At 46.0% G+C, this 144,179-nt stretch overlaps 1 protein-coding gene across 1 annotated transcript; it reads right to left on the bottom strand.

Moving 5' to 3' along the window:
- Positions 1-38,435: 38,435 nt before the first annotated feature.
- On the bottom strand, positions 38,436-138,209 carry LOC147660966 (uncharacterized; the record flags this gene model as incomplete). The annotated part of the gene is made up of 4 exons (XM_086951407.1): positions 38,436-38,979; positions 44,640-44,672; positions 129,166-129,486; positions 138,087-138,209. Coding segments are annotated over 4 exons (971 nt in total), but the record flags the coding sequence as incomplete, so codon positions are not given.
- Between the last annotated feature and the right edge of the window lie 5,970 nt (positions 138,210-144,179).

The raw sequence follows: 144,179 nt of genomic DNA, 5'->3' as shown, positions 1-144,179 counted from the left end.
ATCACCGGTTCCATCCCAGTGCCATTGCTAATACCCACATTATTGATCATCGGTTCCATCCCAGTGCCATTGCTAATACCCTCATTATTGATCACCGGTTACATCACAGTGCCATTGCTAATGCCTCTTTATCAATCACCTATGACATCCCAGTGTCATTTCTAATGCCACTTTATTGATCACCAGTTACATCCCAGTGCCTTTGCTAATGCCACTTTATTGATCACCAGTTACATCCCAGTGCCATTGCTAATGCAACTTTATTGATCACTGGTTACATGCAAGTGCCATTGCTAATGCCACTTTATTGATCACTGGTTACATCCCAGTGCCATTTCTAATGCCACTTTATTGATCACTGGTTACATGCCAGTGCCATTGCTAATGCCAGTTTATTGATCACTGGTTACATCCCAGTGCCATTGCTAATGCCACTTTATTGATCATCGGTTACATCCCAGTGCCATTGATAATGCCACTTTATTGATCACCAGTTACATCCCAGTGCCATTGCTAATACCCACTTTATCGATCACCGGTTACATTCCAGTGCCATTGCTAATACCCACTTTATCGATCACCGGTTACATCCCAGTGCAATTGCTAATGCCCACTTTATTGACCACCTATTACATCCCAGTGCTATTGCTAATGCCACTGTATTGATCACCTATTACATCCCAATGCCATTGCTAATGCCCACTTTAATGATCACCGCTTACATCCAAGTGCCTTTGCTAATAACCCCTTTATTGATTACCGGTTACAGACCAGTCCCATTGCTAATACCCACTTTATTAATCAATGGTTACATCCCAGTGCCATTGCTAATGCCCATTTATTGATCACCGGTTACATCCCAGTGCCATTGCAAATTCCCACTTTATCGATCACCGGTTACATCCCAGTGCCATTGCTAATGCCACTTTATTGATCACCAGTTACATTCCAGTGCCATTGCTAATACCCACTTTATCGATCACCGGTTACAACCCAGTGCTATTGCTAATACCCACTTTATCGATCACCGGTTACATCCCAGTGCAATTGCTAATGCCCACTTTATTGACCACCTATTACATCCCAGTGCCATTGGTAATGCCACTTTATTGATCACCTATTACATCCCAGTGCCATTGCTAATGCCCACTTTAATGATCACTGCTTACATCCAAGTGCCTTTGCTAATAACCCCTTTATTGATTACCTGTTACAGCCCAGTGCCATTGCTAATGCCACTTTATTGATCAATGGTTCCATCCGAGTGCCGTTGCTAATGCAACTTTATTGATCACTGGTTACATGCCAGTGCCATTGCTAATGCCACTTTATTGATCACTGGTTACATCCCAGTGCCATTTCTAATGCCACTTTATTGATCACTGGTTACATCCCAGTGCCATTGCTAATGCCACTTTATTGATTACCGGTTACATCCCAATGCCATTGCTAATGCCACTTTATTGATCACCGGTTACATCCCAGTGCCATTGCTAATACCTGCTTTATTAATCTCCGAATACATCCCAGTGCCATTGCTAATACCCACTTTATTAATCACCGGTTACACCCCAGTGCCATTGCTAATGCCACTTTATTGATCACCTATGACATCCCAGTGTCATTGCTAATGCCCACTTTATTGATCACTGGTTACATCCCTGTGATATGCCCAGTTTATTGATCATCAGTTTCATCCCAGTGTCATTGCTAATACCCACTTTACTGATCACCGGTTACATTCCAGTGCCATTGCTAATGTCATTTTATTGAACACGGTTACACTCCAGTGCCATTACTAATGTCAGTTTATTGATCACCAGTTACATTCCAGTAACATTGCTAATGCCCACTTTATTGATCACCGGTTACATCCCAGTGCCATTGATAATAACCACTTTATTGATCACAAGTTTCATCTCAGTGCCATTGCTATTGCCACTTTATTGATCACCAGTTACATCCCAGTGCCATTGCTGAGCCCCAATTTATTGATCACGGGTTACATCCCAGTGCCATTGCTATTGCCCACTTTATTGATCACCGGTTACATCCCAGTACCATTGCTCATACCCACTTTATTGATCAACACCAATGCCATTGCTAATGCCTCTTTATTGATCACTGGTTACATCCCTGTGACATGCCCACTTTATTGATAATCGGTTACATCCCAGTGCCATTGCTAATTACACTTTATTGACTACCAGTTACATCCCAGTGCCATTGCTAATGCCACTTTATTGATCACTGGTTACAACCCTGTGACATGCCCACTTTATTGATAATCGATTACATTCCAGTGCCATTGCTAATGCCACTTTATTGATCACAGGTTACATCCCAGTGCCATTGAAATACCGAGTTTATTGTTCACTGGGTATATCACAGTGCCATTGCTAATGCCACTTTATTGATCACCAGTTACATCCCAGTGCCATTGCTAAAAACCACTTTATTGATCACTGGTTACATCCCAGTGCCATTGCTAATGCCACTTTATTGATCACCAGTTACATCCCAATACCATTGCTAATGCCACTTTATTGATCACCAGTTACCTCCCAGTGCCGTTGCTAATGCCACTTTATCGATCACCTATCACATCCCAGTGTCATTGCTAATCCCCACTTTATTGATCATCGGTTACATCCCTGTGACATGCCCAATTTATTGATCATAGGTTACATCACATTGCCATTGCTAATGCCACTTTATTGATCACCAGTTACATCCCAGTGCCATTGCTAATACCCACTTTATCGATCACGGGTTACATCCCAGTGCCATTGCTAATACCCACTTTATCGATCACCGGTTACATCCCAGTGCCATTGCTAATGCTACTCAATTGACCACGTATTACATCCCAGTGCCATTGCTAATGCCACTTTATTGATCACTTATTACATCCCAGTGCCATTGCTAATACCCACTTTGATGATCACCGCTTACATCCAAGTGCCTTTGCTAATAACCACTTTATTGATTACCGGTTACAGCCCAGTGCCATTGCTATTGCCACTTTATTGATCAATGGTTACATCCCAGTGCTGTTGCTACTGCAACTTTATCGAACACTGGTTACATCCCAGTGCCATTGCTAATGCCACTTTATTGATCACCGGTTACATCCCAGTGCCATTGCTAATGCCACTTTATTGATCATCGGTTATATCCCAGTGCCATTGCTAACGCCACTTTATTGATCACCAGTTACATCCCAGTGCCATTGCTAATACCCACTTTATCGATCACCGGTTTCATCCCAGTGCCATTGCTAATGCCCACTTTATTGACCACCTATTACATCCCAGTGCCATTGCTAATGCCACTTTATTGATCACCTATTACATCCCAGTGCCATTGCTAATGCCACTTTATTGATCATCGGTTACATCCCAGTGACATTGTTGATGCCACTTTATTGATCACCGGTTACATCCCAGTGCAATTGCTAATGCCCCAATATTGATCACCGGTTACATCCCAGTGCCATTGCTAATACCCACTTTATTGATCACCGGTTACATCCCAGTGCCATTGCTAATACCCACTTTATTGATCACAGGTTGTATCCCAATGCCATTGCTGATGCCACTTTTTTTGATCACCTGTTACATTCCAGTTCCATTGCTAATACCCACTTTATTATTCACCGGTTACATCCCAGTGCCATTGCTAATAACCACTTTATTGATCACATGTTTCATCTCAGTGCCATTGCTATTGCCACTTTATTGATCACCGGTTACATCCCAGTGCCATTGCTGTGCCCCAATTTATTCATCACAGGTTACTTCCCATTGCCATTGCTGAGACCCACTTTATTGATCACCGGTTACATCTCAGTTAACTGCTAAAACTCACTTTATTGATCACCGGTTACATCCCAGTGCCATTGCTAGCGCCACTTTATTGATCACCGGTTACATCCCAGTGCCATTGCTAATACCCACTTTATTGATTACCGGTTACAGACCAGTCCCATTGCTAATACCCACTTTATTAATCAATGGTTACATCCCAGTGCCATTGCTAATGCCCATTTATTGATCACGGGTTTCATCCCAGTGCCATTGTTGATGCCAGTTTATTGATCACCGGTTACATCCCAGTGCCATTGCAAATTCCCACTTTATCGATCACCGGTTACATCCCAGTGCTATTGCTAGCGCAACTTTATTGATCACCGGTTACATCCCAGTGCCATTGCTAATACCCACTTTATTGATCACCGGTTACATCCCAGTGCCATTGCGTGGCTCAATGATTAGAGCGGCAGACCCTGAAGCAGAAGTCTAGCCCGGGACCAGGGTTTAATTCCTGCCTCGGCGGCTCTTGGGCTCAAAACTTCCACGGACCTGATAATTCTCGCCTCTGTGCCTATTCCAATCATGGAGTCCCACTCTGCAACTCTGGGCAATAGCTTGCTTAATCTCCACAACGCTAAGGATGCCTGGCCTCCACCTTGGGGGTGACCAGGAGTGGACGCCTCACAGGGAAAGCTAGGATGGGTTCCACAGCGGTATTCGTACAAGCGCCTTGAGACCCTTGCGGGTGAGTAGTGCGCTATAAAAGTATCAATTTACATTTACATTGCTAGCGCCACTTTATTGATCACCGGTTACATCTCAATGCCATTGCTATTGCCACTTTATTGATCACCGGTTACATCACAGTGCCATTGCTGAGCCCCAATTTATTGATCACGGGTTACATCCCAGTGCCATTGCTGATACCACTTTATTGATCACCGGGTACATCCCAGTTCATTGCTAAAACCCACTTTATTGATCACCAGTTACATCCCAGTGCCATTGCTAGCGCCACTTTATTGATCACCGGTTACATCTCAGTGCCATTGCTAATGCCATTTTATTGATCACCGGTTACATCCCAGTGCCATTGCTAATGCCACTTTATTGATCACCAGTTATATCCCAGTGCCATTGCTAATACCCACTTTATTGATCACCGGTCCCATCCCAGTGCCATTGCTAATGCCCACTTTAATGATCACCGGTTACATCCCAGTGCCATTGCTAACAACCGCTTCATTGATCACCGGGTACATCTCAGTGCCATTGCTATTGCCACTTTATTGATCACCGGTTACATCCCAGTGCCATTGTTGAGTCCCAATTTATTGATCAACGGTTACATCCCAGTGCCTTTGCTAATACCCCCTTTATTGATCATCAGTTTCATCCCAGTGCCAATGCTAATACCCACTGTATTGATCACAGCTTACATCCCAGTGCCATTGGTAATACCCACTTTATTGATCACCAGTTACATCTCAGTGCTATTGCTAATGCCATTTTATTGATCACCGGTTAATTCCCAGTGCCACTGCTAATGCCACTTTATTGATCACCGGTTATATCCCAGTGCCATTGCTAATAACCACTTTATTGATCACCGGTTCCATCCCAGTGTCATTGCTAATGCCCACTTTATTGATCACCAGTTACATTCCAGTGCCATTGCTATTGCCACTTTATTGATCACCGTTTACATCCTACTTCCATTGCTGATGCCCACTTTATTGATCACCACTTACATCCAAGTGCCATTGCTAATACCGACTTTATTGATCACCGGTTACATCCCAGTTTTATTGCTAATACCCACTTTATTGATTACTGCTTCCATTCAAACACCATTGCTAATACCAGTTTAGTGGTCACCGGTGACATCTCAGTGCCATTGATAATGGCAGTTTATTGATCATCGTTACATTTCAGTGCCATTTCTAATGTTAGTTTATTGATCACCGGGTACATCCCAGTACCATTGCTAATGCCCACTTTATTGATCACTGATCACATCCCAGTGCAATTGCTAATACCCACATTATTGATCACCGATTACATCCCAGTGCCATTGCTAATACCCACTTTATTGATCACAGGTTATATCCCAATGCCATTGCTGATGCCACTTTATTGATCACCTGTTACATTCCAGTTCCATTGCTAATACCCACTTTATCGATCACGGGTTACATCCCAGTGCCATTGCTAATACCCACTTTATCGATCACCGGTTACATCCCAGTGCCATTGCTAATGCTACTTAATTGACCACGTATTACATCCCAGTGCCATTGCTAATGCCACTTTATTGATCACTTATTACATCCCAGTGCCATTGCTAATACCCACTTTGATGATCACCGCTTACATCCAAGTGCCTTTGCTAATACCCACTTTATTGATTACCGGTTACAGCCCAGTGCCATTGCTATTGCCACTTTATTGATCAATGGTTACATCCCAGTGCTGTTGCTACTGCAACTTTATCGATCACTGGTTACATCCCAGTGCCATTGCTAATGCCACTTTATTGATCACCGGTTACATCCCAGTGCCATTGCTAATGCCACTTTATTGATCATCGGTTATATCCCAGTGCCATTGCTAACGCCACTTTATTGATCACCAGTTACATCCCAGTGCCATTGCTAATACCAACTTTATCGATCACCGGTTTCATCCCAGTGCCATTGCTAATGCCCACTTTATTGACCACCTATTACATCCCAGTGCCATTGCTAATGCCACTTTATTGATCACCTATTACATCCCAGTGCCATTGCTAATGCCACTTTATTGATCATCGGTTACATCCCAGTGACATTGTTGATGCCACTTTATTGATCACCGGTTACATCCCAGTGCAATTGCTAATGCCCCAATATTGATCACCGGTTACATCCCAGTGCCATTGCTAATACCCACTTTATTGATCACCGGTTACATCCCAGTGCCATTGCTAATACCCACTTTATTGATCACAGGTTATATCCCAATGCCATTGCTGATGCCACTTTATTGATCACCTGTTACATTCCAGTTCCATTGCTAATACCCACTTTATTATTCACCGGTTACATCCCAGTGCCATTGCTAATAACCACTTTATTGATCACATGTTTCATCTCAGTGCCATTGCTATTGCCACTTTATTGATTACCGGTTACATCCCAGTGCCATTGCTGTGCCCCAATTTATTCATCACAGGTTACTTCCCATTGCCATTGCTGAGACCCACTTTATTGATCACCGGTTACATCTCAGTTCACTGCTAAAACTCACTTTATTGATCACCGGTTACATCCCAGTGCCATTGCTAGCGCCACTTTATTGATCACCGGTTACATCCCAGTGCCATTGCTAATACCCACTTTATTGATTACCGGTTACAGACCAGTCCCATTGCTAATACCCACTTTATTAATCAATGGTTACATCCCAGTGCCATTGCTAATGCCCATTTATTGATCACGGGTTTCATCCCAGTGCCATTGTTGATGCCAGTTTATTGATCACCGGTTACATCCCAGTGCCATTGCAAATTCCCACTTTATCGATCACCGGTTACATCCCAGTGCCATTGCTAGCGCAACTTTATTGATCACCGGTTACATCCCAGTGCCATTGTTAATACCCACTTTATTGATCACCGGTTACATCCCAGTGCCATTGCGTGGCTCAATGATTAGAGCGGCAGACCCTGAAGCAGAAGTCTAGGCCGGGACCAGGGTTTAATTCCCGCCTCGGCGGCTCTTGGGCTCAAAACTTCCACGGACCTGATAATTCTCGCCTCTGTGCCTATTCCAATCATGGAGTCCCACTCTGCAACTCTGGGCAATAGCTTGCTTAATCTCCACAACGCTAAGGATGCCTGGCCTCCACCTTGGGGGTGACCAGGAGTGGACGCCTCACAGGGAAAGCTAGGATGGGTTCCACAGCGGTATTCGTACAAGCGCCTTGAGACCCTTGCGGGTGAGTAGTGCGCTATAAAAGTATCAATTTACATTTACATTGCTAGCGCCACTTTATTGATCACCGGTTACATCTCAATGCCATTGCTATTGCCACTTTATTGATCACCGGTTACATCCCAGTGCCATTGCTGAGCCCCAATTTATTGATCACGGGTTACATCCAAGTGCCATTGCTGATACCACTTTATTGATCACCGGGTACATCCCAGTTCATTGCTAAAACCCACTTTATTGATCACCAGTTACATCCCAGTGCCATTGCTAGCGCCACTTTATTGATCACCGGTTACATCCCAGTGCCATTGCTAATACCCACTTTATTGATCACCAGTTACATCTCAGTGCCATTGCTAATGCCATTTTATTGATCACCGGTTACATCCCAGTGCCATTGCTAATGCCACTTTATTGATCACCAGTTATATCCCAGTGCCATTGCTAATACCCACTTTATTGATCACCGGTCCCATCAAAGTGCCATTGCTAATGCCCACTTTAATGATCACCGGTTACATCCCAGTGCCATTGCTAACAACCGCTTCATTGATCACCGGGTACATCTCAGTGCCATTGCTATTGCCACTTTATTGATCACCGGTTACATCCCAGTGCCATTGTTGAGTCCCAATTTATTGATCAACGGTTACATCCCAGTGCCTTTGCTAATACCCCCTTTATTGATCATCAGTTTCATCCCAGTGCCAATGCTAATACCCACTGTATTGATCACAGCTTACATCCCAGTGCCATTGGTAATACCGACTTTATTGATCACCAGTTACATCTCAGTGCCATTGCTAATGCCATTTTATTGATCACCGGTTACATCCCAGTGCCACTGCTAATGCCACTTTATTGATCACCGGTTATATCCCAGTGCCATTGCTAATAACCACTTTATTGATCACCGGTTCCATCCCAGTGTCATTGCTAATGCCCACTTTATTGATCACCAGTTACATTCCAGTGCCATTGCTATTGCCACTTTATTGATCACCGTTTACATCCTACTTCCATTGCTGATGCCCACTTTATTGATCACCACTTACATCCAAGTGCCATTGCTAATACCGACTTTATTGATCACCGGTTACATCCCAGTTTTATTGCTAATACCCACTTTATTGATTACTGCTTCCATTCAAACACCATTGCTAATACCAGTTTAGTGGTCACCGGTGACATCTCAGTGCAATTGATAATGGCAGTTTATTGATCATCGTTACATTTCAGTGCCATTTCTAATGTTAGTTTATTGATCACCGGGTACATCCCAGTACCATTGCTAATGCCCACTTTATTGATCACTGATCACATCCCAGTGCAATTGCTAATACCCACATTATTGATCACCGATTACATCCCAGTGCCATTGCTAATACCCACTTTATTGATCACCGGTTACATCCCAGTGCCATTGCTAATGCCAGTTTATTGATCACTGGTTACATTCCAGTACCATTGATAATACCCACATTATTGATCACTGATCACATCCCAGTGCAATATCTAATACCCACATTATTGATCACCAATTACATCCCAGTGCCATTGCTAATGCCACATTACTGATCACTGATTACATCCCAAGTACCATTGCTAATGCCACTTTATTGATCACTGGTTACATCCCAGTGCCATTGCTAATGCCACTTTACTGATCACAGATTACATCCCAAGTGCCATTTCTAATGCCACTTTATTGATCGCCAGTTACATCCCAGTGCCATTGTTAAATCCAAATTATTGATCACCGGTTACATCCCAGTGGCATTACTAATCCCCACCTTATTGCTCACCGGTTACATCCCGGTACCATTGCTAATGCCACTTTATTGATCATTTGTTAGATCCCAGTGCCATTGCTAATGCCACTTTACTGATCACAGATTACATCCCAAGTGCCATTGCTAATGCCACTTTATTGATCGCCAGTTACATCCCAGTGCCATTGTTAAATCCACTTTATTGATCACTGGTTACATCCCAGTGCCATTGCTAATGCCACTTTACTGATCACAGATTACATCCCAAGTGCCATTGCTAATGCCACTTTGTTGATCGCCAGTTACATCCCAGTGCAATTGTTAAATCCAAATTATTGATCACCGGTTACATCCCAGTGCCATTACTAATGCCCACTTTATTGCTCACTGGTTACATCCAGGTACCATTGCTAATATACACTATATCGATCACCTTGATGAGTACAGGCCTCGGCAAGGCCTGCGAGTGCGAACAGGGTTCGCTCTTCTGTACGCAAAGTCCTCAGACTACATAAGAAATTGGCACGGAAACTGGAAATACAAAAACATAGTTTAATAAACCTTTAAAGGTGGTACTACCTCCCACACAACACTCTACAGTATTATACAAGGTAGCACAAAGTACTCGGACACGCGGTCCCCTTTTATACACAAAGAAGGGGCTCATAAGTGGGTGATTGCAATTCAAAGAGCATGATTTACTTCCATATATAGGTATTTCTCGAACATGATCGATACATGGGCGGAGTTAATTGTTCATGGGACCCCTCGAATGCACATTCCAATCCTCTCTAAACAAGAACAGATGTTACACATACTGGGCATGCGCTAAACAGGCTGGAACTATTTATAGCCTGTTGCCGGGCAAATTTCAGAGGTGACAGTCAGCGAGGTAGGACTTGCCTCGTGGCGAGCACATGGCGGAGTGTAACTTTTAAGATGGACGCCAGAAAACAAGATGGAGTCTGGCCACGCTTTAAAGTATGAGCGGGAAAACTACACTGAAGACACATTAACATGTCTTCAGCGAATGCTTAACATTATCGCTGTTTTATTTACAACAATCGGTTACATCCCAGTGCCATTGCTAATTCCCACTTTATTGATCACCACCAGTGCCATTGCTCATGCCACTTTATTGACCACCAGTTAATTCCCAGTGCCATTGCTAATACTCCCTTTATCAATCACTGGTCACATCCCAGTGCCATTGCTAATGCCATTTGATTAATCACCGGTCACATCCCAGTGCCATTGCTAATACCCACTTTATTGATCACCAGATACATCCCAATGCCATTGCTAATACCCACTTTATTAATCCCAGGTTACATCCATGTACCATTGCTAAAGCCCACTTTATTGAACACCGGTTACATCCAAGTGCCATTGCTAATACCCACTTTATTGATCACCAGATACATCCTAATGCCATTGCAAATACCCACTTTATTGATCCCAGGTTATATCCATGTACCATTGCTAATAACCACTTTATTGATCACTGGTTACATCCCCGTGCCATTGCTAATACCCACTTTATTGATCACCAGATACATCCCAATGCCATTGCTAATACTCACTTTATTGATCCCAGCTTACATCCAATGCCACTTTATTGATCACCGGTTACATCCAAGTGCCATTTCTAATACCCACTTTATTAATCACCAGTTACATCCCAGTGCCATTGCTAATGCCACTGTATTGATCACCGGTTACATCCCAGTGCCGTTGCCAATACCCACTTTATTGGTCACCAGTTACATCCCAGTGCCATTGCTAATGCCACTTTATTGATCACCGGTTACATCCCAGTGCCATTGCTAATACCCACTTTAGTGATCACAGGATACATTCCAGTGCAATTGCAAATACCCACTTTATTGATCACTGGTTACATCCCAGTGACATTGCTAACACCCACTTCATTGATCACCGGTTACATTCCAGTTTCATTGCAAACGGAAGTTTATTGATCATCGGTTACATCCCAGTGCCATAGCTAATTCCCAGTTTATTGATCACCGGTTATATCCCAGGCCCAGTGCTAATACCAAAGTATTGATCACCAGTTAAATCCCAGTGCCATTTCTAATACCCACTTTATGGATCACCGGTTCCATCCCAGTGTCATTGCTAATGCCCACTTTATTGATCACCAGTTACATTCCAGTGCCATTGCTATTGCCACTTTATTGATCACCGTTTACATCCTACTTCCATTGCTGATGCCCACTTTATTGATCACCACTTACATCCAAGTGCCATTGCTAATACCGACTTTATTGATCACCGGTTACATCCCAGTTTTATTGCTAATACCCACTTTATTGATTACTGCTTCCATTCAAACACCATTGCTAATACCAGTTTAGTGGTCACCGGTGACATCTCAGTGCAATTGATAATGGCAGTTTATTGATCATCGTTACATTTCAGTGCCATTTCTAATGTTAGTTTATTGATCACCGGGTACATCCCAGTACCATTGCTAATGCCCACTTTATTGATCACTGATCACATCCCAGTGCAATTGCTAATACCCACATTATTGATCACCGATTACATCCCAGTGCCATTGCTAATACCCACTTTATTGATCACCGGTTACATCCCAGTGCCATTGCTAATGCCAGTTTATTGATCACTGGTTACATTCCAGTACCATTGATAATACCCACATTATTGATCACTGATCACATCCCAGTGCAATATCTAATACCCACATTATTGATCACCAATTACATCCCAGTGCCATTGCTAATGCCACATTACTGATCACTGATTACATCCCAAGTACCATTGCTAATGCCACTTTATTGATCACTGGTTACATCCCAGTGCCATTGCTAATGCCACTTTACTGATCACAGATTACATCCCAAGTGCCATTTCTAATGCCACTTTATTGATCGCCAGTTACATCCCAGTGCCATTGTTAAATCCAAATTATTGATCACCGGTTACATCCCAGTGGCATTACTAATCCCCACCTTATTGCTCACCGGTTACATCCCGGTACCATTGCTAATGCCACTTTATTGATCATTTGTTAGATCCCAGTGCCATTGCTAATGCCACTTTACTGATCACAGATTACATCCCAAGTGCCATTGCTAATGCCACTTTATTGATCGCCAGTTACATCCCAGTGCCATTGTTAAATCCACTTTATTGATCACTGGTTACATCCCAGTGCCATTGCTAATGCCACTTTACTGATCACAGATTACATCCCAAGTGCCATTGCTAATGCCACTTTGTTGATCGCCAGTTACATCCCAGTGCAATTGTTAAATCCAAATTATTGATCACCGGTTACATCCCAGTGCCATTACTAATGCCCACTTTATTGCTCACTGGTTACATCCAGGTACCATTGCTAATATACACTATATCGATCACCTTGATGAGTACAGGCCTCGGCAAGGCCTGCGAGTGCGAACAGGGTTCGCTCTTCTGTACGCAAAGTCCTCAGACTACATAAGAAATTGGCACGGAAACTGGAAATACAAAAACATAGTTTAATAAACCTTTAAAGGTGGTACTACCTCCCACACAACACTCTACAGTATTATACAAGGTAGCACAAAGTACTCGGACACGCGGTCCCCTTTTATACACAAAGAAGGGGCTCATAAGTGGGTGATTACAATTCAAAGAGCATGATTTACTTCCATATATAGGTATTTCTCGAACATGATCGATACATGGGCGGAGTTAATTGTTCATGGGACCCCTCGAATGCACATTCCAATCCTCTCTAAACAAGAACAGATGTTACACATACTGGGCATGCGCTAAACAGGCTGGAACTATTTATAGCCTGTTGCCGGGCAAATTTCAGAGGTGACAGTCAGCGAGGTAGGACTTGCCTCGTGGCGAGCACATGGCGGAGTGTAACTTTTAAGATGGACGCCAGAAAACAAGATGGAGTCTGGCCACGCTTTAAAGTATGAGCGGGAAAACTACACTGAAGACACATTAACATGTCTTCAGCGAATGCTTAACATTATCGCTGTTTTATTTACAACAATCGGTTACATCCCAGTGCCATTGCTAATTCCCACTTTATTGATCACCACCAGTGCCATTGCTCATGCCACTTTATTGACCACCAGTTAATTCCCAGTGCCATTGCTAATACTCCCTTTATCAATCACTGGTCACATCCCAGTGCCATTGCTAATGCCATTTGATTAATCACCGGTCACATCCCAGTGCCATTGCTAATACCCACTTTATTGATCACCAGATACATCCCAATGCCATTGCTAATACCCACTTTATTAATCCCAGGTTACATCCATGTACCATTGCTAAAGCCCACTTTATTGAACACCGGTTACATCCAAGTGCCATTGCTAATACCCACTTTATTGATCACCAGATACATCCTAATGCCATTGCAAATACCCACTTTATTGATCCCAGGTTATATCCATGTACCATTGCTAATAACCACTTTATTGATCACTGGTTACATCCCCGTGCCATTGCTAATACCCACTTTATTCATCACCAGATACATCCCAATGCCATTGCTAATACTCACTTTATTGATCCCAGCTTACATCCAATGCCACTTTATTGATCACCGGTTACATCCAAGTGCCATTTCTAATACCCACTTTATTAATCACCAGTTACATCCCAGTGCCATTGCTAATGCCACTGTATTGATCACCGGTTACATCCCAGTGCCGTTGCCAATACCCACTTTATTGGTCACCAGTTACATCCCAGTGCCATTGCTAATGCCACTTTATTGATCACCGGTTACATCCCAGTGCCATTGCTAATACCCACTTTAGTGATCACAGGATACATTCCAGTGCAATTGCAAATACCCACTTTATTGATCACTGGTTACATCCCAGTGACATTGCTAACACCCACTTCATTGATCACCGGTTACATTCCAGTTTCATTGCAAACGGAAGTTTATTGATCATCGGTTACATCCCAGTGCCATAGCTAATTCCCAGTTTATTGATCACCGGTTATATCCCAGGGCCAGTGCTAATACCAAAGTATTGATCACCAGTTAAATCCCAGTGCCATTTCTAATACCCACTTTATGGATCACCGGTTACATCCCGTGCCATTGCTAATACCACTTTATTGATCACTAATTACATCCCAGTGCCATTGCTAATACCCACTTTGTTGATCCCCTGTTGCATCCTAGTGTCCTTGATAACGCAGGTTTATTGATCACCGTTTACATCCCAGTGCCATAGCTAATACCCAGTTTATTGATCACTGGTTATATCCCAGTGCCATTGGTAATATCAACTTCATGGATCAGCGGTATCATCCCAGTGCCATTGCTAATACCCACTTTATTGATCCCCTGTTGCATCCTAGTGTCATTGATAACGCAAGTTTATTGATCACCGGTTACATCCCAGTGCCATAGCTAACACCCAGTTTATTGATCACCAATTTATCGATTACCGGTTACATCTTAGTGCCATTGCTGATAACCACTTTATCAATCACCGGTTACATCCCAGTGCCATTGCTAATATCCACTTTATGGATCACAGGTTACATCCCAGTGCCATTGTTAATACCCACTTCATTGATCCCCTGTTGCATCCTAGTGTCATTGATAATGCAAGTTTATTGATCACCGGTTACATCCCAGTGCCATAGCTAATACCCAGTTTATTGATCACCGGTTATATCCAGTGCCATTGCTAATACCAAATATTGATCACCTGTTACATCCCAGTGCCATTGCTAATGCCACTTTATTGGTCACATATTACATCCCAGTGCCATTGCTAGTACCCACTTTATGGATCACTTGTTACATCCCAGTGCCATTGCTAATACCCATTTCATCGATAACTGGTAACATCACAGTGCCATTGCTAATACCCACTTTATAGATAACCGGTTACATCCCAGGGCCATTGCTAATGCCCACTTTATTGATCACCAGTTACATCCCAGTGCCATTGCTAATACCAACTTTATCGATCACCGGTTTCATCCCAGTGCCATTGCTAATGCCCACTTTATTGACCACCTATTACATCCCAGTGCCATTGCTAATGCCACTTTATTGATCACCTATTACATCCCAGTGCCATTGCTAATGCCACTTTATTGATCATCGGTTACATCCCAGTGACATTGTTGATGCCACTTTATTGATCACCGGTTACATCCCAGTGCAATTGCTAATGCCCCAATATTGATCACCGGTTACATCCCAGTGCCATTGCTAATACCCACTTTATTGATCACCGGTTACATCCCAGTGCCATTGCTAATACCCACTTTATTGATCACAGGTTATATCCCAATGCCATTGCTGATGCCACTTTATTGATCACCTGTTACATTCCAGTTCCATTGCTAATACCCACTTTATTATTCACCGGTTACATCCCAGTGCCATTGCTAATAACCACTTTATTGATCACATGTTTCATCTCAGTGCCATTGCTATTGCCACTTTATTGATCACCGGTTACATCCCAGTGCCATTGCTGTGCCCCAATTTATTCATCACAGGTTACTTCCCATTGCCATTGCTGAGACCCACTTTATTGATCACCGGTTACATCTCAGTTCACTGCTAAAACTCACTTTATTGATCACCGGTTACATCCCAGTGCCATTGCTAGCGCCACTTTATTGATCACCGGTTACATCCCAGTGCCATTGCTAATACCCACTTTATTGATTACCGGTTACAGACCAGTCCCATTGCTAATACCCACTTTATTAATCAATGGTTACATCCCAGTGCCATTGCTAATGCCCATTTATTGATCACGGGTTTCATCCCAGTGCCATTGTTGATGCCAGTTTATTGATCACCGGTTACATCCCAGTGCCATTGCAAATTCCCACTTTATCGATCACCGGTTACATCCCAGTGCCATTGCTAGCGCAACTTTATTGATCACCGGTTACATCCCAGTGCCATTGTTAATACCCACTTTATTGATCACCGGTTACATCCCAGTGCCATTGCGTGGCTCAATGATTAGAGCGGCAGACCCTGAAGCAGAAGTCTAGGCCGGGACCAGGGTTTAATTCCCGCCTCGGCGGCTCTTGGGCTCAAAACTTCCACGGACCTGATAATTCTCGCCTCTGTGCCTATTCCAATCATGGAGTCCCACTCTGCAACTCTGGGCAATAGCTTGCTTAATCTCCACAACGCTAAGGATGCCTGGCCTCCACCTTGGGGGTGACCAGGAGTGGACGCCTCACAGGGAAAGCTAGGATGGGTTCCACAGCGGTATTCGTACAAGCGCCTTGAGACCCTTGCGGGTGAGTAGTGCGCTATAAAAGTATCAATTTACATTTACATTGCTAGCGCCACTTTATTGATCACCGGTTACATCTCAATGCCATTGCTATTGCCACTTTATTGATCACCGGTTACATCCCAGTGCCATTGCTGAGCCCCAATTTATTGATCACGGGTTACATCCAAGTGCCATTGCTGATACCACTTTATTGATCACCGGGTACATCCCAGTTCATTGCTAAAACCCACTTTATTGATCACCAGTTACATCCCAGTGCCATTGCTAGCGCCACTTTATTGATCACCGGTTACATCCCAGTGCCATTGCTAATACCCACTTTATTGATCACCAGTTACATCTCAGTGCCATTGCTAATGCCATTTTATTGATCACCGGTTACATCCCAGTGCCATTGCTAATGCCACTTTATTGATCACCAGTTATATCCCAGTGCCATTGCTAATACCCACTTTATTGATCACCGGTCCCATCAAAGTGCCATTGCTAATGCCCACTTTAATGATCACCGGTTACATCCCAGTGCCATTGCTAACAACCGCTTCATTGATCACCGGGTACATCTCAGTGCCATTGCTATTGCCACTTTATTGATCACCGGTTACATCCCAGTGCCATTGTTGAGTCCCAATTTATTGATCAACGGTTACATCCCAGTGCCTTTGCTAATACCCCCTTTATTGATCATCAGTTTCATCCCAGTGCCAATGCTAATACCCACTGTATTGATCACAGCTTACATCCCAGTGCCATTGGTAATACCGACTTTATTGATCACCAGTTACATCTCAGTGCCATTGCTAATGCCATTTTATTGATCACCGGTTACATCCCAGTGCCACTGCTAATGCCACTTTATTGATCACCGGTTATATCCCAGTGCCATTGCTAATAACCACTTTATTGATCACCAGTTCCATCCCAGTGTCATTGCTAATGCCCACTTTATTGATCACCAGTTACATTCCAGTGCCATTGCTATTGCCACTTTATTGATCACCGTTTACATCCTACTTCCATTGCTGATGCCCACTTTATTGATCACCACTTACATCCAAGTGCCATTGCTAATACCGACTTTATTGATCACCGGTTACATCCCAGTTTTATTGCTAATACCCACTTTATTGATTACTGCTTCCATTCAAACACCATTGCTAATACCAGTTTAGTGGTCACCGGTGACATCTCAGTGCAATTGATAATGGCAGTTTATTGATCATCGTTACATTTCAGTGCCATTTCTAATGTTAGTTTATTGATCACCGGGTACATCCCAGTACCATTGCTAATGCCCACTTTATTGATCACTGATCACATCCCAGTGCAATTGCTAATACCCACATTATTGATCACCGATTACATCCCAGTGCCATTGCTAATACCCACTTTATTGATCACCGGTTACATCCCAGTGCCATTGCTAATGCCAGTTTATTGATCACTGGTTACATTCCAGTACCATTGATAATACCCACATTATTGATCACTGATCACATCCCAGTGCAATATCTAATACCCACATTATTGATCACCAATTACATCCCAGTGCCATTGCTAATGCCACATTACTGATCACTGATTACATCCCAAGTACCATTGCTAATGCCACTTTATTGATCACTGGTTACATCCCAGTGCCATTGCTAATGCCACTTTACTGATCACAGATTACATCCCAAGTGCCATTTCTAATGCCACTTTATTGATCGCCAGTTACATCCCAGTGCCATTGTTAAATCCAAATTATTGATCACCGGTTACATCCCAGTGGCATTACTAATCCCCACCTTATTGCTCACCGGTTACATCCCGGTACCATTGCTAATGCCACTTTATTGATCATTTGTTAGATCCCAGTGCCATTGCTAATGCCACTTTACTGATCACAGATTACATCCCAAGTGCCATTGCTAATGCCACTTTATTGATCGCCAGTTACATCCCAGTGCCATTGTTAAATCCACTTTATTGATCACTGGTTACATCCCAGTGCCATTGCTAATGCCACTTTACTGATCACAGATTACATCCCAAGTGCCATTGCTAATGCCACTTTGTTGATCGCCAGTTACATCCCAGTGCAATTGTTAAATCCAAATTATTGATCACCGGTTACATCCCAGTGCCATTACTAATGCCCACTTTATTGCTCACTGGTTACATCCAGGTACCATTGCTAATATACACTATATCGATCACCTTGATGAGTACAGGCCTCGGCAAGGCCTGCGAGTGCGAACAGGGTTCGCTCTTCTGTACGCAAAGTCCTCAGACTACATAAGAAATTGGCACGGAAACTGGAAATACAAAAACATAGTTTAATAAACCTTTAAAGGTGGTACTACCTCCCACACAACACTCTACAGTATTATACAAGGTAGCACAAAGTACTCGGACACGCGGTCCCCTTTTATACACAAAGAAGGGGCTCATAAGTGGGTGATTACAATTCAAAGAGCATGATTTACTTCCATATATAGGTATTTCTCGAACATGATCGATACATGGGCGGAGTTAATTGTTCATGGGACCCCTCGAATGCACATTCCAATCCTCTCTAAACAAGAACAGATGTTACACATACTGGGCATGCGCTAAACAGGCTGGAACTATTTATAGCCTGTTGCCGGGCAAATTTCAGAGGTGACAGTCAGCGAGGTAGGACTTGCCTCGTGGCGAGCACATGGCGGAGTGTAACTTTTAAGATGGACGCCAGAAAACAAGATGGAGTCTGGCCACGCTTTAAAGTATGAGCGGGAAAACTACACTGAAGACACATTAACATGTCTTCAGCGAATGCTTAACATTATCGCTGTTTTATTTACAACAATCGGTTACATCCCAGTGCCATTGCTAATTCCCACTTTATTGATCACCACCAGTGCCATTGCTCATGCCACTTTATTGACCACCAGTTAATTCCCAGTGCCATTGCTAATACTCCCTTTATCAATCACTGGTCACATCCCAGTGCCATTGCTAATGCCATTTGATTAATCACCGGTCACATCCCAGTGCCATTGCTAATACCCACTTTATTGATCACCAGATACATCCCAATGCCATTGCTAATACCCACTTTATTAATCCCAGGTTACATCCATGTACCATTGCTAAAGCCCACTTTATTGAACACCGGTTACATCCAAGTGCCATTGCTAATACCCACTTTATTGATCACCAGATACATCCTAATGCCATTGCAAATACCCACTTTATTGATCCCAGGTTATATCCATGTACCATTGCTAATAACCACTTTATTGATCACTGGTTACATCCCCGTGCCATTGCTAATACCCACTTTATTGATCACCAGATACATCCCAATGCCATTGCTAATACTCACTTTATTGATCCCAGCTTACATCCAATGCCACTTTATTGATCACCGGTTACATCCAAGTGCCATTTCTAATACCCACTTTATTAATCACCAGTTACATCCCAGTGCCATTGCTAATGCCACTGTATTGATCACCGGTTACATCCCAGTGCCGTTGCCAATACCCACTTTATTGGTCACCAGTTACATCCCAGTGCCATTGCTAATGCCACTTTATTGATCACCGGTTACATCCCAGTGCCATTGCTAATACCCACTTTAGTGATCACAGGATACATTCCAGTGCAATTGCAAATACCCACTTTATTGATCACTGGTTACATCCCAGTGACATTGCTAACACCCACTTCATTGATCACCGGTTACATTCCAGTTTCATTGCAAACGGAAGTTTATTGATCATCGGTTACATCCCAGTGCCATAGCTAATTCCCAGTTTATTGATCACCGGTTATATCCCAGGCCCAGTGCTAATACCAAAGTATTGATCACCAGTTAAATCCCAGTGCCATTTCTAATACCCACTTTATGGATCACCGGTTCCATCCCAGTGTCATTGCTAATGCCCACTTTATTGATCACCAGTTACATTCCAGTGCCATTGCTATTGCCACTTTATTGATCACCGTTTACATCCTACTTCCATTGCTGATGCCCACTTTATTGATCACCACTTACATCCAAGTGCCATTGCTAATACCGACTTTATTGATCACCGGTTACATCCCAGTTTTATTGCTAATACCCACTTTATTGATTACTGCTTCCATTCAAACACCATTGCTAATACCAGTTTAGTGGTCACCGGTGACATCTCAGTGCAATTGATAATGGCAGTTTATTGATCATCGTTACATTTCAGTGCCATTTCTAATGTTAGTTTATTGATCACCGGGTACATCCCAGTACCATTGCTAATGCCCACTTTATTGATCACTGATCACATCCCAGTGCAATTGCTAATACCCACATTATTGATCACCGATTACATCCCAGTGCCATTGCTAATACCCACTTTATTGATCACCGGTTACATCCCAGTGCCATTGCTAATGCCAGTTTATTGATCACTGGTTACATTCCAGTACCATTGATAATACCCACATTATTGATCACTGATCACATCCCAGTGCAATATCTAATACCCACATTATTGATCACCAATTACATCCCAGTGCCATTGCTAATGCCACATTACTGATCACTGATTACATCCCAAGTACCATTGCTAATGCCACTTTATTGATCACTGGTTACATCCCAGTGCCATTGCTAATGCCACTTTACTGATCACAGATTACATCCCAAGTGCCATTTCTAATGCCACTTTATTGATCGCCAGTTACATCCCAGTGCCATTGTTAAATCCAAATTATTGATCACCGGTTACATCCCAGTGGCATTACTAATCCCCACCTTATTGCTCACCGGTTACATCCCGGTACCATTGCTAATGCCACTTTATTGATCATTTGTTAGATCCCAGTGCCATTGCTAATGCCACTTTACTGATCACAGATTACATCCCAAGTGCCATTGCTAATGCCACTTTATTGATCGCCAGTTACATCCCAGTGCCATTGTTAAATCCACTTTATTGATCACTGGTTACATCCCAGTGCCATTGCTAATGCCACTTTACTGATCACAGATTACATCCCAAGTGCCATTGCTAATGCCACTTTGTTGATCGCCAGTTACATCCCAGTGCAATTGTTAAATCCAAATTATTGATCACCGGTTACATCCCAGTGCCATTACTAATGCCCACTTTATTGCTCACTGGTTACATCCAGGTATCATTGCTAATATACACTATATCGATCACCTTGATGAGTACAGGCCTCGGCAAGGCCTGCGAGTGCGAACAGGGTTCGCTCTTCTGTACGCAAAGTCCTCAGACTACATAAGAAATTGGCACGGAAACTGGAAATACAAAAACATAGTTTAATAAACCTTTAAAGGTGGTACTACCTCCCACACAACACTCTACAGTATTATACAAGGTAGCACAAAGTACTCGGACACGCGGTCCCCTTTTATACACAAAGAAGGGGCTCATAAGTGGGTGATTACAATTCAAAGAGCATGATTTACTTCCATATATAGGTATTTCTCGAACATGATCGATACATGGGCGGAGTTAATTGTTCATGGGACCCCTCGAATGCACATTCCAATCCTCTCTAAACAAGAACAGATGTTACACATACTGGGCATGCGCTAAACAGGCTGGAACTATTTATAGCCTGTTGCCGGGCAAATTTCAGAGGTGACAGTCAGCGAGGTAGGACTTGCCTCGTGGCGAGCACATGGCGGAGTGTAACTTTTAAGATGGACGCCAGAAAACAAGATGGAGTCTGGCCACGCTTTAAAGTATGAGCGGGAAAACTACACTGAAGACACATTAACATGTCTTCAGCGAATGCTTAACATTATCGCTGTTTTATTTACAACAATCGGTTACATCCCAGTGCCATTGCTAATTCCCACTTTATTGATCACCACCAGTGCCATTGCTCATGCCACTTTATTGACCACCAGTTAATTCCCAGTGCCATTGCTAATACTCCCTTTATCAATCACTGGTCACATCCCAGTGCCATTGCTAATGCCATTTGATTAATCACCGGTCACATCCCAGTGCCATTGCTAATACCCACTTTATTGATCACCAGATACATCCCAATGCCATTGCTAATACCCACTTTATTAATCCCAGGTTACATCCATGTACCATTGCTAAAGCCCACTTTATTGAACACCGGTTACATCCAAGTGCCATTGCTAATACCCACTTTATTGATCACCAGATACATCCTAATGCCATTGCAAATACCCACTTTATTGATCCCAGGTTATATCCATGTACCATTGCTAATAACCACTTTATTGATCACTGGTTACATCCCCGTGCCATTGCTAATACCCACTTTATTCATCACCAGATACATCCCAATGCCATTGCTAATACTCACTTTATTGATCCCAGCTTACATCCAATGCCACTTTATTGATCACCGGTTACATCCAAGTGCCATTTCTAATACCCACTTTATTAATCACCAGTTACATCCCAGTGCCATTGCTAATGCCACTGTATTGATCACCGGTTACATCCCAGTGCCGTTGCCAATACCCACTTTATTGGTCACCAGTTACATCCCAGTGCCATTGCTAATGCCACTTTATTGATCACCGGTTACATCCCAGTGCCATTGCTAATACCCACTTTAGTGATCACAGGATACATTCCAGTGCAATTGCAAATACCCACTTTATTGATCACTGGTTACATCCCAGTGACATTGCTAACACCCACTTCATTGATCACCGGTTACATTCCAGTTTCATTGCAAACGGAAGTTTATTGATCATCGGTTACATCCCAGTGCCATAGCTAATTCCCAGTTTATTGATCACCGGTTATATCCCAGGGCCAGTGCTAATACCAAAGTATTGATCACCAGTTAAATCCCAGTGCCATTTCTAATACCCACTTTATGGATCACCGGTTACATCCCGTGCCATTGCTAATACCACTTTATTGATCACTAATTACATCCCAGTGCCATTGCTAATACCCACTTTGTTGATCCCCTGTTGCATCCTAGTGTCCTTGATAACGCAGGTTTATTGATCACCGTTTACATCCCAGTGCCATAGCTAATACCCAGTTTATTGATCACTGGTTATATCCCAGTGCCATTGGTAATATCAACTTCATGGATCAGCGGTATCATCCCAGTGCCATTGCTAATACCCACTTTATTGATCCCCTGTTGCATCCTAGTGTCATTGATAACGCAAGTTTATTGATCACCGGTTACATCCCAGTGCCATAGCTAACACCCAGTTTATTGATCACCAATTTATCGATTACCGGTTACATCTTAGTGCCATTGCTGATAACCACTTTATCAATCACCGGTTACATCCCAGTGCCATTGCTAATATCCACTTTATGGATCACAGGTTACATCCCAGTGCCATTGTTAATACCCACTTCATTGATCCCCTGTTGCATCCTAGTGTCATTGATAATGCAAGTTTATTGATCACCGGTTACATCCCAGTGCCATAGCTAATACCCAGTTTATTGATCACCGGTTATATCCAGTGCCATTGCTAATACCAAATATTGATCACCTGTTACATCCCAGTGCCATTGCTAATGCCACTTTATTGGTCACATATTACATCCCAGTGCCATTGCTAGTACCCACTTTATGGATCACTTGTTACATCCCAGTGCCATTGCTAATACCCATTTCATCGATAACTGGTAACATCACAGTGCCATTGCTAATACCCACTTTATAGATAACCGGTTACATCCCAGGGCCATTGCTAATGCCCACTTTATTGATCACTGGTTACATCCCAGTGCCATGGCTAATACCCAGTTTATTGATCACCAGTTATATTCCAGTGCCAGTGCTAATACAAAAGTATTGATCACCAGTTAAATCCCAGTGCCATTTCTAATACCAACTTTATTGATCACCGGTTACATTCCATTGCCATTGCTAATGCCACTTTATTGGTCACATATTACATCCCAGTGCCATTGCTAGTACCCACTTTATGGATCACTTGTTAAATCCCAGTGCCATTGCTAATACCCATTTCATCGATCACTGGTAACATCACAGTGCCATTGCTAATACCCACTTTATAGATAACCGGTTACATCCCAGGGCCATTGCTAATGCCCACTTTATTGATCACTGGTTACATCCCAGTGCCATGGCTAATACCCAGTTTATTGATCACCAGTTATATTCCAGTGCCAGTGCTAATACAAAAGTATTGATCACCAGTTAAATCCCAGTGCCATTTCTAATACCAACTTTATTGATCACCGGTTACATTCCATTGCCATTGCTAATGCCACTTTATTGGTCACATATTACATCCCAGTGCCATTGCTAGTACCCACTTTATGGATCACTTGTTAAATCCCAGTGACATTGCTAATACCCATTTCATCGATCACTGGTAACATCACAGTGCCATTGCTAATACCCACTTTATAGATCACCGGTTACATCCCAGGGCCATTGCTAATGCCATTTGATTAATCACCGGTCATATCCCAGTGCCATTGCAAAAGCCCACTTTATTGAACCCGGTTACATCCCAGGGCCATTGCTAATACCCACTTTATTGATCACCAGATACATCCCAGTGCTATTGCTAATGCCACTGTATTGATCACCGGTTACATCCCAGTGTCATTGCCAATACCCACTTTATTGGTCAATGGTCATATCCCAGTGCCATTTCTAATGCCACTTTATTGATCACCGGTTACATCCCAGTGCCATTGCTAATACCCACTTTAGTGATCACAGGATACATTCCAGTGCAATTGCAAATACCCACTTTATTGATCACCGGTTACATCCCAGTGCCATTGCTAACACCCACTTCATTGATCACCGGTTACATTCCAGTTTCATTGCTAATACCAGCTTTATTGATCTCCAAATACATCAAAGTGCCATTGCTAATACCCACTTTATTAATCACCGGTTACATCCCAGTGCCATTGCTAATACCCACATTATTGATCATCGGTTCCATCCCAGTGCCATTGCTAATACCCTCATTATTGATCACCGGTTACATCACAGTGCCATTGCTAATGCCTCTTTATCAATCACTTATGACATCCCAGTGTCATTTCTAATGCCACTTTATTGATCACCAGTTACATCCCAGTGCCATTGCTACTGCCCACTTTATTAATCACCAGTTACATACCAGTGCTATTGCTAATGCCCACTTTATTGATCACTGATTACATCCCAGTACCATTGCTCATACCCACTTTATTGATCACCACCAGTGCCATTGCTAATGCCACTTTATTGATCACTAGCTACATCCCTGTGACATGCCCACTTTATTGATCATCGGTTACATCCCAGTGCCATTGCCAATGACACTTTATTGACCACCAGTTATATCCCAGTGCCATTGCTAATGCCACTTTATTGATCATCAGTTTCATCCCAGTGCCAATGCTAATACCCACTGTATTGATCACAGCTTACATCCCAGTGCCATTGGTAATACCCACTTTATTGATCACCAGTTACATCTCAGTGCCATTGCTAATGCCATTTTATTGATCACCGGTTACATCCCAGTGCCACTGCTAATGCCACTTTATTGATCACCGGTTATATCCCAGTGCCATTGCTAATAACCACTTTATTGATCACCGGTTCCATCCCAGTGTCATTGCTAATGCCCACTTTATTGATCACCAGTTACATTCCAGTGCCATTGCTATTGCCACTTTATTGATCACCGTTTACATCCTACTTCCATTGCTGATGCCCACTTTATTGATCACCACTTACATCCAAGTGCCATTGCTAATACCCACTTTATTGATCACCGGTTACATCCCAGTTTTATTGCTAATACCCACTTTATTGATTACTGCTTCCATTCAAACACCATTGCTAATACCAGTTTAGTGGTCACCGGTGACATCTCAGTGCCATTGATAATGGCAGTTTATTGATCATCGTTACATTTCAGTGCCATTTCTAATGTTAGTTTATTGATCACCGGGTACATCCCAGTACCATTGCTAAGGCCCACTTTATTGATCACTGATCACATCCCAGTGCAATTGCTAATACCCACATTATTGATCACCGATTACATCCCAGTGCCATTGCTAATACCCACTTTATTGATCACTGGTTACATCCCAGTGCCATTGCTAATGCCAGTTTATTGATCACTGGTTACATTCCAGTACCATTGATAATACCCACATTATTGATCACTGATCACATCCCAGTGCAATTGCTAATACCCACATTATTGATCACCAATTACATCCCAGTGCCATTGCTAATGTCACATTACTGATCACTGATTACATCCCAAGTGCCATTGCTAATGCCACTTTATTGATCACTGGTTACATCCCAGTGCCATTGCTAATGCCACTTTACTGATCACAGATTACATCCCAAGTGCCATTTCTAATGCCACTTTATTGATCGCCAGTTACATCCCAGTGCCATTGTTAAATCCAAATTATTGATCACCGGTTACATCCCAGTGGCATTACTAATCCCCACCTTATTGCTCACCGGTTACATCCTGGTACCATTGCTAATGCCACTTTATTGATCATTTGTTAGATCCCAGTGCCATTGCTAATGCCACTTTACTGATCACAGATTACATCCCAAGTGCCATTGCTAATGCCACTTTATTGATCGCCAGTTACATCCCAGTGCCATTGTTAAATCCACTTTATTGATCACTGGTTACATCCCAGTGCCATTGCTAATGCCACTTTACTGATCACAGATTACATCCCAAGTGCCATTGCTAATGCCACTTTGTTGATCGCCAGTTACATCCCAGTGCAATTGTTAAATCCAAATTATTGATCACCGGTTACATCCCAGTGCCATTACTAATGCCCACTTTATTGCTCACTGGTTACATCCAGGTACCATTGCTAATATACACTATATCGATCACCTTGATGAGTACAGGCCTCGGCAAGGCCTGCGAGTGCGAACAGGGTTCGCTCTTCTGTACGCAAAGTCCTCAGACTACATAAGAAATTGGCACGGAAACTGGAAATACAAAAACATAGTTTAATAAACCTTTAAAGGTGGTACTACCTCCCACACAACACTCTACAGTATTGTACAAGGTAGCACAAAGAACTCGGACACGCGGTCCCCTTTTATACACAAAGAAGGGGCTCATAAGTGGGTGATTACAATTCAAAGAGCATGATTTACTTCCATATATAGGTATTTCTCGAACATGATCGATACATGGGCGGAGTTAATTGTTCATGGGACCCCTCGAATGCACATTCCAATCCTCTCTAAACAAGAACAGATGTTACACATACTGGGCATGCGCTAAACAGGCTGGAACTATTTATAGCCTGTTGCCGGGCAAATTTCAGAGGTGACAGTCAGCGAGGTAGGACTTGCCTCGTGGCGAGCACATGGCGGAGTGTAACTTTTAAGATGGACGCCAGAAAACAAGATGGAGTCTGGCCACGCTTTAAAGTATGAGCGGGAAAACTACACTGAAGACACAATAACATGTCTTCACCGAATGCTTAACATTATCGCTGTTTTATTTACAACAATCGGTTACATCCCAGTGCCATTGCTAATTCCCACTTTATTGATCACCACCAGTGCCATTGCTCATGCCACTTTATTGACCACCAGTTAATTCCCAGTGCCATTGCTAATACTCCCTTTATCAATCACTGGTCACATCCCAGTGCCATTGCTAATGCCATTTGATTAATCACCGGTCACATCCCAGTGCCATTGCTAATACCCACTTTATTGATCACCAGATACATCCCAATGCCATTGCTAATACCCACTTTATTAATCCCAGGTTACATCCATGTACCATTGCTAAAGCCCACTTTATTGAACACCGGTTACATCCAAGTGCCATTGCTAATACCCACTTTATTGATCACCAGATACATCCTAATGCCATTGCAAATACCCACTTTATTGATCCCAGGTTATATCCATGTACCATTGCTAATAACCACTTTATTGATCACTGGTTACATCCCCGTGCCATTGCTAATACCCACTTTATTGATCACCAGATACATCCCAATGCCATTGCTAATACCCACTTTATTGATCCTAGCTTACATCCAATGCAACTTTATTGATCACCGGTTACATCCAAGTGCCATTTCTAATACCCACTTTATTAATCACCAGTTACATCCCAGTGCCATTGCTAATGCCACTGTATTGATCACCGGTTACATCCCAGTGCCGTTGCCAATACCCACTTTATTGGTCACCAGTTACATCCCAGTGCCATTGCTAATGCCACTTTATTGATCACCGGTTACATCCCAGTGCCATTGCTAATACCCACTTTAGTGATCACAGGATACATTCCAGTGCCATTGCAAATACCCACTTTATTGATCACTGGTTACATCCCAGTGCCATTGCTAACACCCACTTCATTGATCACCGGTTACATTCCAGTTTCATTGCAAACGGAAGTTTATTGATCATCGGTTACATCCCAGTGCCATAGCTAATTCCCAGTTTATTGATCACCGGTTATATCCCAGGGCCAGTGCTAATACCAAAGTATTGATCACCGGTTAAATCCCAGTGCCATTTCTAATACCCACTTTATGGATCACCGGTTACATCCCGTGCCATTGCTAATACCACTTTATTGATCACTAATTACATCCCAGTGCCATTGCTAATACCCACTTTGTTGATCCCCTGTTGCATCCTAGTGTCCTTGATAACGCAGGTTTATTGATCACCGTTTACATCCCAGTGCCATAGCTAATACCCAGTTTATTGATCACTGGTTATATCCCAGTGCCATTGGTAATATCCACTTCATGGATCAGCGGTATCATCCCAGTGCCATTGCTAATACCCACTTTATTGATCCCCTGTTGCATCCTAGTGTCATTGATAACGCAAGTTTATTGATCACCGGTTACATCCCAGTGCCATAGCTAACACCCAGTTTATTGATCACCACTTTATCGATTACCGGTTACATCTTAGTGCCATTGCTGATAACCACTTTATCGATCACCGGTTACATCCCAGTGCCATTGCTAATATCCACTTTATGGATCACAGGTTACATCCCAGTGCCATTGTTAATACCCACTTCATTGATCCCCTGTTGCAGCCTAGTGTCATTGATAATGCAAGTTTATTGATCACCGGTTACATCCCAGTGCCATAGCTAATACCCAGTTTATTGATCACCGGTTATATCCAGTGCCATTGCTAATACCAAATATTGATCACCTGTTACATCCCAGTGCCATTGCTAATGCCACTTTATTGGTCACATATTACATCCCAGTGCCATTGCTAGTACCCACTTTATGGATCACTTGTTACATCCCAGTGCCATTGCTAATACCCATTTCATCGATCACTGGTAACATCACAGTGCCATTGCTAATACCCACTTTATAGATCACCGGTTACATCCCAGGGCCATTGCTAATGCCATTTGATTCATCACCGGTCATATCCCAGTGCCATTGCTAATACCCACTTTATTGATCACCAGATACATCCCAGTGCTATTGCTAATGCCACTGTATTGATCACCGGTTACATCCCAGTGCCATTGCCAATACCCACTTTATTGATCACCGGTTACATCCCAGTGCCATTGCTAATACCCACTTTAGTGATCACAGGATACATTCCAGTGCAATTGCAAATACCCACTTTATTGATCACCGGTTACATCCCAGTGCCATTGCTAACACCCACTTCATTGATCACCGGTTACATTCCAGTTTCATTGCTAACAGAAGTTTATTGATCACCGTTACATCCCAGTGCCATTGCTAATACCAGCTTTATTGATCTCCAAATACATCAAAGTGCCATTGCTAATACCCACTTTATTAATCACCGGTTACATCCCAGTGCCATTGCTAATACCCACATTATTGATCATCGGTTCCATCCCAGTGCCATTGCAAATACCCTCATTATTGATCACCGGTTACATCACAGTGCCATTGCTAATGCCTCTTTATCAATCACTTATGACATCCCAGTGTCATTTCTAATGCCACTTTATTGATCACCAGTTACATCCCAGTGACATTGCTAATGCCACTTTATTGATCACCAGTTACATCCCAGTGCCATTGCTACTGCCCACTTTATTAATCACCAGTTACATACCAGTGCTATTGCTAATGCCCACTTTATTGATCACTGATTACATCCCAGTACCATTGCTCATACCCACTTTATTGATCACCACCAGTGCCATTGCTAATGCCACTTTATTGATCACTAGCTACATCCCTGTGACATGCCCACTTTATTGATCATCGGTTACATCCCAGTGCCATTGCTAATGACACTTTATTGACCACCAGTTATATCCCAGTGCCATTGCTAATGCCACTTTATTGATCACCAGTTACATCCCAGTGCCATTGCTAATGCCAACTTTATTGATCACCGGTTACATCCCAGTACCACTGCTCATACCCACTTTATTTATCACCACCAGTACCATTGCTAGTGCCAGTTTATTGATCACCGGTTTCTTTCCAGTGCCATTGCTAATGTCAGTTTATTGATCAATGGTTACATCCCATTTGTCATTGCTAATGCCACTTTATTGATCACCGGTTACATCCCAGTGCCATTGCTAACACCCACTATATTGATCACTGGTTACATCCCAGTACCATTGCTAATGCCACTTTATTGATCACCGGTTACATCCCAATGCCATTGCTAATGCCCATTTTAGTGATTACCGGTTACATCCCAGTGCCATTCCTAATGCCAGTTTATTGATCACCGGTTACATCCCAGTGTCATTGCTAATGCCACTTTATTGATCACCAGTTACATCCCAGTGCCATTGCTAATGCCACTTTATTGATCACCAGTTACATCCCAGTGCCATTGTAATTGCCCACTTTATTGATCACCTATGACATCCCAGTGTCATTGCTCATGCCCACTTTATTAATCACTGGTTACATCCCTGTGACATGCCCACTTTTTTGATCATTGGTTACATCCCAGTTCCCTTGCTAATACCCACTTTATTATTCACCGGTTACATCCCAGTGCAATTGCTAATACCCACTTTATTGATCACCGGTTCCATCCCAATGCCATTGCTAATGCCCACTTTCTTGATCACCGGTTCCATCCCAGTGCCATTGATAATTCATTGATCACAAGTTTCATCTCAGTGCCATTGCTAGTGCCAGTTTATTGATCACCGGTTACATCCCAGTGTCATTGCTAATGCCACTTTATTGATCACCAGTTACATCCCAGTGCCATTGCTGATGCCACATTATTGATCACCAGTTACATCCCAGGGCCATTGTAATTGCCCACTTTATTGATCACCTATGACATCCCAGTGTCATTGCTCAAGCCCACTTTATTGATCACTGGTTACATCCCTGTGACATGCCCACTGTTTTGATCATCGGTTACATCCCAGTGTCATTGCTAATACCCACTTTACTGATCACCTGCTACATCCCAGTTCCATTGCTAATGCCCACTTTATTAATCACCAGTTACATACCAGTGCTATTGCTAATGTCCACTTTATTGATCACTGGTTACATCCCAGTACCATTGCTCATACCCACTTTATTGATCACTGGTTACATCCCAGTTGACATTGCTAATGCCACTTTATTGATAACTGGTTACATCCCAGTTGACATTGCTAATGCCACTTTATTGATCACCGGTTACATCCCAGTGCCACTGCTAACACCCACTATATTGATCAGTGGTTACATCCCAGTACCATTGCTAATGCCACTTTATTGATCACCAGTTACATCCCAATGCCATCGCTAATGCCACTTTATTGATCACCCGTTACATTCCAGTGCCATTGCTAATGTCACTTTATTGATCACCAGTTACAACCCAGTGCCATTGCTAATGCCCACTTTATTGATCACCGGTTACATCCCAGTACCATTGCTCATACCCACTTTATTGATCACCACCAGTGCCATTGCTAATGCCACTTTATTGATTACTGGTTACATCCCTGTGACATACCCACTTTATTGATCATCGGTTACATCTCAGTGCCATAGCTAATGCCTTTTTATTCATCACCAGTTACATCCCAGTGCCATTGCTAATACCCACTTTATCAATCACCGGTTGCATCTCAGTGCCATTGCTAATGCAACTTTATCGATCATTGGTTACATCCCAGTGCCATTGCTAATGCCACTTTATTGATCACTGGTTACATCCCAGTGCCATTGCTAATGCCACTTTATTGATCATCGGTTACATCCCAGTGCCATTGATAATGCCACTTTATTGATCACCAGTTACATCCCAGTGCCATTGCTAATACCCACTTTATCGATCACCGGTTACATCCCAGTGCCATTGCTAATACCCACTTCATCGATCACCGGTTACATCCCAGTGCAATTGCTAATGCCCACTTTATTGACCACCTATTACAAACCAGTGCTATTGCTAATGCCACTTTATTGATCACCTATTACATCCCAGTGCCATTGCTAACGCCAACTTTAATGATCACCGCTTACATCCAAGTGCCTTTGCTAATAACCCCTTTATTGATTACCAGTTACAGACCAGTCCCATTGCTAATACCCACTTTATTAATCACTGGTTACATCCCAGTGCCATTGCTAATGCCCATTTATTGATCACCGGTTTCATCCCAGTGCCATTGTTGATGCCAGTTTATTGATCACCAGTTACATCTCAGTGCCATTGCTAATTCCCACTTTATCGATCACCGGTTACATCCCAGTGCCATTGCTAATGCCACTTTATTGATCACCAGTTACATCACAGTGCCATTGCTAATACCCACTTTATCGATCACCGGTTACATCCCAGTGCCATTGCTAATACCCACTTTATCGATCACCGGTTACATCCCAGTGCAATTGCTAATGCACACTTTATTGACCACCTATTACATCCCAGTGCCATTGGTATGCCACATTTTTGATCACCTATTACATCCCAGTGCCATTGCTAATGCCCACTTTAATGATCACCGCTTACATCCAAGTGCCTTTGCTAATAACCCCTTTATTGATTACCTGTTACAGCCCAGTGCCATTGCTAATGCCACTTTATTGATCAATGGTTACATCCGAGTGCCGTTGCTAATGCAACTTTATTGATCACTGGTTACATGCCAGTGCCATTGCTAATGCCACTTTATTGATCACTGGTTACATCCCAGTGCCATTTCTAATGCCACTTTATTGATCACTTGTCACATGCCAGTGCCATTGCTAATGCCACTTTATTGATTACCGGTTACATCCCAATGCCATTGCTAATGCCACTTTATTGATCACCGGTTACATCCCAGTGCCATTGCTAATACCCGCTTTATTAATCTCCGAATACATCCCAGTGCCATTGCTAATACCCACTTTATTAATCATCGGTTACACCCCAGTGCCATTGCTAATGCCACTTTATCGATCACCTATGACATCCCAGTGTCATTGCTAAGGCCCACTTTATTGATCACTGGTTACATCCCTGTGATATGCCCAATTTATTGATCATCGGTTTCATCCCAGTGTCATTGCTAATACCCACTTTACTGATCACCGGTTACATTCCAGTGCCATTGCTAATGCCATTTTATTGAACACAGTTACATTCCAGTGCCATTACTAATGTCAGTTTATTGATCACCAGTTACATTCCAGTACCATTGCTAATGCCCACTTTATTGATCACCGGTTACATCCTAGTGCCATTGATAATAACCACTTTATTGATCATAAGTTTCATCTCAGTGCCATTGCTATTGCCACTTTATTGATCACCGGTTACATCCCAGTGCCATTGCTGAGCCCCAATTTATTGATCACGGATTACATCCCAGTGCCATTGCTATTGTCCACTTTATTCATCACCGGTTACATCCCAGTACCATTGCTCATACCCACTTTATTGATCAACACCAGTGCCATTGCTAATGCCTCTTTATTGATCACTGGTTACATCCCTGTGGCATGCCCACTTTATTGATAATCGGTTACATCCCAGTGCCATTGCTAATGACACTTTATTGACTACCAGTTACATCCCAGTGCCATTGCTAATGCCACTTTATTGATCACTGGTTACAACCCTGTGTTATGCCCACTTTATTGATAATCGGTTACATTCCAGTGCCATTGCGAATGCCACTTTATTGATCACCAGTTACATCCCAGTGCCATTGCTAATACCCACTTTATTGATCACAGGTTACATCCCGGTGCCATTGAAATACCGAGTTTATTGTTCACTGGGTATATCCCAGTGCCATTGCTAATGCCACTTTATCGATCAACTATTACATACCAGTGCCATTGCTAACACCCACTTTATTGATCACTGGTTACATCTCAGTGCCATTGCTAATGCCACTTTATTGATCACCGGTTACATCCCAATGCCATTGCTAATGCCACTTTATTGATCACCAGTTACATCCCAGTGCCATTGCTAAGACCACTTTATCGATCACCTATGACATCCCAGTGTCATTGCTAATCCCCACTTTATTGATCACCGGTTACATCCCTGTGACATGCCCACTTTATTGATCATCGGTTACATCTCAGTGCCATTGCTAATACCCACTTTATCAATCACCGGTTACATCTCAGTGCCATTGCTAATGCAACTTTATCGATCATTGGTTACATCCCAGTGCCATTGCTAATGCCACTTTATTGATCACTGGTTACATCCCAGTGCCATTGCTAATGCCACTTTATTGATCACCATTTACATCCCAGTGCCATTGCTAATACCCACTTTATCGATCACCGGTTACATCCCAGTGCAATTGCTAATGCCCACTTTATTGACCACCTATTACATCCCAGTGCTATTGCTAATGCCACTTTATTGATCACCTACTACATCCCAGTGCCATTGCTAACGCCCACTTTAATGATCACCGCTTACATCCAAGTGCCTTTGCTAATAACCCCTTTATTGATTACCGGTTACAGACCAGTTCCATTGCTAATACCCACTTTATTAATCACTGGTTACATCCCAGTGCCATTGCTAATGCCCATTTACTGATCACCGGTTTCATCCCAGTGCCATTGTTGATGCCAGTTTATTGATCACCGGTTACATCTCAGTGCCATTGCTAATTCCCACTTTATCGATCACCGGTTACATCCCAGTGCCATTGCTAATGCCACTTTATTGATCACCAGTTACATCACAGTGCCATTGCTAATACCCACTTTATCGATCACCGGTTACATCCCAGTGCCATTGCTAATACCCACTTTATCGATCACCGGTTACATCCCAGTGCAATTGCTAATGCCCACTTTATTGACCACCTATTACATCCCAGTGCCATTGCTAATGCCACTTTATTGATCACTGGTTACAACCCTGTGACATACCCACTTTATTGATAATCGGTTACATTCCAGTGCCATTGCTAATGCCACTTTATTGATCACCAGTTACATCCCAGTGCCATTTCTAATACCCACTTTATTGATCACAGGTTACATCCCAGTGCCATTGAAATACCGAGTTTATTGCTCACTGGGTATATCACAGTTCCATTGCTAATGCCACTTTATTGATCACCAGTTACATCCCAGTGTCATTGCTAACACCCACTTTATTGATCACTGGTTACATCCCAGTGCCATTGCTAATGCCACTTTATTGATCACCGGTTACATCCCAATGCCATTGCTAATGCCACTTTATTAATCACCAGTTACCTCCCAGTGCCGTTGCTAATGCCACTTTATCGATCACCTATTACATGCCAGTGTCATTGCTAATCCCCACTTTATTGATCACCGGTTACATCCCTGTGACATGCCCAATTTATTGATCCTATTTTACATCCCAGTGCCATTGCTAATGCCACTTTATTGATCACCAGTTACATCCCAGTGCCATTGTTAATACCCACTTTATTGATCACCGGTTACATCCCAGTGCCATTGCTAAGAACCACTTTATTGATCACCGGGTACATCTCAGTGCCATTGCTATTGCCACTTTATTGATCACCGGGTACATCCCAGTGCCTTTGCTAATACCCCCTTTATTGATCATCAGTTTCATCCCAGTTGCAATGCTAATACCCACTGTATTGATCACCGCTTACATCCCAGTGCCATTGCTAATACCCACTTTATTGATCACCAGTTACATCTCAGTGCCATTGCTAATGCCATTTTATTGATCACCGGTTACATCCCAGTGCCACTGCTAATGCCACTTTATTGATCACCGGTTATATCCCAGTGCCATTGCTAATGCCACTTTATTGATCACCGGTTACATCCCAGTGCCGATACTAATTCCCACTTTATTGATCACCGGTTACATCCCAGTGCCATTGCTAATACCCCCTGTATTGATCATCAGTTACATCCCAGTGCCAATACTAATACCCACTGTATTGATCACCGCTTACATCCCAGTGCCATTGCTAATACCCCTTTATTGATCACCGGTTACATTCCAGTGCAGTTGCTAATACCCACTTTATTGATCACTGATTCTATCCCAGTGCCATTGCTAATACCCACTTTATTGATCACCGGTTACATCCCAGTGCCATTGGTAATGCTACCTTATTGATTGTGTTGCATTATTATTAATGTATTAATAAATGTGTACTGTATATGTAGGTATTTTTATGAATTTGCCTAAAAATATTAATATTGTTCTATGATGAGATATGGCATTGAGTTTGCAATGAATGTTATTTAATATTCAAGGAAGTGGGAGGTGACTGCGTGAAGAAAATTGCTGGAACTGTATTCTAAAGCAATATATTTAAAAAATAAAAAAATAAAAAACGGATGGGTACCGAAGGAGTTTCCCTGTGAGTTCTGTTTACTTCAGAATAAAGTGGCCTATTTTACATGTTGAAGTTTGTCTGGAGTCTTTGTCTCACCCCTGGCATTCCATTGATGCAGCGGGTGCAGTGGCCCCGGCAACAGAGGCCCAGATTGCTGTTGCATTTCACAGTTCAAGCAATGTTCAGGGGCCCCATATCCTTCCTTTCTCCTGGGCCCAGGACACACGGGCTTGGGGGGGTCTAGCTTTCATTGGTGCAGCAGGTGCAGTGGCATTGGGGCCCAGAAGCTTTGGTTACTGCTCTATTTCTCAGTTCAAGCAGTGTTCAGGGGCCCCATTTCCTTCCTTTCTCGTGGGCCCAGGACACACAGGCTTGGGGGGGTCTAGCTTTCATTGGTGCAGCGGGTGCAGTGGCACCGGGGCCCAGAAGCTTTGGTTACTGCTCTATTTCGCAGTTCAAGCAGTGTTCAGGGGCCCCATTTCCTTCCTTTCTCCTGGGCCCAGGACACACTCTCTACGTCACTGCTGCTGGCACGAGGCTCTGATGGTGAATATTCCAGAGGAGCCCTCGAGTTTACTCGGGTTGGGACAACCTCTGACCTCTGCTCCCACTTTCAACATTTAATCTCAGTGAGATGTTCGTGTTGAAATCAGGTCACTCCCGTTTTCAGAAAGATTGAAAGACACATTTGTTTAGCTTGCTTTTAGATAAAGCTGTTTGTTTTTATTGGATAGAATTGCCCCTTTCAGCAAATTCAAGTATTTTGACTATATCGTGATTTGAAAATATCATGAAAAAGAAACAATTTATCAGAAACACGTTTTTAATCTGTGTGCGATTACTGCAGAGTAGCGCGTCTTCCATAGTCAAGGCAGATGTAAGGATATATTTTCTCTTGAAAGGTGGCGGTGTAGGTGTAGAGGTGCCTGTTTGCTTCAGCGTCGTAGAAAGACACCAGCTCCTCCTCGTAGTCCACGAAGATGCCCATATTGTAAAGCACGCCAGGAAAACGGTACTCTATGTTAGTTTCATCGATAATATAATTAACTGCCAACCCCTTGTTGAAGGTCCAAAAGCCGTCGAAGGGGGCATAACCGGTATGAAGCTTTGTGGTCACCGATGCGGTGGCGACCCCCACCTTCCAGTTGACAGTCTGATACACAAGCGGGACGCTCCCTGTTGGGTCTAAGTTCACCACCCAGTACCACCTCCCAGATCTGACCCCCATGCCCCCCCGGATACAGCGCTCCGTGCTGAGGTTGTGGAGTTCCTTCCCGTTACTGCTGATGAGGAAGGTCCCGGTTGCAGCATTCGGATCCACCGACCAGGGCGCTGCAGAGACAGAGAACATCATCAGGGCACTCACAAAACTTGTCAACACTTCCGAGTTTGCAGGCAGAGAAAAATATATTAAAAACTAAGGGGCTGAGTTTCAAGCCTCTTGTACCAGCGATGCATCACTTTTAATATGGGAAAAAGTAACACCAGTGGAGCAGGAGGCTTGTAAATAACGCTCTAAAAGCACCTGACAATGACTGGTCCCTCACATTAACTGATGTCTTTAACATTTGAAGTGTGAGAGAGGGACAAACCTCTTCAGATGAGCACAGAGACTGGTGTAGCAGGTGCAGTGGCACCAGGCCTGACCAACGATACTGAACCTGCACCAGTGCAGTTTGACCAGCAGTGCACCTATCAATGATTCAACAGGTGCAGTGGCACCGGGCCTGACCAGCGATACCGCACCTGAACCAGTGCAGTTTGACCAGCAGTGTACCTATCAATGATTCAGCGGGTGCAGTGGCACTGGGCCTGACCAGCGATACTGCACCTGAACCAGTGCAGTTTGACCAGCAGTGTACCTATCAATGATTCAACAGGTGCAGTGGCACCGGGCCTGACCAGCGATACCGCACCTGAACCAGTGCAGTTTGACCAGCAGTGTACCTATCAATGATTCAGCGGGTGCAGTGGCACCAGGCCTGACCAGCGATACTGCACCTGAACCAGTGCAGTTTGACCAGCAGTGTACCTATCAATGATTCAACAGGTGCAGTGGCACCGGGCCTGACCTGCGAAACCGAACCTGCACCAGTGCAGTTTGACCAGCAGTGCACCTATCAATGATTCAACAGGTGCAGTGGCACCGGGCCTGACCAGCGATACCGCACCTGAACCAGTGCAGTTTGACCAGCAGTGTACCTATCAATGATTCAGCGGGTGCAGTGGCACCGGGCCTGACCAGCGATACTGCACCTGAACCAGTGCAGTTTGACCAGCAGTGTACCTATCAATGATTCAACAGGTGCAGTGGCACCGGGCCTGACCTGCGAAACCGAACCTGCACCAGTGCAGTTTGACCAGCAGTGCACCTATCAATGATTCAACAGGTGCAGTGGCACCGGGCCTGACCAGCGAAACCGAACCTGCACCAGTGCAGTTTGACCAGCAGTGTACCTTTCAATTTATTTATTTATTTATTTTAGCGATTTGTAAAGCACCTGGTGACCCGAGGGCATCCCCGCACTTTAATAATTATGAAGATCTGAGGACAGAAAAGGAGGGACTCTATTTAGGGAACAACAGCGTTTTCAGTTTTTTCCTAAAAATCAGATGATTAGGTTCAAGCCGGAGGGAGCGGGGAAGTGCGTTCCATCTGGTGGATGCTTTAACCGAGAAGCGACGGCCGCCAGTACGTGTCTTCCGGTGTCTGGGGATATTGGCCAGGTTCTCATTCTCCGAGCGAAGGGACCTGTGCGCTTTGTAGGGAGTGACCAGGTCTCTCAGAATGGCAGGGCAAGACCCATTAAGCAGTTTATGTGCAGTGCACAGGGCCTTAAATTCGACCCTTTGGCGTATTGGAAGCCAGTGGAGAGCTTGGATTGCTGGTTTGGCTGATACTCTGGAAGGGAGATTCCAGAGTAACCGGGCGGCTGCGTTTTGCGTACTCTGGAGTTTAGCCATGGTAGCTTCTGGGGCTCCGAGGTATACCATGTTGCTGTAGTCCAGCCGCGCAAGCACTAGTCCCTGGACCAGGAGTTTCCTGGATAGGGGAGGAAGTAATGGAAGGATTTTCCGAATGGAGCGCATTAGGCCAAAGCAGGTCCCTGCTGTCTTGGTAGCTTGAGTTTTCATCGACAGCTCAGGTTCTAGCCATACTCCTAAAGTTTTAATTTCTGGTTTCGGGGCGGGGATTTCCCCGAATTCGTCTGGCCAGACGGATGGAGGGATGGTGGTCCATTGCTTACCCAGAAGCATAACTTCAGTCTTTGAGCCATTTAATTTGAGCGATGACTCACACATCCAGTTGTGGATATTTTTAAGGCAGTTTTGCAGATTGTCTGGGTATTTGTCCAGTTGGGAAAGTGAGACGACTAATTGGGTGTCGTCTGCATAGCTTAATATTTTAATCCCGAAGGGGGTAACCACATCTTCGAGAGGGGCCATGTAAGCATTAAATAGGGTTGGGCTTAATGATGACCCCTGAGGGACCCCACTCATGAGGGGGAGGGTGGCAGAATGACAATTGCCATCCCACACCTGGAACGAGCGCCCTGAGAGGAAAGACTCTATCCATCTGAGCGCTGAACCTGCAATCCCTGCCGCAGCCAGCCGATGAAGTAGGACACGATGGTTAACTGTGTCAAAGGCTGCGCTTAAATCCAGGAGGATCACTTCCACTGATCCTCCTGAATCCAGGATGCACCTCGCCTCCTCGATAACAGCGAGAAGGGCAGAGTCCGTGCCATGGCCCGGGCGAAACCCAGTCTGGGACTGTCGTAAGATATTGTTGGCTTCTAGGTATTGTGACAGTTGGCCATTGACCAATTTCTCGGCCATTTTACTGATACAAGGGAGGAGTGAAATTGGCCGGTAGTTCGCCATGTCGGCTGCATCCAGCTGTGGTTTCTTTAGGAGTGCTTTAACGACTGCACTTTTCCAGCTGGGGTGGACCGAGCCTTGAGAGAGCGAAATGTTTATGAGCTCCGTGATTGTGGGCACGATGACCGGGGCTACAGTTTTAAGGAATCTGATAGGGGCGGGATCTAAAGGGGAGCCGCTTTTCATTTTGGCCATAGTGGTGTCTACCTCGTTCCTTGTTACTGCCCTAAAAGAAGTGAGCTGAGGAAGCAAACTGCTTATTGTTTGATTAGTGGATGCCTCATTGTCCATATGGTTCGACAGGCCGAGAGGGGGCAGAGAAGTTAAGATGCGGTCGATTTTAACATTAAAATAGTTGGCCAACTCATCACTTCTGTCTGCCGTGGGTGTGTTGGATAAGGGTGGAGCAGGTGTTTTCAATAACTCTTTTAAAATGAGATAAGATTCCCTTGCCAAGTTATTGTCAATGATTCAACAGGTGCAGTGGCACCGGGCCTGACCAGCGAAACCGAACCTGCACCAGTGCAGTTTGACCAGCAGTGTACCTTTCAATGATTCAACAGGTGCAGTGGCACCGGGCCTGACCAGCGAAACCGAACCTGCACCAGTGCAGTTTGACCAGCAGTGTACCTATCAATGATTCAGCGGGTGCAGTGGCACCGGGCCTGACCAGCGACACTGCACCTGCACCAATGCAGTTTGACCAGCAGTGTACCTATCAATGATTCAACAGGTGCAGTGGCACCGGGCCTGACCAGCAAAACCGAACCTGCACCAGTGCAGTTTGACCAGCAGTGTACCTTTCAATGATTCAACAGGTGCAGTGGCACCGGGCCTGACCAGCTAAACCGAACCTGCACCAGTGCAGTTTGACCAGCAGTGTACCTATCAATGATTCAGCGGGTGCAGTGGCACCGGGCCTGACCAGCGACACTGCACCTGCACCAGTGCAGTTTGACCAGCAGTGTACCTTTCAATGATTCAGCGGGTGCAGTGGCACCAGGCCGGACTGGTGATGCCGCCCCTGTACTAGTGCAGTTTGACCAGCAGTGCACCTATCAATGAAGGCTTCCCTTTTCTTGGTTGTAGATGATAGGTCAGACTACAATTAAGCCGTCCTACTATCCAAGCGTAAAGATAAGCTCCAGCTGGGAGTATGATCAAGTATAGGGGACACCACACAGTAACAAATTTACACTTAGGCTCTATCAGTCTGAGTAAGATTCTTATCTCCCGCCCAATTTTAGACACAATATTTAGATCCATAGGTAGTCAAGCAAGAAGTAATGATCAGATAATAGAGGTTCTGTTACTTAAAATTGAGAAATGTATTGTCACAAGAGTTAATATTTGACATTCATTAACATTTTATAAAAACAAATTATCACATATATTTTATTAAAAAAACATCATGAAAGAAATTATTTAAAAGAAAAAAGCACAATAACTGTCGATGTTGCGTTTCGGTGAACAAGTTGAACACCTTCTTCAGGACAATGCTTCCTATGGTTAAAAACAATTTTTATCTCAATATACTCTGCGTTGTTAGATTTTTGCAGACTTCGTGCCCAAAGGTTGCTTTTGTTTAGGACGCTTCTTATGTGATTTGTAGTAATGTTATATTCAGCAGGATTTTTACATCTTCTTTGTTACTGTATGTTCTAAAATCCTTTGTCATTTTGCCATTTTATAAACAGGCTAGGTGTGGTTTGATCTCCTGGTAGCTTTAAATTGTATATAGCCGTGGGTGTCTTCTATGTGAGATTGGTCTACCTCTTCTCCTGGTTTGATAATTTCAGGGGAGTCTGTATTTGTAAAGTTTCTAAGCCTGCTTCCACACCGTCCTGTGTCCGGGCTGCAACTTTACCTAGCCTGTTTATAAGATTCTTAATAACTAGCTAGAGTCAGAATAGCTAGATCTGTGAAGAAATTGAAAATCAACACAGTATGCGCAGGCTGTCCAACAATTAAATATCAGTTAATCCTACTGAAGACTTAGGTCAATGGCCAAATGGCAAAATGACAAAGGATTTTATTGCCATTTTAGTTTTGATACTTTTTGCCATCAAACTGAGTACGATGGCAGGGCGGGGCCAGTGTGCCACTGCTGCCAATGATTGACAGCAGTGAGGAGTGGCCACGTAAGTTTGAACTGAGCGTGTTGGTTCGGTTGGCAACCTTGCTACGGCCAAACTGACATGTGCGATTCAAACATCTCCAACCCGGCTGTCTTGGATAGTTGGGTTGGGGAGCAGACACAGGCCGACCGTGCCTTTTGGAGCATGGAGCCAGCCTGCGCCAGCCAATCAAGACGCCTTACTCATGCTGCTTAACAGCATGAGAACAGTGTCTTGATTGGATGAGAGAGTTGCCCGTGGGCTTCGCGCTCTGAGGACATGCTACAGAACACAAGGACGTGCTTCAGAACATCAAGTGGCAGTGTCGGGTAAGTGATTTTTGTAATGTTTATATTTATAATAATATGCATATTATTGTGTATATTAATATGCATATATGTTATGTTTATATTTTTTTGCACCCCTCCAATGTGATTTGCCACCAACTGCCCACGAGTGCCCCCCGTCCAGCCGGTAGCTCTCCTATCCAAACGCCAGTACCGCATGAGTTCGACGCATGTTAAGCCTCAGGACAAACCTACAAACAGGTCTGTGCTAACATCGGAGACAAGTTGTACTAAGGTGTATGTGCAGCAGATTAGCGTGGTAATGTGCGGGCAGATGTACCTCAAGTCTCATGTTACTGTCATGCGAGGGATCGTTTGTTTAGTGGCTAGGAACCCGCCTCGAGCCGCTGCACATACAGTCTCACCTGATGTCATATTCTGAGATGGTGCCCATCCGCCGTTCTTTTTTCACAGTAAGGCCAAAATAACTATTTATGAGGTAAGAAGCACTTTTTAAAGTTGCCATGGATAAAAAGATGCCCCCCCCCCCTTCTGGCCTTTAGAGTGGTCTCTCTAGACATGGAGTTTATAATATAGCTCTTTCGTGTAACAAGTCTCACTTGTTACCTATGTTTGTGCAAACTGTACCTGGTAGAGAGGGGATAAATATTTATATTCAAGGATGTGAAAAAACTTATAGACGTACCTCTGAAGACTGTTGGGTCAAAAACACGACTCTCTGCAAAGATAAAAGAGAAACATAACAAGATATTATTTTTTACATTGTTCCTTGGTTACATGCTGGTAATATAAACATTAACAGGCTGTATCCTTATGGTCACCTGCACCACCAACCTTCCAGGGAGGCATTACCGTATTTACCACCCTGCCCACCTGAGATCGAAAGGGAAAAATACGCGTCCAGTGGTGTAATGAAACCATAGGGCCCCCCTGCAAGGTTCTGTGAGGGGCCACACATACAAAAACTCGGTCACCTGTCTGTGCTTCACCGATCTAAGGAAGCATTACTATAGTTAACATGTCTACCTCCCACGTCTACCTCTCATAACTTCAACTATGAAAAGCGAGCACGATAGCAAGTTATTTATTAATTCCTTAGCGATGTCCTTCAGACTAAGGGGCTTATTTATGACAGGCTAGCGCCACCTTTTTCTTGCGCTCCTGTGACGCCGGCCTCTCAATCATATCTATGAGGCGATGCAAAGATTCTGCAGGGTTTACGAGGCCTCATAGATATGGAGTAAGACGAAGCAGAGCCGGCCGCTCAATCATATCTATGAGGCGATGCAAAGATTCTGCATGGTTTACGAGGCCTCATAAATATGGAGTAAGACGATGCAGAGCCGGCCTCTCAATCATATCTATGAGGCGATGCAAAGATTCTGCAGGGTTTACGTGGCCTCATAGATATGGAGTAAGACAAAGCAGAGCCGGCCTCTCAATCATATCTATGCGTCGATGCAAAGATTCTGCATGGTTTACGTGGCCTCATAGATATGGAGTAAGACGAAGCAGAGCCGGCCTCTCAATCATATCTATGAGGCGATGCAAAGATTCTGCATGGTTTACGTGGCCTCATAGATATGGAGTAAGACGAAGCAGAGCCGGCCTCTCAATCATATCTATGAGGCGATGCAAAGATTCTGCATGGTTTACGTGGCCTCATAGATATGGAGTAAGACAAAGCAGAGCCGGCCTCTCAATCATATCTATGCGTCGATGCAAAGATTCTGCATGGTTTACGTGGCCTCATAGATATGGAGTAAGACGAAGCAGAGCCGGCCTCTCAATCATATCTATGAGGCGATGCAAAGATTCAGCAGGGTTTACGTGGCCTCATGGATATGGAGTAAGACGAAGCAGAGCCGGCCTCTCAATCATATCTATGAGTCGATGCAAAGATTCTGCAGGGTTTACGTGGCCTCATAGATATGGAGTAAGACGAAGCAGAGCCGGCCGCTCAATCATATCTATGAGGCGATGCAAAGATTCAGCAGGGTTTACGTGGCCTCATGGATATGGAGTAAGACGAAGCAGAGCCGGCCTCTCAATCATATCTATGCGTCGATGCAAAGATTCTGCAGGGTTTACGTGGCCTCATGGATATGGAGTAAGACGAAGCAGAGCCGGCCTCTCAATCATATCTATGAGTCGATGCAAAGATTCTGCATGGTTTACGTGGCCTCATAGATATGGAGTAAGACGAAGCAGAGCCGCCCTCTCAATCATATCTATGAGGCGATGCAAAGATTCTTCATGGTTTACGTGGCCTCATAGATATGGAGTAAGACGAAGCAGAGCCGGCCTCTCAATCATATCTATGAGGCGATGCAGGGATTCTGCAGGGTTTACGTGGCCTCATAGATATGGAGTAAGACGAAGCAGAGCAGGCCTCTCAATCATATCTATGAGGCGATGCAAGGATTCTGCATGGTTTACGTGGCCTCATAGATATGGAGTAAGACGAAGCAGTGCCGGCCGCTCCCTTGCCTTACTCTGAACCAAGGAGGCCTTCCATGGCCGTTACAGTGGGTCTCCCCATGCAGCACCCATGGACTTTGACGCTGCTCCAGATTTACTTAATCACGTAACCCTGGGGCAGCACCAGAATCGTACTCCTCCCCAGAGCAGGCGTAACCAGGAGAAATATGTTCATTTCTTATTGTTGTTTCCTTTTTTCCATGTGAAAGAGATGAACACCTCTTCGGATTCTTTCTTGTGCAGGGAGTTGCTCCTTGCTACACCAAAACAATCCTGCCTGCAGCAGAGGCACCCGTTGCACCACAGTGCAAGCCCGTCTACTTTGGCCCTGTGGAGAAAATTGTGCAGCAGCACAGGGGGAAAGGCCACAAATTTACAGTATTTCATAAATACGGTGCATCCCTACCCTTTCACATTGGTGTAGGGCAGTGCAGCAAGCAGATGTGCAGCACTGCCCTGCGCCAATTCCTCATAAATGAGGCCCTCAGTGGGGAAAAAATCCTTTAGGTTTTATTCAAAGTCCCCTCGCCCACCAACCGAGTTGTTTGCATGCTTCGTTATTAGAATCCCACCGAGGCACCCAGCGTATCGAGGGTGCTTCAACGCCTGATCACAGTGGAGCATTTTTCTTTTGTCTGGGGAAGTTGGTTATCTCACAAAAGGAAAGGAGGAATTTAAATTTTCTTTGGGTTATCCAAAGATGTGATATATTTTTTATAGCGGAAACCTTTGAAAAGTGTTGAAAGCAGTGGTGGATGTGTTCCGAGAAACTCTCACTCCTCAATAAGTATCTACATGTTTTAGCAATGATGTCTTCCAACACGCTTTGGGGATTATTTGCAAGCACAGTGCACCACCAGAAAATCACTTTAATGACATTCCAGTGGCAAATGACCCTGTAGATATGGTGTGAGGCAATGCAGCACAAGTCACTGCATTGCCTTACACTGTGAGTGGGAGGCGTGCCATGGGCATTACGGTGAGTGCTCCCATGTAACACCCGTGGCATTTGACACATTCCCAGATTTTTTTTGTGGTCTTTTTACTAAACATAAACAGGCTTCAGTTCAATACCCATATACAAGTGGCATTTAAGGAGAGATAGCCGAGACAAGTTCACAGTTCTTAAAATGTATCCGGTGGGCGATCCCACCATGATAAACCCACACTCGCCCACCACAAACCCTAGCATCCTGTCTCCCACATCAACACATATCCGTTCACAGGGCTCGCATCAAAGTTCTCTATATTCGGCCCATGCACTCCAGATCTTTTTCTCTTTACGAGGCCAACTCCAGCTCTGGTAGATAACCCGTTCTGCCGCACAACACTAGTCCAGGTCTCTTTTCCAGGCTGTAAGAGTAGGGGCTGTCTCTGCTCCCCATGCTTTGGCAATGTTTCTCTTGGCTACCCCACCCACAAGGGCCAGCCAGGTCTTGGCCCACTGTGGCCACGTCGTTTCTCCAGTCAACCCCAGGATGAGCCACCTTGGGGCAAGCGGGACACTCTCGCCCACCACAATTCCCAGATTTACAACATGCTTTAGACTAAGGTGTGTGTCAAAAGCCTGCACCGCACCAAGGGTGGTGTAAGGGTGTTTGTGAAGGAAGGTGTCTCTTCCTCTACAAAAACAACTTGATTTCAACACAGACATCCTTGCACCATGGCAGTCATTGTGCACCAGCACTGCAAAAGAGGACAGGAATGTGTTGTATCTCAAAACTCTGAGCAGCTTCTGCAAGCTTTTCTCACACCGAACATTGACACTATTGTTGTAATTTAGCAGCGATTAGCAGAAGACATCTTGTATTTAGAGACTATCTTGTCCATTTTGCGGAATCCATTTTGTATTTCTGGCAGCCATTTTGTTTGCCATGTGCTCGCCATGTGTTCTGTCCTACCTCCCTGTTAACTGCTCTTGAAATCTGCCTAGAGACGATATATATTTAACCTCTTCTGCTTCGCACATGCTCAGTTGAGCTTACAGCTGTCCTCAACTTGTAACTGTCAGGATGTGTCCAACAGAATTAGCTAACTGTTAGCTCCTCCCACTTGTTGCTTGTACAGTTTCTGTATGACCTTATTTGTACTTACAACGAGCATTCTGTACTTGTACCGCCTTCATTTGAGCCCCTGTGTGGGTATAAAAGGACCAAGCTTCTTCCATTTAGGGTGCTACTTCATGCATTACCGAAGGGTGATGTGTGAATGTAGATCCACCTCATGAGGTTTAATAAACTCTGTCTTTTCTATTCCAGTTTCTGTGCCAACTTCTTACTATTGGTCTGAGGACTCTGTGCAGAGAAGGCCGAATCCCTTGCACTGATGGGCCTTGCTGAGGCTCACCACCACAAATTGGCGCTTCCAATGCGGGGCTCATCGGCGACTCGGATGCCCGAAGGACTGGTCGAGACAAAGGATTGGAATCTCGCTTTGGACGTGATCGCTGCCTGAGGAGACCCGAGTCTTGGCACCCACGGCGTCTTTCCTTTCTTTCTGATCTGAATATCCAGGTGGCGCCGTTCCTCGACTGAGATCTCCTCTGTTGATTCGCCATGCAGTGACCATTTGGTCGATTTGATAACTTGGCAGTCGGAACCTGGACACCATTTGATTGGTAAGAGCCATTCTGCGGCACTTGCTGTTGGTTTTTGATGCCTTGGACTGGTAAGGTAGTTTAGTAACACTCACTGCGGCTTTTGTTCGTAAGATTGGCCAATATTAGTATTTGTTTGAATTATATATGCATTGCAATTCATATAGACAGGTAATGAGAAGATTTTTCTCTATTTGACTTTGTTTGAATGGCGCAACGTACAAAGAGTACCTTAAGCGCTGCTTTGATTATAATACTGCATATTCTGCACTATTTGTGGCATGCCTGTTTCCACACTGAGTAATAATTGAATGAAAGATTAAAGGAGTGCAAGGAAGGAGTGGTCCCTGTGTCACAGGAAACACATGTCACAGTATCTTATAAATCTACCCTGACAGCTCAGCAGGATACCTACCTATGCACCAACGACATTTGTGACAAAAAAACAAATTCAAAACAACAAACAAAACTAAGAGTGCGTTACCACCACAAACATGTTTGATGCCTGTTTCCAGCACACTTCGTAGGATGTGTTGCTTTTGTAGTGGTACCAGTTTGAAACTTGACGAAGCACAACCGGACCCCCCGGAGGGGACGCCTAATAGGGACATGTATATTAAGTATGGTATTTCTTCCATAATGTATAGCACGTTATGGAATAAATACACTTCTAAAGATCCTGAGTTGCGTTGGCCTATGCATGGGTCATTTGATTTGCGAAAGATTCAGTATGTGGAGCAACAAATGTTTAAGCGAAAGGCTAGGCAAGATATGTTTGACTGTGTGCGAATGTGGGAGAAAGAAGTGCGTGAGCGAATGAAGCGTGAGCAAGCCTTGATTGAAAAAGAACAGCAAAAGAGCATTCATGCGAAAGCATTGGAAATGAAAAATAGAGAAATTAAAGAAATTAAAGAAAGGGAAGATAGGGAGCGTCATTTACAGGTAAATGGCCAATACGCTGTTCGGTGACCTCTTTATCCTATTCTTAATAAACCCCAAGATGATTCTCTCTTATTAGATCACTGTCCACCTCCCTATACTCTTCCTTCTGCTCCTTATGAGTCAGATGAGGACTCTCCTACAGACCAGGACAAAGCTAGAGAAACTCGCTCAATGTTATCTGCTGAACGTACACCTCAGATTAGATCTGCTGCATTTAAAGCCGTTCGTAGTACTGTCACTGCTTCTGAACTTTTATATAGTATAAAAGATTGGCAGGAAAGGGAGCAAATATATTTTACCAATACATTTGCCGCAGAGGATATCGAACGCTTTAGAAAATATTCGGTAGAAATAGAGCCCGATGATGTAGCAGCTGATTGTAAAAAACTACATGAAGGTCTTTTGTAAACATGGGCGAAATTTGCAAATTCGGGATCCGCGAATTGGTGCGAAAGCGAACTCGCAATTCGCAAATTCGTGCGAATTTGCGAATTTGCTGTTTTTGCCAGTTCACGAGGGTTTTGTACAAGTTTTGGAACGCAAACTTACTTGTGTGGTCGCAACGGTCGCGACCATGTTGTTTCTACGTGTCCAGCCTGTTTGCGACCCTGTGGTTCATCGCGGCCACCCTCCGGTTCATCACTGCCACCCTCTGGTTCACCAATGCCACCCTCTGGATCAGCACTGTCTGCCCCTGGTTTATCACAGCACCCTCTGGTTCATCACTGCCACCCTCTGGTTGATCACTGCCATCCTCTGGTTCATCCCTGCCACCCTCTGGTTCATCACTGCCACCCTCTGGTTTGCCACTGCCACCCTCTGGATCATCACTGTCCCCTCTGGTTTATCACAGCACCCTATGGTTCATCACTGCCACCCTCTGGTTGATCACTGCCATCCTCTGGTTCATCCCTGCCACCCTCTGGTTCATCACTGCCACCCTCTCGTTTGCCACTGCCACCCTCTGGATCATCACTGTCCCCCTCTGGTTTATCACAGCACCCTCTGGTTCATCACTGCCACCCTCTGGTTGATCGCTGCCATCCTCTGATTCATCCCTGCCACCCTCTGGATCATCACTGCCACCCTCTGCTTCACCAGTGCCACCCTCTGGTTCATCACTGCCACCCTCTGGTTCAAGGATGTGGATTGGGGCAGGGAGGGCTGAATGAAACTAGACACTGCCTGGGGAACACAAGGTGTCCCATGCAAAGTCCAGTTAAAACCGGTGCTGGGGCTCTCCAGCCCCAGCTCTGGCGCGAAACTGGACAAAGGGAACTACCCCCTTCCTGGGTCCCACCCATAGGAGGGACCTAGCAGGAGATCCAGCCCCTAGATTTGGAATAATGGTAGGAGCTGTGTCAATGCAAACCAGATCATCCTGACTGAAACTTTGAAATGAAACTCTGGACTCTTCGACATCCCACTCAACGTGGAAGACTGAAGAATCTCCTTTGTGGTCAAGGAGTGGCTACCCTGTGCAAGCAGGCACCATCAGCGCATCAAGACTTTCTTTGCCGTTGCTCCCGCCGGAGCTCGAACGACAGAGATCAACAAGACCCAGACTCCCAGACATCCACAGTCCTGGCAAAGCTGAGACCCGTGGAGGTGACGAGAGACGTGGGACCGGCCAACTTGAAGAGTCGACAAAGTGCTTCCTGTGCAGCTCCTAAGGCACCCTCGACGCTGTGCTTTGGGGTTTGAGAAGCCCCGGCCCCAAACAGCCTGTGCTCCAAAGATCACCCCTCCACACTCACCGAGTGCTGCGTGGGGCCCTTTTGCACTTTTCCTGCTTGCTGCGTTGTCCGGTCGCTTGCCCGTTGGCTAGTGGCCTCTGTGACAACGATCCATCAAAACTACACTGCTGGTCTGGTTGCTCCAGACTGGCCCTAGCTTCCCTGAAAAGGAGCCATCGATCTGACCTTCCCGGTCCGATCCAGAAGACATCTTTGAGTCCTGCTTGGGTTGCATTTGCCAAGGTTTGGTGACTCCAATTTTAGAACCGACACCGCCGACAGCAAGAGCCTTTGTGGGAAGCTTGTGTCCTCCAGCTGGTCATCTTCGATCCTTCCTGGTCCACGTGGCAGCGGAGACAAACTACTCGACAGCACCTGATCGCAACCCGACACTGCCTGGTTCTGTCCTGGTTCCATCCTGGTCACTGGCTAGTGACCTAGACTCTGTCCCTTCTGCTTGCAGGTACTCTACATCTTTGATTAACCCTTGGATACAAACGGACTCTTCTCTCCTGGCCGCCTGCAGCATCTTTACCTCCAGGCTCCATAGAACTCCACGAAGAAACCCGACGCACTTTGGCACCTATGTACCCGCTTCCTGTGGGTGAGGTAACGAGATTACACCGGTGCTCCTAAAGTGCTATACACCTCTAGTGTCCGTTTTTAGTGGCTAAGTTCTAGTCCAGTTGGAAGACTCCTAAACCTATAACTTTCTAATTTTTACGCACCATTGACTTGTATGGTAAGCGCGGTTGCCTATAGACACTGCACCCGCATCCTGTGGGCCTCCTATGTCCTAACCTTCGTTAGTCCAGTGTAGGCCCAGTGATTCCCTAGGCCCTAGGCCTGTTCATTGTTTGTGACGTGGTACTTATACCACTTTCTTAATATATGGTTTGAGTGGCCACCCTGCCTATCCATAATTGTGCATCTTATTGTATGTTATACTGTGTTCTTTGTTTAACGCTTGTGCTCCTGTGCTCATAAAGAGTCAAGGGGTTTATTCTAGAAATAAATACATATATTTTATAATATATAATTTGTGTGGTGTCCTTTCATTTGGTATTTAAAGGATTGCATATGGTAAAACAGCTGGCTTCACATGCCCTCTTGAGTTTAGCCTAAGACTGCTTTTGGCCATGCTACCACTAGGATAGCTGGTCTATAAAGTTGACTTACAACCAATCACCATAAGGGTCGTTTGGACTGGTGCAAGGTGCTCACTAGAATAGTGATCATCATATACCAGGCCAACTTCTCACACACAGCACCCTCTGGTTTGCCACTGCCACCCTCTGGATCATCGCTGACACCCTCTGGTTCATCACTGCCACCCTCAGGTTTGCCACTGCCACCCTTGGGTTTGCCACTGCCACCCACTGCATCATTACTGTCCCCCTCTGGTTTATCACAGCACCCTATGGTTCATCACTGCCACCCTCTGGTTCGTTACTGCCACCCTCTGGTTCGCCACTGCCACCCTCTCGATCATCACTGCTACCCTCTGGTTGATCACTGCCATCCTCTGGTTCATCCCTGCCACCCTCTGGTTCATCACTGCCACCCTCTTGTTTGCCACTACCACCCTCTGGATCATCACTGTCCCACTCTGGTTTATCACAGCACCCTCTGGTTAATCACTGCCACCCTCTGGTTGATCACTGCCATCCTCTGGTTCATCCCTGCCACCCTCTGGTTCATCACTGCCACCCTCTGGTTGATCACTGCCATCCTCTGGTTCATCCCTGCCACCCTCTGGTTCATCACTGCCACCCTCTGGTGTGCCACTGCCACCCTCTGGATCATCACTGTCCCACTCTGGTTTATCACAGCATCCTCTGGTTCATCACTGCCACCCTCTGGTTGATCACTGCCACCCTCTGGTTCATCCCTGCCACCCTCTGGTTCATCACTGCCACCCTCTGGTTTGCCACTGCCACCCTCTGGATCATCGCTGTCCCCCTCTGGTTTATCACAGCACCCTCTGGTTCATCACTGCCACCCTCTGGTTGATCACTGCCACCCTCTGGTTCAAGGCTGCCAAACTCTGGTTCATCACTGCCATCCTCTGGTTCATCCCTGCCAACCTCTGGTTCATCACTGCTACCCTCTGGTTGATCACTGCCATCCATTGGTTCATCCATGCCACCCTCTGGTTCATCACTGCCACCCTCTGGTTTGCCACTGCCACCCTCTGGATCCTCACTGTCCCCCTCTGGTTTATCACAGCACCCTCTGGTCCACCACTACCACCCTCTTGTTCACCACTGTACATTATGTGGGGGAAAGCAAAGCTCACCTTCCCAGCCTCAACTGAGATGAATTAATTTGGGGCTGGTTAATGATTCACTGAATTTGTGCTTCAAGTCTGGCACCTGCTTCCTTAGCTGTAAGACCTTCCTGTTGCAGTTATTTTTTTACAGGAGCATTGTGCCATACTTGTAACTATTCTCTGACCCTGCTTTGAGGGTCAGAGCAGGGTCAGAGAATAGTTGAAAGTAGGCAACTGAACTCTGGAGGGGCCCCTCAGGAAGCACTATAGGGAATGGTTACAAATAAGCTTGAACTTTTGCACCTGCTAAGTGCTTTCAGTTTTCCAAAATTTGTTTTTCTGCCATTTCGCGAGATTCGCAGGACGCGAAATTGTGCAAAATCGATCTTGCAATCCGCAAATTCGTTCGAATTTGCTGATTTCTTTTTTTTGCGTGTTCGGGCGTTTTTTTGCTTATTTGCGGACTGCTTGCAGCGCACCGACCCCGAGGTTGCCCATGCGGTCGTGTACGGGCGGTGCCATCTTGTTTGCGTGACGTGTTTCAGTTTCTGGGCGCTCGTAGAATGCTCGCGTCGTATGCGGCGAGCGATTATGTATTCGTGGGCGTTTTTGCGTGCTCGCGGGGGAAATATCGCTCAAACTTACCCACGCGGTCCTCTATGGGCGCGGCCATCTTGTTTTTCATTCACTGTTATGGTTTTGGGCATGCTACCTTTCTATCCACCTTACATCTTTGTAATCCTATGTTTTTCTGAACTTTTTTTGTTTTTTTTTGCTTATTATCTCTCTCTTCAATTTTCTACATCTTTTTTGTGTTTTTTTTACTTTTTGTTACTTTATTACCTACTTTATTTCTTTCGCTCTCTCTCTTATTTTTTTCACACCTATTCTTCTTTCCTTCTTCTTGTGCCCAGGACCATGGCAAAGGGAGGCGACAAGGGCAAGGGGAAGGGCCCAGCACCACGTACCCGGCTCCCTTGCGGGCGTTGGAGGGGGGAGGAAGTGCAGCCCAGATAGATCTTCTCTGAGGTGGAGGTGGCCGCCTTGATAGTTTTTGTGCAAGTCCACCTCCTTAAAACCGTGGCAGCAGGTGGGCGGATTGCTTCCGGTTACATCCTCTGGGAGCATCGCCAGCTGTGGGAGAAGGTGTGCCGGCACATGTATAAGGAGTCTGGGGTCCGGCGCACCTACCACCAAGGGACGCACCGGTGGAGTGACATCTTGGACCGGGAGCATGACATGATCGACCTGCTCGGTGTGGAGATCCCTGGCCTTGGTAAGTAGCTATTTAATAACTACTTTTTTCCTTGTGCTCTGTTATATTGCTAATTTTTTTTTCCTGAAGAGTACGAATGCTTCTGATTAGATTACATTGCAGGAAATTAATGTTTAAATAGCTTCTGTCATTGCAGGTGCTCGCCTGGTTATTGGCATTGCTACTATGCTTACTTGTTTGCAACTTTTTAGTCATTTGAGAGCATTACTGCGTAATGCTAGAGACAGTAGACTCAAGTCTAGTCCTTTGTACTCCTGCTGCTGCCACTTTGAAGAGATAGTGGTGGATTGATACGTTGAGTATATTATTTATTACTTGTTATAGGACATTTGTTAGTGGTCTGCAATCATGATGACGGACTGTGTCTGTCACGCGACGTCTCGTGCTGCTGAGTGATGGTAGTCGTAGTAGAACCTTTTTGTTGTTGATGTAGTTAGTGAATTACATAACTTTCCTAATAGACGGTCTGCGAATCCTGCAATACTGTACTACTATCCTCCTAGTTGACCAGATCAGATGCAATTGATGTTAATTTGTTTCCCAGACATAATTTTAGATTGAGTACAAAGAAATCAAATATTTCCCAAAAAATAATCATCCATGTTGTGTTTCTTTATTTCATGATCACCAGCAACACCCAGGGGCAAGGCGCCGGCGGCGACAGAGACTCCGGTGGCAGAAGTTGGACAGGAGCAGTCCCTTGCAGGCTCTTCTGCTGGCCCCAGTAAGTTGTTTTATTGTTATATTAATACTACCTAACTTTTACAGCTACTATTCATTATAAACTGGTTCCTAATAATTCTATGTTTTACAAAATAGTCTTTGATCTTCTTCTAATATAGACTACTTTCTACATTCTTATCCTGGCTCTACCATCACTCTCTGTGCTACTACTATTTATAATTATGAGTCGGTCTGTGTAGGTAGCTAAGCTTGCCCATTCAGCAAACGGTGTGCAACAAAACTCTGATACAGCAATAGCTCTAGGCACTGAGTGCAGTCCTCTGGGTTGCCCTTGCTGTCTATTCCAGTCTTCTTAATGTAAGTGCTTTGACAATTTCCAACAACAAAATGTCATTGTTTACACCAAGTAAAAGGTAGGAGTTGTCTTTTTGATTTGAGAGGAGCACATCCCATACCGCTAGTGTTTCAGGGACTATTCTGCACACAAAGAAGTATGGACAAGATAAATAGGACATTGTTGATGATAGGTACAGTTCGATTTTCGACATACATTAGTCCTAACAGAAGTTGAACCCCCAATCCCCTGACCGACTATCTAGAATGTCTGACCAATGATTTTACGACCCAGAAAAACAGAAGAAGACAACCTCCGAGTCCCGGCCTATCTGAGTCACTGAAACATGACTGCCAAGTTCAGTAGTTCAAACCTTTCCGCTCACTCACTCACTAGTAAACAAAAACCACACCGTGTTTGTTAGTTTTAAAGTTTTTTTTTCAATTAAGAAATGAAAACATTATTTCTTAATTTTTAATAGCGTAGTATTCTGATGGATGAAGATGACGTTAAAGTTTAAACAACATTCCCATGAATGAAATTAGTATGACTCAAACTTAATAATAGATAACAGACACATGAAATTATTAGAATAACTGTGCGGGAGCCCCCACCTTCTTTAAAGTACTTAAAGTACTGCTGGTGATGACTTAGTAGTAGTTGGTGAATTGTCTGGCAGAAGGGCAATGGAATCTTCTTTCTGTAATGAGAAAAATGGTGCACGTTAAGCAAGCATTCATCAGTTGTCATAAGAAGTGTAGCATTTAATGGAATAAGCATATAAAAGGTTAACACCCTCCCCAAAACCGTTACTTTTTTTCAATCCCAGTAATAAAAAGTGTGTTATGTAACATTTTCTTCCATTACGAGACAAAATAGGGGGTTGTGTATGGCATCTGAAAATATGACATGTTTTTCCTAGACGTCACAACATCTGATGTGGCACAGATGACCACCAGTGCTGGGGCCAGCAGTGCGGAGGGGTCCACTCTGGATGCGGCAGCGCCAACAGGAGGAGCTGGGGGGAAGACTCAGCGGCGGCGGACGGTGGTAAGTTATTATACTCCTTACTTATTGAAATTTTTTTGAGTAGGCTCGCAAAGGAGTGTATGATGTACTGTAGGGTAGTACACAGTACACTAGTATAAGTACACTGTACTGTCAAGAACATTTACTAATTTAGAACTACTTTTTGGGCTATCACGGAGAAGACAGTCAACCTTGACTTTTAATAGCATTAGCGGCGGTACTTCTCTGGTAACCAATGGCCCCCTCTATTTCACTTCAACTCAGCTGGCAAATTTTTATTGTGAAGCCAAGTCATATCAGATGTAGTTTAGGGATGTGAAGAACGAAAAGTTAAAGAAGGGTGAAACGAAGGAAGAGGGAGTCTTAATATTTATGACTGTAAAGAATGGTTTTGTTGAATGCAATTCAACATAAGAAAGAAGACGGCGGTTTCAAAAATATTATGAAAAGGGTGTTAGTTGGTTGTTGACAAAAATACATTTTGGTATATTTGAGACATTAAAAAGAATCATAGACATACTTTGGAAGCCTGAATGTTATCTTCTTATCCTCCTCGTTGATAGCAGAGGTGTATGATCTAGTAGAGCAGACGCTGAGTGGATGAAGTATGGCCAGTGGCAGTGCCAACCCTATAGAAAAGTAAGACATTCCTATCCCCACCTGCATGTACTGCTTAAAGTACTGCGAGTCTGCATCATCTTGGCCTGTGTCTGTATTTCTTGGGTGAAAGCTAAGTGAGCTGCCATTATGGCAGCTACCACAAGTTCACATACCAGTAATTTATTTTGCAAAACAAGAGAAAAAAATTTAAAAAGGCCTTTTTTTAGTACTCTCTGACTATGTATGTGGTAGTGAGTCCACCTATAGTGCTGCTAGTGGAATTTCTGAAACTCACAGTGTCACATGCGTACAAAGACGGCGGAAAGATACATGCCAAAATGTTATACTGTGTTTGCTACTTGCTGGTGTTACTGAGTGTCAACCTTCCGTTGAATCATTTTGACTTTATGTTAAAGACTATTGGCTACAGTATTTTTCTTTCTTTATTCATAGATGCTTCTCCCAAAAAGCTCACCCGTAAGGATATGGCTGTCCGGGCCAGGGCCCGTAAGCTGGAGGCTATTTGTGCCGAGTATCAGCGGTTGTGGGCTCGGGAGCATCAGGAGACATCAACATCTACATCCTCCTCCACTGCCCCCAGGTCGACCAGCCAGAAGCGTCCAGCGAAACGGAGCCGCGGCCCGAGAGCCTCCCGCCGCTGCCGCACAGCAGCAACAACATCAGCGGCCTCCCCCAGATCCTGGATGGTTTGTGTGCGCCGGCTACGCAGAAGAGTGGACTACCTGGAGCGGTTAGCCCAAAAACATCAGCGCCAGCTCCAGGACCTCTGTAAAGAGCAGCGGGACATGCAGGAACAGCTTGCCAAACTACGCCACCAGAGGAAGTGACTGTCCCTTGCCCCTTTTTTAATGACTGTGGGGGGGTGGGTATTGGGTGTTTGGAAAAGGGGACTTTTGGACTTTTTGACATTGGTTGGGTTCGGGAGGGGGGTGAGTTCGGGTAATTAATTTTATTATTGTTGTGCTGAAAACAATGCGAATATATATTTTCTAATAATTACTTTTCCTTCAAAAACACAGTGTACCTGTTCATATATTATTTTGTGTGGGGGTTGGCGGTGGTTACTGGACGTTTGTTTTCTTCAAACTTACCAGCATGAATGAAACATATAGTCCTGAAATCTACCAAAATGCAAGTAGCCGAGTTAGTAAATTTAGTAGCCCTACTACTGTACTTTATGTACTTTACTGGTAGGACTGTCAGTCTCTGCTCTCCTAGTCTTCTCCCAACTTAGTCCTCCTCGCCCATTATTCTACTACCTCTCCAATATGCTTATCTTACCTGTGATTTGTGTTTGACAATTGGGGTAGCCCCAGGGCTGGCTGCATTGCAAATGGTGATTAAGGTTGGTTGTTGACTTAAATCCTCGACGGATGCAATATCATTGTTGTGCTGGTAGCAGTAGTGGTACACACTGGCAGTATCACCATATGAAAAGAAGAGGAAATTAAACCTTGAGTGGCCTGAGCGTAGCATTAGAAACAGTACAATAGATAGTACGGTACAGAACAGTGCCCTAAATTGTAGCCTAAGCAGTGCCAACGTAAGGTAAGCATTAAGCATTTGATTGTTCACGTCGTGTAGGAGGAGGATGTTCTTATCAATCCACGATGGCGCACATGAACTTCTGGTTGCTTTGACCTTATCCTCCCCAGCAAGTGTGTGGAATTTATTGTTGTTGTCAGTCACACCTCAATGAAATACCACACAGCCCGGGGGAAGAGGGTTAGGGTTTGAAAATTGGATGGGAATGGGGGGTTTTGGGAAAGTTTGGTAGAGAGGAAAAAACACAGCATGGACACTCAAACAACAAATGAAGAGAAACAAATATTTGGATTAGAAGATATTGATAAATCTTTAAAGGGACATAAAGGAAGTGCACTACTGCATGCCAGAAGTACTAAATGGATGGCTAGGTTACTGAAAAGTAGTACTACTACTTACTGCAACTTACTAGTAAGTACGAAGAAACAAGTTGACAGTACAGGCCTGCAGTCATTACTCAATTTCACTTGCCTCTCTGCCCTCAGAGAGAATAAACACTTAAAACATTAAATTAGTGTTAAACATAGCAAAGACATATCAAATAGCTGGAGGGATGAATTTGAAGCAGAGATCAAACAAACGCACAGAGTCACACTCATAGAAGTAAGTTCAAGTTCACAAGAACATAATTTAAAAGATAAGAAGAATTTTGGATACTGTTACTGTTTTTTGTAGTTGTCCCGTTGAATTTGTGAAGTTGATGCATCCAGCCATTCCTCTTATTCGCGGTACTCCTTCATTCCAATGGATGCTCTGTCGATCAATCTTGGTGACCAGACACTCTGTCCACTGCCTGCCTGATGCGGATTTGCGGATCGCTAATTGTAAGCCTGAGTAGTACATCGATGGCACAGGGTAAAAGCCTGCCTGTAATTGATGATGGAAAAACACAACAATAAGTGTTAAAGACACCTCGGAGAAAAAAAGTATATAAGGCACGCTGTGTAGTGAAAAAATTATACTGTCACTTTCAGAGATGACAATCCCCAAAATCTAGAACACCCCACATTACCCTCCCAAAAACGTGCAGAATACTGCTGCTACCTCGCAGAGGCCGAATTTCAAATCGGGCCAAAATGCACTCAGAAAGTATGCCTAAAAACCCCCTTTCCCACCATGGATTATCTTCAAACCACTTGCAATAAAAATTACACATTCCAACAAGTGTTCCAAGACACCACCCAGTCGTAAAAATCTAGAACCCCCGCCCAAACACATGCAATACAATACTGCTAACCCTAACGAGCCCTAAGTTAAGAATAGTGGCAAACGCTTTCTTTAACTAGGCCAAATCCCCCCTTTCCCACCATGGATTTTCTTCAAACCACTTGCTACCAAAATTACACATTCCCACGAGGGATTGGTGTCAGTACAACGCAGATTTTTACATTGCATTCCGTTACAACGGAATTTTTACAACGCAGGATCCATTACATCGGATGCCATTACAACGCATGGCATTACATAGCAGATGGTATTACAACGCATGGCATTACATCGTAAGTATAGGTAAGTATACCTTTTTTTTTAAATGTTATTAAGTTAATTTAATTAATTTAATTTAATTAATTTAATTAAAATACATTTTAAAATAGCCATTAATTTAATTTAATAAAAAAAAATCTATTTATTAAATGTAATTTTAAAAAAAATGGGAATAATTTAATTTAATTAAAATAATACAATTAACTTAATGTACATATTTTAATAATTGATATTAAATTAAATTAATTGAAATAAATAATTTAATTTAATTAATTTAATTTAAAAATGTAATTAATGAAATAAAATTAATTTAATTTATTAAATATATTTTAATTAATTTAAAAATGGTAAATATAATTTAATTAACCCAAAACACAAACCCCTGTACCCCAAAACCCAAACCCTGCCCTAAAACCTAAAAACACCCCTGTACCCCAAAACCCAAACCCTGCCCTAAAACCTAAAAACACCCCTGTACCCCAAAACCCAAACCCTGCCCTAAAACCTAAAAACACCCCTGTACCCCAAAACCCAAACCTTGCCCTAAAACCTAAAAATACCCCTGTACCCCAAAACACAAACCTTGCCCTAAAACCTAAAAACACCCCTGTACCCCAAACCCCAAACCCTGCCCTAAAACCTAAAAAAAACCCTGTACCCCAAAACCCAAACCCTGCCCTAAAACCTAAAAACACCCCTGTACCCCAAAACCCAAACCCTGCCCTAAAACCTAAAAACACCCCTGTACCCCAAAACCCAAACCCTGCCCTAAAACCTAAAAACACCCCTGTACCCCAAAACACAAACCCTGCCCTAAAACCTAAAACCACCCCTGTACCCCAAAACCCAAACCCTGCCCTAAAACCTAAAAACACCCCTGTACCCCAAAACCCAAACCCTGCCCTAAAACCTAAAAACACCCCAGTACCCCAAAACCCAAACCCTGCCCTAAAACCTAAATACACCCCTGTACCCCAAAACCCAAACCCTGCCCTAAAACCAAAAAATACCCAAACACCCCAAAACATATACCTCAGTACCCCAAAACATATACTCCTATACTCATACTTATTTAAAAAATTACTTAAATTAATACATTTAATTTATAATATTTAAAAACATAAATAAATATTTTTATTTATTTTTATTTATAATTAATAATAATTAAATCAATTATATAATATTAAATAAAATAAATAAAAAATTATATACTTACCAATACTTACGATGTAATGGTATGCGTTGTAATACCATCTGCTATGTAATGCCATGCGTTGTAATGGCATCCGATGTAATGGATCCTGCGTTGTAATAGCTGCGTTGTAACAGCATTACGACGTAAAAGTTGCGGTGTAAGTGATACACACCTCCCACGAGTGCTCTAAGGCCCCAGAACTCAGTTGCAAAAATCTAGAACACCCCGAAACACATGCAATCCTGCTGCTAGTGCTAGCCCTAACGAGCCCTAAGTTAAAAAAGGCCTTCCCAGCAATGCCCCAAGACCTGCCAACCCACCCACAAAAAAGAAGAACACCCCCAAACAGGCAAAAAGCAAAAATGGAAAATCTCATACTAAGAATATTTTCGGCCTTCTTTCAATTCTGTCCAAACGCGCTGTGCAGCTAGGCCCTAACTTCCCTTTGCCTCCATGGATTTGCTTCAAACCTCTTGCAATCAAAAGTATCCATACCCAGCAGTGCTCCCAGCCCCCAAAACCCACCCACAAACACCCGGAACCCCCACAAACAGCACCTCAAAGACAAGCAAGTCAGCAAAAAACGCAAAAAAATGTTCACCTCCGATTTTGTCCAAACCACATTTATCCGGTATTAGACATTCCCAGCAATGGCCCCAGACCCGTCAACCCAGGCGGAAAGAAGTAGAAGACCCCCAAACATCCAAAAAGCAAAACTACAAAAATGGGGACTTAGACATTTTCAGGCAAATTTCGAAAATCACTCAACACGCTCTCTGAAGCTAGGCCTAACTCCCCTTTGCCACCATGGATTTCCTTCAAACCTCTTGCCATCAAAAGTATCCATACCCAGTAGTGCTCCCAGACCCCAAAACCCACCCACAAACAGCCGGAACCCCCCCAAACAGCACCTCAAAGACAAGCAAGTCAGCAAAAACACAAAACAATTTTCTTCTCTGATTTTGTCCAAACCACTTTTATCCGGTATTAGACATTCCCAGCAATGGCCCCAGACCCCTGCAGCCACCCGTAAAAAAGCAGAACACCCCCAAACAGTCAAAAAGCAAAAATGGGCCTACTACCTTCAATTCAGTCCAAATACGCTGTGCAGCTAGGCCCTAACTCCCCTTTTCCACCATGGATTTCCTGAAAAACAAATGCAATCAACATTAGACTGTGCCAGCAGTGCTCCCAGAACCCAAAACCCACCCACAAACACCCGGAACCCCCCAAACAGCACCTCAAAGACAAGCAAGTCAACAAAAACGCAAAAAAAATTCACCTCCGATTTTGTCCAAACCACTTTTATCCGGTATTAGACATTCCCAGCAATGACCCCAGACCCCTGCAGCCACCCACAAAAAAGCAGAACACCCCCCAAACAGGCAAAAAGCAAAAATAGGCCTACTACCTTCAATTCAGTCCAAATACGCTGTGCAGCTAGGCCCTAACTCCCCTTTTCCACCATGGATTTCCTGAAAAACAAATGCAATCAACATTAGACTGTGCCAGCAGTGCTCCCAGACCCCAAAACCCACCCACAAACACCCGGAACCCCCCAAAACAGCACCTCAAAGACAAGCAAGTCAGCAAAAACGCAAAAAAAATTCACCTCTGATTTTGTCCAAACCACTTTTATCTGGTATTAGACATTCCCAGCAATGGCCCCAGATCCCTGCAGCCACCCACAAAAAAGCTGAACACCCCCAAACAGTCAAAAAGCAAAAATGGGCCTACTACCTTCAATGCAGTCCAAATACGCTGTGCAGCTAGGCCCTACCTCCCCTTTTCCCCCGTGGATTTCCTGAAAAACAAATGCACTCAACATTAGACTGTGCCAGCAGTGCTCCCAGACCCCAAAACCCAGCCACAAACACCCAGAACCCCCCAAACAGCACCTTAAAGACAAGCAAGTCAGCAAAAACGCAAAAAAATTCACCTCCGATTTTGTCCAAACCACTTTTATCCGGTATTAGACATTCCCAGCAATGGCCCCAGACCCCTGCAGCCACCCGCAAAAAAGCAGAACACCCCCAAACAGTCAAAAAGCAAAAATGGGCCTACTACCTTAAATTCAGTCCAAATACGCTGTGCAGCTAGGCCCTAACTCCCCTTTTCCACCATGGATTTCCTGGAAAAACAAATGTAATCAACATTAGACTGTGCCAGCAGTGCTCCCAGACCCCAAAACCCACCCACAAACACCCAGAACACCCCCAAACAGCACCTTAAAAACAAGCAAGTCAGCAAAAACGCAAAAAAAATTTCACCTCCGATTTTGTCCAAACCACTTTTATCCGGTATTAGACATTCCCAGCAATGGCCCCCTGCAGCCACCCGCAAAAAAGCAGAACACCCCCAAACAGTCAAAAAGCAAAAATGGGCCTACTACCTTCAATTCAGTCCAAATACGCTGTGCAGCTAGGCCCTAACTCCCCTTTTCCACCATGGATTTCCTGAAAAACAAATGCAATCAACATTAGACTGTGCCAGAAGTGCTCCCAGACCCCAAAACCCACCCACAAACACCCGGAACCCCCCAAACAGCACCTCAAAGACAAGCAAGTCAGCAAAAACGCAAAAAAATGTTCACCTCCGAATTTGTCCAAACCACTTTTATCCGGTATTAGACATTCCCAGCAATGGCCCCAGATCCGGCAACCCAGGCGGAAAGAAGTAGAAGACCCCCAAACAGCCAAAAAGCAAAACTACAAAAATGGGGACTAGAAATTTTCAGGCAAATTTCCAAAATCAGTACACGCGCGCTCTGCAGCTAGGCCCTAACTCCCCTTTGCCACCATGGATTTGCTTCAAACCTCTTGCAATCAAAAGTATCCATACCCAGCAGTGCTCCCAGACCACAAAACCCACCCACAAACACCCCGAACCCCCCCAAACAGCACCTCAAAGACAAGCAAGTCAGCAAAAACGAAGAAAAAAAATCACCTCCGATTTTGTCCAAACCACATTTATCCGGTATTAGAAATTCCCAGCAATGGCCCCAGACCCCTGCAGCCACCAGCAAAAAAGCAGAACACCCCCAAACAGGCAAAAAGCAAAAAGGGGCCTACTACCTTCAATTCAGTCCAAATTCTCTGTGCAGCTAGGCCCTAACTCCCCTTTTCCACCATGGATTTCATGAAAAACAAATGCAATCAACATTAGTCTGTGCCAGCAGTGCTCCCAGACCCCCAAACCCACCCCCGACAACCTAAAAAGCCTGCCAAACAGCACCCCAAAGACAGGCAAGTGATCAAAAGCGCAAAATATTTTTCTGCTCCGATTTTCTCCAAACCACTTTTATCCGGTATTGACCTTCACAGCAATGCCTCAGACCCGTCAACTCACCCACAAAGAAGTAGAACACCCCCACAAGTGCAGAGTCTTTCTTCATTGGGCGTAATCCAGCCATCTGCTTTGAGGGAAATATGAGTCTGAAAGAGGAGGATAGAGGAGCATGTTCTTGTGATCCTGAGGAATGCAGACTGCGGCACCTTCAAATCAATAAGCAAATAAAAGAAGACAGTTCTGCTGATGGGCTTGTTTTTGTGATTAGGTGATTAAAGTTTTTTATATAGATTTTGCAAAACAAAGAAAGACAGACACACAGGAATAAAAGTTAATAAGGACGGAAAAGAAAGTTAGTGATTCATTGACTCATTTTCAGGGCTCGGTGTCAGGGAAGAAGAGCTCGTCCTCAAACTCTGCGAATTCAGACGGGAGTAGGTCAGTTAAAAGAGAAGAACTTCCCTCGTCTAAGTTGGTGTCCTCCTCGTCTTCTTCCTGCGTGCATTCTCGTATTTTGTAATCTGGTGGTATGAGGTGCTGATTCATCTTGATCATTGTTAACCTCTCCACATTTTTGGGAGAGAGGCGGGTCCTTTTGGAAGTTACAATGCCACCAGCAGCACTGAAAACACGTTCAGAAGACACGCTTGTGAGTGGGCAAGACTTGTAATTTATAGCCAGGTTGGTGATCTCTGGCCACACAACTCTTTTCCCATGCCAATACGCCAATGGGTCATCATGAACATAGACCTCTGTTGAGTCATTCAGATAGTCCTGCACCATCGACTCAAGGTTCTTCAGGGTTCCTCCACTTTGCTTACTTTTTTCTGGGACCTTTTGAGAAGCAAACCCAAGCTGAGTTAGCCAATCCTCTTCTTCACACAATGTTACTGTTGTGTCTGGTGCAGATGATACGGTTGCTGGTGTCTTTAACGGCTGAGAGGGAAAATCACTCAATTCTGCCACAGATGCAGAAGTGGATTTTTTTGACTCCGGATGGCCTGCTGATGCTGATGTACTGCCTTTTCCTTCAATTTCCTGCCGTTCTCTTTCAAACCGACTGGCTGACACAGCTAGCCAATGTTTGTACTTTGTAACATCTGCGTCATCAAAAGGAAAGAATTCTCTGCCTGCCACTGCCTTTTTGTACCGTGGACCCAGAATAGTAGCACAAATGTAATGCTGTTCTGTGTGGATCTTTTGAAGACGTTCATCGCAAAGTAGGCGCTGTAATAACTTCTCCACCAACTCAAATGCTTCTTGCTTTCCATCTTTTTGAAACGTAGAAGACACCGCCTTCAGTTGGTGCTCTAGCATGCGCAACAATGGGATAGCTTTTCCCAAATTACAGTCCTCCCTGCTGACTGCACGCGTAAAGACCTCAAAAGGACAAAGCATGTCTGTCAGGCTTTTAACTAGCTTCCATTGCTCCACCTGTATCCTCAGGTCCATCATAGGTGTACTCAGTGTAAAGAAATACTGATCGACTAAAGCATACTGCTCATACAGACGCTCAAGCATGTAGAAGGTTGAGTTCCAACGTGTTACCACCTCCTGAATGAGTGCTTTCACTGGCAGCTTACATTCATGTTGCAGGCACCTCAGCTGCTTCCGGGCCTTAAAAGAATGGTTGAAATGTGTGCACATTCTTTGGCAGGTGGTCAGTAACTCGCACACTGGACTTTCTTCACTCAAGAATTTTTTAACAACCAGGTTTATACAGTGCGCCAAACACAGCACTCTGAAATAGTTACCCTTATCCATGGCCTTAACTACATTGGCACCATTATCCGTGGAAACATAACCAATCATGCGTTTTCTTGGGGACAGCCGTTGAAAGACCTTTGTGTTAAACTCATGCAAAATGTTTTCTCCTGTATGATTTTTCTCCATGGCAAACATGGCTAGTGTTGCATGTTTCCGAGCAGCTTTAAAAACTTGGTCCGGGTCAACACCTGCGTTTAGCTTTGCTTTAACCCCTGAAAAAGAGACCCAATGTGCACTGATGCACATGTAATCAACGGCTTGGCAACTGGTCCACATGTTTGTTATCAGATGTATAGTGTGAACAGCACTCTTCTGCAAAGCTGCCCCAATCACCTCCAGCACATCTTCATGTAGTGCTGGAACCGCAACTCTGGCAAAATAGAACCGGCTAGGAACCTTCCATTTAGGGCAGAGGTTTGCCACTAATTCAAGAAAACCCACCCCTTCCACAAAAGTAAAAGGGAGAAGGTCCAGCGCCAGCATTTTAGCCAGCTTAGTGTTATACAGACGCGCCGTTGGGTGGTTGTGTTCAAATGGTGCATCTGAAAACAACATGCTTCTAATGGTGGGCTGGACCATTTTACGGGATGATGATGACTTCTTCGACCCAGTTACGCTCGGTGATGATGAACTTTTTCGCATTGGTGTCTCACTCTCTCCCACACTCTTAGTGTGGCTCATATATCTTGCAGGGGGTGTACTGCTGACAGGGGTACTGGGTGTAAGTGAAGAAATGTTTGACGCTTCTTCCTCCTCATCATCATCAGATGAAACATCAACGGATACAATTTGTTGACTTACAATTCGGGCTGCCTTGGTCTCCTTTAGGTGCGCATGCCATTTGACAGTGTGCTGTCTATCAAGATGACCTCTCTGGCCTCCGGTACCATAGTTGGTACCAAGCTTACCACGACTAACTCGAAGCTTACAAATGGTACAAATGGCTATGTTTTCCCTTGTTGGGCTAACACTAAAGAAGTCCCAAACTGCGGACTTCAAATGTCTGTGGGGGGCGGAGGAGGCGATACTGGGAATGGTAATGCCAGATGAAGTGGAGGATGTGTGTTGCTGAAATTTACTACGTTGCGCACTTACAGCACCACTAATTGAGGAAATGGAAGTCGAGGTGGATTGAGGTCCCTTCTGGCGAGAAAATATGGAAGCGGTAGGTGCTGGTGTACTAGTTAACTGCATTGGTGGTGGTTCCATTGCCACGTCGCCAACATCACGCTCAGCAGCATTTCGGGCTAGGGTCAAAATGTCTGTTTGCTGCATGCCCGCTGAGGCTGCAGTGATGTCTATGATGACTGTGTCATCGTCGTTAGAGTCTTCATCAGCAGGAGTATACGCCACTTCTTGTTCAGCGTCCTCATCACACTCCATAACTATGAGACTTTCGGGGACCTTCCTTTTACGCTTAGCTACCTTTGTCAGATCATGGTGTGCCTCACTCTCAGACTGCAGTGGTGGTTCCCAATTTTCATCCATATCATCAGACGGAAGTGGGCTTGAAGAAGATGTAGACACTATCCTTGATTTTTTCCTTGCTAGGGATCTTGAAGACAATGAATGATTAGGAGGAGTGGCATCCTCAAATGATACCTCGGCTTGAATGTCGATTTCCTGATGTGCCCCTACTTCGGGAGGAACAACTATTGTGGGCACTTGTGCCTCTCCATGCACCTCTGCTTGCGCATCTCCTTGCGCCGCCTCTCCTTCCACATGTACTTGGGCTTGTACTTGCACATGTGGTTGTTGTTGCGGCTGTGGTTGTTGAACACTCGTCAGATGAGTTACAACAACCTGTGTTGATTGAGGGATGCTGCTACTTTCTTGCGATGAGCCAACATCACTGGTCGATGGTGATTGAACAACTATACTGGCTGCCTCTGCAGCACTCAAGGGCTTGGACTTAAGTTGGCGTGGTGGTGGTGGCACTGAGCCCAATGGAGCGGAGGTGCTGCTCCCAGCTTGGTCTCCAGCAGACCCTGCTGCTGCGGCAGGCGTACTTTTTTTCCCCAAAAAACGCGACGGTTGGCACACTAGTCTCCTTGGTAAGTGGCGCCACTTGCTTCTTCTGCTCCTTACTGGCAACTTTCTTGCTAGAGGAGCTATGGGCAACTTTTTTTGGGGCCATCTTGAGACGTTGTGCTGCACACTCCGCAGCAGGACTTGTTCCTGGCACTGATGAGGAACGATGAGGCTGATGATTCGTCTTTCTGCACCTAAAAGCAAACAAAGCCAGAGGAACATCAGTTAAATAAATGTTGCATATGTAGCGCTTCAATTAAGAGTTTGCAAGTAAGCATTTTTATTATATCCACCACCGAAAATGGAAAGACCAATAAAATGCACCACTGACAGAGTACCCCTGGGCATAATGGATGAAAGCATGGCAGACTGGGTGCAGGCCTATAGCACAACAAAGCACACTGCCTGGCTTCAAAATGGCCATGCCCCATCAACACCTCAAAAAACCGAAAAACACACAAAAATCACCACAATCCAATGACATCCATGCCCACAATCAGGTTCAAATTCGAGACACCCCACAAAAAGACTAGCCCCCTGCACCACTGAGTAACCCTGTGCATAATGGATAAAAGCAAGGCACATTGGATGCAGGCCTATGGCACAAAGCACACTGCCTGGCTTCAAAATGGCCCCTAGACCCCCACCACATGGCCTGGCCCTGCCTGGACCAGGCCTCAAAATGGCCCCACCCACATGGACACGCCCCAACACCACCCCCAAAAATCAAAAAACACACAAAAATCACCACAATCCAATGCCATCCATGCCCTCAATCATGTTCAAATTCAAGACACCCCACAGAAAGACTAGGCCCATGCACCACTGAGTACCCCAAGGCATAATGGATGAAAGCATGGCAGACTGGGTGTTGGCCTATGGCACAACAACAGGAACAGGATGTTGGAGACTGTGGGCCACTTCCTTCCGCCCACCCCGCCCCCCCCCCCCCAAAATGGACTCCTTGCAAAAAAAAGTGCAGGCAAATGTCAACCTGAGGAGTTATTCTGATAAAAATCATCATTTTCAGAAGGTTTATGCTGCCTGCTGGTGGATTTCTTGTGCAGAATTGCAAATTTAGCAATTTCGCGAGTGCGAGATTGTTGAGGCTCGCCGCATCTACATGTTCGCAATTGTTTACTTCCGCGATGCGTGATCACGAGCCTTTATGACGTACTCGCGTTGACAAACTCTCGCTGTGTAAGGTGGCGGGCGCGATGACGTAATCGCGGTGGACAAACTCCCGCTGGATCACGCAGCAAGATCCAAAATGGCACAGCACACGCAAACATGGAGAAAAACAACTCTTCAAGCGCTGAATGACGGTAAGTGAACGCCGCGCACCGCAATATTGTATTTGTCAAGCGCGGCCAAGCAAAAAAATCCGCTGCGTGTGAAGTTGTGAATTTTTGTCAAATTCGCGAGACTTCGCGGATTGCGAATTTGCCGAAAATCCGCAAATTCCGCGAGCGAAACGGATTTTACGTGTTGAAGCAGCCCGTTTGCGAGAGGAGAAAAAGGCAACAGACGCAGTTGCACAAACATCCCGAATCAGCATGGCACGAACTTCTACTCCTGAAACAGATAAGAATGTTGTAATTAATGTGAAACCCATGCGGGAAGCCGCACCTTTATATGTTCCTCCTAAAGGAATGGGTACAAATGATGATAAGACTTTTTTGTAGATGCTAAAGGATATTTTATTTATAATTGGGTTTACACTCCTTGGAATAGAGCAGATGTTATGGCCCTTAAAAATGCATTGCCTGATCCGCGAAAGAATCCAGAAGCCTTTTATAAGGAAGTTGAGGGTGCCATTAGCTTTTGTACTATGACTTTGCCTGATATTGATTTGTTTTTTGGACTAATATTACCACCTTATATGTGGAGAACGGTGCGTAAAGTAGATGATCGTGCGACATTTGGAGCATTGTGGTAAGATTTAGAGCCGTTAGATGAAGATAGAGAACCTGCACAGAAACTGTGTGAGTTAATTTTAAATCTTCCGTCAGCTATATTAGTTAAGTTAAAAACGATTATACCCCCTAAAAAGATAGATTGGACAGTGTTAGAGTCTTGCAAGCAAAAGGTAGATAAATTCGTTTCTGACTTCTTAACACGCTTTGAAAAAGCATTCCACGATTTTAGTGGCCAGTCATTGACAGATGACACAGGTAGACATCTGTTTGTCGTTAAATATGTTGCAAACCTTTTCCCAGGAATAGCTAGTCGCCTGAAGGCCAGTGAGAGTTTATGGACTACCTCTTCTCCGTTTTCTCTCTTAACCATGGCTCAGTTTTATGAGGAAAAACCACAGTTGATGGACAGAATGCAGAACAATGTCATACATTCACCCCAGTACAGAGATCTGGGCCTAAATCCATTGTTTTTTTCCACTCCACACCACCACAGTTCAGACATGGCCATATGCAAATCAGTCTGACCCTGTGCCTCATGGGAACAGTCCAGCCCGAACTGCCAAGCCACGCCTTCCCTGGACTGGAAACAAGCTTCCAAGGACCGGTTTCTGGCATTCCAGCCATCTTCAGCCCGGCTTGCTTGAATCCAGTGGTGTGGAGTGCATGGGACTCACGTCTGAGCATACCCATCCCACTCGGAGTGACAAATGCAAAAACCATAGTTGATGGACAGAATGCAGAACAATGTCATACATTCAACCCAGCCAGAAACCGGTCCTCGGAAGATTGTTTCCGGTCCAGGGAAGGCATGGCTTGGCAGTTCGGGCTGGACAGTTCCCATGAGACACAGGGTCAGACTGATTTGCATATGGCCATGTCTGAACTGGGGTGGCAGAGTGGGCTAAAGAACGGTGATGGATTAAACCCAGATCTGTTGACTGGGTGTGAATGTTTGATTGCTTCAGATGCTCCGTCCATCACCACCTCTTTTTGTACAGCTTTGTTTGCCCTAAGTTGGCAGGGTATGCTCAGACGTGAGTCCCTTGCTCACTTTGCCACTGGATTCAAGCAAGTCGGGATGAAGACGGCTGAAATGCCAGAAACCGGTCCTTGGAAGCTTGTTTCCGGTCCACGGAAGTCATGGCTTGGCAGTTCGAGCTGGACAGTTCCCATGAGGCACAGGGTCAGACTGATTTGCATATGGCCATGTCTGAACTGGGGTGGCAGAGTGGGCTAAAGAACGGTGTTGGATTAAACCCAGATCTGTTGACTGGGTGTGAATGTTTGATTGGTTCAGATGCTCCGTCCATCACCACCTCCTTTTGTACCGCTTTGTTTGCCCTAAGTTGACAGGGTATGCTCAGACGTGAGTCCCTTGCTCACTTTGCCACTGGATTCAAGCAAGCCGGGCTGAAGACAGCTAAAATGCCAGAAACGGGTCCTTGGAAGCTTGTTTCCGGTCCAGGGAAGGCATAGCTTGGCAGTTTGGGCTGGACAGTTCCCATGAGGCACATGGTCAGACTGATTTGCATATGGCCATGTCTGATCTGGGGTGGCAGATTGGGCTAAAGAACGGTGATGGATTAAACCCAGATCTGTTGACTGGGTGTAAATGTTTGATTGGTTCAGATGGTCCGTCCATCACCAACTCCTTTTGTACCGCTTTATTTGCCATAAGTTGGCAGGGTATGCTCAGACGTGAGTCCCTTGCTCACTTTGCCACTGGATTCAAGCAAGCCGGGCTGAAGACGGCTGAAATGCCAGAAACCGGTCCTCGGAAGCTTGTTTGTGGTCCATGGAAGGCATGGCTTGGCAGTTTGGGCTAGACAGTTCCCATGAGGCACAGGGTCAGACTGATTTGCATATGGCCATTGTTAGACCTGGCACCTTGGCGTGAGTTTCCCTTCCACTTTTTGCTGTTGTGCCTCAGATGTTTTGCTGTTTTTGCTGGTGTCCGCCGCTCAGGGCACTGCGCCACGGGCAATCCGTGCCGCAGTGCAAGTGCTCCCTATGAAAAGTATAACTGTGTTTGGTATCCCTGATTGGTTCATTGGATTTACTGTCAGTCCCCAGTAAAGTGCACCAGGAGTGCCAGGGCTTGTAAATGCCAATACTGCTAGTGGGCCTGCAGCGCTGGTTGCGCCACCCACAGAAGCAGCCTTAAAATGTGTCTAGGGTCTGCCATTGCAGAACCTGCGTGCAGTCTGGTACTGTCATGCTGGCTGGGCAAGTGCACACACTTGCCAGCCCCTAAACCTTCCCTTAACTTCATATTAGTCACCCCTATGGTAGGCGCTAGGGCAGGGTGCATTGTAAGTGTAAGGTAGGACAAGCCCTGATGTGTGTGGCATGTCCTAATAGTGAATTACAGCCAAATTCGTTTTTCACTGTGTAAGGCTACCAGCTCCCTTTAGGCCAAGATGGGCTGCTGGAATTATTACACCCTATAATCCCAGCAGGCTCAGGGAACATGTTAGAAATTAATGTTTAGTATGCCTGAACTCAGAATAATAAAATACTTCTTTTAGTAAAGTTTATTTTAATATCCTGTGTTTGCAAATGCTACTTTTAGAAAGTTAGCATTTGCTTGCCTAACCATTTCAGCCCGCCTCTGCAGTATGTGTATCTGACTGTCTGGGTTGTGTGAGTGACAGGGCTGGGGGATGACAGGTGGTGAATGGAAGGATTACACCTTAGTGGGAGGTGGGAGTTTCCCTGGACTATGCATCAGGCTGTGCTCTGCCACCACAATGCTGGCTCCGCCCCCCTGGGGAGCGACTGATGACTCAGCCTGCACCTGGCCCAGGAAGGGCGAAGCCCCATCAGCAAGGTACTCCTGGCAGCCCCTGTCCACACAATGCTGGCTCCGCTCCCCTGGGGAGCGGCTGATGTGCCTGCCCTCACACTGAAAGCAGAAGCCAGAAGTACCCCCAACAAGTGCTCAGAGGCTGAGAGCAGTTATGCAAAGGCCCCCCTGGCCTGTGAGAACAAAAGAAACTGTGTATAAAAGTAGGAGCCCTGCTCCTTGTAAATCAGAATCCTGTTTTACCACGAAGGACCTCTGCCCGCCTAGAAGGAGAAGAGACGCTAGGAGAACTGGCCTGCTGCTTGCCTTGCTGAGAAAAGAGAGGAAAAGACTTGATAAGAAAAGACTTTGCTGCTTTGTGCCTAAACATTCTCCAAGGGCTTGACTGAGCTTGCCCCCTGACCTGAGCCACAGGACCATCTGGCTCAACCTGCCCTCTGCTCGTCTGCCGGTAATTAACCGGGATATCTACTACTGCCGGAGCGCTGTGACCTTGGTGCCCCCCAGCCCCTCCCTGAGGCCGTGACCGACTGTGTCTCCTCGTCCCCGCCGAGGAAGAGCTCCGCTCCGTTGAGCCGCTCTCCCCCCGCTGAGGAGATCGCTGTGTTGACCGCCTGGGAAGGCTCGCTGCTGTGGTGCCCCCCAGCCCCTCCCTCAGGCCGTGACCGACTGTGTCCTCTCGTCCCCGCCGAGGAAGAGCTCCGCTCCATTGAGCCACTCTTCCCCCGCTGAGGCGATCGCTGTGTCGACCGCCTGGGAAGGCTCGCTGCGGTGCCTCACCCTCCTGCCAGAAATCCCCACCGGACTCCCACAGACCCAGGGGACAGACCTCCGCTGTCCGGACCCCTCGGGTGCCAGCCTCGCTCTGCCTGAGCCGCTGGGCACCTCGCATCTGTCACCGGAGAAAAGCCGCCACTGAGACTGCCATCGGGCTCGTGGCCCGCAACGTTACTTGAACCCCTTTGTTTTCTGCCCACTGCCCTGTTCACAAGTGCCCCCTGGCCTAAAGATCCGCTGTGGTGCGAGCCGCCCTTTCCAGCTGACTCGCACCGCTCTCTGTGCCTGCCTGCAGCTCCGCGCTGCTAGAGCGCTCCAGCCCCTCCCGCTGGAATCCTTTAGCTGTCGGGAAGCCGAGGCTGCAATCTAAGCCCCTGCCCGAGTGACTGGGGCTGCGCTGGGTTCTTGGGCCTTCCCTCCTCCTGGACAGCCCTGAGGTCGGTGTTTCCCCCCCGTGTGGGTCCCGTAGACCAGGGGGGCCATCCGCTCCACGAGACCTGGCCGGGCCGATCGCGCCTCACGCGGGAAGCATGAGACTTGGCAGGGGGTCGGGATTTCACCCATCTGAGGCGCCGCGGAGTGCGGCAGAGTGCATAGCAGGACCCCATAGGTCCTAGAGGGGTGGAAAAGTGCACAATCTGGTCAGAAACGACCAAGGAATTAAAAGAACACTGTGGAATACAACTTGAAGTAAGCACAGAACATTTGAACTACAACTAAAAGAGAGCTTGCCTATTTACAACCTGTGGGCATACAGAAACGTTATTTGATCTTGTGATAAGTCTGTTCTAAAGAGTATATATAATTTTTACATAAAGAAGCGTATTTTTATATACTCACAGCCTGGTGTCCATTTGTGGGGGGATTGGTGTATTTTACTGTGTGTGTGATTACAAATGCTTAACTAGCTAATGCCTGAAGAATAGCCTTGGCTGCTCATGCCACGCACCTTGAGGGTGAGCGAGGGTCATTCTAAGGGGTCATCCTTCACCCTGACTTAGAGGAGAGGGTCCCTGCTTGTCACAAGTGAATACTTGCGCCAACCAGAGACCCCCAATTCTAACATTGGACGCAGCGGTGAGGATTTGCGAATTTGCATTTGTAGTTGACATACAGTGAATTACTGATCACCACATAGTGAGAGCAGATCTATAACGCAGCCACAGGTTTCCAGTTTTTAATTTCGTTGAGACATCTGCCATTACCGAAGCCATGCCTGGCTCACTCCCTGCAGGAAGAGCGCTCTCTACCTTCTCTGGAGCAGAGGACATAGATTGGAGGGAGGAAGCCTTGAGGGACTTAACCAATGTCCAGCTGAAAGATCTCTGCACAAAAAGCAGAATTGCCAAAAGTGGATTGAACAACAAGACCCAACTCGTGACGGCGCTGAGAGCCTGGAGGGAGTCAAGAGATCCCCAGACCCCGGCGGAGATCATTCCACCAGATGGCACTGTGGAGCCCCCCAGAGGCCTGTCACCAGAGGAGCTGGCAGACAGGGCCGCAGAAAGGGCGCATGCAATGGAGATGGCAAAATTGGCTGGGCAAATGGAGATGGAGAAACAAAAGTTGGAAATGGACAAGCAAAGATTGGCCATGGAGGCACAGCAACGCAAGCTGGACCATGACCTAAGAGTGAAGGAGTTGGAGCTGAGAGGTTCTGGAACGACTCCTTCTGGTGGCAGCACAACGCCGGTAGAGTCCAGGGTATACATCCCCAAAGATGTAGTTAAGGAGTTCTTTAAGGGGGATGACATAGGACAGTGGTTTAGGGCATATGAGGTAGCCATGTCCTCCCACCGGGTCCCTGACAAGGATTGGGGGGCGGGGTTGTGGGGGAGGTTCCTTAGCGAAGGGCGGGACACCCTGCTAGATTTGCCCACTGAAGAACAGCAGTCCTATCCCCGCATGAAAGAGGCCTTAATGACCAGGTATGGGCTTACCCCTGAAATGTACAGACAGAAGTTCAGGGACAGTGTAAAGCGTACTGGGAGTACATATGTGGAGTATGTGACTGGTTTTTGCAGAGCACTGGATGGTTGGGTGACGGGTAGCAAGGTAAATGATTTTCAGGGGCTTTTTGATTTAATTGCATGGGAGCACTTGTCTGATCACTGTTTTCCTGAGTTACGCCAGCACCTGATTGATAGCAAGCTGTCCAACCCGAGGAAGCTTGCTGAGGAGGCGGACCGCTGGCTCAGCACCAGGGTCCACAAGGGTCCCGTGGGAGACTCCGCCAAGGGTGGGCAGGGTCCCCAGCAGAAGAGCGGGGGGGACAGGGGTAAACAGAAAGGGTTTCCTAAAGGCCCCCAAAGTAATCCCCAAGGGAACCAGCAGCGAGGTTCTCAGCCGCCCCCACCCCCGAAGCAGAATGGGGCCCCGACAGGTAGGCCTGTTCCAAAGGGGCCCTTCAATTGTTACAAATGTGGTGACCCAGGTCACATTTCCACTGACCCCAAGTGTCGCCTATTTGGTAAACCAGCACCCACTGGTGCTCTACCCCGACAAGTGACTAGTGTTCACTTGGGAGAAGAAGTAGCAGTCCCTGAGGGTGGAGATCCTGTTCAGATGACCCTAGTCTCGCTAGGAGACAGTGAGATGGTCCCTGAGAACTACCTGCCCTCTAACACTAAAAAATATGGGCAGGTGGTGACCATCAATGGTAAGAAAGCTGAGGCTCTTAGAGACACAGGAGCCAGTGTGACGGCAGTGAGGCAGCACCTGGTGTCTCAAGAGCAGGTTGTACCCCATGCCTACTGTAGGGTTATCAACGCTGATAATTCAGAGAGTCAGTGTCCGATGGCTCAAGTTCCCTTCGAGTGGGGGGGGGGGGGTCTCTGGTACTCTGCAGGTTTGTGTGAGGAAAGCCATGCCTGTGGACTGTTTGCTAGGGAACGACTTGGAAAACTCCCCTTGGGAAAAGGTGGAGAAGACGACTCACCTAAAGATGGTGGGTCTGCCTGACTGGGCGTTCGTGACCACCCGGTCAATGGCAGCCAGTAGGGGTGATCAAGAGGTCCTGGGGCCTGAAGGAGAGGCCCAGGAACCGGTCTTAGAGAGGAGGCGCAGGGGGCGCGGGAAACCGGCCCCTGTTGTTCCCACGGTCCAGGAGGAAGCAGACCCGGAGGGGGATGCCCTGGAGCCTACTGGGGAACAGATTGCTGAACTGGGGGACCTGCCTGAGCTGACCCATTGGCAGCAAGAAGGAGGCCCCTCCAGGGAGGAATTCTGCAGGGAGCAGAAAGAATGCCCTCTCGTGGGTATGCGGCAACAGGCTGCAGACCAGGCCAATGGTGTTCAGGCCAAAACATATTATGTGTACTGGGAGAATGACCTCCTGTATTCAGAGCCTAAGGCTGCTGAACCTGGGTCAGCCCGTGTGCTGGTGGTACCCCAGAAGTTCAGATCCTTCCTACTGGGACTGGCTCATGATGTGCCTTTAGCAGGACATTTGGGGATGGACAAGACCTATGACAGGCTTGTCACCCACTTCTACTGGCCCCAAATGCACAAGAGCTCAGACGCTCATTGTAGGACCTGTCCAACTTGCCAGGCAAGTGGGAAGAGCGGAGGGAAGAACAAGGCTCCCCTCCAACCCTTCCCTGTGGTCGGTACGCCATTCCAGCGAGTGGGTATTGACATTGTTGGGCCTCTGGACCCCAAGACAGCCATGGGCAACAGGTTCATCCTGGTCTTGGTGGATCATGCCACCCGGTATCCTGAAGCCATCCCTCTGAGGACAGTGACGGCCCCCGTGGTGGGGCGTGCACTGATGGGAATTTTCTCACGAGTAGGATTCCCTCTAGAGGTGGTGAGCGACAGGGGGACCAACTTCATATCCAAGTATATGAAGTCCCTTTGGCAAGAGTGTGGTGTAACCTACAAGTTCACCACACCTTACCATCCCCAAGGAAACGGGTTGGTTGAGAGATTCAACCGAACCCTGAAGGGCATGATCATGGGCCTGGAAGGTCCAATGAGGCGTAAGTGGGACGTCCTCTTGCCATGCCTGCTCTTTGCATACCGCGAGGTGCCACAGAAGTCCCTAGGGTTCAGCCCCTTTGAACTGCTGTATGGTCACCCCGTGAGAGGACCACTGAGTTTGGTAAAGGAAGGCTGGGAGCAATCTCCCAGGAAACCTCCCCAGAATGTATATAGCTACATGCTGGCCTTCAGAAACCAAACCAGGCGCTTCAGACAACTTGCTGAGGCAAATCTGGAAGCCAGCCAGGAGGAGATGAAGCGGTGGTACGACCAGAATGCCACTCTGGTAGAGCTTCAGCCTGGACAAGAGGAGTATGTCTTGGCCCCAGTGGAACCCTGTGCACTTCAGGATAAGTGGACAGGACCATTTGAGGTTGTGGAGCGCAAGAGCCCAGTGACATACTTGGTGGATATGAAGACGCCCAGGAACCCTTTAAGGGTCCTACATGTCAACCGCCTCAAGCCCCACTTGAAAAGGTCCGAAGTGGGCATGTTGTTGGCCACTGATGACGGAATGGAAGAGGAGTCTGAGCCTCTTCCTGACCTCTTAGTGGCCTGTGAGAAAGATGGGTCAGTGGATGGAGTTAACCTCTCACCCACCCTGACCCCTGAGCAACAGGAAGACTGCCGCCAATTGCTGGGGCAGTTTCCAGATCTGTTCTCCCTGGTTCCTGGTGTCACAGATTGGTGCGTCCATGATGTGGACACAGGAGACAGCTTACCTGTGAAGCATAGGGCTTACAGAGTGGCTGACAGGGTCAGGGCCTGCATCAAGGAGGAGGTCTCCAAGATGCTTGCCCTTAGGGTGGTTGAGTCTTCCAGCAGTCCTTGGTCCAGCCCCGTGGTCTTGGTCCCAAAGGCTGCTGCGCCGGGAGCCACACCTGAACTCCGGTTCTGTGTGGACTACAGAGGACTCAATTCAGTCACCAAGACTGACGCGCACCCTATCCCCAGAGCTGATGAGCTCATTGATCGGCTAGGGGCTGCCCGGTTCCTCAGCACGTTTGATTTAACGTCTGGGTACTGGCAGATCGCCTTGACCGATGGGGCAAAGGAGAGGTCAGCATTCTCTACACCAGATGGGCATTTCCAGTTCCGGGTTATGCCATTTGGAATGAAGAATGCCCCTGCCACCTTTCAGAGGTTGGTCAACCAGGTGTTGGCTGGGCTGGATGAGTTCAGTGCCGCCTACCTGGATGACATCGCGGTGTTCAGTGGTACCTGGCCAGAACACCTGCGACACCTCTGGGAAGTGTTGACGGCCCTGCGCAAGGCAGGCCTCACAATCAAGGCAAGCAAGTGCCAGATTGGGCAGGGTTCAGTGGTGTACTTGGGACACCAAGTGGGGAGTGGCAAGGTGGCACCCTTGCAACCCAAAATTGAGACCATCCTGGCTTGGGAACCCCCCAAGACCCAGACTGCAGTGAGAGCCTTCCTGGGGCTCACTGGGTATTACAGGAGGTTTGTCAAGGGCTATGGCACTATTGTGACCCCCTTGACAGAGCTGACTTCTAAGAAGCAGCCCAGGAATGTGATTTGGACTGACACCTGTCAGAAGGCTTTTGACACCCTGAAGACTGCCATGTGCACGGCGCCCGTGCTCCTGGCTCCTGATTTCTCCAAGGAATTCATCGTGCAAACAGACGCTTCAGAGCATGGTGTAGGGGCTGTTCTCTCACAGATGACTGAGGAGGGCTGGGACCAACCTGTAGCCTTCATCAGTAGGAGGTTACTTCCACGGGAAAGTAGGTGGAGTGCAATAGAGCGAGAAGCATTTGCTGTGGTCTGGGCGCTGAAGAAGCTAAGACCCTACTTGTTTGGGTCTCACTTCCGGGTTCAGACGGACCACAGGCCCCTCAGATGGTTGATGCAGATGAGGGGTGAGAACCCAAGACTGTTGAGGTGGGCCATCTCCCTACAGGGAATGGACTTTACGGTGGAACACCGCCCTGGCACAGATCACGCCAATGCTGATGGTCTGTCCAGATTTTTCCACCTTAGTGATGTGGAACTCCCTGGGTAAGGGTAGTTCCCCCCATATTTCAGCTGGAGGGGACACGTGTTAGACCTGGCACCTTGGCGTGAGTTTCCCTTCCACTTTTTGCTGTTGTGCCTCAGATGTTTTGCTGTTTTTGCTGGTGTCCGCCGCTCAGGGCACTGCGCCACGGCCAATCCGTGCCGCAGTGCAAGTGCTCCCTATGAAAAGTATAACTGTGTTTGGTATCCCTGATTGGTTCATTGGATTTACTGTCAGTCCCCAGTAAAGTGCACAAGGAGTGCCAGGGCTTGTAAATGCCAATACTGCTAGTGGGCCTGCAGCGCTGGTTGCGCCACCCACAGAAGCAGCCTTAAAATGTGTCTAGGGTCTGCCATTGCAGAACCTGCGTGCAGTCTGGTACTGTCATGCTGGCTGGGCAAGTGCACACACTTGCCAGCCCCTAAACCTTCCCTTAACTTCATATTAGTCACCCCTATGGTAGGCCCTAGGGCAGGGTGCATTGTAAGTGTAAGGTAGGACAAGCCCTGATGTGTGTGGCATGTCCTAATAGTGAATTACAGCCAAATTCGTTTTTCACTGTGTAAGGCTACCTGCTCCCTTTAGGCCAAGATGGGCTGCTGGAATTATTACACCCTATAATCCCAGCAGGCTCAGGGAACATGGTAGAAATTAATGTTTAGTATGCCTGAACTCAGAATAATAAAATACTTCTTTTAGTAAAGTTTATTTTAATATCCTGTGTTTGCAAATGCTACTTTTAGAAAGTTAGCATTTGCTTGCCTAACCATTTCAGCCCGCCTCTGCAGTATGTGTATCTGACTGTCTGGGTTGTGTGAGTGACAGGGCTGGGGGATGACAGGTGGTGAATGGAAGGATTACACCTTAGTGGGAGGTGGGAGTTTCCCTGGACTATGCATCAGGCTGTGCTCTGCCACCACAATGCTGGCTCCGCCCCCCTGGGGAGCGACTGATGACTCAGCCTGCACCTGGCCCAGGAAGGGCGAAGCCCCATCAGCAAGGTACTCCTGGCTGCCCCTGTCCACACAATGCTGGCTCCGCCCCCCTGGGGAGCGGCTGATGTGCCTGCCCTCACACTGAAAGCAGAAGCCAGAAGTACCCCCAACAAGTGCTCAGAGGCTGAGAGCAGTTATGCAAAGGCCCCCCCTGGCCTGTGAGAACAAAAGAAACTGTGTATAAAAGTAGGAGCCCTGCTCCTTGTAAATCAGAATCCTGTTTTACCACGAAGGACCTCTGCCCGCCTAGAAGGAGAAGAGATGCTGGGAGAACTGGCCTGCTGCTTGCCTTGCTGAGAAAGGAGAGGAAAAGACTTGATAAGAAAAGACTTTGCTGCTTTGTGCTTAAACATTCTCCAAGGGCTTGACTGAGCTTGCCCCCTGACCTGAGCCACAGGACCATCTTGCTCAACCTGCCCTCTGCTCGTCTGCCGGTAATTAACCGGGATATCTACTACTGCCGGAGCTGTGACCTTGGTGCCCCCCAGCCCCTCCCTGAGGCCGTGACCGACTGTGTCTCCTCGTCCCCGCCAAGGAAGAGCTCCGCTCCGTTGAGCCGCTCTCCCCCCGCTGAGGAGATCGCTGTGTTGACCGCCTGGGAAGGCTCGCTGCTGTGGTGCCCCCCAGCCCCTCCCTCAGGCCGTGACCGACTGTGTCCTCTCGTCCCCGCCGAGGAAGAGCTCCGCTCCGTTGAGCCGCTCTTCCCCCGCTGAGGGGATCGCTGTGTCGACCGCCTGGGAAGGCTCGCTGCGGTGCCTCACCCTCCCGCCAGAAATCCCCACCGGACTCCCACAGACCCAGGGGACAGACCTCCGCTGTCCGGACGCCTCGGGTGCCAGCCTCGCTCTGCCTGAGCCGCTGGGCACCTCGCATCTGTCACCGGAGAAAAGCCGCCACTGAGACTGCCATCGGGCTCGTGGCCCGCAACGTTACTTGAACCCCTTTGTTTTCTGCCCACTGCCCTGTTCACAAGTGCCCCCCGGCCTAAAGATCCGCTGTGGTGTGAGCCGCCCTTTCCAGCTGACTCGCACCGCTCTCTGTGCCTGCCTGCAGCTCCGCGCTGCTAGAGCGCTCCAGCCCCCCCCGCTGGAATCCTTTAGCTGTCGGGAAGCAGAGGCTGCAATCTAAGCCCCTGCCCGAGTGACTGGGGCTGCGCTGGGTTCTTGGGCCTTCCCTCCTCCTGGACAGCCCTGAGGTCGGTGTTTCCCCCCCGTGTGGGTCCCGTAGACCAGGGGGGCCATCCGCTCCATGAGACCCGGCCGGGCCGATCGCGCCTCACGCGGTAAGGGTGAGACTTGGCAGGGGGTCGGGATTTCACCCATCTGAGGCGCCGTGGAGTGCGGCAGAGTGCATAGCAGGACCCCATAGGTCCTAGAGGGGTGGAAAAGTGCACAATCTGGTCAGAAACGACCAAGGAATTAAAAGAACACTGTGGAATACAACTTGAAGTAAGCACAGAACATTTGAACTACAACTAAAAGAGAGCTTGCCTATTTACAACCTGTGGGCATACAGAAACGTTATTTGATCTTGTGATAAGTCTGTTCTAAAGAGTATATATAATTTTTACATAAAGAAGCGTATTTTTATATACTCACAGCCTGGTGTCCATTTGTGGGGAGATTAGTGTATTTACTGTGTGTGTGATTACAAATGCTTAACTAGCTAACGCCTGAAGAATAGCCTTGGCTGCTCACGCCACGCACCTGGCGTGAGCAAGGGTAATTCTAAGGGGTCATCCTTCGCCCTGACTTAGAGGAGAGGGTCCCTGCTTGTCACAAGTGAATACTTGCGCCAACCAGAGACCCCCAATTCTAACAGCCATGTCTTAACTGGGGTGGCAGGGTGGGCTAAAGAACAGTGATGGATTAAACCCAGATCTGTTGACTGGGTGTGAATGTTTGATTGGTTCAGATGCTCCGTCCATCACCATGTCCTTTTGTGCCGCTTTGCTCGCCATAATTTGGCAGGGTATGCTCAGACGTGAGTCCCTTGCTCACTTTGCCACTGGATTCAAGCAAGCCGGGCTGAAGACGGCTGAAATGCCAGAAACCGGTCCTCGGAAGCTTGTTTCCGGTCCAGGGAAGGCATGGCTTGGCAGTTCGGGCTGGACAGTTCCCATGAGGCACAGGGTCAGACTGATTTGCATATGGCCATATCTGAACTGGGGTGGCAGAGTGGGCTAAAGAACGGTGATGGATTAAACCCAGATCTGTTGACTGGGTGTGAATGTTTGATTAGTTATGTTATGTTATGTTATGTTATGTTATTGGATCATTTTTATAGCGCACGGCTACTCAGAAAGAGTGTCCCGGCGCTTTTATTGGAAAAGACAAGAAAACTGCAGCATAATAACATAACACCAAATAAAAGACTAAAAGAGTAGTGAGCCAGAGATACCAAAAAGGACGGCTACTGAGTAAAAAGCCACGTCTTAAGGCCTTTCCTAAAAGCCAATAAGCTAGTGGCACCCCGCAGGGCCAGCGGCAGAGAGTTCCATAGCTGAGATGCCAGCACTCCAAAAGAGCGCCCACCAAGGCGCGCTTTCTTTACCCGAGGGACGACAGCAAGGTGCAGGGATTCCGACCTCAGAGACCTGGTCGGATGATAAAAGACCATTCTCTTTTGGAGGTACTTAGCTCCCCCCTTGTGAAGAGCTTTATAGACCAAGGTCAAAGCCTTAAAGGCGATCCTCTTACGAATGGGCAACCAATGTAACGTTACCAGCAAGCTCGAGGCACTGGAGCGCCTACTAAGGCCGAAGATAGCCCTGGCCGCGGCGTTCTGCACCACTTGAAGGCGCTGCAGCAGGTACTCGGGAAGGCCCAGGTAGAGAATGTTGGAATAATCCAACCTGGACCCAATCAGAGCCTGAACTGTCAGCGTCCTATGTTCCACGGATAACAAAGGAAGAAACCTCCGCAGCATCCTAAGGATGCCAAAGCACATGCCAGACACCCCCAGGATCTGCGATTTCAAGGTTAACCTGTTATCCAGCTTCACCCCCAGATTCTTTGCAACCTGAGAGGAGCAGTTCAGATGCTCGGTCCATCACCACCTCCTTTTGTTCCGCTTTGTTTACCATAAGTTGGCAGGGTATGCTCAGGCGTGATTCCCTTGTTCACTTTGCCACTGGATTCAAGCAAGCCGTGCTGAAGACTGCTGAAATGCCAGAAACCGGTCCTCGGATGCTTGTTTCCGGTCCAGGGAAGGCATGGCTTGGCAGTTCGGGCTTGACAGTTCCCATGAGGCACAGGTTCAGACTGATTTGCATATGGCCATGTCTGAACTGGGGTGGCAGAGTGGGCTAAAGAATGGTGATGGATTAAACCCAGATCGGTTGACTGGGTGTGAATGTTTGATTGGTTCAGATGCTCCGTCCATCACCACCTCCTTTTGTACCGCTTTGTTCGCCATAAGTTGGCAGGATATGCTCAGATGTGAGTCCCTTGCTCACTTTGCCACTGGATTCAAGCAAGCCGGGCTGAAGACAACTGAAATGACAGAAACCGGTCCTGGGAAGCTTGTTTCCGGTCCAGGGAAGGCCTGGCTTGGCAGTTCGGGCTGGACAGTTCCCATGAGGCACAGGGTCAGACTGATTTGCATATTGCCATGTCTGAACTGGGGTGGCAGAGTGGGCTAAAGAACGGTGATGGATTAAACCCAGATCTGTTGACTGGGTGTGAATGTTTGATTGGTCCGGATGCTCCGTCCATCACCACCTCCTTCTGTACCGCTTTGTTCGCCATAAGTTGGCAGGGTATGCTCAGACGTGAGTCCCTTGCTCACTTTGCCACTGGATTCATGCAAGCCGCGCTGAAGACTGCTGAAATGCCAGACACCGGTCCTGGGAAGCTTGTTTCCGGTCCAGGGAAGGCATGGCTTGGCAGTTCGGGCTGGACAGTTCCCATGAGGCACAGGGTCAGACTGATTTGTATATGGCCATGTCTGAACTGGGGTAGGAGAGTGGGCTAAAGAACGGTGATGGATTAAACCCAGATCTGTTGACTGGGTGTGAATGTTTGATTGGTTCAGATGCTCCGTCCATCACCACCTCCTTTTGTGCCGCTTTGCTCGCCATAATTTGGCAGGGTATGCTCAGACGTGAGTCCCTTGCTCACTTTGCCACTGGATTCGAGCAAGCCGGGCTGAAGACGGCTGAAATGCCAGAAACCGGTCCTCGGAAGCTTGTTTCCGGTCCAGGGAAGGCATGGCTTGGCAGTTCGGGCTGGACAGTTCCCATGAGGCACAGGGTCAGACTGATTTGCATATGGCCATATCTGAACTGGGGTGGCAGAGTGGGCTAAAGAACGGTGATGGATTAAACCCAGATCTGTTGACTGGGTGTGAATGTTTGATTAGTTCAGATGCTCGGTCCATCACCACCTCCTTTTGTTCCGCTTTGTTTACCATAAGTTGGCAGGGTATGCTCAGACGTGATTCCCTTGTTCACTTTGCCACTGGATTCAAGCAAGCCGTGCTGAAGACTGCTGAAATGCCAGAAACCGGTCCTCGGATGCTTGTTTCCGGTCCAGGGAAGGCATGGCTTGGCAGTTCGGGCTGGACAGTTCCCATGAGGCACAGGTTCAGACTGATTTGCATATGGCCATGTCTGAACTGGGGTGGCAGAGTGGGCTAAAAAATGGTGATGGATTAAACCCAGATCGGTTGACTGGGTGTGAATGTTTGATTGGTTCAGATGCTCCGTCCATCACCACCTCCTTTTGTACCGCTTTGTTCGCCATAAGTTGGCAGGATATGCTCAGATGTGAGTCCCTTGCTCACTTTGCCACTGGATTCAAGCAAGCCGGGCTGAAGACAACTGAAATGCCAGAAACCGGTCCTCGGAAGCTTGTTTCCGGTCCAGGGACGGCCTGGCTTGGCAGTTCGGGCTGGACAGTTCCCATGAGGCACAGGGTCAGACTGATTTGCATATTGCCATGTCTAAACTGGGGTGGTAGAGTGGGCTAAAGAACGGTGATGGATTAAACCCAGATCTGTTGACAGGGTGTGAATGTTTGATTGGTCCGGATGCTCCGTCCATCACCACCTCCTTCTGTACCGCTTTGTTCGCCATAAATTGGCAGGGTATGCTCAGACGTGAGTCCCTTGCTCACTTTGCCACTGGATTCATGCAAGCCGCGCTGAAGACTGCTGAAATGCCAGACACCGGTCCTGGGAAGCTTGTTTCCGGTCCAGGGAAGGCATGGCTTGGCAGTTCGGGCTGGACAGTTCCCATGAGGCACAGGGTCAGACTGATTTGCATATGGCCATGTCTGAACTGGGGTAGGAGAGTGGGCTAAAGAACGGTGATGGATTAAACCCAGATCTGTTGACTGGGTGTGAATGTTTGATTGGTTCAGATGCTCCGTCCATCACCACCTCCTTTTGTGCCGCTTTGCTCGCCATAATTTGGCAGGGTATGCTCAGACGTGAGTCCGTTGCTCACTTTGCCACTGGATTCAAGCAAGCCGGGCTGAAGACTGCTGAAATGCCAGAAACGGGTCCTTGGAAGCTTGTTTCTGGTCCAGGGAAGGCATAGCTTGGCAGTTCGGGCTGGACAGTTCCCATGAGGCACAGGGTCAGACTGATTTGCATATGGCCATGTCTGAACTGGGGTGGTAGGGTGGGCTAAAGAACGGTGATGGATTAAACCCAGATCTGTTGACTGGGTGTAAATATTTGATTGGTTCAGATACTCCGTCCATCACCACCTCCTTTTGTACCACTTTGCTCACCATAAGCTGGCAGGGTATGCTTAGACGTGAGTCCCTTGCTCACTTTGCCACTGGATTCAAGCAAGCCGGGCTGAAGACGGCTGAAATGCCAGAAACAGGTCCTCGGAAGCTTGTTTCCGGTCCAGGGAAGGCATGGCTTGGCAGTTCGGGCTGGACAGTTCCCATGAGGCACAGGGTCAGACTGATTTGCATATGGCCATATCTGAACTGGGGTGGCAGAGTGGGCTAAAGAACGGTGATGGATTAATCCCAGATCTGTTGACTGGGTGTGAATGTTTGATTAGTTCAGATGCTCGGTCCATCACCACCTCCTTTTGTACCGCTTTGTTCGCCATAAGTTGGCAGGGTATGCTCAGAAGTGAGTCCCTTGCTCACTTTGCCACTGGATTCAAGCAAGCCGGGCTGAAGACTGCTGAAATGCCAGAAACCGGTCCTCGGAAGCTTGTTTCCGGTCCAGGGAAGGCATGGCTTGGCAGTTTGGGCTGGACAGTTCCCATGAGGCACAGGGTCAGACTGATTTGCATATGGCCATATCTGAACTGGGGTGGCAGAGTGGGCTAAAGAACGGTGATGGATTAAACCCAGATCTGTTGACTGGGTGTGAATGTTTGATTGGTTCAGATGCTCGGTCCATCACCACCTCCTTTTGTTCCGCTTTGTTTACCATAAGTTGGCAGGGTATGCTCAGACGTGATTCCCTTGTTCACTTTGCTACTGGATTCAAGCAAGCCGTGCTGAAGACTGCTGAAATGCCAGAAACCGGTCCTCGGATGCTTGTTTCCGGTCCAGGGAAGGCATGGCTTGGCAGTTCGGGCTGGACAGTTCCCATGAGGCACAGGGTCAGACTGATTTGCATATGGCCATGTCTGAACTGGGGTGGCAGAGTGGGCTAAAGTACGGTGATGGATTAAACCCAGATCTGTTGACTGGGTGTGAATGTTTGATTGGTTCAGATGCTCCGTCCATCACCACCTCCTTTTGTACCACTTTGCTTGCCATAATTTGGCAGGGTATGCTCAGACGTGAGTCCCTTGCTCACTTTGCCACTGGATTCAAGCAAGCCGGGCTGAAGACTGCTGAAATGCCAGAAACGGGTCCTTGGAAGCTTGTTTCCGGTCCAGGGAAGGCATAGCTTGGCAGTTCGGGCTGGACAGTTCCCATGAGGCACAGGTTCAGACTGATTTGCATATGGCCATGTCTGAACTGGGGTGGTAGAGTGGGCTAAAGAACGGTGATGGATTAAACCCAGATCTGTTGACTGGGTGTAAATGTTTGATTGGTTCAGATACTCCGTCCATCACCACCTCCTCTTGTACCGCTTTGTTCGCCATAAGTTGGCAGGGTATGCTGAGACGTGAGTCCCTTGCTCACTTTGCCATTGGATTCAAGCAAGCCGGGCTGAAGACGGCTGAAATGCCAGAAACCGGTCCTCGGAAGCTTGTTTCCGGTCCAGGGAAGGCATGGCTTGGCAGTTCGGGCTGGACAGTTCCCATGAGGCACAGGGTCAGACTGATTTGCATATGGCCATGTCTGAACTGGGGTGGCAAAGTGGGCTAAAGAACAGTGATGGTTTAAACCCAGATATGTTGACTCAGTGTGAATGTTTGATTGGTTCAGATGCTCCGTCCATCACCACCTCCTTTTGAACCGCTTTGCTCGCCATAATTTGGCAGGGTATGCTCAGACGTGAGTCCCTTGCTCACTTTGCCACTGGATTCAAGCAAGCCGGGCTGAAGACGGCTGAAATGCCAGAAACCGGTCCTCGGAAGCTTGTTTCCGGTCCAGGGAAGGCATGGCTTGGCAGTTCGGTCTGGACAGTTCCCATGAGGCACAGGGTCAGACTGATTTGCATATGGCCATGTCTGAACTGGGGTTGAGAAGTGGGCTAAAGAACGGTGATGGATTAAACCCAGATCTGTTGCCTGGGTGTGAATGTTTGATTGGTTCAGATGCTCCATCAATCACCACCTCCTTTTGTACCGCTTTGTTCGCCATAAGTTGGCAGGGTATGCTCAGAAGTGAGTCCCTTGCTCACTTTGCCACTGGATTCAAGCAAGCCGGGCTGAAGACGGCTGAAATGCCAGAAACCGGTCCTCGGAAGCTTGTTTCCGGTCCAGGGAAGGCATGGCTTGGCAGTTCGGGCTGGACAGTTCCCATGAGGCACAGGGTCAGACTGATTTGCATATGGCCATATCTGAACTGGGGTGGCAGAGTGGGCTAAAGAACGGTGATGGATTAAACCCAGATCTGTTGACTGGGTGTGAATGTTTGATTGGTTCAGATGCTCGGTCCATCACCACCTCCTTTTGTACCGCTTTGTTCACCATAAGTTGGCAGGGTATGCTCAGACGTGATTCCCTTGTTCACTTTGCCACTGGATTCAAGCAAGCCGTGCTGAAGACTGCTGAAATGCCAGAAACCGGTCCTCGGATGCTTGTTTCCGGTCCAGGGAAGGCATGGCTTGGCAGTTCGGGCTGGACAGTTCCCATGAGGCACAGGGTCAGACTGATTTGCATATGGCCATGTGTGAACTGGGGAGGTAGAGTGGGCTAAAGAACGGTGATGGATTAAACCCAGATCTGTTGACTGGGTGTAAATGTTTGATTGGTTCAGATACTCCGTCCATCACCACCTCCTCTTGTACCGCTTTGTTCGCCATAGGTTGGCCTGGCATGCTCAGACGTGAGTCCCTTGCTCACTTTGCCACTAGATTCAAGCAAGCCGGGCTGAAGACGGCTGAAATGCCAGAAACCAGTTCTCGGAAGCTTGTTTCCGGACCAGGGAAGGCATGGCTTGGCAGTTCGGGCTTGACAGTTCCCATGAGGCACAGGGTCAGACTGATTTGCATATGGCCATGTCTGAACTGGGGTGGCAGAGTGGGCTTAAGAACGGTGATGGATTAAACCCAGATCTGTTGACTGGGTGTGAATGTTTGATTGGTTCAGATGCTCCGTTCATCACCACCTCCTTTTGTACCGCTATGTTTGCCATAAGTTGGCAGGGTATGCTCAGATGTGAGTCCCTTGGACACTTTGCCACTGGATTCAAGCAAGCCGGGCTGAAGACGGCTGAAATGCCAGAAACCGGTCCTCAGAAGCTTGTTTCCGGTCCAGGGAAGGCATGGCTTGGCAGTTCGGGCTGGACAGTTCCCATGAGGCACAGGGTCAGACTGATTTGCATATGGCCATGTCTGAACTGGGGTGGCAGAGTGGGCTAAGGAATGGTGATGGATTAAACCCAGATCGGTTGACTGGGTGTGAATGTTTGATTGGTTCAGATGCTCCGTCCATCACCACCTCCTTTTGTACCGCTTTGTTCGCCATAAGTTGGCAGGATATGCTCAGCTGTGAGTCCCTTGCTCACTTTGCCACTGGATTCATGCAAGCCGTGCTGAAGATGGCTGAAATGACAGAAACCGGTCCTCGGAAGCTTGTTTCATGTCCAGGGAGGGCATGGCTTGGTAGTTCAGGCTGGACAGTTCCCATGAGGCACAGGGTCAGACTGATTTGCATATGGCCATGTCTGAACTGGGGTGGCAGAGTGGGCTAAAGAACAGTGATGGATTAAGCCCAGATCTGTTGACTGGGTGTGAATGTTTGATTGGTTCAGATGCTCCGTCCATCACCACCTCCTTTTGTACAGCTTTGTTCGCCACAAGTTGGCAGGGTATGCACAGAAGTGAGTCCCTTGCTCACTTTGCCACTGGATTCAAGCAAGCCAGGCTGAAGACGGCTGAAATGCCAGAAACCGGTCCTCGGAAGCTTGTTTCCGGTCCAGGGAAGGCATGGCTTGGCAGTTCAGGCTGGACAGTTCCCATGAGGCACAGGGTGAGACTATTTTGCATATGGCCATGTCAGAAGTGGGTGGCAGAGTGGGCTAAAGAACGGTGATGGATTAAACCCAGATATGTTGACTGGGTGTGAATGTTTAATTGGTTCAGATGCTTCGTCCATCACCACCTCCTTTTGTACCGCTTTGTTCGCCATAAGTTGGCAGGGTATGCTCAGACGCAGGTCCCTTGCTCACTTTGCCACTGGATTCAAGCAAGCCGGGCTGAAGACGGCTGAAATGCCAGAAACCGGTCCTCGGAAGCTTGTTTCCGGTCCAGGGAAGGCATGGCTTGGTAGTTCGGGCTGGACAGTTCCCATGAGGCACAGGGCCAGACTGATTTGCATATGGCCATGTCTGAACTGGGGTGGCAGAGTGGGCTAAAGAACGGTGATGGATTAAACCCAGATCTGTTGACTGGGTGTGAATGTTTGATTGGTTCAGATGCTCCGTCCATCACCACCTCCTTTTGTACCGCTTTGTACGCCATAAGTTGGCAGGGTATGCTCAGATGTGAGTCCCTTGCTCACTTTGCCACTGGATTCAAGCAAGCCAGGCTGAAGACGGCTGAAATGCCAGAAACCGGTCCTCGGAAGCTTGTTTCCGGTCCAGGGAAGGCATGGCTTGGGAGTTCGGGCTGGACAGTTCCCATGAGGCACAGTGTCAGACTGATTTGCTTATGGCCATGTCTGAAATGGGGTGGCAGAGTGAGCTAAAGAACGGTGATGGATTAAACCCAGTTCTGTTGACTGGGTGTGAATGTTTGATTGGTTCAGCTGCTCCGTCCATCACCAGCTCCTGTTGTACCGCTTTGTTCGCCATAAGTTGGCGGGTTATGCTCAGACGTGAGTCTCTTGCTCACTTTGCCACTGGATTCAAGCAAGCCGGGCTGAAGACGGCTGAAATGCAAGAAACCGGTCCTCGGAAGCTTGTTTCCGGTCCAGGCAAGGTATGGCTTGGCAGTTCGGGCTGGAAAGTTCCCATGAGGCACAGGGTCAGACTGATTTGCATATGGCCATGTCTGAACTGGGGTGGCAGAGTGGGCTACAGAACGGTGATGGATTAAACCCAGGTCTGTTGACTGGGTGTAAATGTTTGATTGGTTCAGATAGTCCGTCCATCACCACCTCCTTTTGTACCGCTTTGTTCGCCATAAGTTGGCAGGGTATGCTCAGACGTGAGTCCCTTGCTCACTTTGCCACTGGATTCAAGCAAGCCGGGCTGAAGACGACTAAAATGCCAGAAACCGGTCCTCGGATGCTTGTTTCCGGTCCAGGGAAGGCATGGCTTGGCAGTTCGGGCTGGACAGTTCCCATGAGGCACAGGGTCATCATGATTTGCATATGGCCATGTCTGAACTGGGGTAGCAGAGTGGGCTAAAGAACGGAGATGGATTAAACCCAGATCTGTTGACTGGGTGTGAATGTTTGATTGGTTCAGATGCTCCGTCCATCACCACCTCCTTTTGTACCGCTTTGTTCGCCATAAGTTGGCAGGGTATGCTCAGACGTGAGTCCCTTGCTCACTTTGCCACTGGATTCAAGCAAACCGGCCTGAAGACGGCGGAAATGCCAGAAACCGGTCCTCGGAAGCTTGTTTCCGGTCCAGGGAAGGCATGGCTTGGCAGTTCGGGCTGGACAGTTCCCATGAGGCACAGGGTCAGACTGATTTGAATATGGCCATGTCTGAACTAGGGTGGCAAAGTGGGCTAAAGAACAGTGATGGATTGAACCCAGATATGTTGACTCGGTGTGAATGTTTGATTGGTTCAGATGCTCGGTCCATCACCACCTCCTTTTGTTCCGCTTTGTTTACCATAAGTTGGCAGGGTATGCTCAGACGTGATTCCCTTGTTCACTTTGCCACTGGATTCAAGCAAGCCGTGCTGAAGACTGCTGAAATGCCAGAAACCGGTCCTCGGATGCTTGTTTCCGGTCCAGGGAAGGCATGGCTTGGCAGTTCGGGCTTGGCAGTTCCCATGAGGCACATGGTCAGACTGATTTGCATGTGGCCATGTCTGAACTGGGGTGGCAGAGTGGGCTAAAGAACGGTGATGGATTAAACCCAGATTTGATGACTAGGTGTGAATGTTTGATTGGTTCAGATGCTCCGTCCATCACCACCTCCTTTTATACCACTTTGTTCGCGATAAGTTGGCAGGGTATGCTCAGACGTGAGTCCCTTGCTCACTTTGCCACTGGATTCAAGCAAGCCGGGCTGAAGACGGCTGAAATGCCAGAAACCGGTCCTCGGAAGCTTGTTTCCGGTCCAGGAAAGGCATGGCTTAGCAGTTCGGGCTGGACAGTTCCCATGAGGCACAGGGTCAGACTGATTTGCATATGACCATGTCTGAACTGGGGTGGCAGAGTGGGCTAAACAACGGTGATGGATTAAACCCAGATCTGTTGACTGGGTGTGAATGTTTGATTGGTTCAGATGCTCCGTCCATTACAACCTCCGATTGTAACGCTTTGTTTGATATAAGTTGGCAGGGTATGCTCACACGTGAGTCCCTTGCTCACTTGCCACTGGATTCAAGCAAGCCGGACTGAAGACGGCTGAAATGCCAGAAACCGGTCCTCGGAAGCTTTTTTCCGGTATAGGGAAGGCATGGCTTGGCAGTTCGGGCTGGACAGTTCCCATGAGGCACAGGGTCAGACTGATTTGCATATGGCCCTATCTGAACTGGGGTGGCAGAGTGGCCTAAAGAACTGTGATGGATTAAACCCAGATCTGTTGACTGGGTGTGAATGATTGATTGGTTCAGATGCTCCGTCCATCACCACCTCCTTTTGTACCGCTTTGTTCGCCATAAGTTGGCAGGGTATGCTCAGACGTGAGTTCCTTGCTCACTTTGCCACTGGATTCAAGCAAGCTGGGCTGAAGACGGCTGAAATGCCAGAAACCGGTCCTCGGAAGCTTGTTTCCAATCCAGGGAAGGCATGGCTTGGCAGTTGGGGCTGGACAGTTCCCTTGAGGCACAGGGTCCGACTGATTTGCATATGGCCATGTCTGAACTGGGGTGGCAGAGTGGGCTAAAGAACGGTGATGGATTAAACCCAGACCTGTTGACTGGGTGTGAATGTTTGATTGGTTTAAATGCTCCGTCCATCACCACCTCCTTTTGTACTGCTTTGTTCGCCATAGGTTGGCATGGTATGCTCAGACCTGAGTCCCTTGCTCACTTTGCCACTGGATTCAAGCAAGCTGGGCTGAAGACGGCTGAAATGCCAGAAACCTGTCCTCGGAAGCTTGTTTCTGGGTCAAGTGAAGGCATGGCTTCGCAGTTTGGGCTGGACAGTTCCCATGAGGCACAGGGTCAGACTGATTTGCATATGGCCATGTCTGAACTGGGGTGGCAGAGTGGGCTAAAGAACGGTGATGGATTAAACCCAGATCTGTTGACTGGGTGTGAATGTTTGATTGGTTCAGATGCTCCGTCCATCACGACCTCCGATTGTACCGCTTTGTTCGCCATAAGTTGGCAGGGTATGCTCAGACGTGAGTCCCTTGCTCACTTTGCCACTGGATTCAAGCAAGCCAGGCTGAAGATGGCTGAAATGCCAGAAACCGGTCCTCGGAAGCTTGTTTCCGGTCCAGGGAAGGCATGGCTTGGCAGTTCGGGCTTGGCAGTTCCCATGAGGCACATGGTCAGACTGATTTGCATGTGGCCATGTCTGAACTGGGGTGGCAGAGTGGGCTAAAGAACGGTGATGGATTAAACCCAGATTTGATGACTAGGTGTGAATGTTTGATTGGTTCAGATGCTCCGTCCATCACCACCTCCTTTTATACCACTTTGTTCGCGATAAGTTGGCAGGGTATGCTCAGACGTGAGTCCCTTGCTCACTTTGCCACTGGATTCAAGCAAGCCGGGCTGAAGACGGCTGAAATGCCAGAAACCGGTCCTCGGAAGCTTGTTTCCGGTCCAGGAAAGGCATGGCTTAGCAGTTCGGGCTGGACAGTTCCCATGAGGCACAGGGTCAGACTGATTTGCATATGACCATGTCTGAACTGGGGTGGCAGAGTGGGCTAAACAACGGTGATGGATTAAACCCAGATCTGTTGACTGGGTGTGAATGTTTGATTGGTTCAGATGCTCCGTCCATCACAACCTCCGATTGTAACGCTTTGTTTGATATAAGTTGGCAGGGTATGCTCACACGTGAGTCCCTTGCTCACTTGCCACTGGATTCAAGCAAGCCGGACTGAAGACGGCTGAAATGCCAGAAACCGGTCCTCGGAAGCTTTTTTCCGGTATAGGGAAGGCATGGCTTGGCAGTTCGGGCTGGACAGTTCCCATGAGGCACAGGGTCAGACTGATTTGCATATGGCCCTATCTGAACTGGGGTGGCAGAGTGGCCTAAAGAACTGTGATGGATTAAACCCAGATCTGTTGACTGGGTGTGAATGATTGATTGGTTCAGATGCTCCGTCCATCACCACCTCCTTTTGTACCGCTTTGTTCGCCATAAGTTGGCAGGGTATGCTCAGACGTGAGTTCCTTGCTCACTTGCCACTGGATTCAAGCAAGCCGGACTGAAGACGGCTGAAATGCCAGAAACCGGTCCTCGGAAGCTTTTTTCCGGTATAGGGAAGGCATGGCTTGGCAGTTCGGGCTGGACAGTTCCCATGAGGCACAGGGTCAGACTGATTTGCATATGGCCCTATCTGAACTGGGGTGGCAGAGTGGCCTAAAGAACTGTGATGGATTAAACCCAGATCTGTTGACTGGGTGTGAATGATTGATTGGTTCAGATGCTCCGTCCATCACGACCTCCGATTGTACCGCTTTGTTTGATATAAGTTGGCAGGGTATGCTCAGACGTGAGTCCCTTGCTCACTTTGCCACAGGATTCAAGCAAGCCAGGCTGAAGACGGCTGAAATGCCAGAAACCGGTCCTCAGAAGCTTGTTTCAGGTCCAGTGAAGGCATGGCTTGGCAGTTCGGGGTGGACAGTTCCCATGAGGCACAGGGTCAGACTGATTTGCATATGACCATGTCTAAACTGGTTTGGCAGAGTGGGCTAAAGAACGGTGATGGATTAAACCCAGATTTGTTGACTGGGTGTGGATGTTTGATTCGTTCTGATGCTCCGACCATCACCACCTCCTTTTGTACTGCTTTGTTCACCATAAGTTGGCAGGGTATGCTCAGACGTGAGTCCCTTGCTCACTTTGCCACTGGATTCAAGCAAGCTGGGCTGAAGACGGCTGAAATGCCAGAAACCGGTCCTCGGAAGCTTGTTTCCGGTCCAGGGAAGGCATGGCTCGGCAGTTCGGGCTGGACAGTTCCCATGAGGCACAGGGTCAGACTGATTTGCATATGGCCATGTCTGAACTGGGGTGGCAGAGTGGGCTAAAGAAACGTGGATGGATTAAACCCAGATCTGTTGACTGGGTGTGAATGTTTAATTGGTTCAGATGCTCCGTCCATCACCACCTCCTTTTGTACTGCTTTGTTTGCCATAAGTTGGCAGGGTATGCTCCGACGTGAGTCCCTTGCTCACTTTGCCACTGGATTCAAGCAAGCCGGGCTGAAGACGGCTGAAATGCCGGAAACCGGTCCTCGGAAGCTTGTTTCCGGTCCAGGGAAGGCATGGCTTGGCTGTTCAGGCTGGACAGTTCCCAGGAGGCACAGGGTCAGACTGATTTGCATATGGCCATGTCTGAACTGGGGTGGCAGAGTGGGCTAAAGAACGGTGATGGATTAAACCCAGATCTGTTGACTGGGTGTGAATGTTTGGTTGGTTCAGATGCTCCGTCCATCACCACCTCCTTTTGTACCGCTTTGTTCCCCATAAGTTGGCAGGGTATGCTCAGACGAGAGTCCCTTGCTCACTTTGCCACTGGATTCAAGCAAGCCGGGCGGAAGACGGCTGAAATGCCAGAAACCGGTCCTCGGAAGCTTGATTCCGGTCCAGGGAAGGCATGGCTTGGTAGTTTGGGCTGGACAGTTCACATGAGGCACAGGGTCAGACTGATTTGCATATGGCCATGTCTGAACTGGGGTGGCAGAGTGGGCTAAAGAACGGTGATGGATTAAACCCAGATCTGTTGAATGGGTGTGAATGTTTAATTGGTTCAGATGCTCCGTCCATCACCACCTCCTTTTGTAACGCTTTGTTCACCATAAGTTGGCAGGGTATGCTCAGACGTGAGTCCCTTGCTCACTTTGCCACTGGATTCAAGCAAGCCGGGCTGAAGACGGCTGAAATGCCAGAAACCAGTCCTCGGAAGCTTGTTTCCGGTCCAGGGAAGGCATGGCTTGGCAGTTCGGTCTGGACAGTTCCCATGAGGCACAGGGTCAGACTGATTTGCATATGGCCATGTCTGAACTGGGGTTGAAAAGTGGGCTAAAGAACGGTGATGGATTAAACCCAGATCTGTTGGCTGGGTGTGAATGTTTGATTGGTTCAGATGCTCCGTCCATCGCCACCTCCTTTTGTACCGCTTTGTTCGCCATAAGTTGGCAGGGTATGCTCACACGTGAGTCCCTTGCTCACTTTGCCACTGGATTCAAGCAAGCCGGACTGAAGACGGCTGAAATGCCAGAAACCGGTCCTCGGAAGCTTGTTTCCGGTATAGGGAAGGCGTGGCTTGGCAGTTCGGGCTGGACAGTTCCCATGAGGCACAGGGTCAGACTGATTTGCATATGGCCATGTCTGAACTGGGGTTGAAAAGTGGGCTAAAGAACGGTGATGGATTAAACCCAGATCTGTTGGCTGGGTGTGAATGTTTGATTGGTTCAGATGCTCCGTCCATCACCACCTCCTTTTGTACCGCTTTGTTCGCCATAAGTTGGCAGGGTATGCTCACACGTGAGTCCCTTGCTCACTTTGCCACTGGATTCAAGCAAGCCGGACTGAAGATGGCTGAAATGCCAGAAACCGGTCCTCGGAAGCTTGTTTCTGGTCCAGGGAATCCGTGGCTTGGCAGTTCGGGCTTGGCAGTTCCCATGAGGCACAGGGTCAGACTGATTTGCATGTGGCCATGTCTGAACTGGGGTGGCAGAGTGGGCTAAAGAACGGTGATGGATTAAACCCAGATTTGATGACTAGGTGTGAATGTTTGATTGGTTCAGATGCTCCGTCCATCACCAACTCCTTTTATACCACTTTGTTCGCGATAAGTTGGCAGGGTATGCTCAGACGTGAGTCCCTTGCTCACTTTGCCACTGGATTCAAGCAAGCCGGGCTGAAGACGGCTGAAATGCCAGAAACCGGTCCTCGGAAGCTTGTTTTCGGTCCAGGAAAGGCATGGCTTAGCAGTTCGGGCTGGACAGTTCCCATGAGGCACAGGGTCAGACTGATTTGCATATGACCATGTCTGAACTGGGGTGGCAGAGTGGGCTAAAGAACGGTGATGGATTAAACCCAGATCTGTTGACTGGGTGTGAATGTTTGATTGGTTCAGATGCTCCGTCCATCACCACCTCCTTTTGTACCGCTTTGTTTGCCATAAGTTGGCAGGGTATGCTCAGACGTGAGTCCCTTGCTCACTTTGCCACTGGATTCAAGCAAGCCGGGCTGAAGACGGCTGAAATGCCAGAAACCGGTCCTCAGAAGCTTGTTTCAGGTCCAGTGAAGGCATGGCTTGGCAGTTCGGGGTGGACAGTTCCCATGAGGCACAGGGTCAGACTGATTTGCATATGACCATGTCTAAACTGGTTTGGCAGAGTGGGCTAAAGAACGGTGATGGATTAAACCCAGATTTGTTGACTGGGTGTGGATGTTTGATTCGTTCTGATGCTCCGACCATCACCACCTCCTTTTGTACCGCTTTGTTCACCATAAGTTGGCAGGGTATGCTCAGACGTGAGTCCCTTGCTCACTTTGCCACTGGATTCAAGCAAGCTGGGCTGAAGACGGCTGAAATGCCAGAAACCGGTCCTCGGAAGCTTGTTTCCGGTCCAGGGAAGGCATGGCTTGGCAGTTCGGGCTGGACAGTTCCCATGAGGCACAGGGTCAGACTGATTTGCATATGGCCATGTCTGAACTGGGGTGGCAGAGTGGGCTAAAGAAACGTGGATGGACTAAACCCAGATCTGTTGACTGGGTGTGAATGTTTAATTGGTTCAGATGCTCCGTCCATCACCACCTCCTTTTGTACCGCTTTGTTTGCCATAAGTTGGCAGGGTATGCTCAGACGTGAGTCCCTTGCTCACTTTGCCACTGGATTCAAGCAAGCCGGGCTGAAGACGGCTGAAATGCCAGAAACCGGTCCTCAGAAGCTTGTTTCAGGTCCAGTGAAGGCATGGCTTGGCAGTTCGGGGTGGACAGTTCCCATGAGGCACAGGGTCAGACTGATTTGCATATGACCATGTCTAAACTGGTTTGGCAGAGTGGGCTAAAGAACGGTGATGGATTAAACCCAGATTTGTTGACTGGGTGTGGATGTTTGATTCGTTCTGATGCTCCGACCATCACCACCTCCTTTTGTACCGCTTTGTTCACCATAAGTTGGCAGGGTATGCTCAGACGTGAGTCCCTTGCTCACTTTGCCACTGGATTCAAGCAAGCTGGGCTGAAGACGGCTGAAATGCCAGAAACCGGTCCTCGGAAGCTTGTTTCCGGTCCAGGGAAGGCATGGCTTGGCAGTTCGGGCTGGACAGTTCCCATGAGGCACAGGGTCAGACTGATTTGCATATGGCCATGTCTGAACTGGGGTGGCAGAGTGGGCTAAAGAAACGTGGATGGATTAAACCCAGATCTGTTGACTGGGTGTGAATGTTTAATTGGTTCAGATGCTCCGTCCATCACCACCTCCTTTTGTACCGCTTTGTTTGCCATAAGTTGGCAGGGTATGCTCAGACGTGAGTCCCTTGCTCACTTTGCCACTGGATTCAAGCAAGCCGGGCTGAAGACGGCTGAAATGCCGGAAACCGGTCCTCGGAAGCTTGTTTCCGGTCCAGGGAAGGCATGGCTTGGCTGTTCAGGCTGGACAGTTCCCAGGAGGCACAGGGTCAGACTGATTTGCATATGGCCATGTCTGAACTGGGGTGGCAGAGTGGGCTAAAGAACGGTGATGGATTAAACCCAGATCTGTTGACTGGGTGTGAATGTTTGGTTGGTTCAGATGCTCCGTCCATCACCACCTCCTTTTGTACCGCTTTGTTCGCCATAAGTTGGCAGGGTATGCTCAGACGAGAGTCCCTTGCTCACTTTGCCACTGGATTCAAGCAAGCCGGGCTGAAGACGGCTGAAATGCCAGAAACCGGTCCTCGGAAGCTTGATTCCGGTCCAGGGAAGGCATGGCTTGGTAGTTTGGGCTGGACAGTTCACATGAGGCACAGGGTCAGACTGATTTGCATATGGCCATGTCTGAACTGGGGTGGCAGAGTGGGCTAAAGAACGGTGATGGATTAAACCCAGATCTGTTGAATGGGTGTGAATGTTTAATTGGTTCAGATGCTCCGTCCATCACCACCTTCTTTTGTAACGCTTTGTTCACCATAAGTTGGCAGGGTATGCTCACACGTGAGTCCCTTGCTCACTTGCCACTGGATTCAAGCAAGCCGGACTGAAGACGGCTGAAATGCCAGAAACCGGTCCTCGGAAGCTTTTTTCCGGTATAGGGAAGGCATGGCTTGGCAGTTCGGGCTGGACAGTTCCCATGAGGCACAGGGTCAGACTGATTTGCATATGGCCCTATCTGAACTGGGGTGGCAGAGTGGCCTAAAGAACTGTGATGGATTAAACCCAGATCTGTTGACTGGGTGTGAATGATTAATTGGTTCAGATGCTCCGTCCATCACCACCTCCTTTTGTACCGCTTTGTTCGCCATAAGTTGGCAGGGTATGCTCAGACGTGAGTTCCTTGCTCACTTGCCACTGGATTCAAGCAAGCCGGACTGAAGACGGCTGAAATGCCAGAAACCGGTCCTCGGAAGCTTTTTTCCGGTATAGGGAAGGCATGGCTTGGCAGTTCGGGCTGGACAGTTCCCATGAGGCACAGGGTCAGACTGATTTGCATATGGCCCTATCTGAACTGGGGTGGCAGAGTGGCCTAAAGAACTGTGATGGATTAAACCCAGATCTGTTGACTGGGTGTGAATGATTGATTGGTTCAGATGCTCCGTCCATCACCACCTCCTTTTGTACCGCTTTGTTCGCCATAAGTTGGCAGGGTATGCTCAGACGTGAGTTCCTTGCTCACTTTGCCACTGGATTCAAGCAAGCTGGGCTGAAGACGGCTGAAATGCCAGAAACCGGTCCTCGGAAGCTTGTTTCCAATCCAGGGAAGGCATGGCTTGGCAGTTGGGGCTGGACAGTTCCCTTGAGGCACAGGGTCCGACTGATTTGCATATGGCCATGTCTGAACTGGGGTGGCAGAGTGGGCTAAAGAACGGTGATGGATTAAACCCAGACCTGTTGACTGGGTGTGAATGTTTGATTGGTTTAGATGCTCCGTCCATCACCACCTCCTTTTGTACCGCTTTGTTCGCCATAGGTTGGCATGGTATGCTCAGACCTGAGTCCCTTGCTCACTTTGCCACTGGATTCAAGCAAGCTGGGCTGAAGACGGCTGAAATGCCAGAAACCTGTCCTCGGAAGCTTGTTTCTGGTCCAGGGAAGGCATGGCTTCGCAGTTTGGGCTGGACAGTTCCCATGAGGCACAGGGTCAGACTGATTTGCATATGGCCATGTCTGAACTGGGGTGGCAGTGTGGGCTAAAGAACGGTGATGGATTAAACCCAGATCTGTTGACTGGGTGTGAAAGTTTGATTGGTTCAGATGCTCCGTCCATCACGACCTCCGATTGTACCGCTTTGTTCGCCATAAGTTGGCAGGGTATGCTCAGAAGTGAGTCCCTTGCTCACTTTGCCACTGGATTCAAGCAAGCCAGGCTGAAGATGGCTGAAATGCCAGAAACCGGTCCTCGGAAGCTTGTTTCTGGTCCAGGGAAGGCATGGCTTGGCAGTTCGGGCTTGGCAGTTCCCATGAGGCACATGGTCAGACTGATTTGCATGTGGCCATGTCTGAACTGGGGTGGCAGAGTGGGCTAAAGAACGGTGATGGATTAAACCCAGATTTGATGACTAGGTGTGAATGTTTGATTGGTTCAGATGCTCCGTCCATCACCACCTCCTTTTATACCACTTTGTTCGCGATAAGTTGGCAGGGTATGCTCAGACGTGAGTCCCTTGCTCACTTTGCCACTGGATTCAAGCAAGCCGGGCTGAAGACGGCTGAAATGCCAGAAACCGGTCCTCGGAAGCTTGTTTCCGGTCCAGGAAAGGCATGGCTTAGCAGTTCGGGCTGGACAGTTCCCATGAGGCACAGGGTCAGACTGATTTGCATATGACCATGTCTGAACTGGGGTGGCAGAGTGGGCTAAACAACGGTGATGGATTAAACCCAGATCTGTTGACTGGGTGTGAATGTTTGATTGGTTCAGATGCTCCGTCCATCAGAACCTCCGATTGTAACGCTTTGTTTGATATAAGTTGGCAGGGTATGCTCAGACATGAGTCCCTTGCTCACTTTGCCACTGGATTCAAACAAGCCAGGCTGAAGATGGCTGAAATGCCAGAAACCGGTCCTCGGAAGCTTGTTTCTGGTCCAGGGAAGGCATGGCTTGGCAGTTCGGGCTTGGCAGTTCCCATGAGGCACAGGGTCGGACTGATTTTCATGTGGCCATGTCTGAACTGGGGTGGCAGAGTGGGCTTAAGAACGGTGATGGATTAAACCCAGATTTGATGACTAGGTGTGAATGTTTGATTGGTTCAGACGCTCCGTTCATCACCACCTCCTTTTATACCACTTTGTTCGCGATAAGTTGGCAGGGAATGCTCAGACGTGAGTCCCTTGCTCACTTTGCCACTGGATTCAAGCAAGCCGGGCTGAAGACGGCTGAAATGCCGGAAACCGGTCCTCGGAAGCTTGTTTCTGGTCCAGGAAAGGCATGGCTTAGCAGTTCGGGCTGGACAGTTCCCATGAGGCACAGGGTCAGACTGATTTGCATATGACCATGTCTGAACTGGGGTGGCAGAGTGGGCTAAAGAACGGTGATGGATTAAACCCAGATCTGTTGACTGGGTGTGAATGTTTGATTGGTTCAGATGCTCCGTCCATCACCACCTCCTTTTGTACCGCTTTGTTTGCCATAAGTTGGCAGGGTATGCTCAGACGTGAGTCCCTTGCTCACTTTGCCACTGGATTCAAGCAAGCCGGGCTGAAGACGGCTGAAATGCCAGAAACCGGTCCTCAGAAGCTTGTTTCAGGTCCAGTGAAGGCATGGCTTGGCAGTTCGGGGTGGACAGTTCCCATGAGGCACAGGGTCAGACTGATTTGCATATGGCCATGTCTAAACTGGTTTGGCAGAGTGGGCTAAAGAATGGTGATGGATTAAACCCAGATTTGTTGACTGGGTGTGGATGTTTGATTCGTTCTGATGCTCCGACCATCACCACCTCCTTTTGTACCGCTTTGTTCACCATAAGTTGGCAGGGTATGCTCAGACGTGAGTCCCTTGCTCACTTTGCCACTGGATTCAAGCAAGCTGGGCTGAAGACGGCTGAAATGCCAGAAACCGGTCCTCGGAAGCTTGTTTCCGGTCCAGGGAAGGCATGGCTTGGCAGTTCGGGCTGGACAGTTCCCATGAGGCACAGGGTCAGACTGATTTGCATATGGCCATGTCTGAACTGGGGTGGCAGAGTGGGCTAAAGAAACGTGGATGGATTAAACCCAGATCTGTTGACTGGGTGTGAATGTTTAATTGGTTCAGATGCTCCGTCCATCACCACCTCCTTTTGTACCGCTTTGTTTGCCATAAGTTGGCAGGGTATGCTCAGACGTGAGTCCCTTGCTCACTTTGCCACTGGATTCAAGCAAGCCGGGCTGAAGACGGCTGAAATGCCAGAATCCGGTCCTCGGAAGCTTGTTTCCGTTCCAGTGAAGGCATGGCTTGGCAGTTCGGGCTGGACAGTACCCATGAGGCACAGGGTCAGACTGATTTGCATATGGCCATGTCTGACCTGGGGTGGCAGAGTGGGCTAAAGAACAGTGATGGATTAAACCCAGATCTGTTGATATGTGTGAATGTTTGATTGGTTCAGATGCTCCGTCCATCACCACCTCCTTTTCTACCTCTTTGTTCGCTATAAGTTGGCAGGGTATGCTCAGACGTGAGTCCCATGCTCACTTTGCCACTGGATTCAAGCAAGCCGGGCTGAAGACGGCTTAAATGCCAGAAACCGGTCCTCGGAAGCTTGTTTCCGGTCCAGGGAAGGCATGGCTTGGCAGTTCGGGCTGGACAGTTCCCATGAGGCACTGGGTCAGACTGATTTGCATATGGCCATGTCTGAACTGGGGTGGCAGAGTGGGCTAAAGAACGGTGATGGATTAAACCCAGATCTGTTGACTGGGTGTGAATGTTTCATTGGTTCAGATGCTCTGTCCATCACCACCTCCTTTTGTACCGCTTTATTCGCCATAAGTTGGCAGGTTATGATCAGACGTGAGTCCCTTGCTCACTTTGCCACTGGATTCAAGCAAGCCGGGCTGAAGACGGCTGAAATGCCAGAAACCAGTCCTCGGAAGCTTGTTTCTGGTCCAGGGAAGGCATGGCTTGGCAGTTCGGTTTGGTCAGTTCTCATGAGGCACAGGGTCAGACTGATTTGCATATGGCCATGTCTGAACTGGGGTGGCAGAGTGGGCTAAAGAACGGTGATGGATTAAACCCAGATCTGTTGACTGGGTGTGAATGTTTGATTGGTTCAGATGCTCCGTCCATCACCACCTCCTTTTGTACCACTTTGCTCACCATAAGTTGGCAGGGTATGCTCAGACGTGAGTCCCTTGCTCACTTTGCCACTGGATTCAAGCAAGCCGGGCTGAAGACGGCTGAAATGCCAGAAACCGGTCCTCGGAAGCTTGTTTCCTGTCCAGGGAAGGCACGGCTTGGCAGTTCAGGCTGGACAGTTCCCTTGAGGCACAGGTTCAGATTGATGCTCAGTATTATGAGCGACAAGAATTAGAAGCAAAAAGTAATGAGGATAAAAAGTCTAAAGAGTTGAAAACAAAGGTTATGTTAGCTCAAGCTTATGGCCCACCTTCTAGAGGTAACGATAGAGGCGGATGTGAATCTTGTGCTTTGTCTTTTCCTTCTCATACTCGTTTGAATTTGTCTGTTGACCAGTGTGCGTACTGCAAGAAATTTGGACATTGGCTTTTTGATTGTCTAGTACTGCGTGCTCAGCAGTGTCCACGTGGTCTAGGACAAATGAGAAATCGTTCAGGATATTCAGGGCCTAGAGGAAGCGCGAATGATCGCTCTAGGTTTGATGCTAATACACGTGGACAGCATGGGTTTAACACTTTTGATAGACGGAATCAATATCAAATGTCCGACTATGTGCCGTCTGATTTGCAAGATTCTGCTTATGCATAGGATTGCTTAGCATGGGGTAAGGAATCAGTTGAAGTTCTAGTATATCAGAGGGGTCCCTATGTCACAGCACATGTTTTGGTTTCTACTGATCAGTTTCTGGTTGATACAGGAGCTTATCGTAGCGCCTTGTCTAAACACTTGGTTCCAAGGGCTCCCCTGTCTGGCTTAACCATTACATCAATAGGTTTTGATGGAACACCTTCCCTTAGCCCATTGTTACAATCACCGCATTCCATGTTGATAAGTTTACTGCTCCATGTCCGTTTTTGCTTTCTCCGAACACACCAGACAATATTGTGGGTCTTGATATGCTCAAATATTTCAGGGCTACGATACGATGTTCTCCAGAAGGAGTATGGGTCATTTTGAATGACAACTACCCTATGATTAAGCGATCCTGTATTGTTAACACCTTGGCTGCTAGGCGTTTTCCCCTCCTGTGCTGACTTTTGATTATTCTGATTGTTTCATGACGAGCTCAGCTCGTCATCAGCACAGCTCAACTGTGCATCATGACGAGCTGAGCTCGTCATGAGCATCGAAAGGGTTAAAGAGGACATTGCATTAGCTTCACTCCCTAGTACTTTGTGGGCTACTTCAGACACTGATGTAGGGCAAATGCTTATTCCGCCAGTGCATATTAGTGTCAAGGAGGGTGCTTCATTGCCAAGACTGCCTCAGTATAAGATTTCTCGAGAAGGAGAAGAAGCACTCACACGTATTGTACATGATTTGATCAAAGTAGGGGTCGTGGAAGAAGTTCCTTACAATGTTTGCAATTGTCCGAGTCTTCCCATTTTGAAAAACATACTGACACTAAAATTACAGATTTATCATTGACTTGAGAGAAGTAAACAAGATTGTATTACCACAGTACCCTGTGGATTCTGACATAACGACACTACTTACTTTGGTTCCTCCGACAGCAACTACATTCTCTGTGATAGACTTGAAGAATGCTTTCTTTTCGATCCCTACTCATCCTGAAAGCCGATATTTGTTCGGTTTCACTTTGAATAATCGATCATATAGATTTTGTAGAGTTCCTCAAGGCTATACTGAGAGTCCTAGTATTTATAGTCAAGCATTGAAGAGACAGCTTGATACCTTTACTTTGCCTGAAGGGGTGGCTCTCATACAATATGTTGATGAAATCTTGTTGGCAGCCGATACGCCTGAACTATGTGAAGAGAGTACTTTGTTTTTGTTTTCTTTTCTTGCTACACACCATCATAAAGTATCACGAAAGAAATTGCAATATTGTAGACCGTGGTAACCTACTTAGGTCACCTTCTGTCTAAGGAGGGCCGTGCATTGACACCAGATCGCATTCAAGCAATTTTAGACACCCCAGTACCTTCCACACAGAAAGATGTTGGTGCATTAGTTGGTTTGACTTCGTTTTGTAGGCAATGGATATTGTTGGGCTTTTCGCTCATTGTTAAACCCCTGCTAGCGCTTTTGACTAAAAACACTCCGATCCCCCTTCCATGGACAGATGAATGTCAAAATGCTTTTCGTCAGTTAAGACAAGCTCTTTGCTCTGCACCAGTGTTAGGCACACCAGATTACACAAAGGTTTTTACACTCTATGTACATGAGAAAAATGGATGTGCATTGTCAGTTTTAGTACAGACACACGGGTACAAGCAGGGTCCTTGCGCATACTTTTCTACTGTTCTTGATCCTGTTGCTCGTGCATTGCCTGGGTGCTTCCGTTCAGTTGTAGCGACAGCTATGTCCGTACGTCAGAGTGAAGGGATAGTTTTGTCACACAAACTGTTGGTGCTAGTACCTCATGCAGTAGACGCCCTTTTGAATCAGACTAAAACACAACACTTAACTAGTGTTCGCCTGACAGGACACAAATTTACACTATTAGCACCTCATATTACCCTGAAGAGGTGTGCGACACTGAACCCAGCCACTTTGTTGCCATATCCTGCGACTCAGTCAAAGGAGCCTCACGATTGTATATTCCTTACTGAGGAACAGACAAAGGGTCACATCAATTTGCAAGATACGCCCCTTTCAGATGTAGATGGGGAACTGTGGGTTGATGGGTCCTGTTTGAAGTTACCAGATGGCACGACTTCAGCTGCTTATGCAATTACCACGCTTGAGACAGTAGTGGAAACAGCGCGAATACCACAGAAGTTGGCTCAAGCAGCTGAACTAATAGCTTTGACACAAGCGTGTGAACTTAGCACTGATTTGTGTGTGAACATTTACACGGATAGCCGCTATGCTTTTGGAGTGGTTCATGATTTTGGCCTAATCTGAAAGGAAAGAGGCTTTCTTATATCCCACAAGATGCAGATAATGCACAGAGAATTAGTACATAATCTCTTGACTTCACTTACATACCCAAAGAGAGTTGCTATTATGAAGTGTAGCGCACACAAGAAAATCATTGACAAAATAGGACAAGGCAATGCCTTTGCAGATTGTGTAGCTCGTGAGACTGCGATGCAGCGAAGCACTACATCCATGTATGTAGTGAAATCACAAGCTGAGCGTTGGCATGATGCTAGAGAGGAAGTATTGGATATACAGAGATCTGCCTCTGTGGAAGAGCTTGAGCAATGGTGTAAAGAAGGAATGTTAGACGATGAGGGCTGTGACGTTACAAAGAAATTAATAAGTGGAAATTGCCTGCAGCCTATTTACAACCTATGGTTTAAATGGCACATGGGCTGGCACATGTTGGAGCTCTAGCAATAACTAAATTGCTTTCGCAAGTTTGGGAGCTTCCTGAAATTGCCAGCACAGCTAAAAGAGTAGTACAGTCCTGTTTGATCTGTTGGCAGTATAATCCTGGAAAAGGGACATGGACTCCTACAGGAGGGTTTGCTACACCAACCGCACCTTTTGAAGTCTTGCAGATGGATTACATCCAACTTGAACGATGCAATCATCTGAAATATGTCCTAGTGGTGGTATGTGCCTTCAGTAAATGGATAGAGGCATACCCTACAAAGGATAATACTGCTCTCACCAAAGCAAAGGTGATTCTAAAGGAGTGTTTCCCTAGATATGGTGTTTGTAAGCTTTTGTGGAGTGACAACGGACCTCATTGTATTGGGCAAGTTGTTGAGCCTGTCCTGAAAGGATTAGGGATCAAACAGAAATTCCATACAGTCTTTCACCCACAACCAGCAGGATTAGTGGAGAGGTACAACGCTACTTTGAAATTGAAGTTGGCAAAAATAATGGCTTCCACGTCTTTAAAGTGGCCTGATGCATTACCCTTGGCATTGTTGTCCATAAGATCTGTGCCACATTCACGATCTGGTCTCACCCCATACGAAGTGGTCTTTTGGAGACCAATGAATATTTGGGGAGTTCCTAAGCCACGCCCCATACATGATGTTCCTTGTGTTTTGATGAATGATTATTTGGCACAGTTAACCGACAGTTTGATCTCTATTCATCAACAGGTTCGAGAAGCGCTTCCTGACAGATCTACAGGTGAGGCCCACGAACTCCGTCTGGCCACTATGTGATGGTCAAGGCCTTCGACAGATCGAACAGCCTGAAACCGAGGTGGCGAGGTCCGGAGCAAGTGCTACTTGCGACAAGGACAGCAGTTCGAGTAACGAACTAGAAGAAATGGGTCCATAGCACACATTGCTGCCTTGGTGGAACCTGCTGTACTGACCGACCATCAAGACATTCTGGAGATGGAGAAAGGTCAGGCTATCTCACCTGACGAATCTGCGGAAGTCTTCCCGAACCACAAGATTCCTGGACCATGGCGATACCACTTGAGACCGAGGAAAGAGTCTGCTTTGCCCAAAAAGACTGGTTGAGCTACCGCCCTGGGTTAGTGAAACGGAGAGCTGATGTGGCAAGGGGGGGGGATCAGCCCTGCGTTAGTGTAGAGACTCCCGTCTTGGCCCGTGGTGAAGAAATCAGCAGTTGCCCAGGGACAATAGCTCCAACAATTGTTTTCAACGAGTTTTAGAAAGATCAATTATCGCTGTTGCTGAATGAATAACAAAAGAATCATTTGTGCTGTAGGGTTTGTTATTGCTCTGGTGGTTATGGCAATAATCACCTGGTTTTTTGAGAAAGTGTCTCCTGCTCAACAGCTTTTCGTTGCCATTACTCCATATTCAGTGGAACATCAGTATTTTACGCTTCCCTACCATGAGCAGAAGCATTGACAATCTTACTTAAATAACACATTCATCCAGATGTTGCATCATCCACACAATGCTACGAATGCTACTAACTGTTGGGTGTGTGGAATGATACCTGCACACCAAAAGAAAGGAGGAACACCTTTTATTCCTCTACCGTTTTCCCATAATGGTTCTTGTCAAGCTTGGTATGCTCTTTTGTTTGCTTTTGGAAAGCCTTCAGTAGGAGTAATTATCTTTCGTCTGAATAAACTATCCTATCAAGATGATTATGGTTATCCTTAAGATAAAGGGACTAAACGGGAATGGGAAGAATACCAACCGGACAATATTTCGACACCATATGTCTTCACGAATATGAGGAACATCAAAGACAATGGAATTTTCTAATTTCTGTGACTAGTGCTAAAGCAGAACTGTGTATAAGTAGTGTTGGAAGAATTCCAGTAGGACGGAATGAATGTATTTTGACATTGACTATTGAAGGTGCTAATAACAGCAGTTTTATGTCTTCACATAACACTTATTTTGTATGTGATAATAAAGGATACTATCAATTACCTGTTGGGTGATACATATCATTTTTGTTACCACCTGCGTTCTTGGCCCCTCCATCATATCACCTGAATTTAAAGTTGTATAATGACATTTCCAAGAATAGATATAAACGAACAATAAGTGTAGATGAAGTTGACCAGACAGATACCACTCTGCAACAATATGTTGATTTCAATTTGGGTTTGTTCTTCTTTGTGGGTGCTGCATTAAATATCAGAAAGATAAGGTGATTAACTCGTGTTGTGGAAGCTGTTACCAATCAAACAGCTATGGCACTTGGGAACATTACAGAGGAACTAAAAATTGAGAGGATTGTAGCTCTCCAAAATAGGATGGTGTTAGACGTGATTTTGGCTAATCGAGGTGGTGCATGTCGCATCATCGGTAGTAGTTGTTGAGTATTTATACCGGATCACTCACCTTCAGTATATGATGCAATCTCAAAACTGCATAAAATTGCTGCAGAAATTCACACAGAGACTGGTACATGGACATTTTCAAACTGGATATAGACACTCTTAGCTACTTGGGGCTGGAAGCTACTGACTATTCTATGTATACTACTGGTGATACTATTTACATGCTGTACTTGTATACAATGTGGTCCTATGCTTTGCTCCATGTGCATCACTGCTTGTACACCTGCCAAAAGAAATATTGCAGATATAAAAGCACAACAAATGTTAAATAAAGAAATCACTGAGATGATGAGCATCAATGTACAGGATGCATATCTAGATTACCCCAGATAATCGAATGTCTTCAGCTAATGCTGAAAGGGTCATCTGTTGTAATTTAGCAGTGATTAGATTAAGCATTAGCAGAAGACATCTTGTATTTAGAGATTATCTTGTCCATTTTGTGGAATCCATTTTGTATTTCTGGCAGCCATTTTGTTTGCCATGTGCTCGCCATGTGCTCTGTCCTACCTCCCTGTTAACTGCTCTTGAAATCTGCCTAGAGAGGATACATATTTAACCTCTTCTGCTTCGCACATGCTCAGTTGAGCTTACAGCTGTCCTCAACTTGTAACTGTCAGCATGCGTCCACCAGAATAAGCTAACTGTTAGCTCCTCCCACTTGTTGCTTGTACACTTTCTGTATGACCTTATTTGTACTTACAACCAGCATTCTGTACTTGTACCACCTTCATTTGAGCCCCTGTGTGGGTATAAACGGACCAAGCTCCTTCCATTCAGTGTGCTACTTCATGCATTACCGAAGGGTACTGTGTGAATGTAGTTCCACCTCATGAGGTTTAATAAACACTGTATTTTCTATTCCAGTTTCTGTGCCAACATCTTCTCATTGGTCGGAGGACTCTATGCAGAGAAGGGCGAATCCCTTGCACTGGTAGGCCTTGCTGGAGCTCACCACCACACTATGATCAGTACCAGTACAAGTCTCTCACTTAACAGACACCGGAGGAGGAGAAAGAGCACTGTAAACATCCCTCACAATAGGGATGCACCATGGGAATCAGGCAGCAATGACACCCACCTTTCAAGAGAGGAGTAGTACAGGTGCGATCTTTAAAAGTCCTTTTAACCAAAGCAGGTGGATGCCACAGCAGCAGAGTAACCTTAATTATGTAAAAAGGTGATCCATGTTCAGTGTGAAGGAATAAATGTGCACAGCTGCCAAAAGCAACAAGTCCAGAGTGAGTCTCAGCCCGTCATGGATTTTTATCCAAAAGCTAGAGTCCTATCCATGTAGGAAAACGCCCCTTTATGACATGGTCATCCCCACTGCTTGCCTGGTATTTGATGTGATTTTGACTGGAAGTGCACTGGGTCCCTGATTAGCAGGTCCCCAGTGCCATATCTCTTTCCCAAAATTGTACAGTTATTTTCCTCAATTGGCAAAACCGTTAGTACTCTCTGTAAGTCCTTAGTAAATAGTACCTCAGACACCTAGGGCATGAGGTACTAAAGAAGGGTTTCTCAGCGATGCAGCACAAATTGTGCCATCATAAGGCAGCAATCACCAAATGCATGCCAGAAAACCATTTGCAGACTGTGTGTTTTGGTACATACAAAAGTAAAAGATAACATGACATACATACCTGCATTTGCATATGGCCATGTCTGAACTGGGGTGGCTTGGTGAGCAAAATAACAATGGATTAAACCCAGATCTGTGACTGGGAGTGAATGTTTTGCCATTGTGCAACATTCTGTCAATCATCTTCTGTGTTTTACACATCCCTGTGTGCCATGTCCTCTAACACTGCATTTAGTATTTGTAAATCACCCCTACAGCAGGCCTTACAATCCTAAGGCATGCTGTTTTTTATTACATGTGAGAGAATACATGCATGAGCAGATATGTCCCTCTGCTCTCCAATAATGCCATCGCAAGTGATCAAGGAAGCTGTTTTAGAATGTGCTGGACACTGGTGAAAAGGAATTCCCCAGCTACAGGATGGCTTCACTGACAATAGGGATGTTTGGTATCATACATCTTGCATTAACAAACCCACTCTCATTCCAGTGTTGGATGTATTGACGCATGCACCCAGAGGGCACCTTAGAGGTGCCCCTGAAAACCTACCAGCCTCTTGTGTTTTGTCTGACTGGTTTCTGCCACCAGAGATGAGTGTCTAACCCCCAAGGGTGAGAGCCTTTTCTCTCAGAGTTCATATATAAAGCTTGCTTGGAGAGGGCATTTACACCCACTACCACAATATGCCCTGCTTATTAGCATTCCCAAGCAGATGAACTTCAAATAAGATACCACTTTGGAAATGTGAAACCTGGCTTGCTTCACAGGAGATGAAGCCTCCAGCTGTTGTCTAGATTCCTTTGTCAACTGAATAGGTGGGAAAATTAGCTCGTCAGGTAGACTTGCAAACCAGGTTAGTACAATCCCGAAGCTGGCCTATTATGAGGTGGACATGATTTTTCAGATTTGGCCATCTTTGTGTTGGCAAACTTAGGAACTCTGAGACACGGTTATGCCCACTTCCCACAAGAAGTGGTCATATAGGGGCATAGTTCCTCCAATGGTCAGTAGCCCATTGACTACTCCCTTACACTCCATTAACACCCCTACATTCAGTATTTAGGAGCCCCTGGCACCAGATAATCAGATCCTACTGACTTGAAAGAAGATGGGAGTTAAGAGTTGCAAAGAGCAAGAACTGAAGATTCAACAACTGACTTGTTGACAACCCTACCGGCCTGTCTGCTGACTTGGAGAACTGTGCCAAAAGACGACTTATCCTGCAGCTGCTGTGTCTCAAAAACCTGAGAAACCTGCCAGTACTTCATCCAGGAACCAAGACCTCCTGGGAAGCAGCGAACATTCCCTGCATCCTGCAGGCACACAGAAAGAACTGAGAGGACTCCGATATCACAAACATTCTACGCCAAAGGACACCACTGAGCCAATTGCTTCAAGCCTGAGTTGAAGACTGACAAAGGGGTCGGTGTAGTCTGCCAAACCTCGCGAAACAGAGTCCACTGTGGTTTTTTCATGGTACTGATTCTGGTGCCTATATATATAAAGACACCTGTTATTTTTATAAATTGGTGTGGACCTCCTTATTGAGTTGTATGAATCATTTATTGACTATTGTGTGTATTCGCATATGTCGTACACTCCTCCCTGATCAGCCTAAGGCTGTTCGACACGTTACCCCCTAGAAGACGACCTTGGAATTGCTGGAGCAAGGCTTGTCTACTCATAAGAGAACCTCTGGACACTGCACGATATATCTCATTTTGACCCCATCCTCCAGGGCCTGACCCCTTTAAAAAAAAAACCCCACCAATCATGGCCCTGGGGACCCCATCCTTCGGGGCTTGGCCACCCTGTTTATTTATATTTTTTTTGTTAGGAGGGGGGCCGCATGGCCTCCCTCTTCAGGCCAAATATGGCCCCGGGGACCCCATCCCCCAGGGCCTGGCCTGTCCGTTGAGGACCGTGGGCGTAGCCCCAATTCTCCCATGGTCCCGCCTGCTCCCCGCCTCCTGCGGGAGCCGGCATTGCTTTTCTACACGGGGGGCTGCTAACATGCTCTCGCTTTCAAAATCTAAAGCAGAGTTTGCTATGACAGGGCGGGAGTGTCATAGCACACAACAGTGTCCCGGAGGTGGGCATACTGGGACATTGAAAGAGCCGGCCCTGTGGTGTGGCGGTCCCCTGGGCCATCAAGGGCTCCCTACTACTTAAAACCCCGGGAAGGTGGTGGTCCCCGGGGCTCGGGGGTCCGAATGGACCCCGTACTTACATTATTAGTGCCCCGTGGAGGTGGCAGTAACCGGGGCATGTGGGTTTATTTTTATAATAAATACAAGCGCTGGGGGATGGCGGTCCCCAGGGCAATGGGGGGGTCTGTGTGCCCCGCAAATATGTAAGAAAAGCCCCAGGGGGTGGCGTTCCCGGGGCTTGGTGGGCCTTGGAGGCCCCCCACAGATTAATAAAAAACAAGCCCTGGGGGGGGCGGTCCACAGGGCTGCGGGAGGGCCTCGTGCCCTCCCGCACATAATTTACAAAGCCCCGGGAAAGTGGTGGTCCTCGGGGCTCCGGGGGCCCCCGCTGGATCCGACACATAAATAAATTGCCCCTGGGACTTGGCCCACCCGGGGGCTTTGAAAACAAAGCACGGCACACTGCGCTTCGTTTTCACACACTGGAGCGACCCCACCCGAAAATTAAAAAAAATGCTTATTTTGGGCATGGGGGTCAGGGTGTTTTTACCCTGCCCCCTTTTCTTGTGTTTTATTTTTTTTTTACCTATTTTTTTTCTCCTTCAGTCTGAGCACAAGATGGCTGCCAACACTTCCTGGTTTGAAGTGTTGACAGCCAATTAGAGTCAAGCTCGTGCTCTGGGGGTTAGGCTCCGCCCAGGTATATATATATTTTTTCTTTAATATGTCAAATACTACTAAACGGATTTACACCATTTAACAAAAAGGTCTCTTTCTGAACTAAGGACCACCTTTTTGCCAAATTTGGTGTAATTCCATTCAGCAATTCGGGCTGTAGCTTTGTCTAAATTTTCCTATGGAAAATAACATTGAGAACATGTGTCCTGAGACCCCCCTTTTTTCTCAGCCCCCGCTTGACGAATCACCCTGAAACTTTTAGGACAGGAGCTGACTGGAGCGCCCCACTAGTTTTGAAAATTTCGTGAAGATTCGTCAAACAGCGCCAAAGTTATTGGGAAAAGAAAAAAATCCTTTTCCTATGGAAACTAGGTCTGTAAATACCAGTTTGTTGCATTACTGCTGGGCTTGATAACAGGTTAAACATCATCAACAATTGCATAAATAAGTAAATACATATACAAATATATAAATATTTAAATAACCATTAATTGCATAAAATCTGTTGATCTAAAATAATTTTGTAAAACCTTATTATTGATTATCATACCATAGGGACAGCCTTTAATTTAATAATGCTGTCCTCCAATCATGCTCATAATTTGCTATGTAGAATACATTAAATATGTGCAAACATGCACTGTGCAAACTGACAATGTCCCGTGGTATTTACTGTTTCCTATGACCATTTCTTTTTTTAGTCCATATTCTTAGTTCAAAGTGCAAAATGTGCAAAAAAAAAGTGTAAGTGCCTTAGTGCTTAAAATATATTTTCCTGTTGTGCAATTACAATATTCATTGTACCTGCTAATATTATATGTGTTATAATATAATGTTTGTATCTAGATGGTGTTTATCAATTAATCATCAGATCTGCCAGAATCATGGTTTAAATACCATATGATCCCTATTCTATCATCTCACTATATATTTAAGCGTAAATGTGTACAAATTCAAGATAAATCTTCTTTCTTATATCATATATATTCATGATTTCTTTTCAATTTCTTTACTGTAGCTATCTAGTGTTGGCCATGTCACATATGCATAAATATTTAATATATAAATAACATAAAACATCTTATATAAAACATAAAAGCCCTTCTGACTTATGTATACCAGTGCAGATTGTTACTTTTGGGTTACTAAAGACAGGTGTACAATTCTTCTGTTGTGTTCAGCCCCCGAGGAATTTGGAATCCATTTCATGGATATACCTAGTTTCAAGTCTGCGTAGCTTAGCCTCCCTATTTCCTCCTCTTCTGCTGGGACGAACAGAGTCTATAAGGAAATATTCTAACTCTTGACTCCTTGAGCTATGGTATTCCTTGAAATGTCCTGCCTTCGTGTATGTATTGTCCTGGTTTGTAATAGCTCTAACGTGGTGGAGTACATGTTTATGTGCTTGGAGTTTTGTACTTTTAATGTATTGTAGCCCACAAGGACACACCAATACATTTATTTATTTTATTTATTTTGCGTGTTTATAGAGCGCTAGAATAGACTCCCAGGGGAGTATCTCCGCGCTTTATGACTGCCGAACCTACAGGAGAACAAGTTACATGACTGCAATCCAATTCTGAGACTTGTAAAGTTAGACCTGGAACAGAAACGTCTTCAGCTTTTTCCTGAAGGCCAGATGATTTTCAAGCTGCCTAAGCTGGAGGGGGAGGCCATTCCAAATCTTCGGTCCCCTTACCGACAGAGCCTTACCCCCTTGTCTTGCCCGCTTGATCCTAGGAATCATAAGAAGCAATTGATCACTGGACCGTAGAGCACGGGAAGGGACATACGGCACAAACTTGTCTGCGAGATAAGAGGGACCCAAACCATGAAGACCTTTATGTACCGTACAACAGATCTTAAAGGTGACTCTCTGCCGGATGGAGAGCCAATGAAGCCTGGCAAGAAGAGGTTTTGATGGTGTTCTGGGAGGAGCATTTACCACCAGCCTAGCTGCTGTGTTCTGCACAACCTGCAACCTGTCCAGATCTTCCTCATTAGCTGACAACAAGAGCCCATTACAATAGTCGAGACGACTGATAACCAGCGCCTGGACCAGGGTCTTTCTAATAGTGTCTGGAAGCAGTGGAAAAACTCTGCGTAGTAGTCCTATAGTTCGAAAACAGGACCCCACAATGTTGGTAACATGCTGCTTCAGGCTGAGTTCTTGTTCCAGACGGACCCCTAGGTTCTTGACTATCTGCTTAGGCTCAGGGACTGGGCCTAGGTCTAGAGGCCACCAGTCAGGAGCCCAGCAGATTTTAGCCTCACCAAAGAGCATAACCTCTGTCTTTGAAACGTTGCACTGCAACTTGTTCAAAGACATCCATTGGGAAACTGCTCTCATCCCCTCAGAGAAAGAATGTAATACCTCTGGAGTTAGATGGTCAAAGGGAAAGAGCAGCTGAGTGTCGTCAGCATATGACACTGGGCAAAAGCCAAAGGCTCTCAGGATATTCGCCAGGGGGGCCACATAGATGTTGAATAATGTAGGGCTCAAACAAGAGCCCTGTGGCACCCCCTTAGTAATCCTGGTCTCCTTGGATCGAAAGTCTCCCATGGTGACACATTGGGTTCGATCCAGAAGAAAGCTCTTTAGCCAAGCCAGTGCCATGCCCCCTAGTCCAGTCTCAGTCAGGCGCTCAACCAAAATTTCATGTGAGATGGTATCAAAAGCTGCCGATAGATCTAGCAGCACCAGGACAGCTGATGTTCCTTTGTCCTGGAGCATGCGTAGATCATCGGTAATTGACAGCAATGCTGTTTCCGTGCTGTATTTTGGTCTAAAGCCCGACTGAGATGGATCTAGTGCACCAGTGTGTTCCAGGTGATTAGACAAGTGCTTGTTGACATGCTTTTCTATGAGCTTTCCCAAGAATGGTAAGAGGGAAATTGGTCTCAAATTGGTCATGTCAGACCACGCAGTGGCGGTATTCTTGCGGATGGGTCGCACTTGGGCTCTCTTCCACTCTAAAGGGACACAGCCTGTGTCCAAAGAGAGGTTGACCAAACTTTGGATTTCTGGTGCCAATATGCTCCTCACTGAGATCATCACTCTCGGTGGAAGCTGATCCATGGGACTCCCACTTTTTATAGTTGTAATGAGTCCCTCCACTTCATCCACAGTGATGTTAGGAAAATTAGTGAAGGTGGGGGCGAGGACCTTTTTACTCGCTGGGACCACAGTGGGAAAGATAACATGTCCAATGGATGCTATGGAGACATGAATCTTTTCATAGATGGTTTCAATCTAGTTCGTGAGGAAGCTGGCAGTATCGTCACAAAGTTGTTGAGATGAAGTGTCAACACTCTCACATGCTGCCGGCTTCAGAAAGGAGTTCAGTATCTGGTAGAGTGTCCTTGGCGCATTTCCTACCGCCTCTAATTGTGAGGTGATATGTTGTTTACGGGCTGTTCGAATAGCTTTATGATATGATTTTAGCGCCGTCTGATACTCCCCTTTATCTGACTCCAAATGGGATGTACGCCAGATTTTCTCTAGTTTCCTAGTCCTCCGTTTCATGGACCTTAAGTCCTCTGAGAACCACACCTCCTGATTTTTCGTCGGGCGGGTCTTAAAGGTTTTCATTGGAGCTATATGCTCAATGGCAATGGTTACTGCCTTTTCATAATTTTCTAGCGCCACATCGATATCGTTCGTTGTGACATGATCTTGAATAGAGAAGGCATCCCTCAAAGATTCGTTAGTTATCTTGTGCCATTGTCTCCTACATAAATCACATACTCGTTTACATGTCTGGAGTTTGCTGATTTTATTTTCCGTGGGGCTAAAAGGGATTGAATATGTAGTTTTATTTATCCCTTGTTGACATGCTTTTCATGTCTTACATCTGAATATATATATATACATCAAACATTGCTGCTACTCCAGATTACTTGCTTGTAGTAATTTTATTCCAAGGCGTATTTTGCACAAAGTATAAAAACAGTGCAACTGCAGTGATGGATGATGGACGCTATGCGGCTGAGATATAAATTTAACTGCAGTGGCAAAATATGATGAAGGATAACACTGCAGCTTGGGACATGCAGTGCTATAACTTAATGTCACATGACTTTTTTAACGTAAGCACTCGCATATAATGTCGCAATGTTACTCACCTGTGAAAAAGGCTCAACAGCAGAAACGTGTCAGGGTACGAGTGTGCAGATTTGGAAATAAGTTCCTGGAAATGTTTCAAAATCGGGCTTTGGTATATCTTTCTTTTTAAATTAAGTTTATTTGTTATATTTGTTAAAATATATATTAATTCTCACTTTCATCTTTTTCATTATTATTACTATTTTATATATTTAATATGCCCTTTTATATATATATATATATTTATTTAAAAAACGATATTTAATACAACGATATTAATGATGTCAATATTTTTTCTCAATATTTTAGAACTTATCGATATAAGTGTAGGATGACGATAATTTTGGCAGTGATATTTTTGTAACAATATTTCTAACCTCGATATTTTGAGGGTCGATACCAATATACCCCCACATATTGGGCAGGGATGAATTCACTGAAGATTATCACCAAGAAAACAGAGGTTCTCATTGTGGGTCATGATAAGTTGGTCCGCTCGGGCACCTTTGTGGCCATCATATCAGGGCCTTTTCCCCTTTCTGAAACTGTTGTTGAGGATTTGTGGGGTTACTTAATTGAGGCCCTTTCCCTGCAATTCTGATTCAGGATAGTTGTTTTCGCCGTCACCTTTCATCTGAGAATTCTAAATACAATTTTCCCATTCCTTTCTTTAGAAGGTGAGAAATTACAGCGCAGACCTCAATTCGGATCTAGAAATGGTAATTACAAAATCATGTATTGGGGAGGGCCTGAGACAGAGATTGTGTGACTATAACTACTTCAGAGTCTGGCAGCTTGTCTGATTTTTAACCAGACTCCTACTACTACTTGAAGGCATCACTGCACTAGCTTCCCGTGAACAAACACATTATTTTAGGCTTTTCCGCATGAACCATCAGGTGGTTCACAAACATGGACCAAGTTCTATACAGGGACCCAAAACCGGTCCCAGGATGCTTGTTTCTGGTTCAGGAAGGACCTGGCTTGACAGTTCGGGCTGGACTGTTCCAATGAGGCACAGAGTCAAGACTGATTTGTATATAGCTGTGTTTGAACTGGGGTGGTGGAGTGAGCTAAACAACGATGATGGATTCAACGCAGATTTGTGACTGGGGTTGAGTGTCTGAAAAGTTTCAGCACTCCCTCCATCATCTCCTTGTGTTTGCACATGTGTGACACAAACCTCTAAGTCAGTTTTTTTAAAGCAATGCAAAGCCACTTTGTGTGGCTCTGAGTGGCTTAAAACATCAGTAGTGAAACTCAGCACAAATTGCTGCATTGTATTACTCAGCCCTGAGTTGGCATTTGTAGTAATTGAGTCAGGTACAAGTGATGAATTTCATGTAGTTTTATTCACCATTAGAACAGGACCCCATCAAGATCCCACCAGGAGCAGACAGCATGCTGCTCAGCTCAGTTAACTGTGACTATTTAACTCACAACATTCTATAGCATGTCATCACTCTAAGAATCTACAGGAAGGGCATGAATAGCGTTGAACTCAGGATATAGCATATCCCCCTTTCTCCTAAATATACAAAAGAACAACAATGAGGAAAGAAGAGAGATTAAGAGGAGATTCAGAAAGGAAATAAGAACCACAAACCAATGCAAGAGGAGAGCAACCTAAAAGGATGAGAGAAACAATGAAAAGAGGAAAACAAGAACATAAGAACCATCCTCCCTTCTATACACAAAAATAAAGGCAAGAAGAGGAGAAGAGGAAACGCGATTGACTGCCCCAAAACACACCCACTGGCCAGAGCAGAAATGTAAGGAGGCTGAAAAATGAAAAACCAACAGAGGAAGAAAACACAACAGAAAAACAGAAGAAAGCTCAGAATTCACACGAGACACCAGGAAGGTGATAACCGAGGAAAACAGAAAAAAGAAACAAGAAAGATGAGGAAAAGTATAAGGATAATCCTCACCCAAGAGAAACACCATCATCAATACAAAATGAAAAATATAATGTAAAGACAACAGTGTAAATATAAAATTATATATAACAATAACATACCTATGTAGTTTCGGAGGACTATAGCCCAAAAGCAACCCCTAAAAAGTTAAGGGATTATAGAAATAACAGATGGGACTAAGACCCATAGGAACATAGTCCTTGTAAAATTGACATCGTGAAAACAAAGAGAGGTTGAGTGAAAAAATCCAGATCTGGGTAGGGACCCATATGATAATGTGAGTGATGTCAGAAAACAGATATGGATAGGGACCCATATAAAAATGTGGAAAAAATCAAATATATATTAATGCAAAAGGGAATGACACCCTTGAAACCTGAATCATGCACAAAATGGGAAAACTCCCCTTATACACCCTATGTAGGGTAACAATACCCTTGTAAGGACAAACAGTGTGTGGAACTTCCACACCGTTCACTGGAGTAATGTAACTGTGTTAATAAAGCACATATGAGTAGGAACTCATGACATATCCCAAACAGTGAAAGGAATATTATATTGAATATAATTGTGATGGGACCAAGGCCCATAGCGTACACCCTGTGTGGGGAATACTAGACGGTGTCTGTATACTCAATGTGGGTGTGACTTAAATATGGGTTGTAACTCCAATACATGGGTAGGAACCTGTGACTTAAATATAGGTAGGAACCTGAATACAATTGGTAGGAATCTGTGACTTAAATATAGGTAGGTACCCATATATATGGGTAAGAACCCGAAAGTAAAATGTGGGTAGGAATCCGTAAGCAGTCTCTAGGTTAGAGAAAGTTACATACGCAACAGGACTGATACCTTTGCATAGATCCTCTATGAAGGGAAGACAAGTGTAGTACACAAAAAAATACCAGACAAATGTACGAATGTACTATGTGCAGATGGGACTAAAACCCCCTGCGATTGCAGGTAGGGAAGACTAAAATGTGTAAAGTGAACAAAGATGACAGTGGGAAAGACAGCGAGAAAAATTACATGTAATGGAACAATAATTGCACTCCCAACGGACATGGGTTACTGTGCGAAATCACACACCAATAGGAAAAACTGTAGAGAACAAACATTTGAATGCAAGTAAACTGCACCATAAACTTAGTGGAAGTCATTGGTGTGCCATTCACCATCAGCATGGTAACACAGGCAGACAAATAAATCCTAGAAGTGTCCGGACCAAGTAAACGCCATACATAGACACACTGGGAGGTTGTCAGGAAGTTATTTTAGGTCAAAGGGTGTTTTCCTTGACAAAAGGCATCGCTGGTAACAAGGAGGAGCAGCAAAAACTCCACAGATCAGTGTGCATGTCGAAACCAAACGAAGACTTTAACTCCCCATCCAAAAGAAGGGTTGAAATCGCACAAACTGGTGAAACGATGCAGGAAAGGGATACCAAAGGATCCCCCAACCCCGATAGTGGTGAAAAGTGACAAACTAGAAATAACTTTATTGAAAACACTGTCTTCGTGGTTGGCACAGCTTGTAGGACTTGACGCGATGCCAGACTAATGCGTGATTGCCAAAGTAAAACGTGGTTGACCTGGAAACGAGAAGGAAAGACACGGCACAAATACGCCAATCCAAAAATGGCGGCACGTATCAAGGCGCCGCGCCGGATGGCTTGCAGCAACAACGTGCGTTGAAACGTCTCCCACAGCACAGCGATAGAAAAGTGTCCAGACGGGACAAAAGTAAGGAGGGAGGCAATGGCAGTGAGGTTAAGATTGCGTGCGTTCAGAATGTGTACACGGTGAGGGGCTTGTGCTGTATTCAAATGTAAACACCCCAACAGCCATGTTGCAGCACCAACCGCCACCGGCCTCCAAAACATCAAAACAAAATGCCCCCACTCACCGGTAGACGTAGCACTAAACACCCTAAGTTCACAAGTGGAAAGGTGACGTGAAAGGCCAGTAGAGAACTCCTCACCAACACGACTCCCCACAGTTTAAATAAACAATGTGACCACAGCTGACCTTGCTATCACATGTCCGTTTTTTTGTTTTGTTGTCAAATCTTTTTTTATTTCACCCCCATATCCGGGAGCAGCAATAAGGTGACTAGTACACAGCGTTAAGCCTACCCAACAGGGCCCGCCGCGTGGTGGCATAAGAAAGTGAAGCAACCTTGGCAATGCTCGATCAGGGATTTATACACAGCGTTTCACCTACAACCCAACAGGGACGGTTGCGTTATGATCAAACAACAGTCTCTGTGTAGTCACCGCCTAAGATGATCTGGTCTCAAGACCATCCAGAACAATTAAACCAATAAGGTAAAACCTACAGGACCAAGAGGGTCAAAACGTCAATAAGATGACAGAAGAGGAGACATCAGAGTAGAGAGGACAGTAGGAATAGGCAACAAGGAGGAGACTAGAGAAGAGAAGGATCATAGTGCACTGAGAAGGGGGCAGAGTGGGGAAAAGAGGGACAGGCGACGTGTCAACCAGCTGAGTGGTTGATTTCTTCGACAGTATTCGAGGTCTCACACACTTAAGCGACACGCCAACAGTCTATCTGGGTCAGGGGGAATCACTGCATCCTCCACCAAGCGCAGCGCCCGGAGTTTGGGGGGCATATGATGCATGAGCTCTATTGCGCATAGATACTTCACCAAGGGTTGCCACACCGCTTTGAAGCGCGCGTCTCGGGCCTGCAGCCGAGCTGTGAGAAGTTCCATCGTCAGGACATGCCAGAGGTGCACAAACCACGCAGCAATGGGCAGTGCTTCCGGCTTCTTCCAGTACAGAGCAATAAGCTACCTAGCAGCTCCCGCATTTGAAGCGCCAGCGCCCAGTCATTCCGGGTGAGGGCCCTCAGCCCTGTAGGCTTGATACCCAGTAGAAGTGTGCAGGAAACGTCAGGCAGAGGAAACCCCAGTACCCCCCTGATGTGGCTTAAGACCTCCTTCTAGGAGAGGGTCAACAAGGGACAGGTCCACCAGATGTGCAAGAAATCACCAGTCGCTGATCGGCATCTCCAACACACAGGGGATGAGGTCGGAAACATTTTATGTAGCTGCTGCGGCGTGTAGTACCACTGAGTCATTATTTTATATGCGTTCTCCTGCTGTGAGACACTATGGTAGGTTCGGGGTATATCCCACCATAGTCTGGACCACTGTGCTGGTGTGATATCCACACCCGGGAGGGAGTGCCAGCGTTGCTGGTAAGTCTGGGAGGGTGGGGTGTGTGGGTGCTGCAGAATCTGATACATTTTTGAGATCAGTCCCTTTGTTTCGGTGAAAGAGCGAGTTAGCCGCTCAAACGGGGTGAAGGCGTGTGTAGCCCCCTGATATGTGTCGTCTGTCAGCACCCAATGTTTCAGTTGAGCATATTGCAGTCCGGCCTCGGGCGGCACTCGTAATTCCTCCCTGCAGTCCACGAAGGTTTTAAGGGTGCCTCCATCAAACAGATCCGTGAGTACCATACAGTTGCCCTGAGGCCACCTGCGGAAGGCCCCAGTCCGATGCGCCAGAGGAAAACTCGGGTTTCCTTCGATAGGGGTGTGTGGGGACGGAAAGGTCGTAAGGCCCTTGCGCACCGCTATTCTGTCCCAGATCTCCAGCACCGTTTTCGTACGCACCGTCAAATATGCACTTGGAGACCGCCCCGCCCTAGGTTCCCACGCTAGGTCCCGGATGGTGCGCCCAGTCACGGCTCCGTCCATGTGGAGCCATCCCTTCTCGCTCTCCGTTGCACCCCATTCCACTATATACCTAAGGTGTGCAGCCCAATAGTACTCTACCAGGTTGGGACAGCCCAGGCCCCCCCAATCCCGAGGCGCCATCAGGAGAGCCTGAGAGAAGTGGGCCGTTCCCCCCCCCATATAAAGTTGGTGAGGTCGTGCTGTAGGCCACGTATGTTATGCAGCGGTATAGAGGTAGGAAGGCACTGAAACAGGTACAGGATCTTAGGCAGGATGGACATCTTGACGGCGTTGATTCTGCCCACCCTGGACGGCATGAGTGATTGCCACCGCCGTAAGTCTTCGAGGACTGATCGCCGACACTCTCTCCAGTTGGCTTGCCTCCAACCATCCAACGAAGGAGTCAATTGCAGACCCAAGTACCGGATGTGCTGGGTCGACCATTTATAAGGGACGAGCCGCTCCATGTCGGGGACTTCAGATTGCGGGATAGTGAGGCTGAGTGCCCAGGACTTGCTATGGTTAATTTTCAAGCCAGAGGTACGCTCGAAAAGGCATAATGCTTTATGCACTGCCGCTAAGGACTCTTGGGGCTGTGCTAGCGCAAGGATGAGGTCGTCCACAAAGAGCGCTACTTTGTTGTCCTGGCCACCTAGGGGGATGCCATGAATATTGGGGTCCCTCCGTATCATATCCGCTAGGGGTTCCACTGCCAGCGCGAATAAGAGGGGCGAAAACGGGCAGCCCTGCCTGGTTCCCCTCCCGATGGTGATCGGCTCCGTGAGCTGTCCATTAACACGTATCCTGGTTCTCGGTGCAAGGTACGGAGCCATGATCCTAGTGACCATCTGCGTGCCGAGTCCCACCCTGCACAGTACTGCTCATAGGAAGGACCAGTCCACCCGATCGAACGCCTTCTCCGCGTCCAGCGAGAGAAGGCAGGCCGGGATCTTCCAGTGGTGGGTCTTCCCCACTAGGTGGGTAATCCTGCCAACGTTGTCTGCCCCCTGGCGTCCGTGAATGAAACCCACTTGATCGGGGTCTATCAAGCCCCACATGTGACGACCCAGTCGCTTCGCTAGCAGCTTGGTGTAGATTTTAAAATCTGTATTCAGCAGGGCAATCGGGCGATATGACGCGCACAGTGCAGGGTCTTTCCCGGGTTTCGGGATTAAGGCAATTTCCGCCAACCCCATGTCGGCTGACGGTCTCACCTCCTCCGTGAAAGAGTTGAACAGATGCAAGAGGTAGGGACCGATCTGTACCTGAAACATGCGATAGAAGGATAGAGGCAGCCCATCAGGCCCTGGCGTTTTCCCCAGGGGAATCTCTCGGATCGCCGACGCTATCTCCTCCTGCACTATCGGTTCCTCTAGTTCCTTCGCGTAGTGAGGGTGCAAAGTCGCTCCCTCATAGCGCCCCAGCACCTCCTCCACCCGCTCCGGAGGCGGTTTCTCCTCCCTGTACAGTGCCATGCAATATTCCCGAAAGGCCTGACACTTATCCTTAGCCGCCATGACTCTGGACCCATCCGGCAGTTGAACATTCGCTATATGTGCTTTCGCGGCACAGGCTCTCAGTCTCCTCGCCAGCAGCTTCCCAACCTTATCCCCCCCTTCAAAATACCGTTGCTTCAGTGCCAGAAGGTATTTCTCCGCCCTATTTGCGTGCAGCAGCCTGAGCTGCCCTCTAAGGTTCGCGAGCTGGCGTCACGATCGCCGAGTAGAGCAACCCTGGTCTTGCCGTTCCGCTGTCTTTAGGTCCCCTTAAGCTTGTGTTCCAGTGCTCGCGCCTCGTGTTCCTGTGCAATTGAGAGGGAGGTGATATGTTCCTGCATGGTAGCTTTGAAGGCGTCCCAGACAACCGGGAAGGGCGTCTCAGGAAGATCGTTATTCTCAAAATAAGAGACGATGGCTCCCCTAATGTCCTCAACGTCCACCGCATCCCGAAGGATACTCGGCGGGAGACGCCATCTCCGTTCCCGGGCAGGGCAGGCGGCCGGGTCCTGCAGCAGCAATTCAACGTGAGCATGGTCAGAGAGAGAGATGTCAGACGTATCGACACCTAGAGTGTCGCGGAGGAGGTCATTGGAAGCAAACAAATAATCTATGCGAGAGTAGGATCGGTGGACATGCGAGTAGTACGAGTACTCCCTCTTGTCCGGAGAGAAGTAGCGTCAGGCATCAAACAGCCCGAGGTCAGTCAATTGCTTGCGTAGGACCGCCAACATTACCCCCGCACCGCTGGAGGAGTTCTCACTCCAGTCCATCACCGGGTCCCATACCAAGTTAAAGTCCCCCCCTACGATGAGCGATGATCCGTCCTGCGGCACCCGCCCCCCTAAAAGGTCTCGAAGGTAGCGATCCTGCGCTTGATTAGGGGCATATACATTGCACAGCGTGATGCGACGATGCCCGAACTTCACACTCATCGGAGAAAGCGTCCGTCACCCGGAAGGGCCTATCGTTCCCCTGCCTGATGCCAGCCCTGCACAAAATCGCCAGTCCCGCTGTCTTGGACATGTCCGTTTTTTAAAGTGCACAAGAAAATGCTCCAGCAAAGCACCTCCTCTTGTTGAAGGGCACACAAGATACCGCTGAGCTAACCAATAGGGAAAATACACTTTGACTAGAACTGCCTGGAAGGAAAAGCAGTTTAATTACCTCGCTTGAGGATATGGTGTAGCCACAGGAAGAACTGTCTTCAGATAACACAATCCAAGAAGCACTCTTATTCCAAGGTAGCATAGGTGTTCTTCCTCAGACAGTGTGAAGACGTAGATATGTGGCAGGTGAACACACTAGATTAGGCTTACCCTCACTGAAGGCCCAGCAGAGGACGCAGACGTTGTTGAATGGCAGGCTTACCCTCACTAAAGGCGCAGCACAAAGGCGTAGTGATGATGGGGACAAGATGCCCAAAACTGAAAAGGCAGCTCCTGAAGTAGCACTTCCCCAGATGCACAGGAACAACTGGCAGACTGGTGTGGGTGACCGATGGTAGGTCACTGGTGGGGTCAAGGATGCCAGTTGAGGTAGATGCTTAGCTTGAGTTACTGTAGAGTCTGTTTTTGGAGTTGCATGAGGTTTGAAGAGGTGACAGACGCAGGTTCTCTTCAGGATCATCACCAAAAACTTGTAGTGATTGAGTCAGGTATAAGAGATCATTTTTATGTAGTTTTATTCAAGATTAGAAAAGACCCAATCTAGACCCCACCAGGAGCAGCCAGCATGCTGCTCAGCCCAGTTACCTGTGACTATTTGATTCCCAACATTCCATCGCATGTCACCACTGTAAGATTCTCCAGGCAGGGCATGAATAGCATTGAACTCAGGAAATAAGAGCATTCTGTGGGCTTTACGTGGGTGCTCCCCCTCTTTTTATGTGTGTTGCAGAATGCAGGACACATAGAAAGAGGACTATGCCTCCCTGCACAAAAGCAATTCTGAGAGGAGTTTTCATCTTCCGATATGTGCTGCAGAATGCAGAAAATATTTCTCTTCATTCTGCCTGCTCCTGGGAGGTTTAAGGTTTTGGCGCTGCCCGGGGTCTACATCATTAAGTAAAAATCTATGGGTGCTGCGATGCCCATGGAAAGCCTCCTTGACACAGAGTATAGTTGAAATAACACATGTATTGATTACTTACTTTGAATTAACGCTTCTTTCTTCCATGATGTCTTCAGCATCATCTTTATATATCCTTTCTTATGACATTGATTGAGTTATTGTATCAAAACATGCCAAGAGCCTGCTGGTGCTTTTCAATACAGAATAAAAAAAACAATCTAAGTTTGAAAAGAAAAAACTAATCTGTTCCAACTCTTGGTTGTGGCTTGAGATGGACACGTCTTTACCTTATAACCCGCACATACTGAGGGGGCAGAAGTGACAGGGTCTGATGCTAAATGTAAGTTATCTGCATATAGGGTTGTTGCACTAGTTCTCCTTCTACTTTCGATGCCTTCAAAGGCTTTCCAATCTCTGAAGGACATCGCTGGACTCTCCAGCTCCTAATAAATCCAATCCAGTTTGCCAAGTTACTTTTCTGCATTAAGTAAGATGAATATTTTCTTGTTTTATTCATTTTTCTTTTGATTTTTAACAGTAATGTGTTGTTGTTATGACTTGTGCATTTTTTGATTAATCCAACTCTACTCTTTTAGTTTGCGACTTTTGATGGAGTTGTAGGATTGCTGTTGGCTTCTCTTACCTGTGCACTGCACTCCACTATCGCTCTTCCACGTGCAGCTGTTGACTCCCCAGGAAGCGCGTGGACAATCGAAGAGAGACGTTTCTGCTCCAGTGCACCTGACGTCACTCATCCACACGGGGAAGACACCTTTTAGATACATGTAATTTCTTGTATCCACGATGTATGCTGATCCACAGTTGAGTTGTTTACAGACCACCTCAGCATCCTGCAAGTCCCAGCCGTTACCACAGACCGTCCCCCAGCGATTCTCGTGTTTGATCTCCACCCTCCCACGGCAGGTGTCCCCAGAATTTACCAACCGGACAGTATCAGCTCCCCCTGTGAACAAAGGACCAGAAGGAACAGGTTAGATTGATTGCAAAGGAATCTAATGTGTGAGAACAATTGTCATCAATTCTTTTACATATCCATGTGCCCCCATTGTTATCTCTTTGTGACCACTGTGGCATGTGTGCTACCAGATCACACTCAAAAGCAGTCCTCATAACCAACTCTGAACTCTTTCAGGCTACCCAGCTGACTTCAGGATGTCAATATTAACATTTGGGATAGTTTATGATGACTCGTTGACTGATCGGGTGACCAAAACTTGACACAGCCATAGAAAGCACAAAATATGTGTGTTCTTTTGGGGGAACTCTTCTTGATGAACCCCTAGATTGATCACCTCCCTACAAACTTGTTTAAGAAAAGCACCTCCCTCTCTCCCTCATCAGACCTGCCAGTAGTTCTAGGTGAATAATTAAAATCCAGCTCAGAATGTGAAATTGAGTGTATCTGGTGGCCTCAACTCAACTCAGAAATGACAGATTCATGAGGGTTTAGAGCCTGGGTTGAGTGATGTTACAGCAATGGGGTATAAGAGCCCTGCTGAAATGGTGGAGACCCCCTCTGCCATCACAAGAGGTGAATCACCCACCTTACCTAAAGGTCAGTGCCTGCCTGGCAGGTAGAACTGGGCAGCCAGCGGCTCCACCAGAGCAGGGGATGCCCCCAAAGCTGACATGGCCACAGTGCTTCATTTAACCCTCTCAGCATGTATTCAGTGCTCACATCTACACTCTCAACACAGAGTTTATATGGGGCCTTCTTTGTACTCTATCCCTAGGAATGCCGAATCAGTCAAAGTTGCCCAACCTTAGATGGGACGGAGTATCCTTGAACTGTTTTACTTTTTATGAAACTTGGGGCAGGAACCAGCTGTTTATTAGCACCTTACTGCATGTGCAGGCTCTTAAACATGGTCGCCATTTTGGTTAATTTTAATTAAGTGACATATTTTGTGTGAGTCTGCCTTAAGTTCATGAAGGGGCAGATTTACAAGCCCCTTGCAACACATTTACCCCGCCGTTGTGACTTATTTATAATGTGACCATCTAGGGAGGTGCGTCATGTTGTAAAGCCCTGCACCACATTAAACCTGCGTCAGGCCACCATATCCTCTGTTTTGACTTACATCTGAAACACTCAGTATATGATACCACGTCCTGTTTTTTAACTTGGCCTTGCCGTCCATTCACTAATCACTTTGCCCACACCCCTGCAGTCACTTCATGTTTAGTTCCCACTTTCTTCCAAATGAGATCTCTCATCCTGGTGGGAGATCTATCACTTAGCACCCTGAACCTGTGATGCGACTCCTCTGGGTCACACAGTTACACAGTGTGCGCCAATTGTGATATGCTTAACGAAATACATTCATATATTATGAGTCCTGTTTCTGTCATTTCGTGCCCTGAAGAAGTCTAGGGTGTACACCCCAAAGACGAAACCTGTGTTGGCTGGACTTTGTGATGTTTCCGGAATAAAAAGGGAACAAAAGAACATTTGCATTGAGACTAGACTTGTTTGGCTTTCTACTTTGGATCAGATTTTCCAAACCACACAAACATGTGTGCGCAGCATTTGACTGCTTTGCATTTTGGACCTTGTGGTTCTCATTATAGGGTTTTAGGGGTTTCTCCCTCACCTGCTGCACCGTTTCACTTCTGTACTAATTGACGAATAATGACACGCCGCATGTGCTGTAATTTAGTGTGTTAATTAATACCCCCTTCTGGTTACATAAATTCTAATTACACCAGAGTAACCAGACTAATTTCAGTAATTACGCATTACCTTGTGATGCAAAATTACCCAAATTATGCTATTACTCTTGCTTGAGTAATAAAAAGTGATTTGGGAAAGAATTCCTGCTGCAGAAGCACAGGAACAACAAACTAAGAAAGAGGGAGCAGTTGTTGGCTACAGCTCTACGTGCCTGTAAGCGTTCGACACCTTTTCCTTAAGGGATCTCTATCGCAAGCATCAGACAGTCAATGACAGTATCACACTAGGCGTTTTATTCACACTTCAAAAGAGTTAAACAGTTGCAAAATACTTGGCAGCAAATAACAAAGGATGAAGGGGCGCGGTCTTCAGGGGGAGGTAAAGATGTCTTCGGTCTCTCTCTCCCGGTCACTCTTTTCGTAGGATAACCCGTACCAACGTTTCCCAAAAAGCAAACAGAGGAACACTACCGTCACGAACTACATAAATTCTTAAAGCTCTAATACTTGCTCCCGTCACCAATAAGCTGGGATTCACAGAGACTAGTGGTAGAGTTTAAAGTAGGAGGAAGAGTAGGGGTAGTGAGGGACAGGGGAAGGGAAAAACAAATGTGTTATTCCGCATGCAGGGTGTACAACTCTATTTGTGCCATAAACCCCACAGTCCTTTGCCCTCCAACCTCCTCCTCCACCGTTCTCCCCACGTCACTTGCCTGGGGCTACGGTCCCCGGTGACCGTAGCAATGGGTATCGCGGTGTCCTGTTGCTTGGAGGGACAGCCGGATACGAGCACGATGTTTGTTGGAGAAACCTCTCATGGACCAGCTCCATCACTCCCACAGTTTCCCTCCTCGTGGTCTTCGGCAACTGGAATTGTTGCGTTCTAATCTAGGACCCTGATCGATACTGTGACCTTATTCCCCTATTCGGCTATAAATCCATTTATTCCCTATATTGGCATAACCGATCAAATGCAATATTCAGAAACTCGTCTCTGGCCTCACACGAACAGAGTCACATTTCAGAAATCGCTTACTCTGCCACTTCCCTTGCAACCAATTAGTGCAATGACATAGCAGAAGCCACTATCTGAGATTCCTAGATTAACACTCCGAGTTCTTCAACAAGATAAAAACTCAGCAACCTGGGAAAACCCCGCTTGCTTTGTTTTGATTTGTAATAGAACTCTAATGAGCACTGATAGACGATCACTTCCTAGTGACATCTTTATTGACGTCTTATGTCCAGCAAACTTACGTCAACCAAGGCACCTTTCAGGTATAAATACTACCAACGTTGCCTTAAGCAATGTTCTGTTGCCCGTCGCCTGAAGCTGCTGTTATGCTGATGATACCATAGCTGCTATCGCTACTGCTATCGCTGCTAACTAGCGAACGATGGTGTGGTGAACTTAGGAGCTGAACAGCCGTCCCCTGCAAGAGCCCAGCAGATGCAAGCTGCCCGCAGACGCTGCCCCTCCTCCTCCTCCTCGACGCGCTGAGAAGAGACGCTGTCTTTCTCCTGCAGAGAAATCCAGCTCCGGCGTTTCTAGTCTACCCTTGCGGGTGACTGGGATATCGAGTTCTGAGGGAGATACCAGACCTTCATCATTCTATTCCAGAGGTATGGTGTTGACTAAACCCTTAGAGAGAATTCTTGAAGCAAACCTTGGCAAAACCAACTTAACTGAAAGCTACTTACTTACTCCCCTCCCAAGTATTAGGCTTAGGTCAGGTACACTGGGGTAGGCGTAGTTAGAAGCACCAGTTGAGTATTTTAGCCTAATGTATATATGACTGTATATATGTTTTATTCATTTTAAACCATTGTATGGCTAAGAAACCGTATCAATGCTTTTATAGTATTATTTCGAAATACTTATCTTACTGTACGTACTTTTTATAATAACAAGTCTTGCAATTGTGGCAATTCATTTCTCTTGTATGAGAAGAAAGACTGTTCAATAAATGTTACCCTTTTATTGACAAACGCCCGTCTCTCTATTCTCTACATATTGTGAAAGTAATCTGCACCAACCTGACTGAGTAAAATAACTGTCTATTGTTTCACACGACCCTAGAGATTGATTCTTGATCTGAGGAGCAAAGTTGTCATGTTGCACGGTTGTTGGAAAACTGAATCCCTTCTTGTTTGTGCCAAGGAAGCTGATCACTTCCTATTCAGTCAAGAAAGTTTCCAGTGACCTCTGAGCCAGTTGGTAACAAACCCAATTAAGTTTAGCATAGTCAGTAGAGGCCTGGAAGATCCGCACTTCTACGTCGATACTACTGTTTATGTTATTCCAATGCGCAGAGCCTGTTGGGAAAATAGGAACTACACTACATGGCGCCCAACGTTTGGTAAGGCGATAAACTAACGCAAGACGTTAGAGTAACTCAGTCGTGCATATTTCACACAGACCCCTTTCTCCAGTAAATACTCCAATAGACGTCTGGAGTGGGTGAAAGGTTGTAAAAAATGTAAATGTATTTGAGCTTATATAGCGCACAGCTACCCACAAAGGGTTTCCCGGCGCTTGCTTAGGGAACCCGTCCTGGTATTCCCCTGTGAGATAACCCCGGCAGGGTATCCACAAGGTGAAAGCCAGGCATCCCGCCGCGAGGGGCCGTTGTGGAGATTAAGCAAGCTATTGCCCAGAGTCGCAGAGTGTGAACCCGTGAGTTGAGAAGGCACCGGAGCGAGAATTATCGAGTCCGTGGAATTTTTGAGCCCAAGACCCGCCGAGGTTAAAATCCGCCCGACCTTAGTAGGAAGAGATTCCTATGTAAAGCTCTGGTTTATTCAACGTTGAAGGATACAGTGTTCCAAAATATTGTGCACCTAATCTTTGTCTCCTTGGAGACCTGCTCTGCAAAAATATTTTTTCTGGCAGTAAATGCTAGAAAGTGATGATGAATGGGATGCGACCATATTAGCAATACAACTAATGATGGACGACGCAAGTATCCTACATAGTGACCTGGATGCAATAATCATCCCGGTACATTTAAGAAAATCTATAACGTCAAAACTTATAGACAATGGACTGACCACACAAGGTGGCACAGTCGTTTTTGTGATAGAGGCACACGAATATCGGCAGACAGAGGTATTCTATTCATGGATAAAATTTCCAGCAGCAAACGCTGCAACACACGAGTTCCACTATTATAAAATAGAGGATCCACCGGGAGAGTACGCTCCTTTCGAGGAGATTGAAATCCCATTAAAATTCCATGAGCACCTGCTCTGGTTTAATGGCGCCCTAAAACACAATGATCACATAACCAGGCTCGGTCCACTAGGTAGACCAGGAGCAACGTGGCCGGTTCTAGCCAGCTACACACCACATCTGGACATTAAAAAAATGTCAAAAGAGGAGCTGTTAGTACAGCTAAAAACACTTATTAAAATACATAGACAATTAGTCCAATATGTAATGCGGACTGCAACAGTCCAACCAGCTGTTAATGTACCACAGCTGACCCCTCATCAGGGGAACACAAATAAAATCACACCACAGAACATACAATCATGTCTTGATAAAATACCTGTAAAACGGGAACAAATTCCCTTCTGGTTAGCGCAGAAAATTACTCAAATAGAGGCAGTATTTCCTAATACTACTCCTACTGAGAAACACAGAATTCTGACTATCTGTCTTCCAATGGGGGTCGCACCACACGTGGAGGACTGTGACACTTGGGGTACAGTCTTTGCTTCCATTTACACAAAAACACACGGTGTTCCGTCCATGGCGGTAGTACCAGAAGTGCTAAAACAGATTCAGAATGAATACGGTCCAGAGCCCGCTTTAACTCTTGGTATGAAATTACTGAAAGACTTCAAGCAGGTCTCGGCTATATTACTAGACAATATAAAAGGAGAAGCAGCATCTGTGGCAATCCGCCAGAAGTTGAGGGAAACAGATATAACAGATCAGCCAAAACTGTATCTCTCTGAGCTCAACAAAATTAATGATTAGGTTTACAATTCACCCATCCAGTACAATGTCCAATAATATTTAGTGCAGAGATGATATCTTCCTTGTCATGTAAAGTCTTTGATAAATGAAAATTTCAAAGTTCCAATATTCAGTCTCCTTTATTGGTTTTTCTTCACTCCAAATCACAGTTGTGTCAATAGATTTTCAGCCAACACGTGTTTCGTCTGATGCTAATCCTTGCATCAACAGACTTCCTCAGGGCTGAAACCCAAACATATTTACATTAATAATTGTACCAACTTATCGGGATATTAGATTACCCATAACCAATTCCACCAGAAAAAATAGTGAAAGAAGAGCCAAACACGTCAGTTCAAAAGGCTACCAAAATTAACCATAGAACTCGAGAAAGAAAATTAATTCCAATATAACAGGTGTATCAAACACCAGGTGCTCACAAAACAGTACTTGGATCAAAGTAGTCCCAAACGCACCATTCCATTACTAAAAGACAATGGTTCAAAAAAGGTTTTTCTAATCAGTCGAAACCAGTTTAGAAGAGCCTGAAACAAAGGTATACTTTCAAGAGTAAGTTTGTAATTTAATAAAAGTGGAGCTATTGCAATATATACAAAAAGGTGCTTCTTGGTCACAGATTTATATGAATAACTCACCTATTATATTGTAGGTGTGTTCTCTCTATAGGGTACATAAAATTCAATGAAGCAATGTGAAATTCAGGATACACGAGTACGTGTACCTAAAAGGAACGAAATATTCATTGAGTATTTCACCATTAAGCATAATAGCTATTTTAAAACCGACAAGAATATCGAACTAAAGTGCCTTTCAAAATTGTATTCAGGCATGTCAAATAGTCGGTATCTATAATTGCGCTAAATTATGCACACATAATCCTACATAGACCGGCATCGGCACTACTGTTAATTTGCACGCACTGTCCTCATTAAAGACAGTACGCGGTATCTACAATTGCGTTAAATTATGCACACATATTCCTGCAAAGACCGACATCGGCACTACTGCTAATCTGCACGCACTGTCCTCATTAAAGACAGTACGCGCCATACCCTGCAACGGGATAATGTAACCGCATTCAGGACTCGGCGTTTTACCTGATCTTAGTTGTCTCGGCATCTCCTCTTCGGCTTCACGGCTTTCGCGTTCGCGTTCCGTTTTGGCGCCATATTTAAATGGCACAGCGCGCACTACCAGCGAGTCGCGCCATGTTTGGCGTGGCACGAAGATTTATAAATGTTAAATATGTCTAAATTAAAGTACATTGCTGCATCAAATTTATTTTATAATTAAGCGAAAAGGATGTATTATATTTATATGAATTTAGGGGTTATTTTAGAATCGAATCTCGCTATTTTTTATGGGCGGTATTTACTACCTATAAAATACTATGTATGTACAAAAGCAGAATATAAACAAAATTATCGTACATGCTCCTGTTCCTAGTCATATATTAATACAAAACGGGCCATGTCACGCATTTTAGTCCTTTCTTTGTTTCTTAAAAACTCCCAATGTCGTCGTTACCATTATTTAAACTCTATATCTGTCTGAATATTCCACATTTCAGTAAAGCTCATATTTGAATTGTTTAAAAGTAAGCTTCAGTTTCGTAAATGCAAGATTATTTCATTTGATAAGGCATCAGCATAATAGCTCACTTGAACCTATGATTCCAAAACTTATTGTCTAGCAAGAAACACCAGACCCACGCCAGTTATATAAATTCGTGGACCACTGGGTATACCTTTGTCCTGGCTCCTACACCCTAATTTCAACATTCTCATAATAGAAGAAATTAAAAAGAAAACATACAGAAATTGTTATTTCACACAAGGAAAAGGGGAGAGTCCATAGAGAGTGGAAGGGTAGAAAAGACCAGAATTGTGCACAACCTAACAAATCTTCATTGTCAGTATTATTCATTTCATAAGCAATACTAATCTTTATCGTTCAAATTGCATTATTCGACAAATTAATAGATAGTATCTCTGAATTATCCTATGCATAGTTATGTTATATATACACATTGTTAGTGGAATATAGTGTGATTCACAGCGAATACATATTGATTATAATTTGTGAAATTATTTCAAAGATTTAAATAAATTCATCGATTTGCATTCATCGGTCAAGACAAAACAGAATTTAAAATTCACATTTTATGTGCATATCTTCATCAGCAGTGGGTGAATCCCAATCTGTTCAATCCCCTAAAAAATACTGTAGTTCAGAGTCTAAATTGAGGCCCTCCTCAACTGCTCTGAGTTTCATAATCCATCTTGCCTCACTTCGTCGTAATTTAAGCACTCTGTTTCCACCACGTACATCCATTGTGACATGTTCAATTCCATGATACTTGAATTGATGTCTGTCTCTTTCCTCAAAATTCTGTACTATGTGGGAGGCAATCGGGTATCTAGTATAACCATTTTTTAAGGCTCGAAAGTGTTCAATCATCCTATCTTTAAGTCTTCTTACAGTACTTCCCACATAAATCTTTCCACATGAACAGACAATTACATACACTACAAAAGTAGTGTCACAGGTAATAACTGACTTAATGGTATGCTTGCCAGTATCATTGTATTCAAAATCTTGTATCTTCTTGTATGCCCATCTGCATGAGCTGCATTTACCACAATAGTAAAATCCTGTCCGTTTATCTGTTAACCAATTGTCTCTAGGTATCGTCTGTGGATAGCTGGGGCTAACTATATTGGCCATTGTCATACCCTTTCTAAATGTTAGCGATGGCTTCTCAGTTAGAAAGGCAGAAATATCTTTGTCATGCTTCAGGAGGTGCCAATATTTGTCAACAATAGAGTAAAGTTTATGACTACCTAAGCCAAAATTAGTAATCAATCTAATCTTAGTAAGTTTACCGTCTTGATTACTGGTGGTTTTATGTTTCAAAGTATCTGTACGTTTCATTGTCTTTGCTTTACCCACTGCTTTTGTCACTATCTTCTTGTCGTAACCCCTGTTTGCAAATCTGTTGGACATATCTAGAAGATTGTGTTCAAAATCAGAATCATGTGAACAATTTCTACGGGCTCTTAGCATCTCCCCGTATGGAATCGCATTAATTTGACTTTTGGGGTGGCAACTGTCAGCGTGTAACAATGCATTGCAGCTGGTTTCTTTCCGATACATCCGACTACACAATTTGTCCCCATCTACAAAAAGTTCAATATCTAAAAAAGTAAGTTTACATTTACTGTAACAGGTGGTAAATGACATATTAACATCATTTGTGTTCAGATATTCAAAGAAATTTTGCAATTCAATAGAAGTGCCCCTCCAGATTAAGAGACAGTCATCAATGTATCGTCCCCAATAATATATGTGGTCTATCCACTGTGCGCCCTTGGTACCCCAGATCCACTCCGCCTCAAACCATCCCATAAAGAGATTCGCAAAAGACGGAGCAAATCTGGAGCCCATAGCAGTCCCAAGTTTTTGTCTGTACCATTTATTATCAAATAAGAAAATATTATTTTCAAGTACAATTTTAGTCATTTCCAATATCATTTGTGTATGATCAAAGTACTCAGCAGATCTTTTATTCAGAAAGCTTTCCATTGCTTTCATCCCTAGTCCATGTTCAATATTTGAGTACAGAGAGACCACATCTAATGTCGCAATAATCATGTCTGACTCCCAGGTTACATCATTCATCAAATTCAAAACGTGTTTAGTGTCTTCTATATGAGAGGACAGTTTCTCAACGTATGGTCTTATGAATACATCAATAAATTGCGAAAGTCTCTCCGTTGGGCCACCAATACCAGAGATGATTGGCCTCCCTGGGGGTTTCTCACGATTTTTATGTATCTTTGGTAGGCAATACATACAAGGGGCCTTGGGGAATTCCACCCTTAAGTACATATACTCATCATAATCCAAGATACCATTGTCATACCATTGTTTCAATCTCAAGTTGATCATCTCAGTAACTTGTAAGAGGGGATTAGAAACTTCTCTCACATAGTATTTGTCATTGTTAAGTTGTGACAGAACTTCATCATTATAATCTGTGCGATTCATTACAACAATGTTGCCACCTTTATCAGCCTTGCGTATAATCAGTTCTTGTTGTAATGAATCGCACAGATTATAATGATGAAGTTCTGTCACAACTTAACAATGACAAATACTATGTGAGAAAAGTTTCTAGTCCCCTCTTACAAGTTACTGAGATGATCAACTTGAGATTGAAAAAATGGTATGACAATGGTATCTTGGATTATGATGAGTATATGTACTTAAGGGTAGAATTCCCCAAGGCCCCTTGTATGTATTGCCTACCAAAGATACATAAAAATCGTGAGAAACCCCCAGGGAGGCCAATCATCTCTGGTATTGGTGGCCCAACGGAGAGACTTTCGCAATTTATTGATGTATTCATAAGACCATACGTTGAGAAACTGTCCTCTCATATAGAAGACACTAAACACGTTTTGAATTTGATGAATGATGTAACCTGGGAGTCAGACATGATTATTGCGACATTAGATGTGGTCTCTCTGTACTCAAATATTGAACATGGACTAGGGATGAAAGCAATGGAAAGCTTTCTGAATAAAAGATCTGCTGAGTACTTTGATCATACACAAATGATATTGGAAATGACTAAAATTGTACTTGAAAATAATATTTTCTTATTTGATAATAAATGGTACAGACAAAAACTTGGGACTGCTATGGGCTCCAGATTTGCTCCGTCTTTTGCGAATCTCTTTATGGGATGGTTTGAGGCGGAGTGGATCTGGGGTACCAAGGGCGCACAGTGGATAGACCACATATATTATTGGGGACGATACATTGATGACTGTCTCTTAATCTGGAGGGGCACTTCTATTGAATTGCAAAATTTCTTTGAATATCTGAACACAAATGATGTTAATATGTCATTTACCACCTGTTACAGTAAATGTAAACTTACTTTTTTAGATATTGAACTTTTTGTAGATGGGGACAAATTGTGTAGTCGGATGTATCGGAAAGAAACCAGCTGCAATGCATTGTTACACGCTGACAGTTGCCACCCCAAAAGTCAAATTAATGCGATTCCATATGGGGAGATGCTAAGAGCCCGTAGAAATTGTTCACATGATTCTGATTTTGAACACAATCTTCTAGATATGTCCAAAAGATTTGCAAACAGGGGTTACGACAAGAAGATAGTGACAAAAGCAGTGGGTAAAGCAAAGACAATGAAACGTACAGATACTTTGAAACATAAAACCACCAGTAATCAAGACGGTAAACTTACTAAGATTAGATTGATTACTAATTTTGGCTTAGGTAGTCATAAACTTTACTCTATTGTTGACAAATATTGGCACCTCCTGAAGCATGACAAAGATATTTCTGCCTTTCTAACTGAGAAGCCATCGCTAACATTTAGAAAGGGTATGACAATGGCCAATATAGTTAGCCCCAGCTATCCACAGACGATACCTAGAGACAATTGGTTAACAGATAAACGGACAGGATTTTACTATTGTGGTAAATGCAGCTCATGCAGATGGGCATACAAGAAGATACAAGATTTTGAATACAATGATACTGGCAAGCATACCATTAAGTCAGTTATTACCTGTGACACTACTTTTGTAGTGTATGTGATTGTCTGTTCATGTGGAAAGATTTATGTGGGAAGTACTGTAAGAAGACTTAAAGATAGGATGATTGAACACTTTCGAGCCTTAAAAAATGGTTATACTAGATACCCGATTGCCTCCCACATAGTACAGAATTTTGAGGAAAGAGACAGACATCAATTCAAGTATCATGGAATTGAACATGTCACAATGGATGTACGTGGTGGAAACAGAGTGCTTAAATTACGACGAAGTGAGGCAAGATGGATTATGAAACTCAGAGCAGTTGAGGAGGGCCTCAATTTAGACTCTGAACTACAGTATTTTTTAGGGGATTGAACAGATTGGGATTCACCCACTGCTGATGAAGATATGCACATAAAATGTGAATTTTAAATTCTGTTTTGTCTTGACCGATGAATGCAAATCGATGAATTTATTTAAATCTTTGAAATAATTTCACAAATTATAATCAATATGTATTCGCTGCGAATCACACTATATTCCACTAACAATGTGTATATATAACATAACTATGCATAGGATAATTCAGAGATACTATCTATTAATTTGTCGAATAATGCAATTTGAACGATAAAGATTAGTATTGCTTATGAAATGAATAATACTGACAATGAAGATTTGTTAGGTTGTGCACAATTCTGGTCTTTTCTACCCTTCCACTCTCTATGGACTCTCCCCTTTTCCTTGTGTGAAATAACAATTTCTGTATGTTTTCTTTTTAATTTCTTCTATTATGAGAATGTTGAAATTAGGGTGTAGGAGCCAAGTCAAAGGTATACCCAGTGGTCCACGAATTTATATAACTGGCGTGGGTCTGGTGTTTCTTGCTAGACAATAAGTTTTGGAATCATAGGTTCGAGTGAGCTATTATGCTGATGCCTTATCAAATGAAATAATCTTGCATTTACGAAACTGAAGCTTACTTTTAAACAATTCAAATATGAGCTTTACTGAAATGTGGAATATTCAGACAGATATAGAGTTTAAATAATGGTAACGACGACATTGGGAGTTTTTAAGAAACAAAGAAAGGACTAAAATGCGTGACATGGCCCGTTTTGTATTAATATATGACTAGGAACAGGAGCATGTACGATAATTTTGTTTATATTCTACTTTTGTACATACATAGTATTTTATAGGTAGTAAATACCGCCCATAAAAAATAGCGAGATTCGATTCTAAAATAACCCCTAAATTCATATAAATATAATACATCCTTTTAGCTTAATTATAAAATAAATTTGATGCAGCAATGTACTTTAATTTAGACATATTTAACATTTATAAATCTTCGTGCCACGCCAAACATGGCGCGACTCGCTGGTAGTGCGCGCTGTGCCATTTAAATATGGCGCCAAAACGGAACGCGAACGCGAAAGCCGTGAAGCCGAAGAGGAGATGCCGAGACAACTAAGATCAGGTAAAACGCCGAGTCCTGAATGCGGTTACATTATCCCGTTGCAGGGTATGGCGCGTACTGTCTTTAATGAGGACAGTGCGTGCAGATTAGCAGTAGTGCCGATGTCGGTCTTTGCAGGAATATGTGTGCATAATTTAACGCAATTGTAGATACCGCGTACTGTCTTTAATGAGGACAGTGCGTGCAAATTAACAGTAGTGCCGATGCCGGTCTATGTAGGATTATGTGTGCATAACTTAGCGCAATTATAGATACCGACTTTTTGACATGCCTGAATACAATTTTGAAAGGCACTTTAGTTCGATATTCTTGTCGGTTTTAAAATAGCTATTATGCTTAATGGTGAAATACTCAATGAATATTTCGTTCCTTTTAGGTACACGTACTCGTGTATCCTGAATTTCACATTGCTGCATTGAATTTGATGTACCCTATAGAGAGAACACACCTACAATATAATAGGTGAGTTATTCATATAAATCTGTGATCAAGAAGCACCTTTTTGTATATATTGCAATAGCTCCACTTTTATTAAATTACAAACTTACTCTTGAAAGTATACCTTTGTTTCAGGCTCTTCTAAACTGGTTTCGACTGATTAGAAAAACCTTTTTTGAACCATTGTCTTTTAGTAATGGAATGGTGCGTTTGGGACTACTTTGATCCAAGTACTGTTTTGTGAGCACCTGGTGTTTGATACACCTGTTATATTGGAATTAATTTTCTTTCTCGAGTTCTATGGTTAATTTTGGTAGCCTTTTGAACTGACGTGTTTGGCTCTTCTTTCACTATTTTTTCTGGTGGAATTGGTTATGGGTAATCTAGAATCCTGATAAGTTGGTACAATTATTAATGTAAATATGTTTGGGTTTCAGCCCTGAGGAAGTCTGTTGATGCAAGGATTAGCATCAGACGAAACACGTGTTGGCTGAAAATCTATTGACACAACTGTGATTTGGAGTGAAGAAAAACCAATAAAGGAGACTGAATATTGGAACTTTGAAATTTTCATTTATCAAAGACTTTACTTGACAAGGAAGATATCATCTCTGCACTAAATATTATTGGACATTGTACTGGATGGGTGAATTGTAAACCTAATCATTAATTTTGTTGAGCTCAGAGAGATACAGTTTTGATTGCGTAACTCCCTGGAGATCCGGGGTTTCTAGGGTTACTGTGGGTAACCAGTACCTTTCTCTCTTGGAGTTCACATTTTTGATTTGTTGGAGTTGTTAATTATTCTTATACTTAGAGCTGTGCGCCTGACCTTTGACTTGGTTGCCAAACCATTTAGTTTCATAACAGATCAGCCAATTGAGCTTGCCAGAATCATAGAGAAATGCTATGAAGAATTAGGTAGAGACAGCTTGGGTGGAAAATCAGTTAAGCCCCAACTGCTCGAAAATCCTGAAAAATTATTTATTAAAAATAATTCAAACACTCCTAAAAAGAGCTGGGATGGAAATAAACAATCCACTCCCAAGGAAAAAGTTTTCCAGTCCAGAGGAAGGTCTCCTCGACGGAGGGAAAGAACTCCGACTCGAGAACACCAGTCCCCCCAGCGGGAGCCCTCTGAGAAAAGATATAACCTTAGAAATAGGGATCATTTGAAAAAACCTGATAGATATCAAAGTATTGATACACGTCCCTCTCGATCTTTTTCGCAGAAATCGGAAAGAAGAGGACGGTCAGACCCAGGAGAGCACACCAAGTCAAAGGACAAGGAACCTGCTCAAATTAAGAAATCTCAATTTCCAAAAAAGAAGGTAGCCAGTATTAGAGTAATCGACCATGCCGAGTATACTGAGGACACAGTTGAAAAACGGGGAGTGGGCTCAGACAATGTTAGACAGTGCAGCAGAAATCAGTATAGCTCGCAAGATCCTGATGAGTCATCTGGAGACAGTGGACACGAATGA

Source organism: Lissotriton vulgaris, unplaced genomic scaffold (genome assembly GCF_964263255.1).
Source record: "Lissotriton vulgaris unplaced genomic scaffold, aLisVul1.2 SCAFFOLD_1925, whole genome shotgun sequence".
In the NCBI taxonomy this organism is placed as follows: domain Eukaryota; kingdom Metazoa; phylum Chordata; class Amphibia; order Caudata; family Salamandridae; genus Lissotriton; species Lissotriton vulgaris.
Note: the sequence above shows the minus strand (reverse complement) of the source record. Positions and strands in the feature narration are given on the sequence as shown.